This window comes from Meleagris gallopavo, chromosome 34 (assembly GCF_905368555.1).
Source record: "Meleagris gallopavo chromosome 34, MGAL_WU_HG_1.1, whole genome shotgun sequence".
Taxonomy (NCBI): Eukaryota; Metazoa; Chordata; class Aves; order Galliformes; family Phasianidae; genus Meleagris; species Meleagris gallopavo.
Window position 1 is genome coordinate 204962 of NC_139438.1, and position 129606 is coordinate 334567.

Below are 129606 nucleotides of genomic sequence, written 5' to 3' on the forward strand. Positions count from 1 at the left end.
AGGACCATGGGGACCTCTGGAGACCGTGAACACGCTTTGGGGCTGACAGGATGACGGGGACCCTTTGAGGGGTACCAAGCACTTGAGGACCCTTTGGGACAGGACCATTTTGAGAGGTGACATCTCCTTTGGAGATGAGGGAACCATGGAAACCCCTCCATGACGGGGCCTGGGAATCCCTCGGGGCACGTCCATGGGAACCATAGAGAAAGGCAACGGGGGGACGCCTGGGGGCGAGAGGGCCGCGGGGGACCATTTGTGGGGGTGATGGGACCGCGCGCATCCCTCGCGCAGCGCATTTCCCTGCGCCCCCCAAGATGGCGGCGCTGCGCCCCCGTCGCGGTCCGATGACGCAATCATTCCGCGACGCACAGCCCTTCCCCCCGTGGAAGGTCGTCACCCCCAATATGGCGGCGCCAACAGATCCGTGACGCCATCACCTCGCGTCGCTCCCAGCTCCGTCTAAAAGTGACGTCATCACAGCGAGCCGCGCGGCCCGGAAAAAAAATGGCTCGGTACGGCGCTGTGACGTCATCTCCGCGCGCCGCTCGGCACAGGGAGGGCGGAGGGGGCGGCGGCGGCGGCGGCGCGCGGGGATCCCTCCGGCGGGGGGGGGGCGGGGCGGCCTCAAGGCGGCCCCAAGATGGCGGCGGCGGGAGCGGAGGCGGCGCTGGGGCCCCGTTCGCCGCCCCCAAGATGTCGGCGTCGGGCGGGCGGCGCGCGGCGTGACGTCGTCGGGCCCCGCCGGCGGGGGGGGGGCGGGGGAGCGGCCCGAGCAGCGCAGGCGGCGGCGGCGGCGGCGGCGGAGGAGGAGGAGGAGGAGGAAGAGGCGGAGAGGGGGGGCCCGGGCCCGGCCGAGGCCCCGGGGGGGGATTTAAAGGGACCATGTCCCCTCCGAGGGGAGAACGGCGGCGGCGGCGGAGCGGCGAGAGAGGCGGGCGGCCCCGGGGGTGGCGGCTGCGGCGCTGAGGGGGGGGGAGAGGGGTGAGTAACGGGGGGGGAACCGTCCTGAGTGCTGGACGGGGGTCTGGGGGCGGGGGGGGGGCGGGGGAGAGAGGTGACAGCGAGGTGGGGGGGTGCGGGGGGGTGTGACAGTGTGGGGACGGTGGGGGGGGCGGTTGTGTTGTAGGAGTAATGAGTTGGGGGGGGCACAGGTGGCAACGGTGACATGGGGGGGAGTGAGCGGGTGGGCTGCGACAGTGTGGGGACACGGGGGGGGTGCTGAGATGGGGGGGTCAGAGTCTGGGGGGGGCATGGGGGGGGTTGTGACTGTGGGGACACAGGTGGCAATGGGGGCACAGGTATCAGTTGTTACGGGGGGGCTCTGCTGGGGGGCACAGGTAGCAATGGTGTCGTGGTGGGGGGAGTATTTGGGGGGGCTGTGACAGTGTGGGGACACAGGGGGGGATGTGCTGAGATGGGGGGTCAGAGTCTGGGGGGAGACATGGGGGGGGTTTGTGATTGCGGGGGCACAGGTGTCATAGTTGTTATGGGGGGGCTGTGCTGGGGGGGCACAAGTGGCAGTGAGGACATGGGGGGGGAGTGTTTTGGGGGGGCTGTGAGGATGTGGGGTCATGGGGGGCTGTGCTGAAATGAGGGGAGTCAGAGCCTGGGGGAGGGCATGGGGGGTTTGTGACTGTGGGGGGGGCACAGATGGCAATGGGGGCACAGGTATCATAGTTGTTACGGGGGGGCTGTGCTGGGGGGCACAGGTAGCAATGGTGTCACGGTGGGGGGAGTGTTTGGGGGGGCTGTGACAGTGTGGGGACACGGGGGGGATGTGCTGAAATGGGGGGGGTCAGAGTCTGGGGGAGGACATGGGGGGCTTGTGACTGTGGGGGGGCACAGGTGGCAATGGGGGCACAGATATAGAGGTTATGGGGGCTGTGCTGGGGGGCACAGGTGGCAGTGAGGACATGGGGGGGTACTGTGCTGGGGGGAGGGGATTGGGGGGCTGTGAATGTGTGGGGACATGGGGGGGCTGTGCTGGAATGGGGGGGTCAGAAGTTGGGGGGGCTTGGGGGGGTTGTGACTGGGGGCTCAGGTGGCAGTGGGGAGGACACAGATATTGTAGGGGTTATGGGGGGGCTGTGCTGGGGGGAAACACAGGTAGCAATGGTGACATAGTGGGGGGAGCGTTTGGGGGGGGCTGTGACAGTGTGGGGACACGGGGGGAGCTGTGCTGGAATGGGGGGGATCAGAGACGGGGGGAAATGGGGGGGTTTTGTGATTGTGGGGGCACAGGTGCCAATGGGGGCACAGGTATCACAGGGATTATGGGGGCTGTGCTGGGGGGCACAGGTGGCAGTGAGGACATGGAGGGGGAGTGTTTTGGGGTGGCTGTGTGGGGACGTGGGGGGGCTCAGAGTCCGGGGGGCCATGGGGGGTTTGTGGGGGCACGGGTGGCAATGGGATTATGGGAGAGCTGTGCTGGGAGGGCACAGGTGGCAATAGTGACACGGGGGGAGTGTTTTGGGGGGGGCTGTGACTGTGGGGGCATGGGGGGGTTTGTGACTATATGGGGACACAGGTGGCAGTGGGGACATGGGGGTGCTCAGAATTTGGGGGGCTCATGGAGGGGGGTCGTAGCAGTGTGAGAACACAGTGTTGATGGGGGGAATGCTTGGGTGTTATAATAGGGGTGTTGTGGTGGAGGGGGCACAGGTGTCCTGGGGGGGGGGTAGGGGTAGGGGTGGGGGTGTCCTAGAGAGGTTGTGGGGGGGGAGGTGTTTTTGGGGAGGGTTGTGATAGCATGGGGACAAAGGGATCGATGTTGGGGGACACTCAGGTGTTGTAGGGGCAATGGGGACGTTGTGGTGGTGGGGCACAGGTGGCATTGGGGGGGTTACGGGTATGCTGGGGGTAAGGCGGAGAGTTGGGGGGGACACAGGTGGCAGTGGGGGGGCACAGGTGTGCTGGGGGTAATGGGGAGACTTGGGGGGGACACAGGTGGCAGTGGGGGGGGCTTGGTGGGGAGCTTGGGTTGTGAGTTTGAGGATGCGGGTGGCAGTGGGGAGGGGGATGTGGGTGTTGTGATGGGGGGGACACAGGTGGCAGTGGGGATGTTGGGGGGGGCACTGTGCTGGGGAGGGGGAAAATGTTTTGGGGAGCGCTGTGCTGATATGGGGGAGTGGAAGGGTTTGTGAGGGGGACACAGTTGTCCTGGGGGGGGGCTATAGGAGGAGGGGGGGAGCAAATGTTTCAATAGGGGACTGTGACAGCGTGGGGACACAAATGGTGATGGGGGGGGCGGGCGGTACTGTGCTGAGGAGGGGGAGAAAAAGTGTTTTGGGGGGGTTCAGGCACTGGGGGGACAGTGGAGGGGTTTGTGACAGTTCAGGGACACAGGTGGCAGTGGGGTGGGGATGGGTGGCAATGGGGTAAAGGTGGAGGTTGGGGTTGGGGGGACACGTGGCAATGGGACCCCCCCCATTCCCCCCCTTCCTTCCAGGACTGTGCTGGGGGGGTGGAATGGGGACAGAGTGACACGAGACAGGGATGCCAGCACCACGCCAGGTGACAGCTGTCACCAGGTGGGTGAAGTGGGGCTGGAGGGGGGGGGAGGGATTTGGACCTGTTCCCCCCCTCCTCTTTGGGTTGGTTCAGCATCACTTTGCCCACCAAGGACCCTCCGTTAACGAATGGCTGCTAATGAGGACTGGGAGCCTTCGTGGTGGGAACGTTAGTGACTTTGGGGGGGGGGGGGGCTTGGGGCCAGGGTTTCTCCCCACGCAGCTCGTGTCCCCTCCCCTCCCGGCTCTTTGGAGCATCTCTGGTCTCGACGTCGCTCCATTTCACCCAATGCTGCCATGGCAAAGACTCCACATGGAGCCCAACATCCCGGAATGAACGCTGCATCCCAACCCAACGCCGCGTTTCCCATCCCAGCCCTGCAAGCTGTGCAAGCAAAGAGGAGGAAGGAGCTTTTAGGGGACGCTTCCCAGCTCTGGGAAGGAGGAAAATCCTTCTGCTCAATGCTGTCCTTAACGCAGCTTCGGGAAGTTTTCCTTCTTGGGCACGTGGGGAGAATCTGCTGATTTCTCCGAGGAAGGAAATTCTTCAGGATCCCATTTCCAACCCAACGTCTGCTACGAAAATGTTGTCGCTATGGAGGGAAACCATCCGGGATCTCAGCTCCGACCCAAAAATGCCATCGTGATGGCTTGGAGCTTTTGGGAGCTTCCCCAAATTCCTCCTTGGATCGAATTCCATTGCAGTCGTTCACCATTTGCATTTCTGCCCTGGAAGGAGTCGTTCCCCAAAGAAGAAATCCTTGCAGTCGAAGCGTTTTGATGGGAGAACCCAACCGGAGCCTTTGGGTGCGCTCAGCCCTTAACCAAAAAAAGAAAAAAAAAAAAAGGGGGGTAAAAAAGCCCCCAGAAGGCTCCGAATGCCACCATCTGGCCTCGTGCGGATCTCTCTTGGCTTTCTGGTGGGGCATTTCCCCATCCTCGGCTCCCAGGGAAGGAAGCGATTGTCCCCACTTAAGCATTTTAGCATTTAAATTGTGGCGGTGCCGCTCCGCCTTTGGCCGTGGGGCGATGGGTTGGGGTTGGGGGAGGGATGTTGCAGTGCTGCTCGGTCCCTCGCCATGATCGGGTGCTGGGGAGCGTGGTGAGACAACAACTTTTGTCACTTTTTTTCTCTTTTTTTTTTTTTTTTTTTTGGTTTTTTGCTTTTTAGAGCCCAGAAATTGCTGGGATTTGGGGTTTTTAAATGGGTTAACAGTTGGGTGGTGCGACGGAACCGACCCCAAGCTCTCTGAAACCGGGGGTTTTTAGGATGGAGGCATCCGCTGCCTTTCCCCGTGGGTTTCTGAGCTGCTGAGGTTGGTGTGGGGTGGGGGGGATCTCTCTTTTCCTCCCCCATCGGACTCAGAAACCCAACCGAGAGCTGGGAGATGAAGGGCAGCGGTTGGTCCCTATGGAGAGGAGGGACACCAGAGCGTCTTGCAAAGGGAAAAAGCCCTTTCCTGGAGCAGGGGGGCTTCAGCTCTTCCCAAAAAACCCATACTTGTGGAGGAGGGGGAGGAGAGAAGGGCCGTGGGATCAGTTCCAGTGTGCCCAGCGTTGGTTCTTGGGGGGTTTACCCAAAATCCAGGTTTCTTGCGATGTCGGGGTCGGCGCACCGGGGTTTGGGCTCAGTGTGGGATGCTGTAGGGCTGGGAGGGCCAAACTGGGGCGCTGCATTGTGTCCAAAGGGGAACCAAAAAGAGCTCTTCAGGTTGTTTTGCTTTATTTCAGATAATTTTTCACCCCGACGGATCCCTCCGCAGGGAGGACGGCTCTTGTTTTGCCGTCAGCCCGTCCATCATCGTGTCACAATTTTAGGAATGGGGTTGATGCGTTTTGGGGCGATTTCCCTCCTTTTGCTCCAACTTCTCCCAGGCTTCGGGTGAAGTCTCCGCTCTGCTGAGCCCTCGGTGCTGTCTGGGTCCAGTCCTGCTCACTTCGAGTCTCTCTTTGCCACCACTTATCGCTCACGGCACCCAGTGCTTGGCATGGAGGCAACGGGCTCATCTATGGGCCGTTGTTTTCCTTTGGCTCCTGCCATGAAATTGAAGCCTGCTCTTGAGTTAAGGGTGGATTTATCAGCTTTTGGGGGCGTGCTTTGATCTGGGGCTGAGGGGTGAGTGGTCCATCCGGCTGCACCTGGCCGACGTGATGGGAAATCGGGGGTGACACCAAAAGGATGTCCCACATCCCTCCGCGTCCTGCAGCTGGATTCAAGCAAGGAAAACGGGGAATTTTCCATGGGAACTGGCTTTATCCTGGCTGAGCATCTTCTACCCAGCAGCTTTGGGATGGTGGCGTTGGGTGCAAAATGTTTCCAGTTCCAAGACCCGATTTGGAAATGCAGTCATCCAATGCACGTGAGCACTGGGTGCCTTGGGGGTCCCACTGGGTGCCCAAATCCAACTACAGGAGCTGAGCCCCGATGCTCCGGCATAAAGGCGATGATGGCACCAGATTTTGGGGTATTTTTAGGGCTTTTTAAATCTCCCTGGGGACAAAGTAGCCCAAGCGTTGGGGAGCTTTGCCCCACCACAGGGGTGAAGGCAGCAAAGTGGCTTTTTAGGAGGAAAGAAGAGGGTTTTGGGGTCATCGTGCCTCCGCTTGGCTCCGCCGTTCTCCTCCCACGGCCTCGGGCTACGGTGGCTGATAACAGCTCGAATAATTCCCTCTCTTCATTTGCATTGTTACCTTGAAGGTATTTATAGTCTCCCTGCCTTCTCCTTCCCTGGCTGTGTAAATTTAGCTCCTTGGCTCTCCCCGGGTGCCTTTATCCAGCCGATAAGCTGCGCTTTTTAGCATCGCTTTCTTCTTTTTCCCCCGCCCTGCACCCGTGGCAGAGATCTCCCTTCCTCCAGGTGATTCTCATCCCCCCTCAGCCCCCTCTACAACTCCTGCTTGCAGCACAGCACCGAGCAGCACTGTGGGTTTGGGGGCAATGCGTTGGTTTTAGGGGGGCGAAGTCACCTGGCTCGCTGGGACCCTTGCAGGGTCCCCAATTTGCTTCGATCCGTACGGTTTAAGTCAGCGTGGGGATAGAGGATTTCTTGGATTTGGGGTAATTCTGGCGTTGGCAGTGGGGTCAGCGCCCATGGCCGGGATGTTGCTGTTCCTTTAACTCCGCTCAGTGTCTGCAGTATCCCAAAGACCCCCAGATTTTGGGAACCAGGGGTCTTTGGGGGTTCAAACTGCGCTCTTTCCAGCTGCAACATTATGGGACTTGGGCACTTGTGGGGGGAAGTAGTGGGTTTGAGGGTTTTCTCTGGCTCGTTGCGAGGGTAGAGGAGATGGATGGTCCCAAAGCCCAGGGACGCTGTCTGTCTTCCCTCTCTATAGTGGGACGGGGGGGGAAACTTCGTATTGGTTGCATCACCTCCAGGATGGACCCGGCGCTGTGCAGAGGACGAGCGATGGGACCCAAAATCTTACCCAGGGCTTGACTTGGGAAGCAGCAAATAAGGGACGAGCAGAGGGCAGCGTTGGGAACAGCAGCTTGGATGGAGCCTGCTGGGTTTTCAGGAGCTGCTCGCTGCTCTCACAGCCTCCTCCGCCTCGGTGAAGCCATGCTCCTCTCATTTTCCCCTCTCTTATCTCTGTTTCTCATAGATTTTTCCGGCTGTCCCTGGCCATCAACCCTCCCGAGTCCCAGCGCGGTGTTTTTTTCCAAGTGACACAGCACAATCAGCGAGGGATGGAGAAAGCTGTCCCTACTTTATCAGAGCAACAGCGAGAGCGCCAGGGAGATGGAAGCAGAGCTCTGCTAATGCCACTGGAGCCAAACAAAGAGAATTTTGCTGCCCCCGATTGCCCCCAAGGTGAAGAGCGAAGAGCTGCTTTTGTGAAAGATGCAAAAAAGCCTCTGGAGAGCGCGGCTCTATCTGGGACATCGGTGGAAGTGGGGACGGAGCTCGACGAAGCTGCCTTCTACACCGCTGATGACTTGGTGACAATGAGCAGGGACACGAAGGGACCCTCTGGCACTGATCTCTGTCCCCTACAAGAAGACCCCGTCTTCTTCTCTCCGCTGTCTCGCCAAGAGCCCGACATCGCCCTGGAAGCCTGCGACGTGGCCGGTGAGTCCCCTTGGGTTCTGCTGCGGGCTGGTGGCATCTCTTGCATGGCCACGGTTGGGTTTGGGGTTGCGTTGGTTTTGTCTGTTGGCTGTTTGGCAGCCCGGGTCTTGCTGGTGTTGCCCAGCTCTGGTTATTGATGGTTCTTTCCTTGTGTGGTTTGGAGACGGTTTTGCCATGAGATGAGGATTTGGGGGAAGCGGAGCTGCGGTGGGGTGGGAGAGGTGTGGATTTAAGGCTTGGGGTTGTGGTAAAATGAGAAAGCTGGGTACTCGTGTCTGGGTTCAGCACCAGAGGCAGGCGGTGCCAAACCCCACTTGGGCCTTATTGGGGAACCCCAAATGGGACGCGTGCCATCACCCTCAGTGGAAGGATATGAGGTGGCCAGGGACCTGTCTGAGGACCTCTGGTAACCCATTGAGGTCACATCTCCATCGTTGAGACTGCTGGCACCAGGATCTGTTCCATGGGAAGAGCCAACTCTCAACAGCTGGCACTTGAGGGCCATCTTGGCAAAGATCTGATGTTTGGGACCCACCGTGTGCCCCAAAAGCTCTCATAGGCGGAGCGTTGGGTTGCAGCCATGTGTGATGTGTGTCACCTCGGGAGCTCAGGATGCACCTGGGCAGCGCTGAGCCCCCCTTGCTGCAGCAAACCCAACTTTTGGGCGTGCTTGGTGAGTCAAAACTGCCATCTGTGGCTGCTCTCGGGTATCTCTGGGGCTGAAACACCGCCGCCTGCGCCCGGTTGGGTTGAGCATCTCCGTTACCCATCGGTGACCCCAATGGCAAATCCTACTCCGAGGGCTCTGGATGTGTGCCAGCAATGCTGCTGCACTTTGGGGATATTTTCTGTGTTTTCCAAGCTCTGTTCCTGCAGGGCAGCCCCTCGCAGCTGCTGCTTTTCCTTGAATCCCCGATTTTCCAGCATCTTTCCCTCGTCTGCTCTGAGGGTGTCCACGTCTCCGTGCCATCCCTGCATCCTCCAAAACTTTTGCATCGTTTGGATGCTGAGCGCTGGCGGGGTGCTTGCGTCCATCCTGCACGTTCACAGCCCTCCCTTCCTTCCCTCTTTCCTTCTGGATGCTGGTTGGTGATTGGCCTCGTTAATTAACTCCTGGCTGGAAGGTGGCTCTCAGTTCCTCCGCTGTCCGCAGCGGGTGGAAAATTAACTCACGGAGGGGGAAGGAGTGTTTGAAGAATGAGCAACGCGGGGCAGCCAGGCGTGAGGTTTAGGGCAGGGCGTTTTCCTCCTGTGCTGAGCTGGAGGGCAAATCCTGCTTGGTGCTGAGCAGAATTCAGGGCTTTTTCCCCTTAAAAATCCCTGAAGGAAGGCAGATGTGGTGTGGAGCAGTGCGCAGTGTCTCCGTGTTGGCAATATCCTGGGTTCCCTACCTCGCTCAGGGGAGCCTCACGCTCTGGTTTGGGTGATTTCACCCCAGGGCATCACCCACGGCTGCTCAGAACTTCACGAGCACCGAGGCAACGTTGGGAGCGGAAGGAAGAAATCCCGATGGAAACCCTTTGCATTTTGGTGGCTTCGTGTCTCCTCTTTCCTCCGTGAGAAGCTCTTTGGGCTCTGTTTGTGCTCTCCCAGAAGCAATTTGGGCAATAAATAGTTTCAAACTGTGTTTTCCTGGAGGGAAACGGGGAGATGCTCTGCAGTCCCCTCCCTCCTTTGGGGCTGAGTGAGCAGCACGCTCAGATCTCAATCCCAAGCCCTTATCTTCTGGCTGCATTTGCAACTCTCCGTGCACCCCCTGCATCACGGGACCCTTATCAGCCCCGGCCCGGGGGGTTTCCTCCCCATATCAGCAGAGTTGGGGCAGGGCTGTTGGAGCCGAGGTCGCAGCACGCTGAGCTTTGTGCTGAGCTCTCCCTTGTCCTGCTGGTTGGTGTCCATTGTCTCGTCCCCATTGTGTCCCCGCAGGTGAGTGATCAGGAAGGGGCAGGCGGGGATTTGGGGCTTGCTGAGAGTGGAAGCTGTTTGGGAATGGTGCCGTGAGGTTTCCTGTGCAGGGATGTCTTGCTTTGGGATTGCTGTAGCAGTTTCAGGTGTCCCCAGGTTCCCCTCAGCAATGGGACAGCCTGCTTTGGGGTTGCTGTGGCAGCGTGGGGTGTCACGAGGTCCCCACTGTCGGGACATCCAACTTTGGGATTATGTGGCAGTGAGAGGGGTTTCCATGATCCTCCCCCAGCATCAGAGCATCCAACTTCAGGTTGCTGTGGCAGTGTAGGGTGACGTGAGGTCCCCAACGCAGGGACATCCAGCTGTGATGGTAGGAGTTGTCCCCAGTATTGAGGCATCCCTCTGTGGGATTTCTGTAGCAACCTGGGGTGTCGTGAGGTCCCCAACGTGGGGACATCCATTTGGTAATGAGAGGTGCCCCAAGGTCCCCAGTCTTGGGACATTCTGCATTGGGCTGTGGTGTGGGGTGTCCCCAAGGTCCTGCGCATGACACGATTTCATCCCTGGGGACACTTCATACCCCGCTGAAAGCCCAGGTATGGATTTCCAACCAGTGCCGTGTGTCAAACTGGTTCAACTGGTTCAGGTTTGGGTATAGACAACATCTCAGTGCTCACCAGGCTGAAAAGGGGCATTTTCATCCCAAATCACCAACTGGGAGGAACAGCCCAACCCGCTGAGGAAGAGGAGAAAGGGAAGGAGGCTGGGGAGGTGCCATGTTTGATGTATACAGGTCTGACAGGGAGGGCAATGCCCCGCTGGGCTGCGTGTGGCACAGCCAGCGTCCCACCTCCACGTCCCTCCTGGTTCCCCACCTTTTGGGATAATTTCTCCTCTTTTTCCATTTTAATCCCTACTTCTGCATCCCCTTCTCTTGCGAGAACCGCCGTTGCAGGTCGGGAATGACTTTCCATTCATCCCTCTGAGCTCCAATTGAACTGAGATCCATTCCTGGGAAAGGTTGAGCCCTCCTGAAGTTGGTATTTTAATGTTTTATTTATTCTTTTTCTTTTTTTTGTGTTTCTTTTTTTTCTTTCTGCTGGAATGAAACTCAAGAGCCCACTCGAGCCCGGCGTCACGCCTTAGAGCTTCGGGGCCGTGTTTGCCTTTGTGCTCAGCTGGGATGTCAAGGGGCTGCAGGTTGGGGGAGATTTTATGCCAAAATGCACCCACAGGAGTCACTGAATGTCCGGAATAACAGTGACGGGGTGCAGCTGTGTTTGGGAATTGTCTCCACCTGTGGCCACAGGAGGTTGGGGACAACGTTGTCCTTGGTTTGGGTCTTAATTGCTGCTGGGGAACAGTTTGGCCGCATCCTGATTCTGATATCTGGCCCAAGTCCTCTTAAAAGAGGAGGAAAAAAGGGATAACCTCAAGCTGCGCTGCTCTGTGACTCAGTTTCCCCTTGCAGCTCCCTTCCCTGCATTCTTTGCTACCTGCAAGCTGGAGAAAAACCCGATGGGACTGGGGACAGTGCAGCTCCACAGCGATTTGTTGGGCATGGAATCTGTCCTCGTGGGTGTCCTTGGTCCCCCATGGGCCACTGCTATCATTAAAGCAGAACTCGTTAGGGCTTTTCCAGGGACGTGATTGTAAGGTCATGGCGGGGTTGTGCTGCTGCAAGGAAAAAATGCTGGGATGGAATTCCCCAAATTTGGGTCATTTTTCTGGGGATGGTGGCATGGAGTGCCTTTTTTGTGGAGGGGATGGGAGCCGAGAGAAAAAAGGGCAAAGATGAGATTTTTTTTTTTTTTTTTTTTTTTTTGTTTTTCACTTAAAAGATCACAACCTGCAGAGTGCTTGGATAACTGAGGTGGCACAATGGAGACGGGGGGAAAAGACAGAAAAGCATCAGTGCTGTGGATGCATCTGGGGCACGATGACAACTCATTTGTGTGCAGGAAAAATGGATAAATTTTACTTTTCCTGGGAAATTTGAGAGCCTCATCTCTCACCCTCGTGCTGGATTGGGTCCTCGGGCCTCCCGGAGCAGAATGCTAGATTTGAGTTGGTTTTGTGGGTTTCTCCTGCCTTGATGACTTCCAAGAAGGGTCTGGTGATAAACGAGGTGACTTTGGTGATAGATTTTTTTTTTTTTTTTTTTTTTCTTATGCTAACCTGGATGTCCCAGTTCCTCACTGCAAAGTGCTGGAATGTGTTCTGGGGGAAAAACACCTTGGTTTTGCAAGGTGGATCCCAATAGGAAGTGAGAAATGGTGGGTGGGTCTGGGGCTTGGTGGGGAGGTGAGGCATCATGGCACTGTTCTAGTTCTGAACTTCAAGATGTTGGACTGAGTTTTAGGAGTGTTTGGGGTGAAAATGAGTATTGGAGTGAGTTTTTTTTGGGGGGGAAACGTGTTGATTTTGCAAGGTGGATCCCAATAGGAAGCACTTCATGTGGGAAATGGCACTTGGGGTTGGCCATGGGGATCTGCAGAGAGCTCTTGGTTGAGTTTGTGTGTCTGTCCTGGTCCAGGTTGGTGGGAGTTTAGTTGGAAACATTGAATGGACCCTCAGAAAGGCAAAGAAATTGGTGTAAGCTCAGCTCTGGGGCCGTGTGGATACGTAGGGAATGGGGATGGATGCCCACACGGAATGCATTTGGGAGATCCTGGAGCAGATCCTGGCTTGGCCAAAGCTCAGCACAGTTTTATCCCAATCCTTAAGCTCTCTCTTAGCTTGAAGACCTCAGTTCTGCCCCACTGGGAGTCTTGTGGTGCTGCTCCCTGGCCCCGCTGATCCTACCCCAAAATTGCCCCTCTCTGTGTGTAGGATCTTGCACAGAGCTGGAGCTCTGTAGGAGCCTGGAAAATTCAGTGAGGACGTTGAGAAGGCCAAAACTCTGCACGATCTACGTTTGTCTGAGATCTGAGGCTGGTGGGGAGGCGAGACCTTGAGATGCTGTCCTTGTTCCTAACTTCAAGATATCGGGATGAATTCCGGGGAGAAACACGTTGGTTTTGCAGCACCGATCCCAACAGGAAGCGGTGCTTTGAGTTGGCTGTGGGGCTTTGCAGAAAGCTCTGGTGGCCTCCAGCCCTTCTCCCAAGCCCTTCCCAAGGTGTGTTTGCCAACGCTTTGTTTCCACGGCCGCCTTTGAACTCGGTCCAAGAAAGATAGGCGATCACAGGACGGACCGAGCGGGCGCAGCTCACGCTGATCTCCTGCCTTAACGCCTGGGGACAGTCCCTGCTGCCTTCCTCCAGAGACCTGAAGCCTTTATGGAGTTTTCTACGCGGACGAGGAGCAACGTGGCAGTTTCTCAATGCGTTCTCCATGCTGATGGATGTAGGATTCCCTTCGTCGAGGAGCTGAGCGTGCAGTCCCGGTAACCTTGCTCGTGCCATCAGCCTCGTAGCCTGCGAGCCGTGCCAGGAAAGATGTCATGTTGTTGCTTAGCAAATAAATAACCCAACGCTGGAGTCCAAGACAACAGACAGAGCGTAGCTGGAGCTGGGACCTGGAGTGCACTTGGTGACCCTACGGTTACATGGAAAAACTGCACGTGGCGTGTCCTCCAACGCAGCCTCGTGGAGGGCTCTCTCCTCAAAGGCTTGTGGGGTTGGTGGCCATCAGGATGAGGGTTTGGGAGCAAGGCAGAGGTTGGGTTGTGGGGTTGCTTGCAAGCATGGCCACGTCCCCATGGGCTGGGAGCTTTGTTGTGCCCTGATCTCCAAATGTGCCACCAAAAGAATGGGGCAAGAGTCCATGGAGGTGTTTTCTTGGCCCCTTTTGGACCCCAAAGCTGGAGCCCCAAAGGCGAGGGGGGGTGGGCTCTGCCCCCCTTGCTATGGGGCCGTGCAAGGAGCAGCAAGCAGCTGCTGTGCCACTCCGTGGCAGCTATAAATAACGTCCCCAGGCCCGGTCCCCTGTGCTGCTGCTCACGCAAACGGGGCCGTGGTTTAAAAATAAGCCAGGGGCACGGCTGTGGGTTCTCCTGCTGCTGTGCAAAGTAGGACGCGGCCACGTCTGTCCCCTGCTCTGGGTGTAAGGTTGGTTTGTGCTGTGCAAAGCCAGGCTTGGGCATGGGGCAAGCCTTTGGCCTTGCACCTATAAGCTGAGGGTGCGGCGTGTCGTGGTTTGGGGGCTGTTTTTGATTCTACCCCACAGCCCAGGCTTCTTCATCCAAGCTGCCAGATGTCCGGAAAAACTCAGCAAACAGCTCAAACCTCATTTTTTTTTTCTTTTCTTTTTTCTTTGATATCAGTTGGTATAAAACCTATCTGGGAGAGAATAGAGGGTATGTGGATGTGGCAGCGACCCTTTTTGTAAGACAGGGTCAAGCTGGGGACAGAGATACCGTCACCTTTTCCCAGCCCCAGCACAATGAGCTCATGCTTCGGCGTGGGGCCATGCTTATCCTTCTCCAGCATTTGCTGCTGAGGAGGAAATTATTTTTGAGTTTATACAGTGAATATGTGGCACCACGTACGTATGTCATCAGGATGCTGGATTTGATCCATTCGGTGCTTTGCAGCATTTTTTTGGGGGGGAAATGGTTGGTTTTGGGACATGGCGACCTTGTTGTGGGGGAGCTTATCCCATGTGGGTTTGTTGCTAGGGTGGAAATGAGCTGCTGCTTCCCTTCCTCTGCTGCTGCCCCACTGCTCTGCGTCTGGTTTGTCCTCCTCATAACCGTATTGTTGGATGCGTTATTCTAGTTATGCATTATCATAGTTATTGGAGGTGTGATTATTATTTAGGGTTGTTTGTGTGATCAAAATCCTCCATTTTCTCGCTGTCTCCCAAAAATCACAGCGTGTTCTTCCCCAGTTTGCACCTGATGGTCTCCACAAATCTCTGGCAAGCAGAATCATGTGAATATTCTCAGTTCATCTCCATCTCCCAGCTGATGTTCCTCCGAATGGCCAATCCCTTCTTTCTCACCCCGGGATCCCATTTTCCACCCTGTGATGGTTAGAGTCTTTCTCCACCTGAGATACTTAGATGGAGGAGGGATCTTAACAGCATTTGGGTCCAATCTTGGTCCATCTTCCACCTTTTGGATCACCGCGATGGTGATCCTATGGGCTCCATCCACAGTGGTGACCCGGTGGTGATGGCCATGATGGCAACCCAGTAGGTGATGGTGACCCGGTGGTGATGGCTATGATGGCAACCCAGAAGATGATGGTGACCCAGTGGTGGTGGCCATGATGGTGACCCAGTAGTCGATAGCCGTGGTGGTGACCCAGTGGTGGCGACCCAGTGGTGGTGGCCATGATGGCGACCCAGTGGTGGTGGCCATGATGGCGACCCAGTGGTGGTGGCCATGGTGGCGACCCAGTAGTCGATAGCCATGATGGCGACCCAGTAGTCGATAGCCATGGTGGTGGCCATGGTGGCGACCCAGTAGTCGATAGCCGTGGTGGTGGCCATGGTGGCGACCCAGTAGTCGATAGCCGTGGTGGTGGCCATGGTGGCGACCCAGTAGTCGATAGCCGTGGTGGTGGCCATGGTGGCGACCCAGTAGTCGATAGCCGTGGTGGTGGCCATGGTGGCGACCCAGTAGTCGATAGCCGTGGTGGTGGCCATGGTGGCGACCCAGTAGTCGATAGCCGTGGTGGTGGCCATGGTGGCGACCCAGTAGTCGATAGCCGTGGTGGTGGCCATGGTGGCGACCCAGTAGTCGATAGCCGTGGTGGTGGCCATGGTGGCGACCCAGTAGTCGATAGCCGTGGTGGTGGCCATGGTGGCGACCCAGTAGTCGATAGCCGTGGTGGTGGCCATGGTGGCGACCCAGTAGTCGATAGCCGTGGTGGTGGCCATGGTGGCGACCCAGTAGTCGATAGCCGTGGTGGTGGCCATGATGGCGACCCAGTAGTCGATAGCCGTGGTGGTGGCCATGATGGCGACCCAGTAGTCGATAGCCGTGGTGGTGGCCATGATGGCGACCCAGTAGTCGATAGCCATGGTGGTGACCCAGTGGGTGATGGTGACTCAGTGGGTGATGATTGTGATGGCAACCCCATGGGGTCTGTCCATGATGGCAACCCAGCGGGTGCTCGCTGTGATAATGCACCTCAAATAACTATGTTAAGTGTGGGTTCCTCACTTGAAGAAAGGCACTTTTTGGCCTTGGAGTGTGTCCAGAGAAGGGCAGTGAAGCTGTGAGGGTTCTGAAGAACCATTCTGATGGGTAGCGACTGAAGGAACTGGGATTTTTCCATCTGGAGGAGAGAAGGTTCCCACTGAACATTAGGAAAAATCTCTTCTCCAAAAGAGTGTTCAGGTGTTGTCACAGGCTGCCCAGGGCAGTGGTGGTGTCATCATCCTGGACGTGTGGCATGGAGGGACGTGATGGCAATGGGTTGATGATTGGACTTGGTGACCTTAGAGGTCTTTTCCAACCTTAATGATTCTATGATTCTATAACCCAGCGGTGCTCACTGTTATAACCCAACACTTGGCATCCTCGGGAGCTCGTCCCCCAGCCAAGGGCCAGTCCAGCTGGTTGGCATAGCTGTGTGACAGTGGGATTAATGAGCGTTCCCAGCTCCGGCTGCAATCGGAGAGGACAGCTTGTTAAAGGCTGACAGTAGCAAACAGTGAGGAGCTGATCCCGTTGGCGAGGAGCTGATCCCCGCTGATCCCAACTGAGGGTTTTCTATGGCATTATAGCATCCAAAAATCCCTTTATGTCTCCCCACGTTGCCAATACAGCAAATAGACAAGAGCTGAGCTTCTCAGGACTCACTGTTGTTGCTTTTTAGTTGATTGAAGCCTTGCTTAGCAATGGTGAAGCCAACACGTGCCAGCAGACAGAGGACGAAGTGGATCAGGGTGTGGGATTCGGGGTTTGAAGAAAGGAGGTGGCAGTGTGAATTGTTCGTGCTCATTGCTGCTGAAACAGAGCCACTTCGATGGGAGCTATGCGCGTGCCGAGATCTGCTGGAAGCTGGAATAGGGATGGATCCAAACGAGAGGAGCTTGCAACGGAGTCTGGATGGCTTTCAAGCAGCCTGGAGAGAAACAATCCTTTCATTCGGTGCTGGACGTGTCCTCTGCTGATGAGGAAAGTTTCGGCTGCCCGCCCCATAAATCTTGCTTAAAGCTGGATGGAGCAGCGAGGGGTTGAGAGAATGGATTTGCTCAGGGCCCTGATAAGGAGAGGGTGGGGGGGAAAGGTTTTCAGCAGCTGGGAATGGCCTCTGAAAGGGTGAAAGGGCTGAAAGGAGACCGTGTGCCTGCAGGCAGCGCTCATTCGCACTTGGCTTTTGTTTTTCAAACAAAGCTCTGTGATGGGAGAAACGTAGGTGTGGAAACACCTCGGGGAGAAGAGCCCCGGGGGGTCCGTGGGGTAAAGGAATGGGGTTTTGTGGAGTTTTGGGGCTTGGGGCTGCATTGCTAGGTTGAATGGGATTGGTGCTGTCGGGATCTGAGCGCAGCAGAGGAAGGAGCATCCTCCTCCTCCTTCCTTATCCAGCCCTGGGACCGGGCTGCTGAGAGCCCCAAAACCACCCAACTGAAACTCTTGTAAGCTTTGGACGTCTGGACGCAGCCTGCAGCCCTTGTCAGCAGCCGTTTTGGGCTTCAAATCATGGATTTTCACATTTTAAACAACTCTGCGGTCAGGAGAGCAGAGTTGGGTCGTCGTTGGGTCGCTGTTGTGGCAAAGCTCCAGCAAGGTGAAAGATGAACCAAACGGGACCCAAAAGCTGCTCAGGTTCCTCCTCCAACTGAGTGTCCCGTGTGGTGACAAACCCGAAACGCCGTGGGGTGGAAAACGGGAGCGGGGTGAGAAAGAAGGGATTGGCCATTGGGAGGAACACCAGCTGGGAAACGGAGATAAGATGGGAATGTTTGCAGGACGCAGAGCTTGGGATTTGCTTGGAGGGTCGTTATGGGGAGCATCAGCTGCAAACTGGGGAGGAACACAGTTGTGACTTCTGGAAAGCAGCAGGAAAACAGAGGGTTTTGACCGCAGGAACAGCCCCAAACGGTAATCACACCTCCGGTAATTAGAATACATCTGATAACTCAAACAAGGCCCTGGACTCCATCCGGCGGATTTTCCCCATTTCGAACAGGAGAAAACCCAAAGGAAACCCCAAAGCGAACGCGTGTCCTCAGCCTCAGTGCTGGGAGGGGAGGGCAGCGCAGTGTCGGGTTCCACATGGCTGTGCCAAGCCAAACACGCCACGCTGCTCGGCGGCTCGTGGCACCGGCCGCTGCTCCCCGCGCTCACACCTGTTTCGGTTTCGATTAACGCTGTTTGCAAGCAGCAAACCCCTCCAGAGCGTTCCCAGCTCACCCCGAGGCTCCTCGCCGTGCCAAGCGGTGCGTTTTGGGGAGAAACGGGAGCTTTTTCCGCCTGGGTTGGGTTCCAGCAGGGAGCAGACGCCTGCGGAGCGAGCTCGGGTTGCTGACAAGGGGTTGGCTTTGCTCCGCTGCTGCTCGGCGGCGCTTTGCAGAGCCGGCTGTGCTCTGCAGGTTGCAAACTGTGGTTGAGTTGGGTTTTTCTTCTTGTTTTTTTTCTTGGTTTTTTTTTTTTCTTTGGTTTTGTGTTTGTTTTTTTTTTTTGTTTCCTCCCCCCTCCCCTCCCAACACTGTGAGTGACTCGTGACTTCCATGCAGCCACTGAGGTCTTCTACTGTGCAGCTTGTGAGCTTTGAGGAGCCTTTTTCCTTCAGCTCATCATAATTTCTTGGCTCTTTTGGGACTCCTCGTCCTTTCTCACTGCAGCAGCGATGCAGAATCCCGGGGTGATGCAGGATTATCACCCCGGTGCTGGGACGGCATTCAGCTCTTCCTCCTGGCTGGCAGCACCACCACTTTCTCTGGCTCTGTCCCTTGTCAGATCGACCCCCTTCTTGGTAGAGAACCCCCACTGGTTCTGCCCTCTCTCTGCCCTTGGTGGCCCTACAAGGGCTGGAGGGACCTGGGAGCGTCGGTGGGATGCGACTGAGGTTGTGGTGTGTCTGTAGGACCCGCAAACATTGCCCTTCCTCCCTGCAGGGGCTTTTTCCTGGTGGAATGAGCTGCTGTGTTCCCAGCTTTACCTTCTTCCTCTTGCTGGATTTGCCCCCCATTCCATTTGGGGTTGAGTGCAGTTCATCCCCCCAGGGGAGACATCCCAGTGCCACAGTGGGATGGGTGCCCACATCCCCATTGAGCTCAGCCTCACTCAGCAGCATCCCTACTTCTCCCCGATCCAGATGTTCACTGGAGCTCTGTGAGATCGCAGCGGATCCCAAAAACATCCCAGGGAGCTCCGACAGCCCTGTGCCAGCACTTCCTACAGCTCCATCCTTCAGCAGCACTGCTTTAGTTTAGCTTAGCTCAGTTGTTGTTTTTTGTTTGTTTGTTTCCAGCTTGCTGCAACTCGGTTGCTGTTGTGAGAATTAGCATTAGGGCGACTGTTCCTCCCACACTCTCAGAGGGCGATGAGTTTGTGCCATCCTGCAGATCCCCTTTTTTGGAAGGTTGGTGGATCTGAGCTGGAAGAGAAGATATTTTCACGAGCGTAAATGGGTGCCAAAGCTCTGAGCTTGCTCCAGATCCTTTCCAGAAGGGTTTGAGTAGGATTTGTGTCCTGATGCAACGTGTTCTGATCTGTCCAGACCAGTTGCAGCGCTCTCCAGAGCCGCTGGATGTTGCGTGCCTGGGCACAGACAAGCTCAATGCAGACACTGGGCCCACGTTTCCATTTATTTGAGTTAAGCCTGGGCGTGACAGCGATGGCAGAAAATCCCATGAAGCCAAAACGGTCTCGTGGAGAGTTGCAGCCCCTTTGGGAACTGAGAGCTGGAGGGATTCAGATCCGTGCGGTGCCATGCAATGGGAACGGGGTGGGTGGGAGCAGCCCCATGGCTGAGACGAAGCGTTCTGAAGCCAGGATGAGCCGGTGCGTCTCAGCTGCTGAGTCAGCACGTCCAGCGCCCTCCCCTCTCACTGTGCCGTTCCCCACCTCCTGCAGCCCTCCGCAGACCACTTCCTGAGCAGGCATTGCCTTTGTAACTGCTCGGGGGAGAGCCCGCTGTGATGTGGGGACAGAAAAACCCGTGCAAGAGACGCGCACATGGTGGGAGCCAGTGTGAGCTCTTGGGGTGCACGGCGTCCAGGTAAGGGGAAAGCACATCTCTGTGTTTGGGGTCTAGACAGTGCACGGGACACTTGGTGGATGGGAACGTGGTTCCCCGCTGCGTGGCTCAGTGCACACGGGGTGGAAACAAGCAGGCTTGGTTTTAGGGGAAGTGGGAGCTGGGGGGAGGCTGGTGCTCGCCCTGAAGCCCCTTCTGTTGGAGTGGTTTTCAAGGTTTCCTCGTGCCCGTGGATGTGGCCATTGCCAGGCATTGCTGGTGGATGGGGAGTGTGGGATGGCTGTGGTCTTGTCTCCGTGATGTTGTAACTCAGGGTGGCTTTGCTCTGGATGCGATCCGTTCTCCATGGTTTTGTTCCGTGTCGGTGTTCATCCTTGTTCTGTGGCCATTAGTTGTGAGTATTTGCATCTCTGCACAACTTCAAAGCATTTCGGTAGTGCCTGGAGGTCCTCGTCTCTGGGATTCCTCGTGGTGCCGGTTCCTCTTGCCATAAGATCTCACTTTGGTGAAACCAGGATGTTGTGCTTGTTGTGATGTTCCCTCATAGCCATGGGGTTTCCCAAAGCTCGATGGGGCAGTGTAGTGACCCATCAGCCAGGCAGACCTGTTCCTCTTCACTTCTCTTCTGGATGGTGCTCCTACAACTCACGTGTCTTCCCAAGCCCTGAGCGTGGAGAGAATAGAAGGGATAGAAATTTTAAGGGATAGAAATAGGATTTGACACTTTTGCTCCTAAAATCAGGCTCAGGACAAGGGCTGGCTGAGTCTTTGAGAAGGGCGAGAGACTTGGGGCTCTCAGCAGCAGTTGAGTTGGGCAGCTTTTGAGCTCCGATGCCTTTTTGGGTGTGGAGAATTGAGCTGGACAGCTTTGAGCCTCATTGCTTTTTTTGGGGAGAGTTGAGTTGGATGCCAAAGCCAAGATCAGGTTGCTCGTTTGGTTCCGCTGGGACAGTCTCCAGGAATGGATGTTTCATGTGTGCTTTCAGCAGGGTGGGTTGGAGCTGGTCTATTAGGTCGTATAAATTCACATAAATTCTATAATTTCACGCTGCATTTATCTTGTCTGTACAACCCTTCATCTCGCTTTGGGTCATTTCCAGATCCATGAAGCAGCTCAAGGAACCAAAGGGACCAAGTATCTTCGGTACTTGGATGGTTCTGCTCTTACTATAGCTTGGTGTAGCCTGAAAGAGTGGATTGGGCACTGTCTGATGGATGGCAGCAACCAAAAACATGGGATCCTTTGGTTTGTTAGTCCTGAGCCGCATTTGGAATGCTGTGGTTTGGGCTCTTCGCAGTGTTTTTTTCCTGCTTGTGGAGCAGAAATATCGGTGCTTGGATGCTGGTTGCTCAACCCTTGGGTTTTCCAGCTTGATTTCCAGCTCTGCATCTGCAGCACAAACGGAACACGTAAATGTGACTCGCAGCCCCATCCCCAGCTCCGTCAGCAGCCGGCCAAGCTCGAGTCAGATGAGACGCGATGTGCTGCCAGCACGCCAGGCTTTGAAGAGCTCCTATCCTCAAGGTCACCTGCCTGGGGGCTTAGGAGTGTCCTTAAATGCAGCCCTGAGCTGCCATCGTGCAGAAAGAGAGAGAAACGCATCCCGTTTCCGTCTGCAGACAGCCAGGATCTTTCACCAGTGCCGGAGGAGGAAAACTGACCCCAAACACATCCGTTTTCAGGAGGAAATGTGAAATTCACGGCTCTGCCCAAGTCTTCTCGCCAGCTCATCTGTATTCAGGAGCGTGAGCAGAATCTCCTGCTTGCCTCTGGCAAAGCCACAGCAAAGGGACGGGGAGCACGATTGTCTTGTCCTGCCCCGGGGAGCGTTCGGACGCGCACGTGGGACACAGGGGGATGATTCCTGATGGAGAGAAGCGATGCCACGCTCTTGGGATGGAGCAGAATTTGCTCTGAGGCAGGATTTGGAGCAGGAATACCATGAGGGATATTGAGGATTGATGATGTGCTCTTGCGATGGAGAGTAGTCCACCCAACTTGGAGACTTGGGGTAGAAAGACCATCAGAGAGCTTAAGGAGCAATACCATTCTCTTGGGATGGAGGAGTGCTGTGCCCTGCTTCAAGATTTGGAGCAGAAATACCATCAAGGATCTTGAGGAGCAATGCCGTGTCCTTTTGATGGAGAACAGTCTACCCTACTTGGGGATTTGGGGCAGAAACAGCGTTGGAGAGTTTGAGCAGCGATGCCATCCTCTGGGGATGGAAGAGTAATCTGCCCTACTTGGAGAGCTGGAGCAGCAATGTCATCAGAAGGTCTTGGTTTGGGTTTGCAGGACACCAGGCTGCTCCTTCGGGTGCCCTCAGTGGAAGGGGAGCGTTGGGGTGCAAGCAACTTTCTCCTGTTGCAAAAGGGAAAGGCTCTGCATTCATGTAGGAACTGCAGCTCCTATTAATGGTGAGTTGGGAGAAGAGCTGTTGTACCCTCTCCCTTTTTTTTTTGTGTGTGTGTGTGTGTGTGAGGTTGCTTTGTTTTGCTTCTCAGCCCAAGGCCATGCATTCCTTGCACGGGAACCCTCGTTGCTCAGTTTGGAAAGAAAAACACAAACCTGTGCCATCTAAAGCAGCAGCAATCCCTGCTGTTGGGGTGGTGGCATGGGGCTGCAGTGTTTTCCCACCGCTGTACCGCACCGTCTGCTGTTTTTTTGGCACCGTGGGTCACTGCTGCGTGTTTGGACTCCAGAAAGCCACGCGTCAAGCCGAAGATTTGTGGTTTTTCTTCCAGGCTATTTACAACACGCAGAAGCTGCTGGTGCCAATGAGAGAGTCTTCCAGCACCATTTGCTCTCAAATTAAACACCCAAGATGAAAGCTTCACCCTGAGCAGGAGCTACTCTTTAATTCCAGAGCTAACTCATGCCTTGCAACATCCTGCATTACACAGAAGATGATGCAAGACCTCAGCCCTTGCCTAACCCTTGCTTATAGCCTACTCACTTGCCTAATATCCCCCTGCTCAAATGGCAGTAGAGGAACTGAAATACCTCTTTTTGTCCCGTTTAGATGGTGGGAGGGGGAAAAAAAAAAAAAAAACACCGCCACAGGTTGGTTCGTTGCAGGGCTTTTGGAGATGGTCAGCTTGTTTGGGAGGCTCTTGGAAACTTTCAGCTTGGTCCAGAAAGTAGTATTGCAAGTTCTGGCCCAATTTGCTTGATTTCTTCTGTTTTTGGGAGTGTGTGGTTTTGGTCTGCACCAAGTATTCACCCTCAGGAAGAGCCCAGTTGATCAGGAGGGCTGAAGGCAGGGCTGAACCTCCCTCCCCATTCCATATTGCTGAGATGCAGGGTGCAGACGGGCTTTGGAGGTCAGGTAGGCATCCTCCCTCCCGTCCTGGAGGATTGTGTGGTGGAGGGGAATCCTTCCAGTGTATGCAGACGATCGACCCTTACACAGATCGACAGCTTTTGAAGTTTAGGAAATCATGTTTTTTATGGATTTCCTTTGAATCTTTGCTCCCGTAGGCTCTTTGGGAGCTGTGTATGAGACCTCCAGGAAAATATAGTTTCTTGGTTGAACTCTTCCAAAGCATCTCATCATTTCCAGCTGGTGTAGTGCTGAGGGAAACCGCCATCCAAAAGGCGTCTTTGCTTTGAGCCCAATCCTGATCTTAGACTATGGCCAACTTCAGAACTGAGTTGTTTAAGCCCCATCTGGTTGAGTTTTGAGCTTCTTCAAGGATGGAGATATCTACATCCCACAGCTGTCCCGTGGGAAGAGTTTCCTGTGTTGTGACTTTATTTTCTTTTCATTGTGCATGTCCAAGAGGGGTTTGGCTCCATCTTCTTCACACCATCCAGTTACTGGCTGTAGGCAGCACCTTCCTGCCCTCACCTGGGAGCTAAAACACTCCCAGTTTTCCCCTGCTTGTCTTCATTCATTGAGTCCTCTGGTCGCCCATGGCTGGGGGCTTTTGTTGGACTTACTTTGGATGTTAGATCCAACAACAACACTGCAAGGGCAACACTATTTGAAAAAAAAAAATAAAAAAAAAAAAATAGCCATAGCTGGGTTGAAAGGATCCCAGGTTGGGAAGACCCTTTTGGTGAGCCTTTGGGTAGAAGGGATCCCTTAGAAAAGAGTCCTTGGAGACCCCCTGGGTAGGAAGGATCTGACACTTGGAAGAACAATTATGTGGAAAAGCACTTTGCAGTGTGTCCTTGTGCTCCTGGGTGGCGGTGGTGACAGTTTAGGTAAAACCATGCCTTGTGAGCATGCTGTTAAACCTCTGCTTATCAACACTGCCTGCAGTGGCCTTGGTGAAACAGAGCGCTTTTGACCCTAATGGTGATGTCATTATTACTCAATTCGTGACCTTTGAAATGAATTTTGCGAGTAACCTTTGCTAAATGCATCTAGCAGTGGGTTCACCATGTGTAAGAGAGCTCGTGGTCCCGGTGTAACCATTCCATACTGGGAACGGTGCTGGTTTCCCTTATCTCTGCCCTTTGTGTGTTTTGGCTGCTGCAAGCTCACGTTTGCTTGATGCTAGAAAGCGTCTCTATGTCTTGGCTGCTCTAATTCTTGGTGCAGAGGAAAAACCATAGAACTGTAGAATTTTACGAGGTGGGAGGGACCGTGAGGATCATCGAGTCCAACTCCCTGCTCAACATGAGAGCTCCCCAAGCCCAAACCCTGAGCGTGGTGTCAGTCTCCTCTCAGTTAAACAAACCGAGTGGCCTGGGGCTGCTCCTCGTACGTCTTGCCCTCTAGACCCAACACCATCTTCGTGCCCTCCTCTGGATGCCCTCTGATAGTTTGGTGTCCTTTTTATGTAGTGGATCCAACGGATGAGAGTGGTTGACCTTACGGCTGCCGCGTTGCTCTCCTGGGAGAAGCTGCAGTCGCGCTCCCGTGGTCGGAGGAGCAGCTCTCCCTGGATTACCATAGAGGGTAAACGTGAGCTTGCTAAGTCCAAGACATTAAACTCCCTCATCTCTTGCTGTTTCCAAGAAACCAGGATTTGCAGGGAGCGCAGTTACGTGCTCATCAGGAGAAAGATAAATCACGGCGCGTTTTCCTCTAAAGGAGACAGCTGCTAAAAATAGGAGCCACGCTGGAGCTCTGCGGAACAAAGAGCCCCTGGAAGGCTCCTGCCTGTCCCTTCGCCCGATTGTCCCCTCCGTCAGCTTCCCTTCTCCTCATCGTCGCTTTCGGTTTGATTCTTTTTGGAAGTGTTTTACAGTCTGCCCGTTTGGGAGGGTTTTCCCATCCCTTCCCCCACGTGCCTGGCCGGGCTGGTCAGTGACTCAGGCTTTCCTGAATGAACACTATTTGTCCCCCGTGACCTCACAGCTTGGCCGTGCATCCCAACGGGCTTTTCCAAAATGCCTCTGAAGCCAAAAAAAAAACCTGAGCTGCTTGGAGTTCAAGGCCACCTCTCTGTGTCCTCTGGTTGTGCCGATGAAGGATCGCCACGGTGGCCCCATCCAGGTGAAAGACCTCAAAACCTATCATCTCCTTTCAAGAGATCCTCGCTTTAAGCTTCTCACCTCTCGCGTGCTTCGCTTGAGATGTTAGGGTGGAAAACCAGCGATGGCTTTTCACGTTCCTTTGCCTTGCCTCCTTTATCTCCATGATGGTGGTCCCAAATTCCTTGGGCCGTTGTGCTCGACTTCTGGCACATAAGCAGCAATCTGCAAAACAGACGTCATCTACAAGTGGTTGCATCAGTCAGGGAGGGGATGGAGGTCAGCTACAATCATAAGAACCATGGAATATCCCGAGTTGGAAGGGACCCGTTGGGATCATCCAGTCCAGCTCTTGGCTCCATAGCTGCAAAGTGCACGTGGGTCTTGTGCCCGCTCCTCTCTCTGCTCGCGGTCTAGTCCAGGCAGGTGTGATTCACGCATCCTTCTTGGACACCAACAAAAATTTTCCCACTTCTTCAGGGCTGATCCTGGTCCATCTGAGCCCAGTAGAGCTCAGCAGGATTCACCCGTGCGCTGTCAGCCCCAGGTAGGGTTGGAGATGTGTGGTCAGCACCACCATCCCAGGGGTTCCACCACCAAGCCCGCAGTGATGCTCAACCGTGCACCCAGAGAAACCAGAGCCCATGGGATGCCATCTGCTTTGCAGAGTGGACAAAACCAACCCCTCCAGGTGGCTGGAGCCGTGCACATCTCCCCTCTCGCCTGCTTAGTTGCAGGAGCGATTATCCACCAAATACTTTTGCGCGGGATTAAACCCTCTTAAGTGTGGCTCAGCAATCCTCCCGTAATCCGGACCCGGCCGTAGCAGGACAGGGCAGCAGGAGCAGAAGGGGTTGATCTGCTGGGAAAGCTTTTTCTTTCCAACACCCAAATCACGTTGATTGCAAATTGCGCTGCAGGAGCCTCACTTGGGCACTGACCTTGGAGCTTTCCTCTCTGTTGCAGATGAGCCTGATCCTGCCCTCTCCGGTGCTGTCCCAGCCCCAGCTCACAGGACCGAACTCGGGTAAGTGCCCTGGGGATGTTGCAGAGCATCTCCCCTTGCTAACAGCAGAAAACCCCCAAATTTCTGCTTGGCTGTCCCTAAAGAGGGTTGTCCCAGCCACCAAGCCAGCACCATTCCCTCTCTCCAACGCACTGTTGGTTGTTCCAACATAGCTTCATTTCACCACTTCCCACCACAACCCCTTTCTTCTGCCCATCCCACATCGCCCCTTGGCACACCTCAGTCCTGCTTTGCTCTCTTGGGGCCATCCCTGGCGCAAGGGGAAGAGGTGGCTGCTTAGATGGGTGTCCCCAAGCTCCTCAGGGGTGTCCCTAACACCTCTGAGCTGGAGAAAGCAGATTGAGTGGTGGCAGCCCAAGGCTCCTTATGGGAATCGCTCTCACTCAGCTTTCGTTCTGTGATACAGCCCGTGCCTGGCACGCTTTAATGGGTTTATTTTAGCATCTGCTGTTGAATGATCCTTCCTGGGCCAGCGGTTTCCTTAGTGAGTTATTTTTAATAACGTTTGTGGTGCATATGGGAATCGCATTTCCCTGCTATCACACCGCAGACGATGGAGAGCCCGTCCTCTCAATTTCTCTGTGTGTTTACGCTAAAGAAAAGAGAACAGGGAAAGGTTTGGAGCTGGGAGGGCAAGTGCAGGAACTGACTTGCCCCTGAACTCTGCTTTTTAGGAAATAAATAGGTTTAAAAATGATGAGAAACGCGTGGAACTGTAAGCCCTGCTGTCCCCAACAAAGAAAGATGCTTTGTTCTCCTGGCAGCACAGCCTGACCCGTGTGATAGTGTTCTGCTGGCCTGGCACAGTATCTTGAGTCCTTGGGCTCTTTGAGGCTCAGGGTTTCTTCCCTTGGGAGTGGTTTCAGCAGAGCGCCAGGACGTGGTGCTCTTGGCCACTCATCCCTTCCATCAGCACTGTGCAGATGGGAGTTTGTGGCACCCTTAGCTCCTCTGTCTTCCCATCTCTGCCCCAAGCCTCAGGCCGCGGGTTGGGGTCTGCTTTGCACCTTCTAGACCCCACTAAGCTGCCAATGGAGATGTCTTCTTCCTCCTGTGTGGGCCCTGTTGGTGTTGGGCCTTATGTTCTGGTTGAGATTTGGGTCATGAATGCTCTCTGGGGGCATCTGGATTGCTTGGACTCTCTTCAGAAGCCTGAATATGGTCATCAGGTGCTTTTGGATTTCTTGGTTTCCCTAGCGAGCCTCCCATCACCCTTGCAGAAGGGCTTGATGCTCTGTCTCACTGTGCAAATGTCTCCAGTCCCTTGGGGCATCCTGAAGAACATCGGGTACCTTCGTTACACCTTTGTGGTCCCCTTTTTTTCATATGGGGAAGAAGCTTCCAAACCCGAACATTGGACTTCAAAAGCCATTTGGTTTGCCCATGGGCATGCTCTCCAGAACCCAACATGTCTTTGCTGTGGTGGTGGCGTCAACAGCACCACCTGGGTGGCCTTGTGCCACCCAGTCCACCAGTAGAGTTGCCCCATGGAGACTTGTTTTCCAGCTGTTTGATGGGATCTTGCTAACTTTGGGTCCTGCTGAGGGTTTGGGGGAGGAACCAACTCAATCCAGTGTGATTTGTGGTATCTGCAACAGGGAGGAAGGATGGAGGATGGTCAGCATTCCCCCCCTTGTGCTGCGGAGAGAGACTTGCACTTCATGATGGGCACAAGTTGTCCTTTGGTCCCACAGACTTCTGCTGTGGTCCACGTTGGCATGTCAGTCCTGTTTTTATGCAGCTCATTGTCCTGCTCTTTGACTTGTTAGCACCACGCATCACCGTTGGGTAAAAGGGCAATGGCCAACGGAGGAGGGGGTGGGACGAGTGGTCTTTGAGCGCGTTTTCTTTTGTCCTAAATCTTTGATGTTCGGGGTGATACAGGAGAAACATCCCTACTGCGCTCTTACCCAGCTGTTAACTGTCCAAACTTCTTTTGCAGCTCCAAGACCGAGGAGCATTTAGAGTTCCAGAAGGCTTTGTATAGAGCAGACGCCAGGAGCTCCCTGGAGCTGCGTGCCATGACGGTGTCCGGCAGCGTGCCCTGGGACACCTCCGCCCTGGAGACGCGAGCGGGCGATGGCAGAGAAGAAAGCACTTTAGAGAGACTCTCTAGCTTGAAGGACTCAAAGGATGTGTCGACATTCCCTGGGGATCCCCAGGTTGTAAATACGGTGCGGGTGGATCCTGAGGACCTGGAGAGTGACGCCGAGGAGCTGGGTGCTGGCATGGCGGCAGCTGGGATACCCAACCCTTGCTCGGGGCCACCGGTGGGTGGTGGGGAGGAGAAATACCTTAAACCTGAACCAAAGCAACTTGAAGGCGTCGGCAAAGAGCACTTAGAGAAAAGCAGGAGGGGGACACAGAGGGTCGACTGGATTTCTCGACCCAACAGAAGCCCAAGTCCTCACTACAAGGATGTGAGCAAGCCGACGGATGTAGCAACCAACGTACCCTTCCGGGGACAGGCTGTGCGTGAAGTGCCTCCTGCGCTGACTCCGACAGTGTTCAGGAAGTCTCTGAACCCTGTCCTCAGCAAGTCCAAAACTCTCGAGACCCCCTCGTCCCACAGGAAGGGGCTGGGGGTCGACTCGGACGCGGGTGAGATGGGTGCGCTCAGCACAGCTGAGTGGACCATCCCAAAGCCAGCTCTGCAGCTCAGCACCGACCTCGCCATCGGCAAACAGTCGTGGACGGTGAATTCTGAGGATTCGGTGGAGAGGATCCCACTGATGTCCCTGGAGCCCACTCCCTGCAGCTCCTATGATGTGGAGATGAGGCCCTATGTGTGCAGCGTGCTGGTGGAGGAGCAGGGCAAAGAGGAGCTGGGTCCTGAGGAGGATCCCACGGTGTACACGTGCATCGAGTGCAGCATCTACTTCAAGAAGAAGGAGCACCTGATGGATCACATGCTCCAGCACAACCGCGGACCAGGGAGGGACCAAGATGGGGATGCTCTCGGAGGGCAGTGCCAGTTCTGCTGCAATGAGTGTGGGTGGGCGTTCGGGGACCTCGCGTCCCTGGAGCAGCACAAAAGGCTCCACCAGGAATCCAGGGAAAAAATCATCGAGGAGATCCAGAAGCTGAACGAGTTCCCAGATGAAGGTCGGGAAGCCCGGCTGCAGTGCCCCAAGTGCATCTTTGGCACCAACTCCTCCAAGATCTTCGTGCAGCACGCCAAGATGCACGTCAAGGAGAGGAAGGACCAAGGGGCAAAGAGCTTGAATCTCTACGGGGGCGGAGAGCTGCAGGATAGCCCCGTGCACGGTATGTACAAACACTTCAAACCCAATGAGCACATGCCCCTGCAAGTGCAGGCACCTCCGCACGGCAAAGGGCTCAGCACCTGCATGCTCTGCAGCTTCCCGGCACCCAACGAGAACATCCTCAAAGAGCACATGAAATACGCCCATTCCCACCTCTCTTGGGATGCGGAGGTGTACGAAGAAGATCCCAATCAACCGGGAACCAGCAGGGATGCCTACAGCCCCGCCAGGACAGGCTGCTTTGCAGAGACTGATTATTTTGGCAAAGCAGACCAGCTCTTCCCTCCGCCCCACCGAGAAAGCGCGTCGCATTACGACATGCACAGTTTCGCCGTAGATCACCCAAGACTCAACAAAAGCAATGGGGGTAGCAAAAAGGACTACGTGACGTCGGGGTTCCATGCCAGGAAAGCGGCCCCGTACGCTGCCCGGCACAAAAACCTGGGGCTCTCCTCCACAAAGGCTTATTCACAGTTTGCTCTGCAGCACCTGAAAAAAAAAACAGCAGCTCAGCACCTCGAAGCCGAAGGCGATGGTCTGAGGAGTCACTCAGCTGGACTGGAGGAGGTCAGGCACAAATGGATGTTTATCAACGAGGTGGGGGGCGTGGAAGGGGAGTTCTCCATGACCGCGGACACGGACTTGATGGAGCACAGGGTCACCAAACCCGTCACCATCCCTCAAGCTGCTTTGGACCTCAAGAGGACGTACAGAGACACACTGAGAGCCACGGACCCTTTGATTGCCTCCGAAGAGCAGCAGCAGCAGCTGCGGATGATGGTGCCCATCGTTCTGCTGGAGGAGGTCAACCCACACCCCAAAGCAAAGAAGCGGCCCCGGGCAAAGCCCTACAAGAAGAAAACAGCATTCCCATCGCGGGAGTTTATGATGGAAGAGCCTCTTCCCTTGGATGTGCTCCTGTTGGACTCTCCTTTAGAGTTTGATGACTTTTTGGACTCTGACTCGCCCATGTTGAAAAATGAGGAGAGGAAGTGCCCGTACTGCCCGGATCGGTTCCACAATGGCATTGGGCTGGCGAACCACGTGCGGGGCCACCTCAATCGTGTTGGGGTGAGCTACAACGTCCGGCATTTCATCTCGGCGGAAGAAGTGAAAGCTATTGAGCAAAAATTTTCCTTCCAAAAGAAGAAGAAAAAAGGTAGTATGTATTCAATTTGCCGTGCTTTCTCTTTTCTTGCTTTAATCGGTGGGGTTTAGAAAGCCTCCCCGGACTATGGGTACGTATGGTGCCATGGCCAGCCTTGATGGCTGTGGTGCATCTCATGGCTCTTTTGGGTCTGACAACCCCCTCCCAGAGGCTTGATCCAAACTTTTACCCACTGACTCTGTCCTTCTTTCCTCAGTTGCAAACTTTGACCCGAGCACGTTCAGCCTGATGCGATGCGAGTTCTGCGGGGCCGGCTTCGACACGCGTGCCGGGCTCTCCAGCCATGCTAGGGCTCACCTGAGAGACTTTGGTATTACCAACTGGGAGCTCACCATCTCGCCCATCAACATCCTCAAGGAGCTGTTGGCCAACTCGGCGGAGTACCCCATGCTGCAGGCGGCGGTGGGAGCGGAGCCCTCATCCCCGGGCCGAGAGCCGCACGGCTTCGTGCCCCGCAAGAGCATGACCCCCATCTCCGAGTGCAGCATTCCACGCTCTCCTCTGTCCCCATTCCCGCCATCCTGGGGAGAAGAGTCCTTGCAGTCCTACAGAGACGGTGAGTGAAGCCACAAACCCTTTTGCTGGCGACTCCTCGTGACCCTTGGTGCAGGGGATGGATTGCTTGGTGGAACCTGATGTTGATTTGTGCATCTTTGTCGTTGTGCTGGGTGAAGTCTGAGCCCTGTTTGGGGCAGGTGAAGGTGTGGTGATGAAATGTCTCAAGCTGTGGATGGAGGGATCGCCTCCTGCTTGGGTGGCAGCTGTGCTTAGGAAGATGATTTCTGTCAGCAAAACTCATAAACCCAGAATGCACACTGGAGTCTTTGAGGCAGAGGAGCGTGCTTTGGGATATTTGGGACAGAGAAGTGTGTGTTGGGCGTTGGGGCTGAGTGTGGCCACCCTGCTCTTTACCCGTGTAGAAGGTGCTGTGTTCACCCCTTGGCTGCTCGTTTTTTCTAGATGCTGTTTTCCCAAGGGGAATTGGAGGTTTGACCTTTGGGTCTTAGTGAGGCCCTTCCATCAGCAGAGCCCCCAAAGTACTCACGGAGCAGCGCTGGGTTCGGAGCAATGGCCTTCCCAAAAAGCTTTCAAGCTTCCCCCAAAAAGCTGACTTGGCACAAAATCTTTGCCACAGCAGCGTTCTCCCAAAGGCTGAAAACTTGCTCGCGCACTGTGAGAAAGTGACGTTGGGTGCTCCATCACCTTTTTGAAGTCCTCCTTGTAGAGGTTGTGCTCAGCACGATCCTGCGTGAGCTTCTTGCTACAGGGATCCATCCATCTTTAATTGAAATATCATAAAGCCTGTAATCCCTGCTCTCCATAATGAACGCAGATGAGCACAGCCAATGCCAGCTCTTAATTCTTGGCTTGAAAGAGCTGGAAGACGAAGAGCTCCAAGCCCAGGGCAGGGGCTGATGCCAAGGAGAGAGCTCAGCGGGGTTCCTGCTGCCGGTGGCTGGATGCTCCTACTGTCTGGGACAACCATTCAGAAATTTCTAGATGCACAGTGCCCAAAATTCACGGGCATGAGGCATTGTGGATAGTGCTTAAAAGCTCAGAGTCTGGTAGGGATGAGTGTTGGGAGGTATCTGGGTGAAGGAGCGCAGCCACTCATGATGGGGAGGTTAAAGCAGTTCTGAACGTAGTGAACTAGAATCAGATGTCCCCAGTATTAAATTTAAGCAAAAAAAAAAAAAAAGAAAAAAAAAGATTTATCTTGAGAAAAGAGATGTGTGTTGGACTGTTGAACTAGGATTTTGCCTATGGGTTTGGCCAACAGTACTCAGCTTTTTGGTGTGTGATGTTGGGAACTTCTCCCACTCCATCCCATCTCCATCTCAGGTTGCAGAATGGCAGTGGGCTGGAACCCAAAGCCAACTCACCAAAAAGGTGACAAACCTCACAAAAAAAGGGAGAGGGGAAGTGAGGTGCTGCTCCCCGCTCCAGGGTTGTGCGTGGGATGGTTGCACGGCGTCGTTGCACTGCGTGGTACTGATTGGACTCTCACAAAGCAGCTGAGCAAAAAGTTGCTGGGTTGAGGATGGGGACATGGGGAGGCTAATCTGAAGGGAGTGGGGGCATGGGGCACTTGATCTCTTGATCTATAATGGGGGACTTGGGGATTGTTTTAGGAATCCATGGGTTTGCTTGAATCTCTTGGGATATGTCGGAGTGCTGAGAGCTCAGCCAGTGGCATGGGTTTCAGCAACCTCTCCCACTGCTCCCCGATGCTCTCTGCTCATGTTTTATGCCAATTCCATCGTTTGCAGAAGGTTTTAAACGCTGTTAACGAGATTAGTTGTAGTGAGTTTCTGGAAAGTCCCTGCCTGCATCGCAATGGGCACCAGGCACTGCTAGAAGCCTGGACCAGCTCTGCAAAAGCTGACTTGGTGTTTTCTTCTTGGATCCTGGTGTAACACAGAGCTCTTAGCAGGAAGGTTGGTTGAGTGGTACAGCATCAGGGAACTGATCCTATATCCTTGCTTGTGAGGATTCCAAAATGGGGCTGCCCCTTCCTTCCCCTGCTCATCCTCTCCCTCTCTAAATGGAATGGAACCCCGTTTAGATGGCACTAGGGGGTTCCTCATTGCAATGCTTTGTTTCTGTTGGTGCAGCCTTTAGGGAGCAGGTTTGGGGCTTCAGATCTGTTTGCTTGTTTCCCAGCATTTTGGCTGCCAATGGCTTTCTGAGCATCTCTGAGCACAGAGCGTGTAGCGGGTGGGCACAGCTTGTTGCTCTTCCAATTTCCAAAAAGGGCAAAGAGAGAAGCCCCAGTAATTATGGAGCTGTCAGTTTCACTTTGGTGCCCAGCAAAGTTATGGGGAAGATTATTCTGTGTGTTATTGGAGAAAAAAAAAACACCTGCAGGACAACATGGCCATTGGTCACAGCCAGCATGCACGAAGGGACAGCCGTCCCCTTGAAGGTCACCCATCTGGGCGATGAAGGGAAGGTGATGGAAATGGGTTTTAATGGTTTTTGGCAAATATTGAGGCTTTCTTGACAAAACAAGCAGCATAGATCTGGATAAACATGTGATGTGATGGCTGAAACACAATGCAATCGTTGGTCATAGCCAACACGCATGGAGGGACAGCCATGTCCTACGTGTCCTCTTGAAGGTCACCCCACTGGGGGACGAGGAGAAGACAGTGGAGGTGTATTTTTTGTTTTTGTTTTGTTTGGTTTTGTTTGTTTGTTTGTTTGTTTTTTAATGAATTTTGGGTAATATGGAGAATTTCTGGACGAAATATCCATCATAATGCTGGGTATACACATAATGCATTGGGTGCACGACGGGTTGTTGGTGTTCAGGAAGCCTTTGGATGATGCTCTGATGGTTTAACTCTTGGTTGACTCTTGGCTTGCCCAAAAATCTCTCCAAAAAATCCTAAAACATAACTTACAACCAAAGTTGGGAAGTCCAGTAGTGTGAGGCCAACAGCTGGGCATTATGATCCCTTCCAATTGAGAGTATTTCTAGTTTCAAATACCTTACAGATTCTTCCCGGATATTTGGAGAAATTAATTCTTAAAACACCATTTCTGTAACATACAGAGCATACAGAATTATTCCAAATGATGGGTACCACAGTGACCAGGCCAGAAGTCTTTGGGGTTATTTCCCACCAAACCCAAACCACTCCCTTTGTCTCACTTTGCCGATCGCTTTGCTTCACCTTCCTTGTGTTCAGCTTCCAACTGTGGCTTTGTCCTTATCCTCCATTTCTGCATTTGTTATCTGTATTTTTTTAAACTCTATTCTGTATGCATTCCCATATAGAATTCTGCTTGAAGGTTTGTTGCCTTTTTACTGAAATCTCTGAGTCCATCCTCCACGCAGCTCTCCCCGCATCTCTGTCTCCCATCTGGGGCACAGTTGGATTTGGGGTTTTTATTCCTTCCAGCTCTTTTTCCCCCTAATTGAATTTTGTCTGCTGGCGTTTTGGGTTTTTTTCCCCTTGTCTTCATGGAGTGGCATTGTCCTCCCTTGTCTTCCACACACTCGACCCAACCCTGACCTGGATGGCACAGGGCTGGATGCCAAAGGAAGGCTCTCACTGACAGCCCCTTCCCCAGAAGAAGGGACTCCAGTGGTGACTCTTCCCCACACTGTTGAGGCTGGAAATGGACATTCAGTGCCAGTTTTTTTCATCACGGCTCTGATTTCCATTCTGAGCTTTGCTTTCTCTGATTGTGGCTGCCCCCCTCCTGCAAAGGAGAAGAAAAGGAATCAAAATCAAAACGCTGGAGCTTTGTAGATGGGGTCTTGTGTCTTTCCTCCCATCCCTGAGGCTCATCCCGTGTTTGCTGCTGAAGAATGGATGTCAGAAACCCTTTGGAGGCACCTGACCCCATCAAGGCCACCTACTGAGCCGGGTCACAAAGCTCAGGGCTGTGTCCCATTGAACCACGTCCTATTGAATTTGTGTAGGGTGGAGGTGGCACCCCCTCCTTTGTGCCCCGAGGACCCTCCTGCTGCTGCTCTCCTGACCCACTTTCCGCAGTCTTTCATTCTTTTCTTGACTTCCATCTCATTGCAAAGCTCTTGCTGGCCTCTTACTTCTCTTCCTGCCCTATTTTCACATGAGCTGAGCTACGGCCACAGGAGATGGCACCTTCATCCAGGTCTTTCCATGCAGGAATTTTGGGCTGACGCTCCCTGGGGGCAGCGCTCCAAGGTCGCAGTAACCCCTTCCACATTTTGGTTGTGGCAGCAGTGGCAGGGAATCAATTTCTTAATGCTTTGGGGAAAACACGCTTTGGGATAGCTGGAAGGAGGGAAGCTTGATGCTGGGGGAGCTCTCAGTTGGCATGAGCCTGAAATACTGCATGACAGCCCCAACCCCAACCAAGCATTGGAACGTCGCATATTTCTTGCGTTCTAGGACGTAGCAACATCACTTATTTCTTGCACTTCTTCTCATCCCATTAAATTTCAGTGAGCGATACCTCGAGGTCTTCCTTCCCCATCCATTTTTCCAGCTCTGCTTCCCTCCAAGCCAAGGAGAGCAGTTCCACCCTGTGGTTAAACCCATCTGAACCCAACGCGGATCGCCAAAAGGAAAGGCAGTTGGCATGCGTGGGTTGGTAGCGGAGCCAACGAAGGGAAGCACCGTGTTGGAAACCATCGGTGAGATGGAAAGCACAACGCAGAGCTGGCCAAGCCTCTTGGCAGAGCTCTGCGTGCCTGGCTGGCCGGCAAAAACTGATTCTTTCATCCCCGTCCCACATGGAGCCAATTAGTAGAGCGGCGATTGCGCTCTCCATGCCCCCCATCAATTCTTTGCACTGTAGGACGATGCGTGGAAGAGCCCAGTGGGATCCAGCTCAAGGTGCTCTAAGAGTTGGCTGATGTCATCATGAGACCTCTTGTCAATTATTATTATTTCGTTTAATGGCCTTGGGAATCCGGAGCCAAGAAGGGCAAGAGAGAAACCCCTGGTAATTATAGGGCTGTTAGTCTCACTTCAGTGCCTGTAAAAATTATAGAGATTGTTCCAGGAGTTGAAAGCCAACAGCAATGGATCACAGCAACACGGGTTCATAAGGGGCAAGTCTGCTTAACGAACTTAATTTCCTTTATGACAAGGTTACCCACCTCGCCGACCAAAGGAATCCAGGTGATGTCATCTTCTTGGATCTCAGCACCTCTTTGCTCTCTGGTGGCTTGAGGGAGCGGCACAGAGCTTTATCAGGGGGTGTTGCTAGATACTAGGAAAAGGTTTTTCAGCAGAAGGTGGTGGGCATGGATCAGACTCCTGGGGCAGTGGCCACGGCCCCAAGCTCATGGAATGCTTGGGCACCGCTCTCAGACATAGGGTTTGGGTTTTGGGTGGCCCTGAGTGGGGCCAGGAGTTCTCCAAGGGGAACTTTTTGGGCAGGTGTGTGGAGTTATCTGGGATGTTGGCTGTTGTTACAAGATTTCTCTCCGATATTCTGCGTGCGCCATGTTGGGAATTTGGGTTGGGATGTTTCACTTCAGTACGAATTTGAATCTCTAAAAACTTCACTGTGCTTGGGTGAAAACTGAGTGTCCAGTATAGGTCTAGTTTTCTTTTAGCTGTGGGTGCTCTCCTCTCCCACTGCCTCTTTTTGGGTGGGGATTTGAGTTTTGCATTGGCCAAAGGGGGGTCAGCGTTGGCCGTAGGGAGCTGACATCGGGTAGGGTTTTGTGTTGGCCATAGAAGTTGGTATTGGGTAGGGTTTTGTGTTGGCCATACGGTTTTGTGTTGACCGTAGGGGTTGGCATTGTATCGAGTTCTGCGTTGGCCATAGAGGTTGGCAATGAGCATCAGGGTTTGGAGTTGGATTTGGAGGTTTTGCACTGGGTTTGGGGGTTTTGCATTGGGTTTGTGTTTGACATTGGGTGCAGAACCTTGGGGTTGAGTAGAGTTTGGCTGTAGGGGTGCATGTTGGGTGTTGGTAGGGGCTTGGTGTTGGGTTGGGTTGCATGCTGCTGGCTGTTGTTGAGTTGCATGGCCCCATCAGTGGCAAAAAAAGCATCTTTTGGGCTCCATAACCAGCTTTTACCTAATAGATTTTGTTTCATAGCTTAGCATCAGGCAGCGTGTGGCCATGGCTCCCTTCTCCCACCACCCACTGTAGTGGTGTGGTGGTTGTTGCCTAAAACCTGAGGTTCCTGGCGGTGGTTGTGGTAGTGCTGTTGCTCTGGTTTTGGGATCAGTTATTCTTGTGAGAGGAGCTGTATTTTCAGGAAGATTTTATTGCCCTTCTGTGAAGATTTGAGTGTGTGTTGGTGCCTTCTTTGTACTTGGGTGTCATGGAGCATGGACAGTTCCTCAGGGAATGGCATGTGGGGACAGCAAAGTGCTCCTTTTGCTTTTTATTGGTGTCTCCAGCAGAAACAAGCTGGGGCCTTACATGTGGGGTGTGAGGGGACATGGAGCCTGGACCTTGTCCTGGATGGGGGACTATGAGACCCTGTCTAGGCCCAAGGGGTTGGGTGGGGGACTGGGGTGTGGTGGGGGGACCTGGGGGGTCGCTGAGCAGGGCTCCCATCCATGGGTCTGCCTGTTCAATGGGGCTCTCCTGTTCCATCCACTGGGGACTGCCCCATTATTAGGGGTTTCTCTGCCCCATCCCTTCCCATGGAGCTGCCTTCCCCTTCTGTGGGTCTTCTGTGGGGTTCTCTCTTCCATTTGGGTCTGCGCTTCCATAGGGCTATCCCATCCGTGGGGCTCACCTCCCTACGTAGTCTCTCATCTGTGAGGCTGCCCTCCATTATGGGATGCTCATCCATTGAGGGTTACCATCCCTTCCATGTCCCCCCTCCCCCACCATTCTGTGGGACTCCCCTGCATTGGGTCTCTCCGCTTCATTGGGTCTCCAGTCTCTCCAGAGGTCTCCCCATCTATGGGGTCTTCACTGGGGGCTGTCCATCCGCTGAGGACTCTCCGTCAGTGTGGGTTCCCATCCCTTCCATGTCTCCCCTTTCCCCTCCATCCATGGGATTCCCATCCATTGGGCTCTCCCATCCTTTCCATTCGGTCCCCCCCCACTCTGTGGCTTTTCCCATCCACTGAGGTCCTCCCCCCATCCAGTGGGGTCCTCCCTATGGTTCTCCCCATCCACTGGGGTCCCTCCCCCCTCTGTTGCTCTCCCCATCCATTGAGGTCCCTTCTCATCCATTGGGCCCCCGTCCATGGCTCTCCCTCATCCATTGGCATCCCTCTCTTGCCTCTCCCCATCCACAGAGGTCCCCCCCACCCATTGGGGTCCCTCTCCCCTCCGTGGCTCTCCCCATCCACTGGGGTCCATCTCCCCCCTGGCTCTCCCCATCCAGTGGCATTGTTCATCTACGAGTCTACCCCCAACCACCAGGACTCCCCTCTATGGGGAGCTCCCACTCCCTTCCCCACCCCACCACCATCCCTTCCCCTCCCTACCACCCCCTTCTCCTCCCCAAAACCACCCCACCAACCCTCCACCATCCCTTCCCCTCCCCACACCACCAACGTCCCCACCATCCCCTTCCCCACCATCCCCTCCCTACCCTACCAAAGCCTCTTCTTCCTTCCCCATCCCCACCCTTCCCCACCATCCCTTTCCTCACCATCGCCTCCTCCTCCCCACCACCCCCTTTCTTCTCCCCCCCCTTCGCCATCATCCCCTTCCCCACCAAAGCCTCCCTTTCCCCCCCCTCCTCCCTTTCCCCCCCTCCCTTCCCCATGAACCCCCCTCACCCCCGGTTCCCCGCTCGATTTCTCGGCTCTCCCCCCCTTCCCTGCGCTCCTTCAGCGCCGATCCCGGATTGCGGCTCCGCCGTTCGGCGCTCGATTGGCGCTGCCTGGGGCCGCCCCGCGCGCCGCTCCAAGATGGCGGCCTCCACCTCCTCGCCGCCCAAAGTGACAAAAGCGGCGGCGGTCCCGCGGCCTCGAGACCGGGACCGGGGTGGGGACGGCGAGACCGGGCCCGAGGCGACCCCCGAGCCCGGTGAGCGGCCCCTCCCCCCGGCTCCGCCGCCTTCTTCTCCCCGTCGTTCTCGGCCCCACCGCGGGGCCCGGTCCGGGGCTGAGGGAGCGCGCTGCCATTCCCGGCGCCGCGCCGCGCTGTGGGGTGAGGACAAAGGAGGGCCGCGGCTCCTCCCGGGCCGTGACACGGAGCCGCCGCTGCCCCACGGCGGCCCCGGGCACCAACCCAGGGTTGGAGCCCCACAGCCGCCCCACAACGGCCCCCAGGCCCCACCCCTGGGTTAGGCCCCACAGCCGCCCCAGGCTCTGCTCCGAGGTTGAGCCCGAAAGCCGCCCCATAGCAGCCCTGAAGCAGCCCTAAAGCAGCCCCCTGCTGTCCCCAGGCGGCCCCCAGACCCCACCCTCGGGTTGAGCCCTACAGCAGCCCCAGATCTGGCCCCAAAGCCGTCCCACAGTAGGCCCGGGTTAGGCCCCACACCAGCCCCAGGCTCTTCTCTGAGGTTGAGCCCTAAAGCCGCCCCATAGCAGCCCTAAAGCCGCCCCAGGCAGCCCCAAACCCCGCCCTTGGGCTAGACCCCCCAGCAGCCCCAGGTCTGCCTCACGTTGGCCCCAGGCCCCACCCTTGGCTTTGGCCCCACAGTTGTCCCAGGTCTGCCTTGCAGCTGCCCCAGGCCCCACCCCTGGGTTGGGTCCCACACCCCTGCCCCGCAGTGTGCCCAGGCACCACCCCTGGGTTGGGCTCCTGAGCTGCCCCATAGCAGTGCCGTGGCTGCCCCGCAGCGTCCTCAGGCACCACCCTGGGTTGGGCTCCATAGCAGACCCAGAGCCACCCCCTGGAGCTGTCACTGTCCCCCCACTGAGCTCTGTGTTCTCCCACACAACTTACAGAAGGGTTTCAGTAGGGAAAAACCTCCTTTCCCCTCACACAGAGGGACTGGAAATATGGAAAACCCCCTTCTCCCCTCCCACATCTTACTGAGGGGTTGGAAATAGGGGAAAATATCCCTTTTCCCCTCCCACAGAGGGATTAGAAATCGGGAAAATGTCCTTTTTCCCCTCTCGCGCAAGGATTGGAAATGGGGAAAAAGGCCCTTTTTCACCTCCAAAATATCATCAGGGGGGTAGGAGCTGATGAATTGTTCTTCTCTCGGCAGTTCTGGCCCCAGAGGAGGAGGAGGTGGTGGCCATGGAGGTGGGTTCCCCCCCACCTCCCCCACCGCCACCGCTGCCCAAGAAGAGCTCAGCCCCGGGGCAGTCGGAGCCGCCCGCCCGCATAGGGACCAAGCTGTGCGCCGAGCCGCCCGGCAGCAAAGCAGATCCACACGACCCCAAAAGTGAGTACTGGCAGCACTCCGCCCCGAGGGGGAGAGTGAGGAGGTGTTGCTGGGACTAGGATGGAGCTGTGCTCTGCGTGGGCTCGTCAGCTCCGGGAGCTGTGGGGTCTGTGGGTCACTGGGAGCTGAGTGGTGCTTGGTGGGGCCTTGTGAGAGGTGTCATGGCCGTGCTGCGGATGTTGTGCTCCCTGAAAACTTGGGGGTGGCCCTGAAAGCCCAGGGATGCACTGCCCCAAAACTTGGGGGTGTCGTGCCCTGAAAGCCCAGGGATGCAATGCCCCAAAACTTGGGGGCGTTGCACCCCAAAAATCTGAGGATGTTGTGCCCCAGAACTCGGGGAATTTGTGTCACAAAAACCCGAGGTTATTGTGCCCTGAAATCCTGAGGATGTTGTGCCCCAAAAACCTGAAGAGGATGTGCCCCAAAAACCTGAGGATGCTGTGCCTCCAAGACTCAGGAATGCAGTGTCCCAAAAACTCGGAGCCTCTGTGTCCCGATGCCCCGGGGATGCTGTGTCCTAAATTCAGTGATGTGCTGCCCTGATGACTTGGGAACATGGTTCCCCAAAATCTCAGAGATGTTGGACCCTGAGAGCCCAGGGATTCGGTGCTGTAAAAACTCAGGGGTGTCGAGCCCTTAAACGCCAGGGGTCATTGTGCTTCAAAAACTTGGGGATCTGATGCCCCAAAGACTTGGGGCCATGATGCCCCAAACTCAGGAATGAGGTACTTTGAACTTGAGGACGTTGTACCCCAAATGTGAGGTGAGGATATTGTGCTCCAAAAACTGAGGAATGTGGTGTCCCCAAAAGCCTGGGGACGTCACACTCCCCCAGAACTTTGGGACATTGTGTCCTGAATGTCTGGGGACACTGTGTCCCCAAAATGTGGGGGCATGTTGCCTTGAAGGCATGGGGCCGTTATGACCTTAAAACATGGGGCTGTGGTGCCCCAAACTCAGGGATGCAGTACCCCAAAGGCATGGAGACAGTGTCCCCAACGCTCAGGGATGTTGTGCCCCTAAAAACTCAGGAATGTTGTGCCTGAAACTCAGACTGTGATGCCCATGATAGCACAAGCCCGTTGTGCCCCAGATTCAGGGCCGTGGTGCCCCAAAAACCTGGGGAAATGGTGCCTCAAAGAGCCTCAAAGAGATGTGGTGCCCCAAACTCAGGGCCACGATGCCCCAAAAACCTGGGGATGTGCTGCCCCAGAAATATGGGGACGTTATGCCCCAAACTTAGGGCCGTGCTGCCCCAAAAAGCTGGATATATGGTGCCCAAAAACCTGAGGATGTGGTGCCCCAGGCTCAGGGCCATGGTGCTGGATGGTGGGAGATGGACAGCTGTCCAAAATCAAGTGGAGAGTGCACTGCCCAGCACAGTTCCCAGTGTTGGGTGTTGGTGGGGCCAGGCACTCATCCACATTTTCAGGAGTTTTTGCTGAATTTTCAAGAAGAGAATGGTTGAGTTGTGCTCCTGTATTGTAATGTTGAGTTGCCAGAGCTTTCTGGGGTCGACACGTGACTCTTGTCCTCTGCAGAGAACCTCAATCAGTCCTCTTGCCCTTTCAGTTACCATAATTAGCACCATAGAGGGATGAAATCACTGGGTTGGAAAGGTCTTGAAAGATCACAGAATCATAGAATGGATTGGACTTGGCTTGGAAGGATCCTGAAGGATCACGTGGAATGGGTTGGGTTTGGATTGGAAAGATCTTGAAAGATCACAGAATCATAGAATGGGTTGCATTTGGGTTGGAAGGGTCCTTGAAGACCACAGAACCACAGAATGGTAGAATGGTTGGGTTGGAAGGGTCCTTGTGGTTCTGTGGTCTTCTATGGTCAACCGTTCTACCGTTCTGTGGTTTCAGGGACCCTTCCAACCCAACGATTCTGTGGTTCTGTGGTTCTGTGGTCTTCAAGGACCTTTCCAACCCAACCATTCTGTGATTCTGTGGTCTTCAGAATGGTAGAATGGTTGGGTTGGAAGGGTCCTTGTGGTTCTGTGGTCTTCTGTGGTCAACCATTCTACCGTTCTGTGGTCTTCAAGGACCCTTCCAACCCAGTTCTTCTATTGTTCTGTGGTTTTCAAGGACCCTTCCAACCCAATTCTTCTATCATTCTGCGGTTCTGTGGTCTTCAGAATGGTAGAATGGTTGGGTTGGAAGAGTCCTTGAAGACCACAGAACCACAGAATGGTGGAAGGGTTGGGTTGGAAGGGTCCTTGAAGACCACAGAACCACAGAATGGTGGAAGAATTGGGTTGGAAGGGTCCTTGAAGACCACAGAACCACAGAATGGTAGAAGGGTTGGGTTGGAAGGATCCTTGAAGACCACAGAATGGTGGAAGGGTTGGGTTGGAAGGGTCCTTGAAGACCACAGAACCACAGAATGGTGGAAGGGTTGGGTTGGAAGGGTCTTCAGAGCCTGCTGTGGGTGGGCACCTCCAGGGATGGGCCGTGAAACTCACGAGCTTCCCGTTCTGTGTCCTGATTCCCTCTCTGTGTATTTTTTTCCTCCGATTTCAGCCCAGAACCTGACGACGTGTGAGGTGTGCGGCGCCTGCTTTGAAACCCGCAAAGGGCTCTCCAGCCACGCGCGCTCCCACCTGCGGCAGCTCGGCGTGGCCGAGTCGGAGAGCAGCGGGGCCCCCATCGATTTGCTCTACGAACTGATGAAGCAGAAGGGCAAACCCGATGGGCACCCCATGGCTCCTCCCACCCTCGGCAAAAAATCTGCCTCTCCCAAGGACGGCATTGCCGGTTCCCCGCGTCCCGGGCTGCTCGCGCTCGGCAAAGGCGGTGAGCGCTCGCTGGATGGCCCCATCAACAAAGCCATCAAATCCCCGCCGGGATTCTCCAAGAGCCTCTCGCAGCCCGGATCCCCCATCCTCAAGAAGGTGCCCCCCGTGCTCTCTGGGTCCCCCTCTCCAAAAAACCCTGAGGAGAAGAGCTCGAAGCTGTCGCTGAGCCCCCTGCAGAGCTCCCCAAAGGCGCAGTGGCCACAGGCAGATGAGGAAGGACCTCTCAATTTGAGTGAGTCTCTCTTTTTTCCTTTTTTTTTTTTTTTTTTTTTCCCCAATCGTTCGTGTTTCCCATTAGGTTTTGGGGCTGGGGATGAGAGGAATCCCTGGGTACTCCTGGTGAGGCTACAGCTCTGTGCTTTGTGGGGAGAGCTCGGTGGGGAAGAAGCAGTTTTGATGGCCACTATGGCTCCAGGACGCAGCAGCCGGAGGGGAAAGTCCTCCCTGGTGTGATTTCACCTGGTTCTCTACCCTCCGAGCTCCTTGTGTCCCCTCCCAATCCTGCTCTCAGCCGCAGCCAGACGCTTCCATTTGCATCCCTCTTTGTCCCTAAGCTCTGCCAGGGTCTTGTTGTCATATCTTGGCACCAGAGTAGTTTTACTGCAGCAGTCAGCTCTTTGAGCCCCACGTTCCTGGGGCAGCTCAAGGGGATTTGTTTGCCCTGCAGGATTTCTCCCAGCTCTTCTTAGAGCTGCTGGGGCTGTGAACCTGCTCCATCTTGGCTAACAGGGTGCTTGTCCTGAGCAAAATGTTCCGTGCCCGCGATGCCTCCATGGCAGCCTTTTGCAGAATCACTGAACTGTAGGGGTTGGATGGGACTTGTGGAGATCATTGAGACCAACTCCCTGCTAAAGCAGGGTCCCAGGTTGAGCAGGAAAGCATCCAGGTGGGTCTTGAATATCTCCAGAAGTGACTCCACAACCTCCCTGAGCAGCCTGTTCCAGTGCTCCGTATCCCTGGCAGTAAAGAAGTTCTTCAGTCCTCTGCCCCTTGAGTCCCACTGAGGAGTGATTTCATAGGGCACAATGCTTTGGGTTCAGTCCATTTTGCTTCTCGGTCCCAATGAGGACTGGCTTTGGGTGTGCAGATCTGGTTTCAGCCCCGCTTCCTTTGGAATCTCACTGAGGATTGGCTTTGTCACTGTGCATGCATCTTTAGGTTGGGTCCTACTCCCTTCAGAGTTCCAGTGAGGATTGGTTTTGTTGTTGGGTACGTATCTGAGTTCAGCCCTGCTCATTTTGGATTTCTGTTGAGGACTGGCTTTGTTGGGTGCATATCTTTGAGTTCAGTCTTCCTCATTTTTCAGTCCCATCGAGGACTGGCTCTGTTGGGTGCCTGTCATTGGGCTCAGCCCTACTCTTTGCATCCCACTGAGGATGGGCTTTGTTGTTGGGTGTGTAGTGCGCACCTTTGGCTCTGTGCTCTCCTCCTGCTCCTTGGCACCACCAAACTCCACCCACGCATCCCAGTAACCGCAGTTCTCTCTTTTTTTTTCCTCCTCTGCAGCCGCCGGGGGGGAGCCGGTGCGGGACATCCGCTGTGAGTTCTGCGGGGAGTTCTTTGAGAACCGCAAGGGTCTGTCGAGCCACGCGCGCTCCCACCTGCGACAGATGGGGGTGACGGAGTGGTACGTCAACGGCTCCCCCATCGACACGCTGCGCGAGATCCTCAAGCGCCGAACTCACCCACGGAGCGGAGCCTCCAACCCCATGGGCCCCGGGCACAAAGCCATGGCCAAGACCCTCCTGGCAGCCATGGGACCCCTGGAGCCGCGGGGTCCCGGGGAGCTCCACATCCCGACTCTGCCCAAGAAGGTCCAGCAGCCTGGCAGTCCCCTGGGGCAGTCTCCTACCTCGTCCCCACCTCCCACTGCCCGGAAGATGTTTCCAGGCCTCTCTCCTCCCTCCTTGCAGAAGAAGCTCAAACACGACCAGATGAGAGTGGAAATCAAGCGTGAGATGATGACGGGGGGTCTCCACGGAGAGCCCCACCCCTCCGACCAGGCTTGGCCGCCGCTGGAGGAGATGTCACCCTTGAACCTCTGTAAGTGCGTGGCTGTCACCTTCCCCCTTCCATGGGCTGGTGGGGATCAGGCCCACAACATGCTGGGGAAGGGGATGTGGGATCCAAGGTCCCTTCCAACTCAACCCATTCTGTGGTTCTGCGATTTTTCAAGAATCCTTCTAACCCAACCCATTCTTATCATTCAGTGATCTCCAAGCTCCTTTCCAGGCCAATCCATTCCATCATTCCATGGCTCTAAGATCTTTAAGGTCCCTTCCAACCCAGCCCTTTCTATGGTTCTCTGATATTTGAGGATCATTCCAATTCAACCCATTCCAGGATTCTGTATTTCTATGATCTTCAAGGACCCTTCCAACCCAACCCATTCTATGGCTCTATGATCTTTAAGGACCTCTCCAACCCAACCCATTCTATGGTTCTATGATCTTCAAGGACCCTTCCAACCCAACCCATTCTATGGCTCTGTGATCTTCAAGGACCCTTCCAATCCATTCTATGGTTCTATGATCTTTAAGGACCCCTCCAACCCAAGAGTTCTATGATGGGTGGTGTCTCTTCGGGTAGTTTGGGGTCAGCTGGAAGCACCCCGCTGTAGGATCTGCTTGTGGATCGTCTTCTTCTGTGGGTTGTGCTGTGGAATATGGGGGCAGGTGGGCTCAGACCCGCTCCCCCTGACGCCAGCTCTCTCCCTGCAGCCTCCCGAGCCGACCCGGTGCGGGACATCCGCTGTGAGTTCTGCGGGGAGTTCTTTGAGAACCGCAAGGGTCTGTCGAGCCACGCGCGCTCCCACCTGCGACAGATGGGGGTGACGGAGTGGTCAGTGAACGGCTCCCCCATCGACACGCTGCGCGAGATCCTCAAGAAGAAATCGAAGCCCTGCGTCATCAAGAAGGAGCCCCACACCTCCATCATCGAAACCCCCAAAGGGTTTGGGGAGGAAGGGATGGACCCCAAGCCCTCTGGAAAAGTGCTGCAGGCCATGGCCCTCCCTCCACTGGGCGGGCGGACGGGGAAACCCGGCGGCTCCAGCATCAGCCGCGAGCTCTCGCTGTCGCCGCTCACCACCAAACCCCACGGCGCCTTCCTGACACCGCTGGCCACCAAACGGCCGCTGCAGGACGACCGCCTGGGTCCCCACCCCGAGGTGAAGCACAAGGCCTACATCCAGACCGAGCTGCCCTTCAAAACCAAGTCGGTGCACGACAAGCCCACGCACACATGTAAGTGTGGGGAAGCACGTGGTGTGGCTTGTCCAAGTTCCTGGAGGCTACAGGGAGGGTCTGGATGGTTGGCACGCATTGGCCGTGGCCACCTGTCAGCTGTGGTGTTGTGTTGGCCAAGTTGTTGTGTTGGCCATGGCCACCTGTCAGCTGTGGTGTTGCGTTGGCCAAGTTGTTGCGTTGGCCGTGGCCACCTGTCAGCTCTGGTGTTGCATTGGCCAAGTTGTTGTGTTGGCCGTGGCCACGTGTCAGCCATGGTGTTGCGTTGGCCAAGTTGTTGTGTTGGCCGTGGCCACGTGTCAGCCATGGTGTTGCATTGGCCGCAGTCACGCCATCCATGGGGCACCACACTTGGATACTGGGCTCAGGCTTTTTGCTGTGATACCTCTGATAGGGAGCAGAGATTTGGGGACCATCCACCGCCCCCCATCCCATTTAGCTGTATCTCGGAGCCTTGACCTCCTGACAGGACCATCCCAGAGCTCACCACCACCTGCCACACACCGGGAGGGGGCGGATTCCCACCCAGGGTTGCCGGTGGGGGGAACGGGGCACGTCTCACCCCCTCGCTCACCACCTGCCCCCGCTCCCCAGCCACCGAAGCGTGCTGCGAGCTCTGCGGCCTCTACTTTGAGAACCGCAAGGCTCTGGCCAGCCACGCGCGGGCACACCTCCGGCAGTTTGGTGTCACCGAGTGGTGCGTCAACGGCTCGCCCATCGAGACGCTCAGCGAATGGATCCGGCACCGGCCGCAGAAAGCCGGCGCCTATCGCAGCTACATCCAGGGCGGCCGACCCTTCACTAAGAAATTCCGGAATTCTTCGCACGCCCGAGATCACGACGGAGCACGGAGGATGCCGCTGAGCCTGCAGCACGGCGGCATGGCCCTGCTGAGCAAAGGGCTGGCGGCGGAGCTGGCGCACGGAGAGCCCTGCAAGATCCTGGATGGCACCGGGGAGCGGCCCATGGTCACCTCGCCCCTCTCGCTGGTGAAGATGGAGGAGCATCAGCGCACGAATTTCCACAGTGAGTTGGGAGAGGGGAGCAGCTGTTGGGATCCGCTTCCCTCGGGAGGGGGACTGGTTGGGATCTGGTTCCCTTGGGATGTGGTTCTCCTGGTAGTGGGAGCCTTTGGGATCCCGTTCCCTTGGGGAGTTGGAGCCGTTGGGATCCCGTTCCCTTGGGGAGTTGGAGCCGTTGGGATCTCCTTCCCTTGGGGAGTTGGAGCCGTTGGGATCCCATTCCCTTGGGAAGTTGGAGCCGTTGGGATCCCGTTCCCCTGGGGAGTTGGAGCCGTTGGGATCCCGTTCCCCTGGGGAGTTGGAGCCGTTGGGATCCCGTTCCCCTGGGGAGTTGGAGCCGTTGGGATCCCGTTCCCCTGGGGAGTTGGAGCCGTTGGGATCCCGTTCCCTTGGGAAGTTGGAGCCGTTGGGATCCCGTTCCCTTGGGAAGTTGGAGCCGTTGGGATCCCGTTCCCTTGGGAAGTTGGAGCCGTTGGGATCCCGTTCCCTTGGGAAGTTGGAGCCGTTGGGATCCCGTTCCCTTGGGAAGTTGGAGCCGTTGGGATCCCGTTCCCTTGGGAAGTTGGAGCCGTTGGGATCCCGTTCCCTTGGGAAGTTGGAGCCGTTGGGATCCCGTTCCCTTGGGAAGTTGGAGCCGTTGGGATCCCGTTCCCTTGGGAGTTGGAGCCGTTGGGATCCCGTTCCCTTGGGAGTTGGAGCCGTTGGGATCCCGTTCCCTTGGGAAGTTGGAGCCGTTGGGATCCCGTTCCCTTGGGAAGTTGGAGCCGTTGGGATCCCGTTCCCTTGGGAAGTTGGAGCCGTTGGGATCCCGTTCCCTTGGGAGTTGGAGCCGTTGGGATCCCGTTCCCCTGGGAGTTGGAGCCGTTGGGATCCCGTTCCCTTGGGAGTTGGAGCCGTTGGGATCCCGTTCCCTTGGGAAGTTGGAGCCGTTGGGATCCCGTTCCCTTGGGAAGTTGGAGCCGTTGGGATCCCGTTCCCTTGGGAAGTTGGAGCCGTTGGGATCCCGTTCCCTTGGGAAGTTGGAGCCGTTGGGATCCCGTTCCCTTGGGAAGTTGGAGCCGTTGGGATCCCGTTCCCTTGGGAAGTTGGAGCCGTTGGGATCCCGTTCCCTTGGGAAGTTGGAGCCGTTGGGATCCCGTTCCCTTGGGAAGTTGGAGCCGTTGGGATCCCGTTCCCTTGGGGAGTTGGAGCCGTTGGGATCCCGTTCCCTTGGGAGTTGGAGCCGTTGGGACATGGATCTGTTAGGAGTGGGAGCCCCTCCTGTCATCAGGAGCACTGTTGCTCCAAAGCAGAGAGGCTGTGCCATCTCACACAGCCCTCAGCACCACAGAAATGTTCCCCCTTTACCCCCTGATGCCCCGTTTCCCTCCCGTTATTCACCTCTAGAGTTTGAGCGGAGGCAGGCAAGGCCCCTGGACCCCCCCCTGCACCGGGAGGAGGAGGGAGCCGACTTCCAGCAGAAGATGGAGGAGACCCGCCAGCCCCCGCCCAGGATGAGGCCAGTGCCCTCGCTGGTCCCCCGCCCGCCGCAGACGTCCCTGGTGAAGTTTGTGGGTAACATCTACACCCTCAAGTGCAGGTAGGCCCATCCCCTTTTGGGCCCCAGCCCACCTTAGGCTTAACTTTTGGGCTCCCTTTGGGCTCCTTGTGGCTTTCTTTTAGGTTTCCCTTTGGGTGCCCTGTGGGTTTCCTTGGGATTCCTTTTGTGGGCTTCCCTTTTGAGGCAGCCTTTTTGTTTCCTTTGGCTCTTTTTGGCTTTCTTTGAGACTCCCCTTTGGCTTCCTTTGAGTTTCCTTTGTGCTCCCATTGGAGCTCTCTCTCTGGGCACCCTTTGGGTCTCTTTTGGGTTTCCTTTGGGCTCCCCTTTTGGGCTCTTTTTGGGGTTTTCTGTGGGCTTTCTTTAAGGCTCCCTTTTGGTTTCCATTGGGCTCCCCTTCGGCCTCTCTCTGGGTTCCCTTTGGGGGCTCCCTTTGGGTTCCGTGTTGGGTTTCCTTTGAGGCTTCTTTTGGCTTTTCTTGATGCTCCCTTTGGGGTTTTCCCTTTCACTTCCTGGTGGGCTCTCCTTTGGAACTCCCTTTAGGTTCCCTTTGGGTTGTCTTTTTGGGCTTCCCTTGGGTTTCCTTTGGATTCCTGTCAGGTTCCTCATTGGGCTCCCATTGGCTTCCCTTTGCGTTTCCCTTTGCTCCCAAACCTCTGAGCTCTCTGTTCTTGGGCACTCCACCCTTCATCGCTGCACCTGGGGCTGTGGGATCCCTTCCTCCCTCCCTGCTTTTCTTGGTGTGGTGCCCTCCTCCCCCCCCTCCTCCCCACAGCCTCTGGGCTGCTAAAGGAGCCTTGGACTGATCTGCTGCCGCCGTGTCCCCGCAGGTTCTGTGAGGTGGAGTTCCAGGGCCCCCTCTCCATCCAGGAGGAGTGGGTGCGACACCTCCAGCGACACATCCTGGAAATGAATTTCTCCAAAGCAGACCCCCTGCGGGGGGACGCCCCGGCCCCCGAGCCCCCCGCCGTGGCCGAGGCTCAGTAACGGAGCCCCCACCCCGGGGCAACGGAGCCGAACCGAGGCACCCTCCGCCCCCCACCCCGTGCCTGCGCGTCCCCCACGGAGCAACCTCAGCCCACCCCCCTTCTACCCCAACGCCGGGCCGGATGGGGGGCACCCGGCCACAAGCACTACAAGGATCAAAGCCCCCCGGTCCTCCCTCCCCGGGGGTGGTGGCACTCGAGGACGGGGCAGGGGACGGCGGTGGCACCGCGTGTGCCCTCCCTCCCGACACCGCGGGTCCGGTTCAGCCCAAAGACGCGGGAGCTGCGTTGGCTTCCACCGGTTCAGGGACACACGGGGAGCGAGCGCCGTGCGTTTGTATATGGCCCAAGAGTTGATGTATATTCGAGTCCTGCAGGCAGCGCCGCCTGTAGTTCCTGGCGCTGTCGGAGCCCGTTGCTCCGGGGTTGCATGTTGCCCCGCTCCCCCTTCCCAAAGGAAAACACTTGGCTCCCCGTCACCACCCCCGACCCCCAATTTCCGATGGGACCGTGGGCTGCGGTGATGCTGGGGGGGTCCCGGGGTGGGGGGGGGATCTGCGGAGCCACATGTCCCCCTCCTCCCCCCGGTCCTCCTCACTGTTGCTATATTTTTGTTTGTTTTTTGTTTTTTGTTTTTTTTCCCCCTTTGTCTAGCTGCATAGACCTTCGACTTTTTTAACTCTAGTTTTGTGTAGAAAATTTAAGGAGCATTCATTTTTATTTCGAAGTCCCGAGCCCAGCACGGCTCGGAGGGAATTTACCTTTTAACTTTTTTCATTGGGCATATTCTGGTTATTAATGTACCCGGGAATATGTACATTAGATTAAACTTCTGGAAACGACCCCAGGGAAGTGTGTGAGTGCATGGGGGTCCTCGCAGGGGATTTTGGGGGGGGGGAAATGAGGTGGTTTTGGGGCCAGAGGGGGTGGTTGGAGCCCACAGGGCTGGGAGCAGTGGGGTGAGGACATGGCCGTGAGTCAGGAGCATCATAAAGGGGACGTCAGGCCGTGGCTGATCGCACGGATGGGGTCGGGATGGGGGGATGTTAAGATGGGGATGTGGGGCACGCGGGGTCAGGGTGAGGGCATGGCCCAGAGCTTGGGATGCTGGGGTCAGGGCGAGGCCGCGCAGTGCGGACGTTGAGGTCAAAGCGTGGCCGGGACCCCGGGCACGGGGACACCAGGGTCGGGGTGGGGACGTCAGGGTGGCCGCGTCCTGTGGCGGAGGGACGCGGGGCGAGAGGGGGCAGTGTCACACGGCATGGGGGGAGATGTCGGGATGGGGACGTCACGACATGGCCGTGCCCGACGACACAGGGTCACGGTGAGGCTTTTCCGTGGGGATGTGGAGGTCGGGGCGAGGCGGGGACGTGGGGTCCGACACGGCCGCGCCCCGGGATTCGGGCACGGAACTGGCGCGGTTTCGGCGCGCGCATTCCCCGCCGGGGGCGGAGCCCTGCGGGTTTCAGCCAATGGCGGCGGGCGGCGCTGAGGGAGGGGCGTGGCCAAGCTTCGCACCTGCGCGGGGGGGGGGTGCCGGCCGCTCCGGGCCGTTCTGCCACGCTATTGGTGGAGGCAGCGCTCAGCCCTCCCAGCCCCCCGGTTGGCCAATCAGAGTAGAGAACGGCGACGGCAACGCCTCCCTGCAAGCTGACCAATCAACGAGAGTTCCCTCGGGGCCCACAGGGAAAGCCGACGATTGACACCCGAGTTCACCAATCCTCGGCGGGACCGCCCCGCGGGAGGCGGAGACCCGACCAATGACCTGCTCCGGCCGCCCGGAGGCCGGACCAATGAGCGCGGCGGGAGGGCGGGCGGAGAACACCTTCCGACCAATCAGCGCGGCGGGGAGGCGGAGCGGCGCCGCCGGTACCGTTGGGCGCAGAGGCGGCGGCGGGCGGCGGGCGGCGCCGCCATTATGAGTTACTCAGGTGAGGGCGCGGCGCAAAGATGGCGGCGGGGGCGGCCGGGGGCTTCACGGAGGGCCGGGGGGCGGCGGGACGTCCCGAAAACGGGGTTTTGGGGCCGAGCGCGCGGGGTTCCGTCTCGGTCCGGTTGGCGGGCGGCCTCACAGAGCGGAGCGCAGGGATGAGCGGCTCCTGGCGGCCTCACTACTGCTAACGCAGGGCAGGGCGCCGTTGGCCCTATTGGCCACCTGAGCACTGCTGGCTCCTGTTCAGCCCAGCATCAACCACCATCCCCAGGCCCCTTTCCTCTTCACAATCATCCAGCCGCTCAGCCCCAAGCCTGTAGCATTGCCTGGGGTTGTTGTGGCCAAAGTGCAGGACCCGGCACTTGGCCCTGTTGAACCTCATCCCATTCACCTTCAGCCCAGAAATCCAGCTTATCCGGATCCCTTTGAATAAGGGGGCCTCCCTATCCTCAGGCAGATCCACACCACCTCCCCGCTCGGTGTCATCTGCAAACGTACTGAGGGTACACACAGTCCCCTCCTCTAGCTCATCAACAAAGATATTAAACAAGGTCAGCCCAAGTACCGACGCCTGGGGGACACCACTTGTAACGGGTCTCCAGCTGGATTAACTCCATTAACCACTACCCGTTGGGCACGGCCGGATAGCCGGCTCCTTACCCAAAGCAGGGTGTGCCTGACCAGGCCACGGGCAGCCAGTTTCCCCAGGAGATGCTGTGGGAGACAGTGTCAGAGCTTTGCTGAAGTCTAGGTAGCCTCATCAGCAGCCTTTCCCTCATCTACCAGTCTGGTCACCCAGAAGGAGATGAGGTTGGTTGAGCACAACCTGCCTTTCATGAACCTGTGCTGGCTGGGCCTGATCCCTGCATGCCACACGCGAGCTGTGTGATTGATCTCACCCAAGATGATTTGCTCCATAACCTTCCCTGGCACCGAGGTCAGGCTGACAGGCCTGTAGTTCCCCAGAGCCTCCTTACAGCCCTTCTTGTGGATGGGAGTCTCATTGCCAAGCCTCCGAGGGAGGGGCTGTGAGCACTGTGATGGATTCGGGGTCACCTTCTGGGGATCTTCCGGGGCTCTTCTTGGAGCATACTTGGGGTCTTGGGACTCTTCTGAGGCTCTTTTGGTTCTCCTTTTGGGGCTCTTTTGGTGGCTTCTTTGGTTCTCCATTGGAGTTCTTTGGGACCTCCTTTTGGGTCTCATTTGGAGGCTCTTCTTGGAGCTTTGTTGGGATCTTGAGGCTCCTTGGTGGCTCTTCGCGGCTCCTTTGGGGGTTCCTTTGGGCTCTCGTTAGAGCTTTTCTGGGATCTTTTGGGACTCTTTTTGGAGCTCCTTTTGGTGGCTCTATGGTGCTCCTTAGAGTCTCCTTTTGGGCTCATTTGTGTGGTTTTGGTGCTTCGTTGGGATCTTGAGTCTCCCTTTGGAACTCCTTTTGGGATTCTTTGGTTCTCCTTTTGGGGTTCTTTGGGGGGCTCATTTGGTTCTCCACTGCAGTTCTTTGGGGTCTCCTTGGGGGCCCTTCCTGGAGCTTTGCTGGGATCCCAGGGCCGTTCTGGGGCTCCTTTGCAGCTCTTTGCAGTCTCCTTTTGGGACTCTTTTCAGAGCTTCTTTTGGGAGCTCGTTTTGGACTTTCTTGGGGTTCTTTTAAGGCCGGAGAGATGTTGTCTTACAAAGAATGCCAGGTCCTGATTTCATTCTCCAATTCTTTACCTGCAGAATGCTCGATTGTGGGGTTGTGTGCACCTGAGCCCCTTTCTGCTCCCTTGTCTTGGAGGTCTGTGTAGGTGCCTCCTGCTTCCAATTTTCTGTGTTAAACCAAAAGAGATGGCACTTCCTGGTGGGACACCGCTGCTGCGGGAAGAGGTTCTGTGTCACGGCGTGGTGTGGCAGAAATGGAAGCTGAAAGGAAAAACAGGACCTAATTCAGGGGAAGGACCTGCATCATCTGAAGGCCAAAAGGTTGACCATGGGCCAGCAGTGTGAACCTTATGGACAAGAAGGCCAGTGGTGGCCAACATGTTGGCCATGAGCTCTTTCCTCTGGGTTAGGAATTGTTCAGAAGTTGTTTGTAGATTGGATTTGCCATCTTTTTTTTTTTTTTTTTTCAGGCTGTTGCTCCTTTTTGGTGGTAAACAAAACCAACTGTGAGAAGTATGGCTCTGACTACTTCTTCTGTCTTCTTTTCCAGGTTATGGAGACTGGAACTCTGGGACAAACAGAGGCAAGTACACTGCCAGCCCAAGAGGGTTCCTGACAGATGGGTTTGTTAGTTTCAGGTTCTGAAGGATATAATACAGAGTCTGCATTCCCTCTTCTTTTATTTTTAGTTTTTTTGCAATCACTTTCTTTTATTTTAAAATCTTGTCGAGATGTTAACAACTTCCTTCCCTAGTTTTTTAGGAAAGGCCACATGGCCGAGGATTCGGGCTTCTGTTCCAGCCCATCTTGATATTGCTGCCCAGGTGAAGGCTGAAAAATGGCCTAAAATGGATTTCGGCCATCAGTGCTAACCCAGCGAGGTCGATTTTTAGAGGCTGTGCATTGGGTGCATTCGTTCACCCATGCACATTAACTCTTTTAAAAATATTAGCTGCGACAGATCACCAGGAATGAGAGCTCTCTGTTTTTTTTCTTGCAGGGTACGAGAGCTACAATTACGGCTACGGCTACGGGCAGGACAACTCGGGCAACTATGGCTATGGCATGGCTGCCTCCAACTCGTGGGATATGGGCAACTCGGACATGGACATGAACCCGGACGGTGCTGGCAGTGCCGACACCGTCATTGCCAAAATGAACCAGCGCCTGGACATGGTGTCCCACCTGGATGCTGACAGCATGCAGGGCGGGCACTACGGCTCCGGCGGGGACCGGTGAGTGGGAAAATCATGGAATGATTGAATAGGTTGGGTTGGAAGGGACTTTAAAGATCCTAGAACAATGGAATGGTTGGGTTGGGAGAGTTCTTAAAAATAATAGAATCATGAAATCCTAGAATAATTGAGTTGAAAGAGTCCTTAAAGGTCAGAGAACCACGGAATCACAGCAGGGTTGAGTTGGACTCATCCTTAAAGATCGCAGAACCGTGGCATGGTAGAATGGTTGAGTTGGAAGGGTTTTTAAAGATCGTAGAACTATGGAACCACAGCATGGTTGGATTGGAATTGTCCTTAAAGGTCATAGAACCAGGGAACGATTGAATGGTTGGGTTGGAAGGGTCCTTAAATGTCATAGAACTATGGAATCACAGCATGGTGGGATTGGAATTGTCCTTAAAGGTCATAGAACCAGGGAAGGATTGAATGGTTGAGTTGGAAGGGTCCTTAAAGGTCATAGAACTATGGAATCACAGCATGGTGGGGTTGGAATTGTCCTTAAAGATCATCCACTCCAAGTTCTTTTCCTGGAGGAAAAAGTAATCCGTTAAAATGACCCAAAACAAATTCCTGCCAGTGTCAGCTTTCTGCCTGGAAAAGTGGGTGTGCACAGGTGTCTCCAGATGTCCAGGAATGGGGACAGAAGCTCCAGCTGGGCTGTGTCCCCACACAGCTGATAGCGTGGGCTCCTCTTGGCGTTTTGGGGTCTTTTGGGGCATCCTGGGCACTCTCAAAGCAATGAGGGGTTTGGGGGCTCAGTTTCTTTGTTTTTTCCATGTCGGTGGGGCTTCGGTTCTTCCACCGTGCGTGGAGGTGGACAGGGACATTGCAGCTGTGCCTTATCCTAGCCCTTGTCCCACAGAGTGGAAACAATCCCACGCTCAGTGATGCGCTGAAGTGTTTAAAATACCAATAAAAACCTATTTTGAAGCATTTTGTTGGTTTAACCTCTGCTGGGCTCTAACACAGTGCCAACACTATCCCAGAATCCCAGAACAAATGGAGTTGGAAGAGACTTCTGAAGAGCAGAGGACACCATTGGCCTTCTTAGCTGTGAGGGCACTCTATTGGCCACTGTTGGCTTTCATGGCTGTGAGGGAGCCCTGTTGGCCACCGTTGACTTTCTTGGCCACGAGGGCACCCTGTTGGCTCACCGTCAACTTACTGACCACCGTTGGCCTTCTTGGCAATGCTCTCACTCCATGGTCACCCTGTTGGCCACCGTTGGCTTTTTTGGCAATGCTCTCGGTCCATGGTCACCCTGTTGGCCACCGTGGCAATGCTCTCGGTCCATGGTCACCCTGTTGGCCACCGTTGGCTTTTTTGGCAATGCGCTCACTCCATGGTCACCCTGTTGGCCACCGTTGGCTTTTTTGGCAATGCTCTCACTCCATGGTCACCCTGTTGGCCACCGTGGCAATGCTCTTGGTCCATGGTCACCCTGTTGGCCACCGTTGGCTTTTTTGGCAATGCGCTCACTCCATGGTCACCCTGTTGGCCACCGTTGGCTTTTTTGGCAATGCTCTCACTCCATGGTCACCCTGTTGGCCACCGTGGCAATGCTCTCGGTCCATAGTCACCCTGTTGGCCACCGTTGGCAATGCTCTCGGTCCATAGTCACCCTGTTGGCCACCGTGGCAATGCTCTCAGTCCATGGTCACCCTGTTGGCCACCGTTGGCAATGCTCTCGATCCATAGTCACCCTGTTGGCCACCGTTGGCCTTCTTGGCAACGCTCTCACTCCATGGTCACCCTGTTGGCCACCATTGGCTTTTTTGGCAATGCTCTCACTCCATGGTCACCCTGTTGGCTGCTGTTGGCTTTTTTGGCAATGCTCTCGGTCCATGGTCACCCTGTTGGCCACCGTGTCAATGCTCTCGGTCCATGGTCACCCTGTTGGCCACCGTTGGCCTTCTTGGCAATGCTCTCACTCCATGGTCACCCTGTTGGCCACCGTTGGCTTTTTTGGCAATGCTCTCAGTCCATGGTCACCCTGTTGGCCACCGTTGGCTTTTTTGGCAATGCTCTCGGTCCATGGTCACCCTGTTGGCCACCGTGGCAATGCTCTCGGTCCATGGTCACCCTGTTGGCCACCGTTGGCAATGCTCTCGGTCCATAGTCACCCTGTTGGCCACTGTTGGCAATGCTCTCTGTCCATAGTCACCCTGTTGGCTTTTTTGGGAATGCTCTCAGTCCATGGTCACCCTGTTGGCCACCGTTGGCCTTCTTGGCAATGCTCTCACTCCATGGTCACCCTGTTGGCCACCGTTGGCTTTTTTGGCAATGCTCTCGGTCCATGGTCACCCTGTTGGCCACCGTGGCAATGCTCTCGGTCCATGGTCACCCTGTTGGCCACTGTGGCAATGCTCTCGGTCCATGGTCACCCTGTTGGCCACCATGGCAATGCTCTCGGTCCATGGTCACCCTGTTGGCCACCATGGCAATGCTCTCGATCCATGGTCACCCTGTTGGCCACCATGGCAATGCTCTTGGTCCATGGTCACCCTGTTGGCCACCGTTGGCTTTTTTGGCAATGCGCTCACTCCATGGTCACCCTGTTGGCCACCGTTGGCTTTTTTGGCAATGCTCTCGGTCCATGGTCACCCTATTGGCCACCGTGGCAATGCTCTCTGTCCATAGTCACCCTGTTGGCCACCGTGGCAATGCTCTCAGTCCATGGTCACCCTGTTGGCCACCGTTGGCAATGCTCTCAGTCCATGGTCACCCTGTTGGCCACCGTTGGCAATGCTCTCGATCCATAGTCACCCTGTTGGCCACCGTTGGCCTTTTTGGCTATGCTCTCACTCCATGGTCACCCTGTTGGCTGCTGTTGGCTTTTTTGGCAATGCTCTCGGTCCATGGTCACCCTGTTGGCCACCGTGGCAATGCTCTCGGTCCATGGTCACCCTGTTGGCCACTGTTGGCAATGCTCTCGGTCCATGGTCACCCTGTTGGCCACCGTTGGCCTTCTTGGCAACGCTCTCACTCCATGGTCACCCTGTTGGCCACCGTTGGCCTTCTTGGCAACGCTCTCACTCCATGGTCACTCTGTTGGCCACCGTTGGCCTTCTTGGACCTAAAGGCATGCTGCTGACCCTTCTCTCTCCACAGGTACGACTCGTACGAATCCTACGACTCGAGGTCCTCGATGAACGACCGGGACATGTACCGCTCCGGTTACGACTACAACGAGAACGAGAACGACAACGCCTACGACAGTCACTACGACGGTCACTACGACGACCACTATGAAAGTCACTACGACAGCTTCTATGGGAACCGCAGGGACCAGTACCAGCACAGGGCGCGGGATGGCTTTGGCCAACGGGGTCAGAACTGGGCGCGGGACGGACGCAACACCAGACCCATGGCTTCACCGTATTCGGGGCGCATGGGCGGGCAGTGGAACGACGCGCCGCGGGGCATGGGCCCCCACGGCTCCTCCCGTCTGCCTTCCCTCTTCTCCCACAACATCATCCCGGAGCTCGGCATGTTCCAAGGGATGCGAGGATTTTCGGGGAACATGCGCTTCGGAGGAGGCATGATGAAGCAGAGGATGAGGAGAAACTGGAAAATGTGGGATTCGGACTTTAAAGTGAGTACTTGTGCAACATCCTCCCAACTCGTTTAACTCGAGTGGATGCTATGCAGCCCCGTAGGGAAATGGTTGTCCTACAAAAGGCTCCAAAGCACGCTCTGGGAGGTGGTCATGTGTAGTTCCACACGCTGCTGGCTTGGCTTTGTAGTGTGTATCTCCTAAGGACAGACTGAGGAATGTTCATATGTGCAGTGCTTTAATCTGAAAACATTTATTTCCTAAAGGTAGGAGAATATCATTGCCATTTTTTACTTAATCTCCTGTTTTATAGCATAGAGGTGGTGGGCTGTGTCCTCCCTGATGGACTGTGCTGACAAGAAATTGGTGGAACAAAGCGCTGCTGGGTGAGGAGAGCACCGCCCTCACAGTGGTGATGAACCTTTCTCTCCTCTTGCAGCCTCAGAAAAAGAAAATGAAGAAGGACCTCACCGGAAAGAAGCGGAAGCAAACCAGCAGCTCAGATGAACCCGACAGCAAGGCGGCGAAGACAGATGGCTCCGACTCTGACTCTGATAACGGTGAGGGCAGAGGTCCCCAAAGGGGCACGCAGCCACCTCGCTTTGCTAGCTGGGTTCTGACTGTGCTGTTCCTTTCAGAGGAAGGAACTGAAGGAGAATCAGGAGAAAAAGAGGAGAAAGAAGGCTCCAGAGGTGTAAGTAACTCTTGAAAAGTTGTAGTTCCTCATAATTAAGAATGTCAGTTTTAGTTGGAGGCGGAGCAGTGCAGTGAGGGCAGGTGCAGAGTTCTGCACCTGGGAGGAGTGACCACACATCAGTACTGGGTGGGGGCTGGGCTGCTACAGAGGATCTCTGCAGGGGTGAACCTGAATGCTCAACAGTTGAGCCAGCAGGAATCCCTGGTGGCCAGGAAGTCCAGTGGTGATGGCTGATGTGTGATTCTGGCTGGCCTTAACGTCCCGATCTTGCATTTTAGGAAGGGGAAGATGAAGAAGGTCGAGACTCAGAGAAAGGTGAGTTGGTGTGCATGCAGAGCAGCTCACAGGAAAGGGAGCAGAGGGATGGTGTGAGCTCTGAATGTGCGTGGAGTAGTGCCCACCACCAGCAGAGGGCTCTGACATGGCCAGGAGAGAGATTTAAAGCTGAATCTCTGGTTTATTCAGACTCCTCCAGTTGTTGGAGTCCACTTCCAACCCAACCATTTTACAGTTTTGTGGTATTTAAGGACCCATCCAACCCATCCCATGGCTCTGGGATTTTTAAGGACCCGTGCAACCCAAGCTGATTCTCTAAAGTAATGGTGGTGACAATTAGTCTCCCTTACCCAAGCAAATCTGTAACCAAATTTAAAACCTTCTAAAACCGGAAGTGGTAAACACTAATTAAAATAAAGAGACAGGAAACCACCTCGAGTGTGTTTGCGTGCCACATCCCACAAATAGGAATCCTAAATCTGAGGTATGTTTGTCCCTGTCTGGAGGGAGCAGCTCCTCGACTCGAGCGTCTCTCTGACAAGCAATTTTGGGCCAACCACTGATCTTGTCCAGGGCAGTTCTCTTGAATCAGGTGCTGTCCTCAAGTAGAGCCCTGAAATGCAACCTGCTTTAAACACTTAGGTGCTTTAACAATTCAAGAAGAGATCAGTCAAATCAAACGCAAATTACAGGCGGGCAAGAAAACTCAAGAGAGGCAAAAGAAGAGGCACCGAGATCGCATGGTGGAAAGGTAACGACTCTTATTTTATTTCATTAAGTGATGTTGCTTCCTTCTCTGGGAGGAGTGTGATGGTTGCAGGCTGGGTCCTTTCTTTGTTCCTCAATTTTCCCAGTGCCGTGTTTGTTCCTGCCCATTTCCTTGACTGTACTGAGTATTGGATGCATTACAGTTGTGGCAAACTCGAGTTGGCAACATCCAGCCATGTTGGTGGAGAAATGGGCAAATGTCCAGGGGACATCCCACAAATGCTTACTGGAGTTGAGGAGAAGCTCGAGTTGTAGGCAGCTCTGCCTTTCTGTTGAGTGAGTGGCACTCATCGCAGAGATCAGGTTTTAAAGTAACTCTAAACGGGAAATAATGGCTGCAACAGAAATTGGGAATGGGCAGATATTGCCAACGTAAAACTTAACGAGGTGCATGGTGTGTCATTGAACAGAGCCTTTTTTTAACCAAGTATTGCCACTTCTACCTGCAAACAACACCAGCTCTTGCCTAAAAAAGTGGAGATTTGTGCAAAAAATGTCACTTGACAAAGAATTTGTTCTTAAGCTTTAGAGCTCCTTCAATGTAGTTGTCCTCCAAGAGGAACCGATGCCTTCTTCCCACGAGAGAATTCTGTCCCTTTCTCCCAGCCAAGACACATACGCAGGGAGAATTGTCTTAATTCACAGTTAAAGCTTCACCTTAATGATTAAAAAAAAAGAATTTTTAAGGTCTGGAAAGATTTAAAAAAATTTGGCCTCAAGTTTTTTGGTGTGACGTTCATCCTGAGCTGTTCCTTACTGTTAGCTTTTGTTTCCAGTCTCACTTCCTTGAGTATTAGCTGGATTTCTTTCTTGTGAAGCTCTGCAGTGTTTCTTAAAGATGGGGATGCTTTCCTGTGCAACCCCTTGTAGGGAAATCCACTGTAGGGAGGTTGGACTGAGAGCTGAGCTCCAGAGGTCCCCTCTGGTTCTGTGGTTTGTGAAGGAATCCCAACATCTGAGCACAAACCCAGCCCCTTTCCCCTTCGCCCCCCAACTGGGTTCGCCGCTTCGACGTTTGCCTGCGTTCCCTCCCAGCATTTGGGTTCTGGGATGGAAGCTTCCATTGGGCATCCCTCCCACTCACACCTGCTGTCCCAACAGGATCCAGTACGTTTGCTCCCTGTGCAAATACCGCACCTTCTACGACGACGAGATGAACAGTCACCTAGAGAGCAAATTCCACAAGGAACACTTCAAGTTTGTTGGAACCAAGCTGCCCCAGCAGACAGCTGACTTCCTGCAGGTGAGCACTGCTGAAGTTTCAATCCTCTTGAGTGAGGTTTGGGTGATTTTTGTGTTGGTTTATTTTTTTCAGTGCTGCTACTCCTAACAAATACTCTGGCCTTCCAGGAATACGTTGCCAATAAAACGAGGAAAACTGAAGAGCGCCGTAAAGCAATTGAGGACATCAACGCAGTTATCCAACAGATCTACAGGGACCAGGATCTTACACAAGGTGAGTTCTCACCCACGTGAAGTCCCTTTCTGATTGATATTAATTAGCTTTGCTGTGGCTCACTGATTGAGCATTTGTGGTGGATTTGATGTTTATCAACGTGGAATAAAAATGGAGCGTGAATGTGGGTTTCGCATGAGATAATTAAAATGGTATAACAATATTTATCCAGTATTTACTGGCCTTAGAAGAAAATTCTGGATTAAGGTTCCTTCCAACCCAAACATTCCATAGGTCTGTGATCTTTAAGGACCCTTCCAGCTCAACCGATTCTATGATCTTCAGAGACCCTTCCAGCCCAAGCCATTCAGTGATCTGCAAGCACCCTCCCAGACCAATCCATTCAATCATGTCATGGTTCTGTGACCTTCACGGACCCTTCCACCCCAACCCATTCTTTCACTTTGTGGTCTGTGATTTTCAGGGACCCTTCCAACCCAACCTGAAGGTTGGACACCCGCAGGTTATCCTCTGTGTTTGCTTCCCCTTCCCCTCAGCCCATTGAGAAGACTCCCGGTGCACTGTGAAATGAATTTTTGGTAGAAGCGTGATGCACGTGGGGCTCACCTTGTTCTAATCTTCCCTTCCAGACATCGGTATGGAGCACTTCATCAAGAAGGTGGAGGCCGCTCACTGCGCTGCGTGCGACCTCTTCATCCCCATGCAGTATGGCATCATCCAGAAGCATCTGAAGTCACTCGACCACAACCACAACCGCAGGGTGGGTGCTGCCTCCTTCCTGCCCTAGGAATCTCTTTTTATTTAAACACATACATTATTTTTTTTCGGAGGCTCCAGCCACAAGAACAGCTGAAATGTGGATTTGTTGGCTCAGGCCATTCCTGAAAATGGGGAGAAATGTTTTTCTTCACCTTTGGTGCTGTCTGCAAAGAGGCAGCGCTGAGTCCTGAGGGTCCTATGTCACCTCTGTGAAATCGGGCAAGGCGTTGATTAAAGCAGCTTCAGCAAAGCCCCGCTGTTCCTCCTGAGCATGAGACCTCACGCCTCTCTCCGCGGTGACACCGATGCCTCAGGTGGACAAAACGTGTGTTTATTTCTCTACCCCACACAGGCCATGATGGAGCAGTCCAAGAAATCCTCCCTGGTAGTGGCCAGGAGCATTCTGAACAACAAGCTGATCAGTAAGAAGCTGGAGAGGTACCTGAAGGTGGGTGTGCAGAGCGGCTGTGCGTTCTGTCCGTAGTTGAGCTTTGGCACTTCAGTGCATTTTGGTAACACCTTTGGATCCCTCGTTGCTGATTACGGGTTCCTCTGCTCTGTGTGGTGCTCTTTGTGGATGGAAGCGCCCACAGAGCCCGAGAGCTGTGTGGTTTGCACAGATCTACGCTGAGTTTAAAGCTGAAACTTCCGGGGTGGGTTTGCACACAGCTGCTGTGACCCGGTGTGAAGTTATGGGTTTATCAGCAGGGAAATGTTTGCCTTCTCTTGCAGGGTGAGAATCCTTTCACAGATGACCCCGAAGAAAAAGAGGAGCACGAGGAGGGAGAAGGGGGAGCAGCTGGGAACATGGAGGAAGGGACAGCAGAAGGAGGAGACGAAAACAAGGACGAGGAGGAGAATCTGGAAGAAGAGAATGTGGATGATGAGAACAAGGAGGAAAACGTGGGTGATGAGAACAAGGAGGAAGAGAATTTAGACAATGAGAACAAAGAGGAAGAAATTTTAGATGATGAAAACAAAGAGGAAGGAAATCTGGAAGATGAAAGCAACGATCCCAAGGAGAACCCAGAAGGAAATGAAAATGAGGAGGAGGAAGAAAAAGGGACAAAGAGGGAAACTGAGGCCCAGGCAGAAGCACAAGAAGTGGAGCTGGGTGCAGGGAGCAGAGTGGGGGAGGAGGAGGAGGAGGAGGAGGAGGAAGAGGAGGAGAGCTGGCAGCCTGCTGGGGAATCGCTGCCCGAGGATGAAGAGCAGCAGCCAGCAGAAGGTGAAGAGGAGGAGGAGGAGAGTGAAGAAACCACTGCTGCTCCTGAGGATGAGGATGTGGCATAAAACATTGGATGGGAAAGCTGACATGAAAGAACTGGCATCTTTTTTTAAAAACATTGCAAAGAAGCGTAACTGTATCTGTGAATTTCATAGCACATGTTGAGTTACCGTTCCACTAAACTCATGTAGGCAGTGGAAGCCTTTACCTGTAAAGTGATTGAGGAAAATAGATTCTTATTTTTTTTGTTCTGTTTTGTTTTTGTTTTTTACCAAATCTTCATTTGAGTAGCTAGGTTTTGTGTGGTCTGGTTTTTTAGATGCCTTTGTACTAGGAGAACTTCCTCTGAGCATGTGTACCAACCAGCGCATCGTCACCACCTGGCAAATGAGATCTCTTCTCTCTTCCCCCTTAAAAATTTTCTATATTTAATGAAGATGTGGTTTGTCCCCTCAGCCTGTCTGCCTGGAGCCAGCGGAAGTTCCCTTGCAGGGCGTTCATTTCTGCGATGTACGCTGTGAGGTTCTGCATCATCCCCGTGTGACTGTAATATTCCTCCCCCCCCCATGTTTTAATGCAGAGCGAAACTTTTCAGTGGTGTCAACATTTGTGGTGTTTGTAAAATGCTTTCACTTGGAGGTGGATGTTGTGGTGGGTGGAGATAAAGGACTACCTGCGACTACCCCGACTCTGCCTTCATTTCAGAGCTGGGAGGAGGTGGAGGCTCAGCACCACTCTACCACCCCTGGAGTGTCGTCACTCGGAGCACAGATCTGCCTCCTGGAATGAGGGGGAAGCAGATTGATTGCCATTCTGTGCTTCTGTGAGCGTTAAGGACCCTTCCAGCATAACCCAAAGGTTCTTTGACCTTTAAGGACCCTTCCGGCCCAACAACCCGTTCTGATTGCACGGCTCTGTGATTTTCTGACCCTTCCAACCATTCCAGGGTTCCATCATCTGTAAGGTCCCTTCCCAATTCATTCTGTGATTCTTAAGGACTTCCAACCCTCCGTGGGCAGGACATGACACACATGTTCCATCAGCAAGAAAGAAAGAAGGGCTCAATCCACAATTAAATCTCTCCTAATTAGGGCATTGCTGCAGCTGCCATTAAGGTTTTGAGGCTTTTCAAGTGAAACCTCGCTCCTTAATGTACCAACTATTGCTGCGCGTTGCTGTCCAAGCAAACATGGGGGATATTCCGTGGTATTTGTTCTCCCTCAGAGCACCACATTTCCTACTCAGATTTCCTCATTTTTCCCTCATTTTTCCCTTCATAATTCCTTTTTTTGGTCACATTTCCCTCTTTTGTCCTCACTTTCTCCTTTATCTCTCTCCTTACACTCCTCCACTTTCCCCACATATTTCTTCCCATTTCTCTTTTTTCACTTTTTCCCATTTTTCCTTCACATTTCCTCATTTTCCCCCAATTTATTTTCCTTTCTCATTTCTCCCATTTTTTCCTTCACTTTCCTTCACTTTCCCCTCAGATTTCCTCATTTTTCTTTTCCCGTTTCCTCACTTTTCTCCATTTTTCCCACTCATTTCTTCATTTTTCCTTATTTTTCCCTCCTACTTATTTATCTCTTCCCCTTCATATTTCATCCCTTTCCCATTTTCCTCTTCTTTTCTTTCACTTTTCCCCTCTACTGTCTCCATTTTTCCTTCACTATTCCTTATTCTTCTTCCTTTTCCTTCATTTTCCTGTTTTCCCTCTTTTTGTTGCTCTTTTCCTCCCAAAATCGAACTGAATTCCCCTTTCCATGTTAATCACAGCCCCTCATGGAGCAGCAGAGGGACGGGGTCACGCTTAGGGCTGGGGTCAGGGGTCAGAGGTCACGGTGTCACTGTGCTGGCGCGGGGCTGCGCAGCAAGAGCAGGCCTCGGCTCCATGGCAACCACAGCTTCCGCCGCCGCCGCCCAATCAGATGCGGATACGGACATGATTGACGGCACAGGAGAGCGAGTGGGGCCTGCGGCAATTCACCAATGGGATTTGGAGTTGGGCGCGAGGCGGGGCGGCGAAGCCCAATGGGAACTGCGGAAAGACCGCGCCTCTGGGAGCGCTCGATCAAAGACGCTTCCAGTGGGCGGTACTTTGACTTAGAGCCAATCGGTGCCTTCCGTGGGCGGGCCTAACGGCACGGTTGCGGCCAATCGACGGCGGGCACGGTGCGCCTGCGTATTGCGCGCTCGAGCGGCTGAGCGGAGCCTCGGTGCTGCGGCGGAGCACGACATGGAGCCGGGATACGGCGGTACGTGCGGGCCGAGGGCTGCAGGGGGCGGCCGGGCCCTTCCCGGTATCCCCCGAAGCCTTTCCGATCCCGCGGGGCCTCCTCGCCGCATCAACAACGGTTAAACCTAAGGGGAGAGGTTGTGCCCGCCCTCTGTGAGGGAGAGCCGCAGCCCATTGGCTGAGCGGAGTGTCGCTCAGCGCGGGGCGGCCGCTGGTTGGCTGATAGGTTGTGAGGCTCCGGGGGATGGGCGGTGGGAGCGAGAATAGGGGAAAAAAACGGGGAGGGCGGGTGGGGGTGGATTCGGTGCACCCACCCCCCGTGGTAGGTTCCTCTCGTGGGGGTGTTTTGGTGTTGGGGGGGGGGGGGGAGCGGATCGGGGCCCGGTGCTGGAGGAGCCTCAAAATGGCGGCGGTGCGGCCACGCCCCAGCAGAACCCCTCAAAAAACACTGAGGGGCGGTGCGTGAGGTGACCTCATAACATGGAGGAGAGGGAAATGTGTGCAGGCACGGAGTGGAGGATTGGGGGAGAGCAGCGTTAAGCTCAGAAAGTGGGGATTTAGGTTTGATGTGAGCAGAGAAGGTTTTATTGCCTTCAAGGACCTTTCCAGCCCCACTCGTGCTTTGATCTTTCAGGACCCTTCCAACCCGACCATTCTGTTGAGCTTTGAGACCCCTTTATATCCAACCATTCTGTGGCACTGTGGTTTTATCACTTTCAAGGACCTTTCTGGCCCGTTCTGTGGTTCTGTGATCTTTAAGGACCCTTCCAACCTGAGTCGTGCTGTGATGGTGCAGTTCTGTGATCTTTAAGGACCTTTCGAACCCAACCCATTCTGAGGTTCCGCGATCTTTAAAGACCCTCCCACCCCAAGCATTCTGTGATTCCATGGTTCTGTGGTTTTTCTTTAAGGCCCCTTCCAGCCCATTCTATCATTCTTTGGTTCTGTGATTTTTAAGGGTTCTTCAACTCAGCCATCCCATGCAATAGCTGCGGCACATCTGACCTAAAACCAGACGTTTTGGCCTCAAAATCCACCTGCCCTCTGTAATGCATTCTGTAGATCGTTTTCTTAAGGGGTTGATAATGCTTTGGATATAAAAATTGCCTTTTATTTCCCAGATATTTCATGAGTTTTCTTCTTGGGAGATACCTGCTGATAAGACACTGCTGACATTGGGTTGTTAGTAACTGCTCACTAGGGTAGCACAAAGCTCATTCAGCTCTCTGAGTAGGGGTTCCCCAGGGAAAGGATTCAGCTGGGCTTTGCTTTCTGATTGATTTTAAGGTAATTAAGGGCAGAAAGTGAAACCGTGCTGGAAAAACACCGAATCCTGAAACCAGCTTCCTTACTTTGTGTTCTTCTTGCAGGTTATGGCTCCTGGAGTACTGGAGCCACCAACACACAAGGTGAATTGCTTTATATTGATATATACATTAAAAAACAAACAAAGAAACAAAAAAGTGGGAAATTATCTCTTGAAGCTGAATAATCTATCTTTCTTCTCTCCCTCAGGTACCTACGCTACGGGTGCGACAAGCTGGCAAGGTGGGTGCTACACGGAGCTGCCTTCCCAAAAAAGACCCCGAAGCCACTGTCTGGGAGCAGACAAAGGGGGAAGATGATGCAGCAAAGCAGCAGCTCTAACTCCTGTTGGTTCTGTTGTAGGCATGGCGGCAAAGGAGAACTACGAGGGGTCCTCGTGGCAGAGCTGGCAGTCCCACTACGAGAGCCCCAGGGCGGAAATGGGGAAGGCTGCACAAGGTCAGAGGTCCCTTCTAACCCAAACCATTCTGTGACCTTCAAGGACCCTTCCAATCCAAACCATTCTATCATTTTATGGTTCTGTAATCCTTAAGGACCTGTCCAACCGAACCATTCTGTGATTTCATGGTTCTGTGACTTTTAAGGACCTTCCAAGCCAACCTATTCCATCATTCCATGATCTCTAAAGGACCCTTCCAACACAAGCTGTTCTATGGTTCTGGAGCTTTTCAACCCAACCAGTTCTAGGATTCCATGGTTCTGTGACCTTTAAGGACCATTCCAACCCAACCAGTTCTAGGATTCCATGGTTCTGTGACCTTTAAAGAACATTCCAACCCAACCAGTTCTAGGATTCCGTGTTCTGTGACCTTTAAGAACTATTCCAACCCAACCAGTTCTAGGATTCCATGGTTCTGTGACCTTTAAGGACCATTCCAACCCAACCAGTTCTAGGATTCCATGGTTCTTTGATCTTTAAGTACCTTTTCAACCAAATGATTCTGTCTGTTATTCTGTGATCTTCAAGGAACCCAACCCATTCCATGGTTCTATGTTCCTCAAAGATCTTTCCAACCCATCCCAAGACTGTATGTTCTTTAAGGACTCTTCCAGTCCAACCCCTTCCAAGATTGTATGATCTTTAAGGACTCTTCCAGCCCAATCTGTTCCATGGTTCTATGATTTGAAGGATCCTTCCTATCCAATCCAGACTGCGGCTATGTGATCTTTAATGACCCTTCCAACCCAACCATTCAGTGGTTCCATAATCTTGAAGGACCCTTCCAACCCAATCCATTCTGTGATTCCATGATCTTTAAGAACCCTTCCATCCCCAGCATTCCATCGTTCCCTGGTTCCAACACCCAAACCCACCCCCAGACCCCAACACCTTCGCGATGCCGCCCTCACCCCGACTCCCCTCCCCCCAGGCTACGAAGGTTATGACTACTACAGCGCCCCGAGCACGGCCTCCGGCACCGCCGCCACCTACAGCTACGGCCCCACTGCCACCCCCAGCTCCTGGGACACCCCCAAAGCCCCCGAGCTGCCCCTCAGCGACGTCGGCATCGCCTCGTACAGCAGCGAGCCCGCTCCCAGCGACAACTCCGACTCCATCATCGCCAAAATCAACCAGCGCCTCGACATGCTGTCCAAGGAGGGCAGCGGCGGGGCCGGGGAGGGCGTGGAGGAGCAGGAGAGGTGAGTGTGTGCCATTCTGCTTGAGTTACTAACGCTGAAAAGAAGCAAACTTTGGTCTGACGTGGTTTTACTTTCAGATTGGATTGATCTAATTGCGCCGTTTCCAGCGTTCGTTGAGTGATAAATAAGCTTAGCTGATAGCTTTCAGCTGGCCACATGTCTGCACACCTTACAGAGAAATGCAACAATGAAATAATAATTTTGCTTAGTTGTTTGTCATTGTTGTTGGTTGTCTCTTTTTTTTCTGTTTTTTTTTTTGCTTAGGAGTGTTGAGGTATTTCCCAACGGGTATCTGGACCTCTTTTTTGCTGTTTATTTTTGTGCCTTTCTGCTCCTGGCTTTTGGAGCTCTCCTTTTGCTGATGGAGCCCTTTCTATGCTCCCAGGGCTGTGGAGCTCCTTGTGTCCATAGCTAAGTTTCCCAAACCCCCTTTTAATTTGCATCCCTTTTTCTCGTGGCTCTGTTCATTTGTTTTCTTTTCCAAATCACTGTTCCAAGTGCACAGACCCTCTAGGCAGACACAGACACCCACATTTAGAATGCTCTTCCATTTTTCTAGCCGAGCACGCTTGAATTGTGACCCATCCAGGCTCGCACACCCTACAACCAAAAGCAAACACCCGTATTTAGAATGCTCTTCCACTTCTTCTTCCCGGAGCACCCAGGCTGTGGTACAGCTCACCACAAGCACCCGTGCTGTGCTGTTCCCCCTGCTGACTGCTCTCCTCTCCTCACAGCTCCTTCAGGTTCGACTCCTTCGACTCCTATGACTCCCGATCCTCCCTGCCCGACCACGACGCCTTCCGCTCCCCCTACGACTACGAATCCGGCCCCGACCGCTCCGATTCCTTCGGGAGCCACTTCGACAGCCGCCGGGACCAAACCCGAACCCGAGGCAGCGCTTACGGCGCGGTTCGTGGCCGGGGCCAGAACCGACCTCAGAACCGGGGCCGCCCCAACGCTTACGGTCGCCCCGAACACTTCATGCCCTCATCCAGCTCCGAGCGGCTGTCGGCGCGCTGGAACGAGCTGAACTACATGGGGGGCCGCGGCGGGGGGCCCAACCGCCTGCCCTCCCTCTTCTCCCAAGCCCTGGTCCCTGAATACGGCGACTACGGGGACTACGGAGACTACGGGGATTACGGGGATTACGGCGACTACGGGGATTACGGCGACTACGGCGTGATGGGGATGTCGGGCGTGGGAATGGGGCGGTACGGGAGCGCGCCCTACGGGTACGGAGCGGGGCGGCAGCGCAGCCAGGAGCGGATGGGCAGCGCGCCGTGGCACGGGAACATGCTGGGGGTAAGTGGGCACTGCTGGGAGCACGGCTGTGTGGGGCTGGGGGCTTCATCTTCTTAATGAGTTTTGCTGGCCTTCAGTGACCCAAATCCCCCATTCTTTGCATGGGGGATAAAGACTCTGTGTGTGCTCTGCCGGGCTGTGGGGCCAGCAGCAAAGCCTGCATAGAAGTCTGTAGGATCGCTTGGGCTATAGGGCCAGCAGCAAATTGTTTTACGGCTGGATAAAAGCCCATAGGGTCACTTGGGCTATAAGGCTAGCAGAAGCCTTTGATTATGAAGTCTGCAGGGCCAATTAGGTGCCCTTGGCCTGGCTGTAGAGCCAGCAACAAATCCTCATCCAGCTAGATCAGTGCGTATGGGATCACTTGAGCTGTGGGGCCAGAAGCAAAGCTTTTACCAAAATCTGTGGGGTTACTCAGATGCGTTGAGTAGCTGTAGGCCCTACAGCAAAGCTTTTTTAGGGTCACTTAGATGTGCTCAGCCTGGCTGTAGGGCCACGTGCCCTGCATGTTTGAGGGCCTGCAGCAGGAGGCTTCAGTACCACGCTCATTGTGCACAGAGCTTCTGGATTGACTGATTTCTCCCCTTTCTAGCCCAAAAGGAGAGGATTCCGAAACCGCTCCGGGGTCCGGCCTGACGGCGAGGGGGGACGCAAACGGAAACAGTCTCAGAGTGGTGATGAGCCTGACAGCAAACAGGCGAAGAGCGACAGTGACGGCGACGACACCGACAATGGTACGGGCTGGGAGCTGCCTGTTCCCCTGTGTTTTTAAGCATTTAATCCTCATTTAACTTAAATGTTGAGGCCCTTGTGCCCCTTAGCATTGTTGTAATGCATTCTCGGTGCCACCTTGGCAAAACTGAGTGCCTGAGGTGAGCTGCTCTGTCCCTGCACCCGGACTGAGAGCAGAGGGAGCAATTTTGGGGCTTTCTTTGTGGTTTTTGAACCATTTTCATGGTGTCTGGGGACTGAGCCGTGGTGATGAGCCCTTGTCAGCACCTCTAAAATCATTTCTCTTGCACGCAGCAGATGAGGGCGAAGGAGAGGAGAAGTCAGGAGATGAAGCTGACAAAGGTGTAAGTATGACGTTCATAGGTTTATTTTTCCAGTCCTTGTGGCCATTATTTCCCTCTTTTTGCCCTGAGCTGAAAGCCCTGCAGGGGGAAGGCACCTCATTAAGCTCTAATTCAATCAGGGAGGGGTTTCCTTCACTCCCCACTCAGTTCTCAGGCAGGGTGGGGATCAGTGCCATTTATTTTGACGGTGAGAATTGCTGGGGAGACAGGGAACCAAAAAAGTGATTTTCTGACTGTCCTACATCAACCCTTCACTCCCTCCTCATGTTGTCCCCTTTCCCCTCTGCTTCTTGAGGGGGAGGAGGAGAAAAGGAAAATCTCAAATTGCAGCAAATAAAACCCTTCTGTTCTCTCTCTGTTTTGCAGGAGCGGGGCAGCTGTGGCAGTGTGGAGGAGGAAGGTAGGGTGTGCTGCAGATAAAGGCACGGCAGCCCCAGATTGGCACACAGGTGCTGTTGGTGCTTTCAGGCTGTTCTCTGGTGAAGTCGAGGTGGTGGTGTGTTGTTGAAGTCTCCTTCGTGCCCAGCTCTGGGCTCTGTGCTCCTTTTCTTGAAGAATTCAGTGAATTATTACCCACGTTTGTGCTGGCAAATAGCTCACCTCACAGCTTTTTGCTCAGAATTCTGCAGATTTTAGGTCAGCTGCATCTCAGCCTCACAGTTATCAAAAGTATTAGGAAGACAGTACATTGAGTATCTCTCAAACTATCCTTAGCTGCAACACAAGCACTTCTAACATCCATTCTTTTATTGCTCACCCTTCTCCAGCAGCCCTGTGATTGGGAAGCACTGAGGACAGGAGCAGAAATAGCCGTTTTTTTCCCAACAAGCAAGGCTGGGCCTGTATCCCTGTCAGTGTCCTGGCTTTCTGTGATGCTGAGCTGTGACCCATTGCTGTGTGCAGAGATGGGAGCAGCTCTGGGAGCAGCGGGACAGGAGGCTTTGAGTTCTCCAGACCAAAAATGACAGTTTTTGAAGCTGAGCTTAGAGAGAGAACGAAAGAACTTTGCTCCCTAAGTACCTCTGCTGGTGAAGGGTGCGGCAGCGAGCGGCTCCTCAAAGGTCTGTTCTCATTTTCCCTCCCTCCAGCATCTGGAGATGGCTATGAGGAGGATGATGAGGAGATGAAGAAGAAGAGGGAGAAGCAGAGGAGGAGGGACAGGATGCGTGACCGTGCCATGGACAGGTGAGCAGCATCCCCCCCCCTTGGCTGCTTATCCCTTCTTATCCTCTGTTACAGATTGTGTGTTCTGGGGCTCTGACTGCTGGTTTCATCAGTTTTTGTTTCTTTTATGTATTTTGTGACTTTTATCATGTGGAGAACACTGTTGTTTAATGCAGCAAGGCGTTGTAAATCCAGAAGGGTCTATTAATTAGCAAATTATGCAGCCTTACCATTAAAGTAACACATCAGCATTAATCTAAAACCAACCAGGTAAGGTGCTCCTGTAGCTCAGGGCTTTCTGAAAGTAGGGAAGATTGTCTGTATTTTATATGGGACTCTCCTGCAGTTTGATTTGGCTGCTGTTAAGCTTGTGTGGGGTTTTCACATCTACTCCATGGTGTCACCTCCTGTTTTAGGGAGCAGCTGATGCTGCTGAACCCCGTGGGTGACACAGTGATGACTGTGTCACAGTTGGACTGGAAAGTCCAACCGTGGCATTTTGCAAATTAAAAAAAAAAAAAAGCCCAAAACAAAGAGATAGAAACTGCAGGAGGAGGCAGTAGCAATCGCAATCTTGTTGACCTTGTCCCAGAAGTTCAGCTTGTTCCTCACCCAGCTCATTCCTTGCTTTTCTTTCCCCCGTTCAGGATCCAGTTCGCCTGCTCTGTCTGCAAGTTCCGCAGCTTTGAGGAAGAGGAGATCCAGAAACACCTCCAGAGCAAGTTCCACAAAGAGACCCTACGCTACATCGGAACCAAGCCCCCCGACAAGACGGTCGAGTTCCTGCAGGTCCAGATCTTTCCGTGTCATTTCTGAGCTCTGTTTGCATCAGTTTGGGTTTTGTGAGGGATGGAGGGGTTCTTCTTCACCCCTTTACTGCCTGGCTGACATCACCATTTCTGTGCGTCACTCACTGACGTCGCTTTTCTTGATGCAGTTTCTCATAGTTTGGCACGTTGGGAAGATAAAGTAATGGTGAATTTAACCAGGAGAGCCAAGGATGAATGCTCCAGAAGTTCTTTACCATTTCGAATAGATAGAGCTGAGGAAAGATGCTGCAGCAGTTCTTTGCCAGCTGCACAGATAGAACCAAGAAAGGCCTGAGATGAGGGTTTTATTTTCTGGAGCTGATTGCTGTTTGCTTTTTGGGGTCAGATAAGTGAGGCTGTTGCCTTCTGGCGTCTGTTGGATGCCGTTGTTGTTTCCCAGTGGGCAGTGGGGGTATAAAAGCATCAACCTGACAGGGGAAGGCACCCAATGTGCTCCTTAATTCCCCACCTGTAGTCATCCTTGCGGTCTTTCTGCGGAGCTGCTGTTGTCAGCGACAGCTGAGGGGGTGTTGTGTGGTGCTGTTGTCCCCTCCAGGAGTACATCGTCAACAGGAACAGGAAAATCGAGAAGCGACGCCAGGAGCTGACAGAGAAGGAGGGCACGAAGCAGAAGCCGGATCCCTTCAAGGGTAAGAGGTGTCACCTGTCCAGGGACAGCAGCCAGCTGGTGCTGGGTGTGTTCTGTGGGGCAGAGTGAGTTTTTTGCCCATTCTGTAGAATAAATCATTGTGGGGAAGGGGGATTTCTGTCCATCCTGTGGTTTCTCAAGCAGCAGATCAGCGAGGCTCACGGGATCGAAAGGAGGCAAACCTCCAAAAGGTTGGGCAGAATGCCTCGTTTCCCCCAACTTCTGCCTAATATCTCCCCATTCCTGCAGGCATTGGCCAGGAGCACTTCTTCAAGAAGATCGAGGCCGCTCACTGCATGGCCTGTGACATGCTGATCCCTGCCCAGAACCACCTCCTGCAGCGGCACCTGCGCTCCGCAGAACACAACCGGAACCGCAGGGTGAGCAGCAGCCCCTCTCTTCTCCTCCTTGTCCTTCGTCTCTGAGGGATCCTCCTCTTTCTGTTCAGTCTCTGCCTCTGAGGAACGTCCTGCCTGAGCTTTGGGTTTATTTGCAGCCTCTAAGTCACTTCTATATCTATTTTCTATCCTTTTTACTAAAACATAAAAAGGGCAACAGAAGCATAAGGCTGGTGGGATAGCTGACCTTGTTTTTGTGAAACTAACAGTTGAAACACACAGATGAGTTGGTGCTAACCCAAACCATGCTATGATTCTGTGATTTTCATCTTGAAGATGCACATTTAACTAACGAGTTAACCAATGAGCGGCCGTAAACGTGCAGGCTGAGTTTTCCTTCTCTCTAAATCTGCATTTGCTGGAATCCTGACTAAAAAAATTCTGACTTAAAATTACTTTTGAGGGCACTTAAGGAATTCAGATGCAAGGCAGTAATGTCTAAATGAGGTTTTAGAAATGGGATGGGTTTGGGCCAATAACAAATTGAAGAGAATCCTAGAATGGGTTGGGCTGTAGGAGTCCCTGAAGATCATAGAACCATGGAATGGCTGGGTTGGAAGGATCCTTAAACATCACAGAACCAGTGGTTGGACTGGGGAAGGTCCAGTGGTTCCACTTTCAACCTCCTACAATTCTGCGATTTGTAGAAGAATCTGAACACCTCCAGCCCAAATCCCACAACTGATGTTGGTTTCCCTTCTGTGGTGTTGATTAGGTTCCCCACTCTGACATTTGTTGGGTTCCCCTTTCTGATGTGGGTTCCCCTCTCCAACCCTTGTTGGATTCCCTTCTCTCCAGTCTGGTTTCCCCCCTCCAACATTTGTTGGTATCCCTTCTCTGAGGTTGGTTGGGTTTTCCTGCCTGATGTTCATTGGGTTCCCCTCTCTGATGTTGGTTGGATTCCCTTTTCCAGCATGGGTTCCCGCCTCCAACGTTGGTTCGGTTCCCACCTCTGACACTGGTTGGGTTTCCTTCCGTTGTGTGTTGGGGTTCTTGCATTTCTTGGGTTCCCTTTCTGTTGTGTGTTTCCCTTTCCAGAGTGGGTTCCCTTTCTGACATTTTTTGGGTTCTTCTCTCCAACGATCGTCAGGTTCCCTCTCTGATTTTGGTTGGGTTCCTCACTCTGATGTTTGTTGAGTTCTCCTCTGCAGTATTAGTTGCTTTCTCTCCCTGACATTGGTCGGGTTTCCTTCTCCCACATTCATTGGTTTCTCTCTCCAACACGGGCTGGGTTTCGCTCTGTGATTTTGGTTGGGTTCTCTTTCCTATGTGGGCTCCCCTCTCCAGAATTTCTCGCGCCCCTTTGGCCTTTGGGTTCCCTTCTCCAACGTACCTTCCCCTCCCAGATGGCGGCCGAGCAGTTCAAGAAGACCAGCCTGCACGTGGCCAAGAGCGTCCTGAACAACAAACACATCGTCAAGATGCTGGAGAAGTACCTCAAGGTGAGCCAGAGGGGGCGGTGCTGAGCTCCGGGAGCCACACGCGTGTCTGCGTGTGTTCAGTGTGTGCTGGCTGTGCGCTGCAGCCCCGTGATGGGGAGAGGCTCCGCTCCCTCTCTGCTGCTGCCTTTGAAAAGGCCGAATTTTGGGTCTGGTTTCTCTCACTCTGGAGGCGGTTCACAACCTCTCGTGTTTTTAACTTGCAGACTGTACAGTACCTACCGTAACCCCCAGATCAGTTATGAACCATCACTAAAGACACAAAATAGCCAAACCAAAACAAAACAAAAAGCAGGAACTAAGCCCTAAAGCCACTCCGGGCATGAGGCCCGAGCTCAGCTGGGTGCAGCGTGCTCCGGGGACGGCCCCGAGCCACCCCACGCCCCGCACAGAGCCGAGCTCTGCAGAGACCCCACGGCACAGAGCCTCCAGGCGCCGCACCTCGCTCGCTGCCCCGAGATCCCGGTAGGAAGCAGGAGCTGCCCCCGGGCCAGCCCACGGCGCGAGGAGCGGGTCCTTAGGGCCAGCGCGGCGCCGGGAGCGGCAGGAGGAAGCCGGAAACCCGCAGGGGGCCGGAGGAGAGCTCGCAGCCCCGCGACGACGCCACGGAGCCGCTTCCCCCGACCCCGGGGGGCACCGGGATGCGCTGGGAGACCCCCCTTGTCCCATCGGCTTCACGTTGGCCTTCCCAACCCAACTGCGACTCCATCCTCTTGGGTCCGGCGCAAAGAGCCGCCGAGCTTTGCGTTCGCCCGGCGCCGCCCTCCGGGCTCTCCCGCTCGTTCAAGTTACGACTCCATCCATCTACCCCTTGCCAGGGTCCCCAGGCACGTCACCGGCACCGCCGTCACCTCCCGAGCGACGGCGTCCCACGCTGCCGGCAGAGCTAAGCGCGCCCGGCCGCCGGCCGTCGGCGGGAGGAGAGCGTGGAGCCATCCCGGCGCCGTCCTCCGTACCGTTCCCAGGTGCCTAAAGCTGAAAAAAGGGGAAAAAACTGAAGGATTGCAGGTAATGCCCGAAAGCTGCCTCGTCCCCAGCGGAGCCGGGGCGCTGCGTGCCAGGACTGCCCCGCTGGGCACAGCCGGCGGGAGGACTGACGGCTCCGCTGGCAGCCGGCATTCCCGTGGCTTTTCCCGGTGATTCCCGGACAAGGCTCCGGCTCCGGTGAACCCGAGCAGGGAAGAGCGAAACGTTGCATGGATCGCACGGAGGCGGCCGAGCGTGGGGCTGAGCCTCCCATCGGCTCCGTGGGGTGAGCAGCCCGCCCGTGTGGGGCCGTGGGGAGCGGGGCGCAGCCCGTGGGGCTCCCGCTGCTGCTCTCTGGGAGCTTCCAACGAGATAACGAGCTCCGACAATTAAAGCCACGCGCAGGGGGCGGCCGGATCCCCCCGGAGGAAGGCAGCGCTGTCGGATCTCCTCCGTGCGCCCGTGCTGTAGAGCGGGGCCACCGCTATTCGGGATCTCGGCTTCTCCTGCTGAAAGCGTTGGATCCCGCTCCCGGCGTCCGATGGTTCCCAGCTCCGCGCCCCGGCCACGCTCAGCGCAACCTTCCCCGCTGTTCTTTTTCCCAGGGGGAAGATCCGTTCACGGATGAGATCCCGGAGGAAGGAGAAGGGATGGAAGGAGCGAGCGGATGCGGCGCCGCGGATGTTGCTGGTTCGGCTGACAACAGCACAGAGCTGGGGGATCTGTGCGACGTCCCCAAGGATCCGGGTGACAACAGCAAGGACGTGGCTGACAGCGAGGACGGCTGTGACGGCACCAAGGTCACGGCTGATGCTGATGCTGAAGGGACGGGTGGCAACGAGAACGAACCGGGTGACGCCGGCGACCTGGGTGATGCCAAAGATCTGGGTGACGGCACCGAGGCTCTGGGTGACACCGCGGGCACGGATCCGCCAGCAGCAGAAGAGCCCCATGAGGAGTTCCTCCGCCGCCCCCCCCGGCCCCCACTGCTGCCCCCGTTCCTACAGGATGAGGACCTCCCCCAGGACGAAGAACCCCCCCAGGATGAGGAACCCTCCAAAAGTGGACCTGAGGGTGGGGAGAAAGAAGAGGAGGAGAAGGAAGCAGCTCTGGCAGCAGCTGAGCAACTCTGAATATCCCCACACCGTGAGTGTCACCCCCTCCCATCCCCCCCAGATTCATTTTATTTCACAGAATCACAGAATGGTTGGGTTGGAAGGGATCTCAAGGATCACGAAGCTCCAACCCCCCGCCACACGCAGGGCCACAACCTCCACATTTCACAGCAGCCCAGGCTGCCCAGGGCCCCATCCAACCTGGCCTTGAACACCTCCAGGGATGGACGGGGCATCACAGCCTCTCTGGGCAGCTGTTCCAGCACCTGAACTTTTCCCCTTATCCTGCATTTGGGTTTGGGGTGGGGACTCTGGGGGGGCACAGATGCACTGAGCTCTGCTTCTCCCCCCGCCCCTTTATTTTAGGTTGAAAAACGATGGAATCCGTCCACGCTCCCCAAGAACACACGTGAGGACGGCATCGCTTCGGTTTTGGGGGCATTTCGTTGGGATTTTAGGATTGAAAAGTTGTCGTTTGTTGGTTGGTTTGGGGGAATAAATTGGATTGTATCTGCTGGGGGTGGCCTTAATGAGGCAGAGTTGGGGTGGGAAGGGAGCATGGGAACTGGGGGGAGGGAGGGGGCACTGGGAAGGTTCTGGAAAAGTTTAGGTGTGCTGGGGGCAGTTCTGCACTGGGAGGGGAGGGAAAAGCTCTGGCAGACCCCCCTGCGTTGTGCTCCCGCCCCCCCCCCCCCATCGTCCTCCACTGCATCCCCCCATACACCAACCGATCCCAATTGCTCCCTATTTAATGTTAAAGTCACTCTCCATGTACAATACAAAAATATGTCCCGGGGGAGGGGGACCCTGGCCTACCCCCCCCCCCCAGAGCTCCAGGACCCCCTCCCACCTCCCCCTCCCCCCCCCCAAGCTGTAGCAGACACTTAGAAGATAGAGACCCCTGGGAGGAAAATTGCTGCCCCCCCACCCGAGGTAGTCAGTGCGATGGGGGGGTCGGGGGGGAGGGGACACAGCGCAATTGTGTGTGTGGGGGGGGGGTGACAGTGTGTGACAGGCTCAGATTGGCACCAGAATGGATTTGGTGTGGATGAGGTGGGGGTGGGAAAGCACAGGGTGGCTCCGGTCTGCCCCCAACTCCCCTCCCCCTTCAAAATAAAGCCTTTGGGGGGGCTAAGGGGGGACCCTCATTCCTCACCCTGCAGCGTTGGGGGATGGGGACAGTGCTCAAGAATGGCCCCCACACTCAAATTGGGGGGGGGGAGGGGCAAGGATTGCTCAGTGGTGATGGGTTGGCCTGAGTGGGGAGAGGGGCTGCTGGGGGGGTCCCAAGGGATGTCGGGCTTCTTGATGGGAGAGGGAAGGGATCCTGTGAAGGATGGGGCACACAAATCCTGTGGGGGGGGGTCCCAGGTTACTGTGTGTGGGGGGAGGGGGAATCACAATTTATATTGAGAGGGTACCAGCATCTACTGCAATGATCCCAAACTATCTGGAGGGAGGGGACAGAGGGGGGTTCCTACTGAGATTGGGGGGTACCCAAACCTATTTGGGGGGGGTCCTCAAGCCCTTGGGGGAGCATTATTGAGAGTGGGGGTCCCAGCATGGAGTGTTGGTCCCAGGGATGTATGTGTGGGAGGGTCCCAGGAAATGGGGGAGGTTCCAGTGGTCCGATGGGGTCCCTAGTGTTATGGGGGGGGGGGGAAAGGTGGGCTAGTGTTGTAAGAGGGGCACCCAGAATTCGGGGGAGGGTTCTTCCAGCATGCTGGGGGTCTGCTGGTGGTGGGGGGGTGCTCCTGGTGCTCTGAGTGTCCCCCGGCGTTTTGGGGTGCCCCCCTCTTAGCAGCGCCCCGCCTTGGCGTCCCCGATGGCCCCCCAGACGTCAAAGACGAACTCATCCGGGAAGGCGAAGTCCCCGAGCTGTGCGTCCAGGGCCTGCGCCAGAGCGTCGGGGTCGCGGGCATCACGGCCCAGCTCCACCATGGTGGCAGCTGTGGGGACACCGAGACGGTCAGGGGACGTCATAGGGGACGTGGGGGCACCCATGGGAACCCAGCTCCGCTGCGGTGGCTGCGGGGACACCAGGATGTGGGGACAGTGAGGGGACATCGTAGAGGAACACAGCTCCACCGTGGTGGTGGCTGCGGGGACAGCGAGACGTGGGGACAACGAGGAGGCCTCGTATGGGAGGTGAAAATGTGGAGACAGTCAGGGGACACCACAGGGGACACAGGGACATCAGGGGGAACCCAGCTCAGCTGCAGAGGGAGCTGTGAGGGCACTGGGACAGTCAGGGGACACTTGGGGCCCCCTCAGCTCCTCCACGGTGCACATGGGGAACAGAAAGGGATCCATGGTGGTGGGGACATGGGGACACCCAGCGGGCAAAGGGACGGCCAGGGGTCCCTTGTTCCACCATAATGGTGACTGCAGGATGGTGACTAACAGGGATGGTTAGGGACCCTTCGCAGTGGGGACACAGGGTCAGTGGGGACTCATGGGAACCCCAGCAGTGAGGTCACCGGGGGGCCCCAGCACTCAGTAACCCCCCTCCCCTCAGGCACCACCCTCCTGCTTCACCCCACAACCCTCCCAGGCCTCTCTGGGTGGTGACATGGAGTCCCCCCAACACCCCCATGCTGTTACCCCCCACCTCCCCGTGGCTGCCCCCCCTCACCCAGCTCGGTGTCACGGATGCCCATGTAGCTCTCCAGCAGATCATCCACCTTGGCGATGGCGCGCTCCTCGAAGGCGCTGGGCTGATGGGGGTGGGACAGCAGGGTGATGTTAGGGAGGGTCCCCAGGGTCCCTCACCTCCCCTCACCCCCCTCCCACCCCACACACCCACCTGCTCCTCCACGGTGGCCGGGCCGTGGGCACGCAGCCTCAGGGTGCCTCGACCGCTGCCCAGCGCTGTGCCCCCCCCTCGGCCCCCCGCCGTGCGCTGACTGATCATGTCTGCAATGGAGGGAGAGGAGGGCATAAATCCTGGGGTCACCCCACACCCTGCCTGAGCTACAGGACCCTCCCCCAGCCACAGTCCTTACCCCCATCTCAACCTCATCCCAACCCTAACCCCAATCCCAAACTGCCCCAACTCAATCCCAATCTCTATCCCCATCTCAATCCCAATCTCTATCCCCATCCCACTCCAGTCCCAACCCTGCTTCCAATCCCCACCCTAACCCAAGCTCAATCTCAACCTCAGCTCCAATCCACCCTCAATCCAATTCCATTCTCAACCCCAACCCCACATCCCAACCTCAGACATAACCCCAATCTCAACTCCAAGACCAATCTCAATCCCAATCTCAACTGAATCTCAACCCCACCCCAACCCCCAACCCAATCTCAATACAACGCCACGCCTCATCCTCATCCCAGTCCCAATTCCCATCTCAGCTGCATCCTAATCCCAATCCCCATCCCAATCCCACACCCCATCCTCATCCCGATCCCAATTTCAACCCAATCTCAATCCCACCCAACTCCAATCCAATCCCAAACCTCATCTCAACTTCATCCCAATCCCAATCCCCATCTCAGCCCCATCCCAATCCCAACCCCAATCCCATTCCCAACCCCACACCCCATCCTCATCCCAATCTCAATCCAATCTCTACCCCAGCCCCACCCCAGTCCAATCCCAATCCAATCTCAGTTCCCTCACCCCCCCTCCCAGAACTCCCCATCCCCTCCCCTGCCCACCAAAGGCCTTTCTGGGCTCGGTGAGCTGTAGGGCAAAGGTTCTCCCTCGTGGCAGCTCCTTCAGTGCCCGTGCCACATCGTAGTGCCGCGCTCCCACCAGGCTGCGCCCGTTGATGGCCTCAATCATGTCCCCGACGCCGATCAGCGGCACGCGGTCGATGACGCTGCCCTCCTTGATCCGCTGCCACGGGGAGGGGGGAATGGCGCTCGTTAGCAGTGATTAACGACATTCCAGAGGGGATTGGGGATGGAGATGGAGGCAGGTTGGCCCCACGTACTCCCCCTGTGCTCAGGGTGTCCCCCTGTGACCTCAGGGACACATCCAGGGACATTCCCACGCCCCTCCACCCCCCACGCTCTGAGATATCCCCCTGACCCCTGTAATAGTCCTATGTCCCCCCACAATGCTTTGGAACACCCCCATGTCCCCCTACAACACTCCAGGACGTCCCCACAGCGATCAGAGGCACCCCCACGTCCCTCCCCCGCCTCTAAGCTGTCCCTACATCCATCTGGTACCCCCCCACACCTCCGCCCTCCCCCCTCATAACACCTCAGGACATCCCTACGCCCCCTCATAACAACCAGGGACGTCCCCACACCCCCCCCTACAATCTTAACCCCCCCCTCCCCACCTTGATGAAGGCGTATCCGGCGCCGTTGTCGGTGATGGTCAGCCCCAGCGCCTCCTCAGACTTGAGCACCTCCACCTCCTTGCGCTGCCCTTTGGTGTGCGCGAAGATGAAGTCCTCCAGGCCGATCTGCCCCCCCAGCAGCTTCTCCATGTCCACCTTGTGCGTGTTCAGCGTGCAGAACATCACCTGGGGGGGGGGGTTGGAATATTCGGGGGGTGCCCCTGGGTGGGAGGGGGGCTCACCCCACTCATGTGCATCGATCTTGCCCCCCATTCACCTACTAGGATGCCTTCCCCCAAACCCCCAGCACCCAAACACTTCTCCCCTCCCCCCAGCACTCCAAATTTCCCCCCTAGGGCACCAGTTACCACCCCTCCCCCAATCACCCCCCCCCAGGACCCAAACATCCCTTCTTATTCCCCATCCCCCCAGCTCCCGATCCACATTTCCCCCCCATCCCAGCACCACAATAACCCCCTATACTCCTCCTACAATAATGATTCCCTATCTCCACCCCCCCAGCACCCCAATATTTCCCCATATTCTCCCCCCCAGCTGCCTATCCCCTTTCCCAGCCCCCCAAGGGCCCCAATAACCCCCTATTCCCCCCCTATGATGCCTGTTATGACCATCAGACCTCCCAACACCCCAATATCTCCCTGATCCTCATTTCCAGACCCCCCCGGCACCCCATCAACCACCTCAACACCCCAATATCTCCCCATCTCCATTCTCACCCCACCCAGCACCCCAATATCTCCCCCTACCCCCACCTCCAGACTCCCCCAGCACCCCAACAACCCCCAGCACCCCGGTGCTTCCCCTACCCCCATTTCCAGACCATCCCCGGCACCCCAAGATCTCCCCTATCCCCATTCCCAGCCCCCAATAACCGCCCCCTTTTCCCCCCGCCCCATAGCTCAGGCCCCACCTCCCCGGGCGGGATGCGGAACGCCTCGGCGATCTTCCCGTACAGCTCCCTCACGTTGCTGAACCCCTCAATGCGGCCCGTGGGACTGCCGTGAGCCAACTGCGTGTGAAACACCAACCGGGGCCGGAGCGCGGCGGGCGGCGGGGGCAACCCGGGGGGCTGCGGGCCGGCGGGGGGGGCACCGCCCGCACCCCCGTGATCCCCCCCGACTCCTCCGTCCCCCCCCGCCGTTCCCCCCCGGCCCCCCGCCGCCTCCTCGTTCTCCACCAGCGGTGCGGCCTTCTTGCGCCTGCCCAGGCCCAGCGGCATGGGGGAGGCCGGGGAGCCCCGGAAGGCGCCCCTCACCCCCTCAGTCCGCCCCGCGGGCGTCCCCCCGCGCCCGTTCCCCCGCGGTGTCGGTTCGTTCCGGGGGTTTTTGGGACCCCCCCGCTTTGTTTTCTCGGTGCCGGCGCCGCTGAGCACCGAACTCCAGCCGGGCGCTGCCGGGGTATGGCTCGCCGGAAGGGGCGGGGCTCGCCTACGCGTCCGCCCAATCAGCGGCGCCGCCCTGTCCTCGTAACCAATGGGACACGGCGAGAGGGCGGAAGTAAGGGAGGATGTCTTCTTAACCAATAGGATGCGGCGAGAGGGCGGAAGTGAGGGCGGAAGTGAGGACAGCTCGACCCTCCTGGAGCGTTTCCGCCCTCCATGCTGCGGTGGGCGTTCCGGGTGGGGTAGCGGGAGCGGAGGGGCGCAGGGAGAGGCTGGCGTTCCCGGGCTCCCCGTGGCCCAATCCCAATCTCAACTGAATCTCAACCCCACCCCAACCCCCAACCCAATCTCGATACAACGCCACGACTCATCCTCATCCCAGTCCCAATTCCCATCTCAGCTGCATCCTAATCCCAATCCCCATCCCAATCCCACGCCCCATCCTCATCCCGATCCCAATTTCAACCCAAACTCAATCCCACCCAACTCCAATCCAATCCCAGTCCTCATCTCAACTTCATCCCAATCCCAATCCCCATCTCAGCCCCATCCCATTCCCAACCCCAATCCCATTCCCAACCCCACACCCCACCCTCATCCCAATCCCAATTTCAACCCAATCTCAACTTCAGTTCCACCCAACTCCAGTCCCCACCTCAATCCCACCACTATCCCTGCTCCACACCCCATTCTCATCCCAATCTCAATCCAATCCCAACCCAACCCCAACCCAATCCCAATCCCCCTCTCAATCCCATCCTAAACCCAACCTCTGTGAGGACCTCTGAGTGCCAGCGGTGCCATTATTAAATCCCCTTCCAACACGGCAGAATTAATTAGAATTGACTTTCTTAACAGCCAAACCCCGTAAGCAAGAGCAAGAGACCCCAATTGGGACCGTGAGGGTATCCTGAAAACAGGTGTTTAAACGATTTAATCCGGGTTTCAATTTGCAGTTTGTGCCCTCCTCCAGTTGCTTCTGGGTCCTGGAAGAAACGCACAGCAGGTGAGGGCAGCGGGGGGTGGAAGCTGGGGGTTGGGCTATAAAGCCACAGAAGGTTTCCAAGGCCTTGTGGTGAAATTCCTGGGTGTAGTTTGGTTGGGAAAGGTCACAGTACTGCGCAGTGCAATCACAGACAAGTTCAGGCATTCCCAGTCCCTGCTGCAGCTGCAAGAATTTTGGCGTAATCAGGATGTCCAAAAATGGGACTGGGGGAGAACCGAACGAGGCATTCCAGCAGGCACTGGGTGTATTTGAACCCAACCTCCCAGCTGAACTAAACGCTCCTTAACTCAGCACGGGTTGTGCTGGGACTGTGCTAAAATTCCATCTGAACCCCAGTTGGGTTCTGGTGTCAGGTTTGTCAGAGAGCCCATGATGAAGAGTTACTGGCCGCCTGTTCTGCATCACAGGCAGCAGAACCAATAACCCAAACAGCTGAGATTGTAGTTAAAACCATTTCTCCAATTTAAGGATAAAACGGAGCAAACGGGAGGGGAGGTGATAGGTGGAAATGGGGGAAGGAGGGGTAAAAGGGAGGGGGTAAATTGGGGAACAAGAGGGGTGGTGGAGCTGAAGGGGGATAAAGGGCAGGAAGCCACAGGGGAGAAGGGGACACCAGAAGAGCAGAGTGGAGAAGGAAAAGAAAACTGTCCCCCCCAGAAGCATTTTACTGAGATCCCAGGACTTGAAGCTTTATTCTCCCCCCTCCCCAGCCCACCCCAAACAAAAAAACCACACAGCCAGGCCTGCTTCAGCCACTTTTTACTAATTACACAGAACTATACAGCATTTTATACAAAAAAAAAATAATATATCTGTACAGTGTGCACGCTCCTGTTCCAGGAACAGACCTTTTTCTGGTTGTTTTTATCCCAAAGGATAAGAAGGGAACACCCGGAGCACCCCGGGGTGGGGGGAAAGGACACCCCTTTCCCACCCTCATGGTGCCACCCCATGGGAAGGGGACAGGAGCCCCCAGGATGGTGTGGGGACAGCTCAGGGTGGGGAAGATGCATTGGGTCCTCCACAACCACAGAGATGTCAGTGAGAACAGACTGTTTCACCCACGGACGGTGGCAGGGGTCCACGCTGTGGTCCCAACAGATGGAGATGGCATTGAGGAGGTGACACAGCGGTCCCTGCCACCTGAAAATGGTTGTGGAGATCAAACGGTGGTCCCCAACACACAAGAGGTGGTGATCAGGAGGTGACACAGTGGTCTTTGTCACCTGTAGGCAGCTGGAGGTCACACTGTGGTCCCAACAGAGATGGTTATCAGGAGGTGACACGGTGCTCCCTGTCACCTGTAGGCAGTAGTGGAGGTCATACTGTGGTCCCAAAGGATGGAGATGGCACTGAGGTGACGTGGTGGTTTCTGTCGCCCATCAATGGTTGTGGAGATCAGACTGTGGTCCCCAGCACACAGAGATGGTCACCAGGTGACATGGTGGCCCCTGTCATCTGTAGATGCTTACGGAGATCAGACTGTAGTCCCCAAACATGGAGATGGCATTGAGGTGACACAGCGGGCTCTGTCACCCATAAGCAGTTGTGCAGGTCACACTGTGGTCCCAACAGATGGAGATGGCATTGAGGAGGTGACAAGGTGGTTTCTGTAGGTGAGTTGTGGGGCTCTCACTGTGGTCCCAACACACAGAGGTGCTCAGGAGGTGACGCAGCGGTCTCTGTCACCCACAGGCAGCTGTGGCAGTCACACTGCAGTCCCCAGGAGGCAGAGATGGTGGGGACACTGCAGTCCCTGCCCCCCATGGACAGCTGGGAGGTCCCCATGGGTACAGGTGGTGCTGAGGACACACTGCGCTTTTTGTCACCCCCAGACAGCAGTAATGAGGTCACAGCCCCATCCCTGTCACCCTCACACAGGGTCAGGGATGTCACGCTTTGGTCCCAGCACGCAGAGATGGCAGTAAAGCAGGGGGGGGAGGTGGGGTCACGCTTTGGTCCTCAGCAGATGGAGGTGGTGGAGAGAAGGTGACAGTGTGACCTTTGTCACCCACAGATGGTCACAGGAGGGCACAGCGCCGTCCCCTCCCTGGAGAGATGATGGAAGGTGACACTGCACTCCCCAGCACCGCAAGCAGCAGTGAAAAGGTGACAAATCAGTGCCCAATGCGTGGGAGACCCCTGGGAGCATTTTTTGGGGAGCCCCACCCAGTTGGATGAGACCATCCCAAGCCTCTCTCCACCACGTGCCCCAAAGCATCAGCCTGGTCCCCCAGCCCACGAAAAAAGGAAGAGAATCTCAAAACCAAACGTCCCCAAAAGTCCACCCCAAAGCCGCTAGACGGGCAGGATCTGCTCCAGGATGGTTTTGGAGGAGGGAGGGATCCTGTCAGGGAATTTGACCTCGAACTCAATGATGAGGTCTCCTCGTTGCTCGGGGCTTTTGGGGTACGGGAGCCCCTCGCCGGGGATGCGCCGTTTGACACCGGGTTTCAGCACGTCCTTAAAAACCATGGGGATGGTGCGGCCGTCCAGCGTCGGGGTGTTCACTGTGCAGCCACACAGCGCCTGGATATGGAGCACAGAGAGCGGGTCAGCACGCAGAAACCCCCAACCCCCCCCAGAACATCACAAACCCCCCCCCCCTTCCCCTCCCAGCACTCACCTCCCGCAGGCTGATCTTGGCCGGGTAGATGATATCAGAGCCCTCACGGCGAAAAATGCTGTGGGGTTTATCTTTGACAACAAAAACGATGTCGGCGGGGATGTTGTTGGGGGTTTGATCCCCTTCTTTGGGAAAGGTGATTTTGGTGCCCTCCTTCCAGCCCCGCTTCACCTCGATGCTCAGGATTTTGTCCTCGTTGCGCACCGTCTTCCCGTCGGGATTCAGACGTTTGTGAGAGATCTTCATCTTCTTGGTGCAGCCCGTGTAGATCTCCTCCAGAGAAACCCTCAGGTCGTACAGCACTGGGGGGTCCTGCTTACGGCACACGCCGTCCTGCCCCCCCCGGCCGCGGGGGAAACTGATGTTCCCAAACCCCCCCATGTGAAAGGTGGTGAAAGCATCGTCGATGTCCATCTCCTCGTCGCCGTTGCGCTGCACAAAGAACGTATCGAAGGGGTTTCGGCCGTCGAAGAACTCGGCGAACATGGCGTGGGGGTCCCCGCGGAACGTGTAGGTGAAGGTAGGGCCATTGGACCCCCCCGGCCCCGACGTCGGCGCTCCGCCTTTCAGCCCTGTAGGGTTGGGAGAAGCCGGGCTGTCACCCCTCATCCTCACCAACCCCCCATCTTCACAACTCCCCCATCCTCACCCCCCCCCCCCCCCCTTCGTCACCCAGTGACGCCCAGGCCGGTTCTTCCAGCTCAGCACCACTCCCTGTGCCCGGCCCTTCATTAGCAGTGCGTTAACGAGCCTCAAACCGGCCAGCCCTGCTCGCTGCCCCCCCCCAACACACACACACACACCCCACATCACTCCCCCCCCCAGGGCCTGACGCTGCCGCTCCCTCCCACACCCTGATGGCCCAGCAGGCCAAACCTCAGCACTGAGCCCCACAACCCATCGCAGTGGATAACTGGGGTGGGGGGCTCAGAACCCCCCCCCTCAATCCCCTCCTCCTCCATGGCTTTCCTCCAATGTGTCCCCCCCTCACCCCCCCAACCACCACCTTCAATACCCCCCTGCCCCATAACTATGCTGCCCTGCATTCCCTCTGCCCCACGACTAACCCCACTGACTGCTTCCTCGTGGCCATATTTCCCCCCAATGCCCCACAATTGACCCCACACCCCATCAGCACCCCCCTGACCCCCCCATGCCACAAGGCCCCAGAAGCACTGTGCCCCACTCTAAGTTTCATAACCACTACTGTACCCCCTCAGCCCCACGTGCTCCCCCCCATAACCCCACACGTGCCCCCTAACAACTCTCATGTCCTCCCTGACCCCCCCCCAATAAACCCCACTCCGCAGATACCCCCCGCCTGCTGCATCCTAATAAAATCCAACCCCCCAAATACTCCCACGTGCCCTCATAGCTCCTCCATCCTCACAAACCCCACAATAAGCGCTACCACATCCCGTGCCTGACAAGAAACCCCCCCATTGTCCCCCCCCCAATAACGTCCTATAAGAAGCTCTGCATCCCATAATCTACCTGCCACCCACCTCTCTGCATCTCCTTTAACCCCTCTGCTGACCTTCTCCCCCCCCCATGGCTGCCCCCCATTTCCCCATGCTGCCACCCCCAGCCCCTACCCCCCCCTCCCCCATCCCTTCATGAGGTCCACAACCCCCCCACACCTCACAGAGATCTGTGCCCCCCAAACACCCCTGGACTGGCTGCCAGACCCCGTCACAACACCCCAAACCCCCCAACCATGAAAACCTACAGCCCCCCATCCTCAAATACCCCGCAGCCCCCAAATCTCCTCCCATAATAATCTACAGTCCCTAGCCCCCCTCCCACAGCCCCCAAATCCCCTCCTGTGGACGCCACAGCCCCCCAACCACCCTACAACCCCTAAACTCCCCCATATAGGACCCCCAGCCCTCAACCCCCCCACGACACTCCTCCAACTCCCCTCCAAAGCCCCAGATCCCCACCCAAGGACCCCCCCACAGCCCCCCAACCCCATCCCAATAGGCCCTAAACTCCCCCATATGGGACCCACAGCCCCCACCACCGCCCCCTCCACGACACTCCTCCAACCCCTCTCCCCCCCAAATTCCCTTCCAAACCCCCCACAGCCCCTCAACCTGCCCTAATAGCCCCCAAGCCCCCCATATGGGACCCACAGCCCTCAACTCCCCCCCGCCCCCCACAACACCCCACAACCTCCAACCTCCTCCAAAGCCCCCAAATCCCCTCCCAATCCCCCCTCACAGCCCCAAATTGCTCCCCAAGAGGCCCACAGCCCCGACTCTCCCCACTCACGAGGCCCCACATCCCCCCTCCCCCACTCACCCTCCTCGCCGTACTTATCGAAGATCTCCCTCTTTTTGGGGTCGCTCAGCACATCGTAGGCCTCGGCCACTTCCTTGAAGCGCTCCTCAGCTCCGGGCTCTTTGTTTTTATCGGGATGAAAACGAAGCGCTTGCCGTCGGTAAGCCCGTTTTATCTCTTCGTCCGAAGCTCCCCGGGACAGGCCCAGCGTCCGGTAATAATCCTTCCCCATCGCGGCGGTTCGGCCGAGCTCCGGAGCTCCGCCTTTATAGGGCCGCGGCGGCGGAACCTTCCAGAGCCCGCCGCCTCCAGAACCTTCCGGGCCTGCCTGACCGTTCCGCCAATCGGCGCCCGCCGATCTTTGAGCGGCGTGAGTCGTCTACCAATCGGAGCGCGGAAAGAGGTGACTGGCGTTCGGTCTCGGCCAATTGATGGGCGGGAGATGGGTGGGAGGGCGCAGGCGCGGTAGAGAAAGGGAATGGGCGGGGCTAGCGTTGCCGTGGCAACTGCTGGCTCGAGGGGGGGCGGCTCGAGGGGCGTTGCCATGGCGACCGACGGCACAACCGCAGCCTGGGCCTGTCAGCACAGCTCCTGTCAGCTGCAGCGACGGCCTGTGCCTGTCATCATGGCAACCTTAACCGTAAAAGACAGCCGGGCCCATACCGTGGCAATTTCACCCATAAGAGGACGTCAGACCCGTCACCAGCAGCCCCTGTAACCCACATTGGCTGTCTGTGCCTGTTACCATGGCAACCGTCACCCTAAGAGAGACAGCCAGGCCTGTCGCCATTGCAACTATCACCCACAGCAACAGCTGGGCTCTGTCACCCACAGCTGTACAGACAACCATGGCTGTTCACACTGCAGCTGTCACCATGGCAACCATCACCCTTGATATCCAGGACCACAACAGCCTGGTCCTGTCCACCATAACAACAGCTGGACCTGCCATCACATGGGGACAGGCGGGGGGGGGGGGTCAATGCCAAGGAGCGTTCCCACAACCCCGTGACTGACGGTGTCCCCATGGGGTCCCCACGTCCCACGCTATCCCCCTGCCCCTAACTGACCTCACACCCCATGCTGCCTCACATCCCCTGGTGTCCCCATGTCCTCCTGCTGTCTCCGTGCCCTATGATGTCCCCACATCCTCAGATGTCCTTATGTTACTCCTATGCCCTACAGCACCCCCACACCCCCCAATGTCACCATTCCCCACAGTGATCTCATGTCCAATGGTGTCTTGGTGGTGTTCCCACAATTCCCCGCACCCACCCAAGGCGGTGTCATTCCCCCCACCCATGGGTGCTGTGCTCGCCCCTCCCCTACTGCTGACTCAGCACACCGCACCCACCGCACTGACTCACCGACACCCACGGTGGCTGGGGGCGTGGCTTCATCGCCGACCCCGCCCCTCCCGCTCAAGCCACGCCCACTCCGCCCACCTTCTATTTCCATAACCCCGCCCACGCCCCGTCTCGTCCACCCATCGGTGTAGCCCCGCCCCTCCCACAGGCCACGCCCCTTTCTCTCTTTACTCACGTCTCCTCGCTGTTCCCCCCCCGCACGGTGACGTCACGCCGTTCCCACCCACCCATTGGATCTCACCCCACGCAGCGCCTTCCCATTGGTCAGCGCGTTGCTACACCTGCAGGTTACCCCAGAGACGCACGGGACACGCCTCCCTAATCTCTGATTGGCCGCGGGCCGCCACGCGAGGGACGGTGATTGGCTGCGGGGGCGGAGGGCCCCGCCCCGAAGCGATCACGTGAGCGCGGCGGGCCGGCAGCGGCGGCGGAGCGGGCGCCATGAAGCACTACGAGGTGAGGCGGCACCGCCGGGCCCGGGCCTACACCCGGTTCTCCCCGCGCTGCCGCCCTCCGCCCCGTCCTGAGCTGCGCCGCGCCCGGGGCCGCGCCTAGGGGGTCGGGGGGCGCCGCGGCCGTACTGCGCATGCGTTGTCCCTCCGGGGCAGCGGCACTGCGCATGCGTGCGACCTGTGGGGGCGGGAAGAGAGTGCGCATGTGTGTAGCGCCGGGGGGGGAAGGGGGGACCGCGCATGCGTGTAGAGCGCGGAGCTATGAGTGCGCGTGCGTATATGGGGCTGGTGTGAGGGAGTGCGCCTGCGCTGCGCCTTTCCTTTTGGCGTGCGATGTGCGCATGCGCGGCTGGTCTATGGGCGTTCCCGGCACGCCGTGCGCATGCGCAGTGCGCAGGTAGTGAGGCCTGGGCTTATGGAGTGTCCCCATGGGGTGGCGGAATTCCCTGCTGTCTGTCTGTCCCACTTCCTCTGTCCCCACCATCTCAGTGCAGGGGTGACAGCCCAGCACGGGTGGCACGTCCCCTATCAGCAGGGTGATCTCCTGTGTCCCCCCTCCGCCCAGGGGATGGCATTTCTCTCCCCCCCCCACGCCCAGTGCTGTGCCCCCCTTCCTCCCCATCCCCACACAGTCACACACCCGCTGTCACCTCATCACACGGCGACAACCAACCCCACGTCCCCATCCCGCGGTGGCACCGTCCTCACCACTGCACCGTGTCACTGTCACCCATGGGGGTGTCAGGAGGGGTGACAGGACAGCAGCAGGGTGACAACAACGTCCCACCCCCAGCGCAGTGACGCAGGCATGGCACGTCCCCTGTCCCCACCACCTTATCACACCAGAATCCCACATGCAATAAAGGTCCCCAAGGACTGTACCCAGATGTCACAGGGGTCCCCAGGAGCGTCCCCAAATGCCACAGAGGTCCCCCGAACCCCACAGAATGTGGTGACAACCGCACATCCCCACCAGGTGTCCCGTATCCCCACTGGGGTGACACGTCTCCTGTTCCCAGAGGGGTGGCAACCCCCGTGTCCCCAACAGGGTGTCAGAAGGGGTGACATGTCCCCACCAGGGTGACTCAACACCACTCCTCAGTAGGGTGACACGACCCCTGTCCCCAGCGTTGTGACCCCACAACCACAGTCCCCACCAAATTGTCAGGGAGGTGACAACCCCCACGTCCCCAGCAGGGTGTCATGAGGGGTGACATCCCCACCGGGGTGACACAACCCCTTCACGATGTGACACCAGTGACACCCCCCTGTCCCCGCTACCTTATCACGAGGGTGACACATCCCCTGCCCCATTGGGGTGACAGGGACACCCGACCCCAATGGGGTGATGCAACCCCCCTGTCCCCACCACCATGTCCCCAAATCCCCCCTCCTGCCCCCTCCCCCCTCGGGGGCTTCATCCCCTCCTTTCCCCCCCTCCAGATGCCACCTGGATGCCACCTAGATGTCACTCAGATGCCACCAACCCTCCCTCCCCCACCCCTTTTGTGCCCCCCCTGCCCACACTCCGTGTCCCACACAGCCTTACCTCCTGCTCCCCACCCCCATTCGCAGCCACCCTCGCTGCCACCTGTCCCCAAATGCCACCTCCCCGTGGCAGTGGCCACCTCCCGTGGGGGCCACCGAGCCAAGAGCCGCCCTGGGGGGGAGGGGGTTGGGAGGGTGTGTGTGTATGGGGGGGGTTATATTTAGCCAGGGGCCCCCGGGGGCGATCAGATTTCGGGACGGGGAGCCTCTGCCCAGCGGCGTTGTCCCCAAGGAGGTGTTGGTGGCATGGAGGGGACGCCGCTGCCCCTCGAGGCGGGGGGGTTGGAGGGGTTGGCGCTGCGGCGGCCGCCCCACCACGGGAAGAAGGCGAAGAAAGCCGTGCTCTTCTTTGAGGTGGAGATCCTGGATGCCAAAACAAGGGAGAAGCTCTGCTTCCTCGATAAGGTATGTGGGGTGGCACCCGGGGGGGGGGGGGGGGGGGGTCACGTGTGTCTCAGTGGGGGGTGAGGGGTGTAGGGGAGCGTGGGTCCGGATTCTGGGGACGCTGTTGGGGTCTCTGCAGGTGGAGCCGCAGGCGACCATCGCTGAGATCAAGAACCTGTTCACCAAAACACGTATGGACGGGGGGGTGGGGGGCTCTGACGGTTTATGGGATAATCTGAGGGGGGTGGGGACCCCCGTGCTGTTTGGGGACACTGTTTGGAGAACACAGTTGGCAGCTGGGGACACTGTGTATCGCTTGGGGACATTCTTTGGGGCATTAGGGGACACCCACTTTGGGGCTCTGGGGTCCCAACGCCCCTGTGGCATTTTGGGATGTTTTATGGGGCTTGGAGGACCTCTGTGGCATTTGGGGACACTCCTGGGGACCCCTTTGACATCTGGGTACAGTCCTTGGGGACCCCCTCTGGCAGTTGGGGACACTCTTTAGGGTCCTGGGGACCCCTGTGGCACTTGGGGAGTACACATCTTGGGAACTCCTGTGGCATTTGGGGACGCTCTGTGGGGCTGTGGGGATCCTTGTGGCAGTTGGGGACAATCTTTGAGGACCCCTGTGACATTCGGGGACACTCTGTGGGTCTCTGGGGTGGTTGGGGACCTCTTTGGGGACTCCTGTGACATTTGGGGACATCCTTTGGGGACATCCATGTTGGGAGAGGGGGGGAGGACCGTGGTGTCCCCTTGGGGAGGACCTTCCTGTCCCCATGTGTCACCGCTGTCCCCCTGCAGACCCACAGTGGTACCCAGCCCGGCAGTCACTACGCCTGGACCCCAGTGAGTGCCCCACATCCTCTCCATGTCACCATTGTCACCGTGTCCCCTCATTGTCACTACTCCCTCTGCATCCCCATGGTGTCACTGCTGTCCCCCACCCCCTCCCCACGTCCCCATGGTGTCACTGCTGTCCCCATGCCCCCCCTCCCCACATCCCTATGGTGGCACCGCTGTCCCCATATCCCCCTTGCGACCCCACGGTGTCCCTGCTGTCCCCCATCCCCGCTGTCCCCACAGAGGGCCGCTCTCTGAAGGATGAGGACGTTCTGCAGTCTCTGCCCGTGGGCACCACTGCCACCTTCTACTTCCGGGACCTGGGGGCGCAGATCAGCTGGGTGACGGTGAGCAGCTGTCTGTCCCCAGCTGTTCCTCTGTCCTTCTGTCTCTCTCTGTCCATCTTGTGTCCTTTTGCCCCTCTGTCCGTCCCACGTTCTTCTGTCTCTGTGTGGATTTCTGTCTCTCTGTCCGTCCCATGTCCTGTCCTTCGTTCTGTCCATTATCGTGGTCTTCTGTTCCTCTGTCCATCCCTTCATCCATTCCTCTGCCCATCTCTATGTGCCTCTGTGTTCATCCCATGTCCTTTTCTGTCCCTCTGTCCATACCGTGTCTCCCTGTCCTTCTGTCTGTCTCTTCGTTCATCTCTGTATCCATCTCATGTCCCCTTACCATCCCATGTTCTTCTGTCCCTCACTGTGGTGTTCTGTCCCTCTGTCCGTCCCTCTGACCATCCCTTCATCCATCCTACTGTCCATCCCCACACGTCATTCTGTCCGTCCCACGTTCCTCTATCCCTCTGTCCATGCCATGTCCCTCTGTCTTTCTGTCCATCAACGTGGTTTTCTGTCTCTCTGCCCATCCCATGTCCCTCTGTCCGTCTCTCTGTCCTTCCATCCATTGCTCTGTCCATCCCATGTTCTTCAGTCCCTCTGTCCGTCTCTCTGTCCTTCCATCCATTGCTCTGTCCATCCCATGTTCTTCAGTCCCTCTGTCCGTCTCTCTGTCCTTTCATCCATTGCTCTGTCCATCCCATGTTCTTCAGTCCCTCTGTCCGTCCCTCTGTCCATCCCATGTCCCTCTGTCCATCCCATGTCCCTCTGTCTGTCCCTGTGTCCCTCCCTCCCTGTCTCCCCCTGTCCGTCCCCATATCCCTGTGCCCCACCATCCCTCCCCACATCCCTCTGTCCCTCCCTACATCCATCCCCATGTCCCCTGCCCCCCCCCCAATCCCCACCCCGTCTGTCTGTCCATCCTCAGGTGTTCCTGACGGAGTATGCCGGACCTCTGCTCATCTACCTGCTCTTCTACTTCCGTGTCCCCTTCCTCTACGGCCCCCGCTATGACTTCACAGCCAGCCGGCACGCCGTCGTGCAGTGAGTGAGGGGGTCCTGGGGGTCCTTGAGAAGGTCTGGGGGGGCTATAAAGGATCCTGGAGGGAGCACTGGATCTCACTGGATGGGTTTGGGAGGTCTGAAGGGGTTTCTTGGGGAGGAAAGTGGTCCTGGGGGTGTCCTGAGGATCCTGGGGAGGTTGAAGGGGACCACAGGAAGGTCCTGGAAGGGTTTCTGGGGGGGGATAAAGGGGTCCTGTGAGTCACAGAGGGGGGTAAAGAGGGTCCTGTAGGAGGAGGTGGGGCTCCTTGGGTGGGTCCTGGGGACACTGGGGGCGCTGAAGGGTCCCCAGGGGAGGGAAAGGGTTTTGGGATGGCTGAAGGGGACCACAGGAAGGTCCTGGAAGGGATCCTGGGCGAGGGGTTCTGGGACAGTCCCTGAGGTGGTCTGGGGAGGGATAAAGGGGTCCTGTGGGTCACGGAGGGGGGTGAAGAGGGTCCTGGAGGGAGGAGTGGGGGTCCCTGGGTGGGTCCTGGGAGACCCTGGGAGGTGGGGGGGAACTGAAGGGGGCCTGAGGGTGTCATGAAGGTCCTGGAAGGGGTCCTGGAAGGGCTGGGGGGGTCCTGAGGTCCCTGGTTGGGGGAAGGGACTCTGGTGGGAACAAAGGGTTCCCGGTGGGGGGGGGGGTCTAAAGTGTGTTAAGGGGTCCTGGGGAGGTCCCCACGATGGACCTGGGGGTGGCTACAAGAGTTTTGGGGGTGCAGGGAGTCCTCGAGTTGAAAAAGGGGCTGGGAGAGAAGTTGGGGACAAAGGGGTCCTGAGGAATGATGGGCTCAGAAGGGGCTGTGGGGAGTCTGGGGGTCCCAGGCTGCCCCCTCTTTGGGGTCCTTAAATCTTGGGGGGGGGGGGGCAGAATTTGGGGTCCTTTGACCTTTTTTTTTTGGTCACAATTAGGCTCCTCAAATGGGGCTGAGCCTGTGTGTGTGGTGGGGTGGGCTGGGGTCCTCATACCTTTGGGGAGGGGGACAGGGGGCACATTAAGACCCTGATCCTCACCCCCCAGCCTGGCCTGCGCCTGCCACTCCTTCCACTACATCAAGAGGCTCCTGGAGACCCTCTTTGTGCACCGCTTCTCTCACGGCACCATGCCCCTCCGTAACATCTTCAAGGTGCCCCCAATGTCCCCCAGTGACTCGTCCCCCCCCCCCCCAACCCCCCCAGACCAAATAACGCTGAGTTTTTTGCCCCCTCTCCCCTTCAGAACTGCACTTATTATTGGGGTTTTGCTGCTTGGATGGCGTATTACATCAACCACCCCCTGTACACCCCCCCCGGTGAGTGTCACCTCCTGTCCCCTTTGGTGTCACCTCCCATCCCCGTGTGGGGAAACTGAGGCACAAAGTGGGGGTGGGTGAGGGGGTTTGGGGTCAGGGAGGGACAAGGAGGGAGCACTGATGTTGTCCCTGTGTCCCCACACAGCTTATGGAGATGAGCAGGTGAAGCTGGCGCTGGCGGTGTTCCTGGTGGGTGACATCTGGGGACATCGGTGGTACTGGGGACGTTGTGGGATATGGGGATGCTGGGGGATATTGGGAGCAATAGGGGATATGGGGATGTTGGGGACAGTGGGGACATTGGGGGTATAGGCGACACTGGGGACAGTGTGGGATATGGGGACATTGGGGACACTGGGAGACATTGGGGAAGCTGGAACACTTGGAGACATTGGGAGCAATGGGGATGTTGGGGACACTGGGGACATTGAGGGACGCTGGGGACATTGTGGCATATGGGGACACTGGGAGCAATGGGGGACATTGTGGACAATGGGGACATGGGGAATGTTGGGGACATTTGGGGATACTGGGGGATATGGGGACGTTTGGGATATGGGGGCAGTGGGGACATTATGAGTATTGGAGACCTTGGGGATGTTGGAGCTATTGGGGACACAGGGGGATATGGGGACAATGGGGACATTGGGGGTATTGGGAACACTGTGGGATATGGGGACATCGGGGATGTTGGGAGTATGGGTATTGGAGACTTCGGGGACACTGGGGCTACTGGGGACACTGGGGGATATGGGGATATTGGGGGATATGGGGACAGTGGGGACACTGGGGGTATTGGGGACATGAAGGACACTGTGGGATATGGGGCCATTGGGGACTGTAGGGGGATATGGGGACATCGGGAATGTTGGGGACTGTGGCATATGGGGACATAGGAGCAAAGGAGGACATGGGGACACTGGGGTCAATGCGGGGACGTGGGGACATTGGGGATCAACGAGAGGCATTGGGGTCAGTGGGGATATTGAAGTCAGTGGGGGACACTGGGGTCAGAGAGGGACAATGGGGACAATGGGGACACTGTGGACCCCCCCACGCCCCCTCCCCCACAGTTCTGTCAACTGGGGAACTTCTCGATCCACGTGGCGCTGCGCAACCTCCGCCCTGCAGGTAAAGGGGGGGGCACAGATTGGGGGGGGGGCACATGGTGGGGGCACAGACAGTGGGGTGGGGGCCACACTGAGTACAAGAGCAGGGGGCACATAAAATAGAGGAGGGGCACAGCCAACGGGGGCACATCTGGGGGGGACACACAGATATTGTGGGGGCACGAGGGGGCTCAGGCATTGAGGGGCCTGGGGGGGGCACATCTGGGGGGGCACAGGAAATTGGGGAGGCTCAGGGGGGGGCACAGTGAGGACATGGAGGGGGCACAGGGAACGGGAACGGCGCGTATGGGGGGGCACATTGTGGGAGGGGTCACGTATAGGAGCCCACACTAAGGAGTTGGGGGGTCCCACACTTGTGGGGAGGCTTTGCACCGATGGGGGGAGTCCCTGCATCTATTGGGGGGGAGGGGGTCTAATTTGGGGGCGCCCCCCATTTCTTCCCCAGGCTCAAAGACACGGAAGATCCCATACCCCACCCGAAATCCCTTCACATGGCTCTTCCTGCTCGTGTCCTGTCCCAACTACACCTATGAGGTGGGGGGAATCCACAGATCTGGGGGGGGGGGGGCGGGGAGGTACCTTAAATATGGGGGCACCCTTATTTGGGGGGAACTGCGGTTTTGGGGTTGGGGGGATTGTGGTTCTGGGGGAGTCTTCACATTTGCGGGGAGTCCTCAGTGTGGGGGGGTGTGGCTCCACTGTGGGAGGGGGGCACCCACATTTGGGGAGGGAACTGTGGTTTTGTGAGGGGAGACCCTTGTTTTGAGAGGGGGACTCCAATTTTGGGGGTGGAGCATTTGGGGGGGGAAATACAACCCTTTTTTTCGGGGGGAGAACACAAGAACAGTTTGGGGGGGGCAGCCCTGGTTTTTTTTGGGGGGGAACACTCCTAATTCTGGGGGAACAGCCATTTTTGGGGGTGCACCCTATTTTGGAGGGGGGGTGACATCCCAGTGTTGGGGTGTTGCTGCCCCCACTCTAGTTTTTACCCCCTTTGCCCCCCAGGTTGGCTCCTGGATCGGGTTTACCATCATGACGCAGTGTCTGCCTGGTGAGCTGGGCCCCACGTCCCCCCCTGTGACCCCACATCCCTTCCCGTGACCCCACATCCCCCCACCAGAAGGTTGATGGTGTTTCCCCCTCCCTCTCCCCTCCAGTGTCCCTCTCCTCCCTGGTGGGGTTCATATAAATGTCCCATGTCCCCCCCATCCCTTGGCCCCCCCAGCTGGCCCCACATCCTCACCACTGTCTCTGTGTCCCCCCCATCTCCTGTCCCCCCCGTCCTCATATCTTCCCAGTGTCCCTACATCCCCCCAATGTTCCCCCCATCCCTTTGTCTTCCCAGTGTCTCCATGCCCTGTCCTGCCAACTGTCCCCATGTCCCATCACTGTCTCCTGTCCCCCACTCCATCCCCCTATCTGCCCAGTGTTCCCCCCCCCCCCAGTGGCTCTGTTCTCAATGCTGGGGTTCACGCAGATATCCCCATATTCCCCCCATCCCACATCCCCCATTTTCCCACATTCCCCCTATCCCCTGTCCCCCCTCCCCATCCTCCCCCAGTGGCTCTGCTCTCGCTGGTGGGCTTTGTGCAGACATGCCCATCCCCCCCACCCCCGCATCCCCCCCCCGTCCCCATGTCCTCCCCCATCCCCCCGACCCCCCCATGGCACTGACACTGTCCCCCCCCCCGCAGTGGCTCTGTTCTCCCTGGTGGGCTTCGTGCAGATGGCGATATGGGCACAGGGGAAGCACCGCAGCTACCTGCGGGAGTTCCGCGATTACCCACCGCTGCGCTCCCCCATCGTCCCCTTCCTGCTGTGAGGGGACACCGCCACCACCCCCCCCCACTCCAGGGGACAGCCAGGGGGACGGCGGGACGACGGGGGGGCACCCGAGTGATGGGGGATGTCTGGGTGATGGGGGACACCCAAGTGACAAAGGACACCTGAGCGACGGGGACGTTTGGGTGACAGGAGGCACTTGGGTGACAAAGGACACCTGGGTGACAAAGGACACCCTCGTGGCAAAGGACATCTGGGTGACTGAGGACATCATCTGGGTGACAGGGGACATTCGGGTGACAAAGGACATCTGGGTGATGGGGGATGTCTGGGTGACGGGGAGCAGCTGGGTAACAAGCAACAGCTCGGTGACAAAAGACGTCTGGGTGACAAAAAGGGTCTGGGTGACAAAAGGCCTTGGTGACAAAGGACACTTGGGTGACAATGGGCCTTGGGAGACAAAGGACATCTGGATGACACCTTGGGGACAGCAGACCCCCCGCTGTGGTGGTGGATGCAGTCATGGCGTCCCCATGCCACGCTGTCACCAACTGTCACACTGAGCCAGGTGTGACCCCGTGTCACCATTCCACAGGGTCAAGAACGATCGGTGTCACCCATGAGGGACACGTTACTGTCCCGTGGGGTCATACGTGACGCGTGTCACTCACGTGTGGCGTGTCACTGTCCTGTGGTGGCTGGCAATGACCGCGTCCCCCGCGTGCGACCGTCGCTGTCCCCGCAGACAAGAATAAAAGACGTCCCTTCCACACGTGTGTGTGTGTCACTGTCCCCAAGGACACGGGGTCGCGTTTGGAGCTTTATTCCGTGCCCAGCATTACCCAGAGGGTGGGGGTCCCGTGGGTGGGGGTCCCCACGGCTGTCACTCTGCAGCCACCGCCGCCTCCCGCTCCCGGATCCGCTTCTGGCGCTGCAGCAGCCGCCGCTCGCGCTCAAACTCCTTCATGCGCATCACGTAGCTGTGGATGGACGGCCCCTCCTCGTCCCCGTGTCCCCATGTCTGCCTGTCCCCCGTGTCCCCATTTTGTCCCCTCCTGGTCCCCATGCCCCATTTTGTTCCCATGACCCCTCCTTGGCCCCGTGCCCCCATATCCCCTTCTGGTCCTCATGTCCCACCTCGTCCCCGTGTCCCCACTTTGTCCCCATACCCCACCTTGTCCCCGTGTCCCACCTTGACCCCATGCCACCTACTTGACCCCATGTCCCCACTTTGTTCCCTCCTTGTCCCTGTGTCCCCTCCACGTCTCACATCCTCACCTCATCCTGTGATCCCTTCTGGTCGCCGTATCCCTACTCTGTCCCCACGTCCCTGTACCCCTCCTCGTCCCCATGTCTCCCACCTTATCCCCATGCCCCATTTTGTCCCCATGCCCCCACCTTGTCCCCACGTCCTCATTTTGTCCCTATGTCTTCCCCTGCCCCCCTCCCCTCAATGTCCCCACATCCCCTTATCCCCCTGCCCTCCCCACGTCCCCCTGCCTCCCTCCGTCCCCCGCCCCCTACTCGTGGTGCTGGCAGCTGTCCCATTGGTGCCTCAGGTGTTGGCATTGCCATAGGCTGGGGAAGGCGTCGCGGCGGCAGCGCATCAGGCGCAGGAGGTGGTGAGCGCAGAAATCGCGCTGTGCCAACGGGACGCGGCCGTCCGACAACTGCTGAGCTGTGGCCACCATGGCTGGAGGCAAAGGGACACCGTCAGGGGGCAGGGGGCAAAGGGATGGGGGACAGGGGTTGGAGACACGGGCACAGTCAGGACGGGAGGTGAAGGGACAGACGGGGACAGGATATAATGGGATGGGGTTGGGGACACGGTGTGAAGGGATGGAGTTGGGGACAGGGGTTGGGGACATTGGCTGGGGACGGGGGACAGGATATAATTGGTTGGGGACAGGGGTTGGGGACAGAGGGACACAGGGGACAGGTGAGGGGACAGGGTCAGAGGGGAGCGAAGTGACATTGGCTGGGGACAGGGGGACACAGTCACGGGAAAAGAAATGAAGGGATGAGGTCACTGGATGGGGACACAGCGGATAAGGGGTCAGTGGCTGGGGACAGGGTCAGGGGGAGCAGGCAAAGGGACGCTGGTTGGGGACAGGATATAATGGGATGGGGTTGGGGACAGGGGTTGGGGACAGAGGGACACAGGAGACAGGGTCAGAGGGGAGCAAAGTGACATTGGCTGGGGACAGGGGACAGCAGGTGAAGGGGTAGGGTCATTGGCTGGGGACAGGGAATAAAGGGTCAGTGGTTGGGGATGGGGTCATGGGGGAGGGGGCAAAGGGACATTGGTTGGGGACTGTAGACATGATCAGGGGGAGAGTGGCAGTAGCTGCCACCGCTCCACATGGGCCACCCTCAGCCCCAGAGACCCCCCGACCCCACAGAGACCCACATGGATCGCCCAGGCCTCACGGGGACCCCTCAGGGACACCCTCAGGCCCCACACAGACCCTCTCCAGTGCTACAGAGACCCCGCAGACCCCACATGCCCCCTCCCCAGACCCCATACCGACCCCTCAGATCCACACAGTCCGCTCCTAGCCCTACAGAAACCTCCCGGGCCCCACACGGACCCCTCGGACCCACACGCAGACCCCCCCCCCCAACCCCCAGGGACCCCGCTGTCCCCGCAAGGACCCCGCAAGGACCCCGCAAGGACACCTTCAGACCCCCCCAGGCCCCACAGACCCCAAGGGCCAAGAGCCCCCCCTTACTGCGCGGTTCCCGCCCGGGCAGCCCCAGGTCGGGGGGAAACGTGGGCATCGCCAGCGGATCCGGCTCCGTGTCCGCCCCCCCGGCATAGCGCCGCGCCAGGTGAGCGCCCATAGCACCGGCGGTCACCGGGGCACCGCGCCGGAACCGGAACTGAGCTGCGCCGGAACCGGACGTCACCTGGGATGAGGGAACCGGAAGTGAGCGGGTCTCTCATCTGTGGGGACCCCGCTCGCGTATCATAGAGTAGGGGCGCGCAGAGCGGCGCTCTGCTTGTAGTGCCACCCCTCCGTGCGGTCCTCCAGAGGGCTTTATAGGGGTAGGGGTTGGGGACGGTGGGGAGGGGGGACACTGGGGGACAGTGGGGACGCTGACGATCACGGGGACAATGGGGATAATAGAAACAATGGGAACTTTGGGGACGGTGAGGACAACAGGGACTTTGGGGTCAATTGGGACAATGGGGAATTTAGGGACAATGGAGACAATAGGGACAGTGTGGACTTTGGGGACCACGAAGGGCATTGGGGTCAATAGGGACAATGGGGACATCAGAGCTCATTGAGGACCATCGGGGACAGTGGGGACAATGAAGACTGCAGGGATAAATGGGAACATGGGGATTTGGGGACATGGGGACATGATGGGGATGCGAGGACACTGGGGACATGGGGATGTGGGATATGGAGACAAAAGGGACACGGGGACACAAGGGAACATAAGGAAGGACAGTGTCCCCACATCCCCGTTTCCCTAATGTCCCCATGGCCCCAGCGTCCCAGTGTCCCCAGCGTCCCAGTGTCCCCATATCCCAATGTCCCCATATCCCAATGTCCCCAGTGTCCCCCATGTCCCCACATCCCCCTGTCCCCACGTTCCCCCACCGTCTGTCCCTTCCCCAGAAGTTGTCCCCCCCCCCCACTCCACCCAGTGGCGCTTCCCCTTTCAGTTCCCCTTTTTGGGGGCCAGAGTTGGGGGAGGTGGGAGGGAGGACGTGGGGACACCAGGGGCAGAGGGGGACACGTGGCAATGCCAGCTGCCTGGGGACAATGTGACATGAGGGGGGGGACATGGGGACACTGTGGACGTTGGGGACATGAGGATGTTGTGGATATGGGGGGGGACATGGAGACACTGGGGACGTTGGGGACATTGGGGATGTGGGTACATAGGGACATTATGGATATGGGGACATTGGGGACACTGGGGACAATGGGGACAATGGGAATGTGAGGACATTTTGGACATGGGGACACTGGGGACCCCAGTGAGGACATTTTGAACAAGTGACATTTTTGACCAGGGTGGTGCCCATGGGTGCCCATGGTGGGTGTGGCCCCATAGGAGTGTGCTCTATGGGGGGGGAGTGGCCCTATGGGGCGCAGCCAACCCCATAGCACTCACAGCGCCATGAACTGGGGACGGGCAGGTGGGAGCGGGGGGGATCACTGGGGGAGTGGGGAGAGATTTGGGGTCCTGGGGGGGGGGGGGGGGAATTGAGGGTCTTGAGGGGGGATATAGAGGAGCTTAGGAGGGTGGTTGAGGTCTTGGGGGGTTTGGAGTGTTCTGGGTGAGGAGGGATTTGGGTCCTGAAGATTGCTGGGGGGAGCTCCTGGGGGGGGGGGTGAGGTGGGGGGATTTTGGGGTCTTGAGAGGGGGTAACTGGGTGTCCTGGGGGGGATTTGGGGTCATGGGGGGGGGGGTGGATTTGAGGTCCTGAATACTTCTGGGGGATCCGGGGTGGATTTGGGAGTCTGGAGGAGGTCTTGGTGGAGGGATTTGGGGGACTTGATGGAGGATTTGGGGTCCTGGGGGGGGGGTTTGGGAGTCCTGGGGTGATTTGAGGGTCTTGAGGGGAGAAGTACGGGAGCTTGGAGGGATGGTTGGGGGGTTTGGGGTCCTGGGGGAATTTGGAGAATCCTGGGGGGTGGATTTGCGGTCATGAAGGCTACTAGGGGGGCTTTCGGGGGGGGATTTTTAGGTCTTGAGGGGGGGTAATCGAGGGTCCTGGAGTTGATTTAGGGGGTCAAGGGAGAGTGTTTGGGATCCGGGGTGGGGGGGGGGTGGCAGCCGTGGGGGGGGGGAGGATTTGTGGTCTGGAGGGAGGATTTGGGATTTTGGTGGGGGGATTTGGGACGTCCTGGGGGGGATTGGGGTAGCAGGGGGGGTGATTTGGAGTACTGAGGGGGGGGGTGGGGGTGCAACTGGGAGTTCTATAGGGATCCCATAGAGATTTAAGGGGGGAGGGGGGAGATAGGGGAGTATTGGATTTCCTCTGAGTTGGAGAAGGGTGAAATTTGGTGTCCTGCACTGGGGGGGGGGGGGGGTTGGTGCTACATGGTGGGATTTGGGCGTTCTCCTGCCTCCCCCTCCCCCCACTCTCCCCCTTTCAATTGCAGCCCCACTGCTGGGGGGGGCACTGGGCTGCTCCATGCTGCTGTGGGCGGGGCTGCTGCTGGCGCTGCTCAGCCTGGGTGAGTCCCCCCCCGGAGAGACCCCCCCCAAAGAGACAGAGACCCCCCCATAGTGACCCCCCTCCATAAGAACTCTCTCATGGAATCCCTCTTAGTTTCCCATCCCCCCCATAGTGACCCCCCCCCCCCCCAAGGAAACCTCCCCATAGAGATCCCCCCCATAGACACCCCTCCAATGTGACACTCCCAAAAAAGACCCCCCCACAGAGACCCCCCCCCACGGTGCCCCCCAAATTATGCCCCCCCACAATCCCTCCCCCCAGATCGACACCCCCAAGGTGCCCGACTAATAGTGGCTGTCATAGTGACCCCCCCATAGAAATCCCCCCAAAGAAACTCCCATATAGTCTGTCCCCCATAGTGCCCCCCATAGTGACCCCCCCCAACCCCCCCCCCCCGGACCCCTTCACCCATCCAACAGACATGGAAATCTCGCGAGATTTGGTGCAGCTGCGGGACCACCAGGAGGAGCTGTGGGCTGGAGGTGAGATGGGACCCCCCCCAAAAAAAACCCCACACAATGGGACCCCATAATCGGGAGACCTCAAAGTAGGGACCCTCCCCCACCATGGTGACACCCCCACGTGTTTGTTGTTCCCCCCCCCCCACAGTGCCCCAGAAGTGGCAGCGGATGGAGGATCTGCGGGGGAGGGTGGAGCAGGAGGAGAAGGATGGTATGGGGACAGCGGGGGTGGGGGAGCGGGGGGGGTTTGGGGACATTGGGGACAAGGAGGACAATGGGGAGATTGGGGACATTGGAGACACTGGGAACAATGAGACATTGGAGACATTTGGGGTATTGGGGACATCAGGTGTAATGGGGACATTGGGGACACTGGGGGATATGGGGACATTGGGGGCAATGGGGACATTGGGGACACTGGGGGTTTTGGGGACATTGGGGACACTGGGGGATATGGGGACATTGGGGGCAATGGGGACATTGGGGACACTGGGGGATATGGGGACATTGGGGGATATGGGGACATTGGGGACATTGGAGGATATGGGGACATTGGGGAATATGGGGACATTGGGGACACTGGAGGATATGGAGACATTGGGGGCAATGAGGGACATTGGGGACACTGGAGGATATGGGGACATTGGGGACACTGGGGAATATGGGGACACTGGGGGATATGGGGATATGGGGACACGGGGGGCAATGGGGGATATGGGGACAACAAGGACAATGAGGACAATGGGGACATTGGGGACATTGGAAACGTTGGAGACATTGGGAACAGTGAGGACATTGGGGACATCTGGGGGTATCAGGGACATTGGGTGTAATGGGGACATTGGGGGCAATGAGGGACATTGGGAACATTGGAGACTTTGGGGACATTGGGAACAATGAGGACATTGGGGACATTTGGAGTATTGGGGACATCAGGTGTAATGGGGACATTGGGACATTGAGGGCAATGGGGGCATTGGGGACATTATGGGGACATTGGGGACATTGGGGACATCAGAAACTTTGGGACCATTGGGGCATGTGGGGATGCTGGGACAAATGGGGACATTGAGACACTGGGGACTCTGGGGACAGTGGGGATATTATGGGGACACTGAGGACAAGGGGAGATATGGGGACACTGGGGACATTATGGAGATATGGGGACATTGGGGACGTTGGGGGCATTAGAGACACTCGGGACATTGGGGGATTTGGGGACTTTTGGGGACATTGGAGGTTATGGAGACAATGGGAGGAATGTGGGGATATGGGGACAAAGGGACAACGAGGACAGTGGGGACACTGGGAACATGGGGGCATCTATGGGGATATTGGGGACATCTGGGGACACTGGGGCCCCATGGTGGTGCTGTCCCTCTCAGGGCGGCACAGAGCGGTGATGGTGCAGCGCTTTGGGGCCGATGTGGGGCGGCTGCGGCTGGAAGGTACTGGGAGCCAAACTGGGGGGCAATGGGAGGGACTGGGAGGGACTGGGAGTATTGGTTCTTACTGGTATTGGTTTGTACTGGTCCCTACTGATCCATTAAGGTCTATACTGGTCCATTCTGATCCATACTGATCCATTTAGGTCTATCCTGGTCCCTTCTGGTCCATTCAGGTCCATACTGGTCCATACTGGTTCCTACTGGTCCCTACTGGGATTGACCTATACTGATCTCTGCTGTTCCCTACACGTCCTTATTGGTCCATACTGGTGTATATCCATCCATACTGGTCCCTACTGGTCCATACTGGGATTGGTTTCCGCTGACCTAAACTGGTCCATACTGATCGGTACTGGTCCATACTGGTCTGTACTGGTCTACAGTGGTCCTTACTGCTCCTTACTGGTATTGATCTATATTGGTCCATTCTGGTCCATACTGGTATTGACCTATACTGGCCCATACTGGTCCATTCTTGTCCATACTGGTATTGACCTTTACTGGTCCATGCTAGTCCATTCTGGTCCATACTGGTCTGTACTGGTCCATACTGGTATTGACCTATACTGGTCCATACTGGTCCATACTGGCGCATTCTGGTCCATACTGGTCTGCACTGATATTGGTCCATACTGGTCCATACTGGTGCAGGCACGCGGTTCCTGATGGAGGCTGCGGGGCTGGAGGAGGAGCTGAGGGCGGAGCTCTCCCGCGTGAGATCAGCGGAGGGGGCGGGGCTTCTGACGACCACGCCCACCACCTGACCACGCCCTCCGCAAAAGACCACGCCCACACCTCGCCCAGCGCGAGGCCACGCCCCTCTCTATTTTGCATTAAAGGCACCGCGTGCCCAAAAATGTCCCCAATGTCTCCATTGTCTGCTCCCCCCCCACCCCGCAGTGTCACACTTCATTCTCTGATTGTCCCCAGTGCCCCCTCCTCCCCCCCACATCAGTCACACAATGTCAGATTCCATTCCTTTATTGTCCTCAATGAAGTGCATCGCCTCCCTCCTCCCACCCCATGGAAACCCCATAGCCACCCCATAGCCATTCCATAGCCCCATGGAAACCCCACAGCCATCTCATAGACCCCATAGACCCCATAGCCACCCCATAGACCCATAGCCACCCCATAGCTCCGCTGCCATCTCCACCCTGACTCCACTGTCCCCCCCCTCGTCTCCCCACCAATGTCCCCCCATAGATGTCCATCTCTCCCCCCATGGAGCAGCTCAGCAGCCCCAGCCCCTCTCGCACACCCATCCCCCCAGGCTGACAGCACACGGTCTGTCCCCCCCCCCCCCGGGAGTCCATGGCCACGCAGTCCTCGCCCCCCCCCGCCTCATCCGGCTGACCCCAGCGCCAGTTCCTATGGGGGGGAAGGCGGGTGTCAAAGCCCCATAGCCATCCAATAGACCCCATAGCCCCACAGCCAACTCGTAGATCCCATGGAAACCCCATAGCCACCCCATAGCCACCCCATAACCCCCATGGAAGCTTCATAGCCACCCCATAGCCATCCCCTAGACTTCATAGCTCCATAGCCAACTCATAGATCCCATGGAAGCCCTATAGCCACCCCGTAGATCCATAGACACCCCACTGCCACCCCATAGCTCCACTGCCATCTCATAGACCCCATAGTCCCACAGCCAACTCATAGATCCCATGAAAACCCCATAGCCACCCCATAGCCATCCCCTAGACCCCATAGCCCCATAGCCAACTCACAGATTCCGTGGACGCCACGTAGCCACCCCGTAGACCCGTAGACACCGCATAGACACCCCATAGACTCCCCATAGCCACCCCATAGAGCCCATGAAAACCCCATAGCCACCCCATGGCCCCATAGCCACCCCATGGAAACCGCATAGATGTAGCCCTTTAGACCCCATAGATGCTCCATAGCCCATAGACCCCACAGCCCATAGACACACAGACCCCATTAACACCCCATAGCGTCTCACGACCCCACAGACCCTGACTCCAAACCCCTTATGACCCCCGCCACCCCCCCACAGCCAATAACCCTCAACCCCCCATCACCCCTGTGACCCCCGTGACTCCGTGACCCCCATGACCCCCTGTGACCTCGTGACCCGTCCCACCGGAAGCTGAGGGCGCTGCCATCCACCCATTGGAAGGAACCCTCCGTGCTGCGGTCATGGAGTCCGATCCACGTCTCATGGGGGGGGGCCAATGAAGTCAGGAACTCCTGGGTGCGGAAGGGGGGTGTGGGACCCACAGCACCACCCCACAGCGTCCCATAGAAACCAATGGCACACATAGCGCCCCATAGCGCCCCATAGCACCCCATAGCGCACCATAGCGCCCCATAGTGACAATCATAGTGCTCCGTAAGTGCCCCATAGAACCCTATATCACCCCATAGCCCCCATAGACCCCACAGCCACAACCCTTTAAAGTCCTTCAGTACCCCACACCACCCCACGTCACCCCATAGCAGACCATAGCTCCCCACGGTGCCCCATATCACCCCACACCGCCCCACATCACCCCATAGCGGACCTTAACACCCCTCAGTGCCCCCCACACCCCATAGCACCCACCTGCTCCTGTGCATCGCCGATGACCACCAGCTGTGCCCCACTGTCCCGGCAGCGGCCCTGCGCCTGCGCCCACCCCACAGCGCCGCTCCCCACCATATAACAGCTGCCCCCGTGCAGCCGCCACCCGGGGGGGCACACCTGGCACGAGGAGCCTGGGGGGCACCCATGGGGACATTGGCACCCGCCGACCCCCATGTCACCCCCCCACGGACCCCAATGTCACCCCCAGTGGGATTTTACCCACTGACCCCAGTATCATCACCCACGGGGACCCTATGACCCCACAGACCCCAACGTTCCCATCCCCATGGGACATCACCCACCCAGCGACACCAGTGTTACCCCCCATGGGGTCCCTGTGTCCCCACGGACCCAGTGTCACCCCCATTGGGACTTCACCCACCGACCACAACTCACGGGGACCCCATGACCCCACAGACCCCAACGTCCCCATCCACCCACATTACCCCCCATGGGACATCACCCACACACTGACCCCGAAGTTCACCCCCATGGGGTCCCCGTGTCCCCACAGACCCCAATGTCACCCCCTCCCCTCTCCCCGCTGTTGCTCACGGTTCAGTGCCCACATGGCGTGCAGCAGTTGGTGCAGAGCGCTGCGTGTGGTGCTGCGCTCCCTCCACACCGACACCATTATCCCTGAAACTATGGGGACAGAACCGCGTGCCAAACGGCTCCGTGTCCCCATTGTCCCCAAATCCCCACGTCCCCATGTCTACATGTCCCCATGCATTCGCGTCTCCATGCCCCCACATCCCCAGGTCCCCTTGTCCCCACACCTCTGTGTCCCTGTATCCCCACACCCCCACATCCCCACATCCCCACATCCCCATGTCCCCAAATCCCCATGTCTCCATGTCCCTCCATATCCCCCATGTCCCCCCATGTCCCCGTGCCCCCACATCCCCATATCCCCCCTTCCCCACATCCTCACGCCCCCACATCCCCCCATTTCTCTGTCCCCACATCCCCATGTCCCCAGGTCCCTGTGTCCCCATGTCCCCCCACATCCCCCTGTCCCTCTGTCCCCAAATCCCCACGTCCCCCCACACCCTCCCATGTCCCCACATCCCTGTGTCCCCACATCCCCATGTCCCACCCTCGAGCCGCGTTGCACTCTGGTTGGCAGAGAGGAGGTCCAGCAGCGCCGCCGTCTCCATACCTGGAAGGGACATTTGGGGACAGAGGGGACATGGGGACACAGGGACAGGGGGAGATGGGGACACAGCTGTGACGTGGGGGTGACAGTGACACCCACCGTGCTTCTTCAGCTGCGTTTGGTTCCCCTCCAGTGCTGCCAGTGCCGCTGCCAGTGCTGAGCCTGTGGGGTGCGGCGCCGCTGTCACCCGTGTCCCCATGGCACCATAACCCCATATCCCCCCTCCCTCACCCCATATCCCCACCGTTGCTCTCCAGCAGTTGCTGAGTGTCCCTCAGGCGCTGGATCTCCTGTGACAGCGCTGCATCTGTTGGGAAGGGGGGGAAACAGTGCCACCTCCCCCCGTCCCACGGCCCCATAGACACCCCATAGACCCCCACGGAAACCCCATAGCCCTCCACTGCCCCACAGACATCTCATAGACACCCCTTGCCATATAGACACCCAACAGACCCGATAGTCCCCACTGCCCATAGAAACCCCATAACTCCCACAGAATCCTCTACCCGCAGGCCCCCCCCCCATAGACCTTCACTGCCCCGTAGACACCCTATAGATCCCACTGCCTCATAAACACCTCAGAGATTCCCACAGCCCCAGAGAGCCCAGAGCTCTGTCCATAGACCCTATAGAGCCCCAATAGACACCCCATAGACTCAGACACTCTATAGACACTCCATAGACACACCATAGACACCCCATAGCCCCCATAAAACACACTGCCCAGCAGGCACCCCATAGACATCTCATAGACACCCTATAGACACCTCACAGCCCCACACTGCCCCATAGGTCCCCCATGGACCCAATGGAATCATCATTGACATCCCAGGGTCCCATAGACCCCATAGAGAATCTCATAGACCCCCCTGCCCCGTTAGACACCCCACAGACTCCCCATAGCCCCTCTCTGTTCCATAGACACCTCAGAGATCCCCACAGCCCCACAGAGCCCAGAGCTCCCCATAACTCCATGCATCTCAGAGACCCCCATGGCCCCACAGATTCCCACAGCCCCCTATAACTCCCTGTCCCCCATGTCCCCCCATGTCCCCCCCATGTCCCCACATCCCCATGTCCCCCAATTTCCCCACATCTCCATGTTCCCTCACATCCCCACAATGTTCCCATGTCTCCCCGTTCCCCAGTATCCCCACCCCCATGTCCTCATAATGTCTCCACCTCCCTCCTCTTCCCCCATGTCCCCTCCTCCCATGTCCCCTAAGTGTCTTCCCATCTCAATGTCCCCACACTCCCATGTCCTCACAATGTCCCCCACCATCCTTCCCATGCCCCCTGATCCCCATGTCCTCACAATATCCCCGTGTCCCCACAATGTCCCCATGTCTCCCCTGATGTCCCCTCACCTCCCTGTCCCTTTAACATCCCCCCTCCACAATGTCCCCATGTCCCCCCTGTATCCCCCAATGTCTGCACACCCCCATGTCCCCAAAATGTCCCCATGTCCCCCTCTGTTCCACCACGTCCCCACACCCCCATGTTCCCCCCATATCCCTCAATGTCCCCATGCCCCCCCATGTCCCCAGTGTCCCCACACCCCCATGTCCCCACAACATCCCCACATTCCCTCTCCTCAATGACCCCACATCCCCCCCCCCACACCCTCCAACCCCCCAACCCCCTGCCCCACTCACGCCGTCCCAGCAGTGTCCCCAGCAGCAGCCCCCACGCCACCACGGCCGCCCCCAGCAGCAGCCACAGCCCCAGGGGGGCCCCACAGGACCCCCATTGCCACCCCCAACCTGTGGGGACAGCGATAGGGTTGGGGGGGGTCCCATCGTCGTTATCTCCCCTTTCCCTCCGGCCCCACAGCGCTGCACCTGCTCGGCCCTGACCCATGGCTGCAGTGACACAGCTGGGGACACCCTCAGACAATTGTCACCCCTCCCCAGTGCCGCCCCTCCGGATGTGTGTCACCACCCCCAGACACGTGTCAACCCCCCTCGATGCCACCCCTGGACACGTGCCACCACCCCAGTGCCACCCCCCAGAAATGTCCCACTCCCACGTTGACACCCCTAAACATGTGTCACTCCCCCTCTCTGTGCCACCCAGTTCTGTGGAAGGAGGAACTGGGATTGGGGTGGGGACAGGATGTGGCCACCAGTGTGGTGACAACAGGAATGTGGGGGGGGGTGGGAAGAGGGACAGTGCAGTGTCACTGGGAATGGCCCCACTGCCCCTAAGGGGACGAGGGACAGCCCCATGTCTCTAAGGACCCACTCTGGTGTCCCCAAAGATCAGCTGTGGTGCCCCAAAGGGGACAAGGAACACCTCCATGTCCCCAAGGACCAATCCTGGTGTCTCCAAGGGGACAAGGGCTCCCTGATGTCCCCAAGGATCAGTCCTGGTATCCTCAAGGGGACAAAAGACACCTTCACGTCCCTAAGGACCCACCCTGGTGTCCCTAAGGGAACAAGGGACACACCTCCATTTCCCCAAGGACCCACTCTGATGTCCCCAAGGATCAGCTGTGGTGTTCCCAGGGGGACAAGGAGCACACCTCCATGACCCCAAGGACCCAACCTGGTGTCACCAAGGGACAAAGGACACCCCAGTGTCACCAAGGATCAGCTCTGGCGTCCCCAGGAACCCACCTTGGTGTCCCCAGGGAGACAAGGGACAGTGTTGAGGGACACCCAACGTTGAAAGTCATCCAGTGGGACAAGAGATCATTTGTAGGGACACAAAACAATGCGAGAATCCCATCACGAGGACAGGGGATGGTGTTGAGTGACATCAATGGGTTCCAATGTCCCCAACGAGGTCTGAGGGCCAGCAGGGGTGACAGTGGACACCAGTGATGGACACCCAACACTGAAGGTCACACAATGGGCTGAGAGAACATTTAGGGGGACATGAAACAAGGAGATTGTCCCAGCATGAGGTCGTGGGATGGTGCTGAGGAACAACAATGGGTTTTAACATCCTCAAGGAAGTCTGAGAGCCTCCAGGAGGGACAAGGGACATCAGCAAGGGGCACTCAACGTTGAAGGTCATCCAATGGACCAAGAGACCATTTTTAGGGACACGAAACAACAGGAGCATCCCAACAAGAATCCAAAGCCAAAGGATCACAGAACCGTAGGGGCTGGAAGGGACCTCTAGAGATCATTATAGACATTGATCAGATCCCCTCTCAGTCTTCTTTTTTCAAGGCTGAACAGCCCCAGGTCACTCAGCCTTTCCTCCCGGCTTTGTATTATTGCTGCACTTACTGAGAGTGGACACCCATCCCCTCACCAAGGTTGACGATGCTGAACAAGACCGGACCCAGCACCACTCCCTGGGGAACACTGCTGGTCACAGGCCTCCAACCAGACTCTGTGCCACCAGTCACCACCCTCTGAGCTCAGCCAGTCACCGGTTCTCAACCCGTGTCACCATCCACTCATCTATTCCACGCTTTGTTACCTGGATGTTGTGGGAGACAGTACCAAAAGCCTTGCTGAAGTCAAGGTAGATGACATCCACTACTCTCCCCCCATCCACCCAGCCAGAGCTGCCATCCTAGAAGGCTATGAGGTTGGTCAAGCGCAATTCTCCCTTGGTGAATCCATGCTGACTATTCCTGATGACCTCCTTCTCTTCCAATTGCTTGGAGATGGCATCCAGAAGAAGCTCTTCCATCACCTTTCCAGGGACACAGGTGAGGCTGACTGCCCTGTAGTTTCCCAAATCCTTCTTGCCCTTTTTGTAGAAAGGAGTGACACTGGTGTATGGGAACTGTTGAGTCACAGCCTGAAACACTGATTGAGCCCCTGGGAAAGGACTCAGTCAGCCCTGGGAACACAGTGAAGACAATTCAGCTGTGTGACCAGACTGCATTGAACGGCTGACTGCCCCTCTCTGCTAGGAGAGCCCTCCCTTGTGGAGTTGTCCCCATCAGCTGAGATGTTCAGAGGTGGGTGAGTGCTTTCCTCTTTGCTTTGCAGCCCCTTTCCCCTCTGCTAGTCCCTTTGACACCTCCTGTATCACCATTCCGCCACCTTGGTCTTTCTCATTGTTACAGCACTGATGCTTCGCTTCGCACCTGCATCATGGCACTGCTCCAGTTCCAGTCCTTGCAGCAATGCATTACTGCTGTTCAGGGGTGAGAAATAGTCAGCCCTGCTGCTGATTTCACAGCCTCTCTCTACACAGCTTCCCATCCCCCAGGTGCCCATCAGCCCTGCCCAACTTTCCTTAACGTTCCCATTGCCCTCCTGACCCCTGGCCTTTCCCACCCAGTTTCATCCCCAGTGCTTCACACAACCTCACACGTCTCACCATCGTGCTCAGACCCCCCCCCCCCGAGTCTCATCACAGCTCCCCTGAACATGAACCACTGCATTTTGCCAACAGATGGGGTCAGAACAAACCAAGTTAGGTGCCTCGTGAGACCCCATCTGCAGCACTGCGTCCAGGCCTGGGACCCCCAGCACAGGAGGGACGTGGAGCTCTGGGAGCGGGTCCAGAGGAAGGCACTGAGATGGTCAGAGGGCTGGAGCAGCTCTGCTGTGAGGAAAGGCTGAGGGAACTGGGATTGTTCAGCTCGGAGAAGAGAAGGCTGCAGGGAGACCTCATTGTGTCCATCCACTGCTTGAAGGGAGCGTGTAAACAGGAGGGGGAACGGCTGTTTACAAGGATGGATAGTGATAGGACAAGGGAAAAGGTTTTAAATTGAGACAAGTGAGGTTTAGGTTATCTCTGAGGAGAAAGTTTTTTGTTTAGAGGGTGGTGAGGCACTGGAACAGGTTGCCCAAGGAGGTTGTGGATGCCCCATCCCTGGAGGCATTCAAGGCCAGGCTGGATGTGGCTCTGGGCAGCCTGGGCAGCTGGTTGGTGACCTGCACAAGGCAGGGGGCTGGAAATGGATGAGCATTGTGCTCCTTTTCAACCCAGGGCATTCTATGATTCTATGATTCTATGATTCTATGATTCTATGATACTATGATTCTATGATTCTATGCTTTGCCTCTGAAAATGCTAAGTGTAAATTAATTAAAAAAATAAAAAGTGAAAAAAAAAGTAAAAGCACTCGCACTTTCCCCTGAGCAGTGACCATTTCAGCCTGGACTGAAGGAGCAGCACTCGGCCTGGGCCAGCTCTGCTCTCCTGGGGGGAAATCAGACACAGAAAGCAGGATGGGCAGAGTTGGGGAGGGTGTGAAAAGATCAGGTGTGGTGAACCAACTCAGCCATGAGGTGACACTGCTGGCTCATGGTCAACCGTTGGCCAACCACTGGTCAACCACTGGCCAACCATTGGCCCACAGCTGTTCAACTATGTGGCCACGCTCATGGAAGGCACCGCAGGGCCCTATCCTGGCCATGAGATCACACTGCTGTGAACCAACTACTGCTGAACTGGTCAACCATTGGTCAACTATTTGTCCGTCGTCGTGCAACCATTGGTCAGCTGTTGGTCAACCAAGTATCGCAGTAAAACAAGACGTCTTTACACTTTTTTTTCACTCAATGCAGTGAGGGTTGTTTGTGATACGGGGGCATGTCACTCGTGGGAGGGAGCAGTAGAGATTTGGGGGGTGATCTCACGCGTGGGAGGGGTGTTGTGGAGATTTTTTTGGGTGGTGTCATGCATGGAAGGGGATGTGGAGGCTTTTAGGAGTTGTGACTTGTGGGAAAAGTGGGAGGTTTTTGAGATGCCTTTTGTGGGAGGAGGTGGTGGAGCTTTTGTGGGGGTGGTTTCACGCATGGGAAGGGGGGCTTTGTGGGCAGCCCTGGGGGTGAGAGATGTGGGAGCGTGGGGGAGGGCGATCAAGGGGGTGTCACATGTGAGTGGGGTGTGTGGCACTTTTAAGGTGTTCCAGGTGTGGGAGAGTGTTTGGAGAAGGTTAGGAGTGTGACTTGAGGGTGTTTCTGGGGGGACTACGAGGGTGTTGCACATGAGAGGGTGTTTTTGGGGTGGTGGTTTCACACATGGGAGGGGACATGGGGAGTTTTTGGGGTGTCACATGTGGGAGGGTTGAGGGGCAATTAGGGAGGTGTCACGCGTGGGAGTGGGTGATGGAGAATTTTGGGGGTCTATCAGTGTGAGGTTTTTGGTCTCTATGGTGGGGTCACATGTTGGAAGTTTTCAGAAGTTTAAAGGGGTATCATGAGTGGGAAGGGTGGTGGAGGTTTTTTGGAGGGGACTTTTGGAGGGGTGCCATGTGTGGAAGCTTTTGGGGGCATTATTTGGGACTAATGGCTGAGCAATAGTCGGCAAATGGTTGACCGATAGTTGGCCAAGAGTTGACCAATGGCTGACTGGTAGTGGACCAATGTTGACCAGTGGCTGACCACGACCCAGCAGTGTGCCCTCATGCCCTCATGGTGGTACTCCCTCCCCACGACTCCTCCCACTGGAGGGCTGCTGCTCTCTGAGGTGCTCCCAGAGCGCTCCGGGACATTTGCAGACGTCTCAGCCCCTCTGTTGGCCTCAAACAGCCCCTGCCTGGGATGCAGTTCGTGCTCTCCATCACAGCCCGCACGGAGACCACAGGGTCCTCTGCCAGGCTGGTGCCTCAGTCGGGTGCAGGGATGGAGAAGACGATGATGGAAGATGCTGCAGGGACCGGAGAAGGATTTTCTGCAGAGCACAACGGAGAGGAGCGTGGCTGAGGCACCGTCGGTGTTTGGAGAAATGAACTGGAGTGCCTGATATGGTGGCGGGGACCCTCCTCTCTCCTCATGTCACCTGGAGCCCTGGAGTGTCACCAGAGGGTCAGAGTACTGATGAGGTGGAGCAAATGCCACAGAGCAGAGCTGCAAGGGGTGGGAGCCAGCAGGCAGCTGTCGGACAGTGTTATATCCACTCTCATTCGCTTTCACTTTCGCTCTGACTCACTGCCATTTCCTGGAGAGCCATTTCCAGACTGAAGCCTCAGGGTATAAGCAGCCCCACAGGCCAGCGCTGCAGAGCCCTGCGGTGGTGAGTGGCCGGGGCTGGGTGTGGGGAGGGGGCTGCAGAGAGAGGGGACAAGGGAGCCTTGCCCGGGTGGCTGGGGGTGGCACATCCGTGTTCGATGGGATAGGGAAGAAAAACCTCACCCGAGGAAACTCCTGGGGACGTGGAGGGGAATGGGGGGGGTGCAGAGGGGTGATGCCGGGGCTGTGGGGTCCCAAAGGGGGCTCGGGGGAGGGACGCAGCTCTTTACCTCTTTGCACAGCACCAAAGCCGCCCCTTGTGTCCTGCTGTGCTGCCGCAGGCTGAGAAGGCACAGGGGTACGGAGGGCTGAGCCGGGTTCGGTGCATTCGGTGACCGTTGGTGCCCGGTGAGGTGGGTGCACGGAGCTCTGCTACGCATTGCGGATTGTCCAGCAATCATCACTGGGTGATACTCGGCAAAGCGAGCACAGCCCCGAGCAGAAGTGCAGCTCTGTGCATGAGGCTGCCAGACCCCCTCCTCCATCCTCTCCTCGCACTGCAAGTTCCCACCAAGCCGTCCCAACAGATACTGGGGTCGGGCAGGGGTTCCAGGCTGGCCTCCAGGCAAAGTCCTCTGCCCTCTCCGCCGTTCACTTTCACTCTGCCTCACCTACTGCTGCTTGGACGGGAGGTGAAGAGGGTGAGACTGCAGGGTGTGAGGCAGCCACACAGCCCGGTGCTGCAGAGCTGTGGGGCTGCAGGCGGGAAGGGGCCAAGGTCATGACTGTCTTTGGAGTGTGCTGCCCAGGAAGGAGCAAAGTAGAGAAGGAAAGAAGCTCTGGTAGGGAGCAGGAGCAAAGAATGCAGTGCTTGGAGACCCAAAGCGGGGTGAATCGGAGCATGGCTGCCGGCTGCCGGTGCCCCGTCCCAAAGTCTCGCCGTTCCCACTGCAGGCTGTGATGGCAGCCCTGACATCCGCGGCGCCGGTGGTGGAGATGGAGGAGCCCATCTGCCTCGTTGAGAACCACGCAGGGCAGGGGCTGGCGGTGCGGCGGGACGCCCTGCAGGTGTTGGCCAACATCACACAGCCCGTGGTGGTGGTGGCCGTCAGCGGGCTGTACCGCAGCGGCAAATCCTACCTGATGAACCGGCTGGCCGGGAGGAGGACGGGTGAGGGAAGGGGTGGGATGGGCATCGCTGACCCCGTGTGCCCCTGGTACTGGGATTCTCCTCCTCTGCGTTTCGTGCTGTCAAATCCCACGGCCCCCACGCAGGTTTCTCCCTGGGCTCCAGCGTGCAGGCTCACACCAAAGGAATCTGGATGTGGTGCGTGCCTCACCCCCTCCAGCCCGGACACACGCTGGTGCTGCTGGACACCGAAGGGCTGGGAGACGTGGAGAAGGTCGGGAAAAGCAGCCCCTTCCCCCCATGCAAGCCCACTGCATGCAGAACTGTGGGGAGAGCTGCCTGCTCCGCCTCCACCACAGCAGTGCGCTGGGGTCGGGTGGTGGGGTGACCTCACATCTGAGCTCTTGGCCATGGGTGCTCAGAGCGCGGGGCTTCGCTCACCCCCTGCACTGCTCTGCTGGAGGGGGACACACTGGGGGTGTGCATTGCAGGGAGACACCAAGAACGACACGTGGATCTTCGTGCTGGCCGTGCTGCTCTCCAGCACCCTCATCTACAACAGCAAGGGCACCGTCGACCAGCAGGCCCTGGAGAACCTGCAGTATCCTTGGTGGCCGTGGGGGTTCCCGCTTTGTTCCCGTTGGGCGGTGGGCTTTGCACGACAGAGCTCCTCCGAGAGCCGCCTGCTTGGGGGGCATCCACATCCCTGTGGTGCACAGGAGCTGCTGGGGGTCCCGTGTTGCAGGCAGAGCCGAGCTCTTGTTCTCCTTATCCAGCCCCGCAGCTACGTGCTGACGCTGGCAGAGTGCGTGAAGCTGACAAAGAGCCCGGGGAGAGCGGAGCCCAACCACCTGCTGCCACTGGGTTGGCCGCGTTCTTCCCAACCTTTGTGTGGGCTGTGCGGGATTTCACGCTGCAGTTGGAGGCGGACGGGCAGGAGCTCTCCGAGGACGAATACTTGGAGAATGCGCTGAAGCTGAGGGGCGGTGGGGATGCTGAGCTGTCGGGCACGGCCGGCGCTGGGTGCTCAAAGGCAGCAGAGAGCTGAGCTGTGGTTGTTCCGTCCCGCAGGCAGCAGCCCGGAGGCCGAACGCTACGACCGCCTGCGGGAATGCATCCGACAGTTCTTCCCCGAGAGAAGGTGCTTCATTTTCGACCAGCCTGCCAGCAAGAGGGATCTGCCCCGCCTGGAGGAGCTCCCTGACGATAGGATGGACCCCGAGTTCCTGCGACAGCTGGAGAAATTCCGCAGCTACATCTGGGAGAGGTCTCCACCAAAGACCATCCCCAGTGGCTGCAAAGTAACGGGGGAGAGTGAGTGATGCTCTCGGGGCAGTGGGGCACGGGGGAGCTTTCCTGCCTCTGCGTTTGGTGCTCCTGGGTGTCGGGTTGGGTGGGAAATAGCAGGAGAAGTATTCGGGGATGCTGGGAGGGGCAGCAGGGCTACGGCTGCAGCCAGGGCCAAAACAGAGAGAGCTCTCATCCCCTCCCCCCACGGCAGTGCTGGGCACTCTGGTCGAGACCTACGTGGATGCCATCCGGAGCGGGGCCGTGCCGTGCCTGGAGAGCGCGGTGACGGCCCTGGTCGAGCTGCGCAACTCGGCGGCGGTGCGGGAAGCTGCGGTTCTGTACCGGGAGCTGCTGGAGCAGCGGGCAGAGCTGCCCATGGAGACCGAGGAGCTGCTGGAGCTGCACGAGCAGTGCCAGAGGGAGACGCTGCAGCTCTTTGCGGAGCGGACGATCACAGACGACGTCGAGCGCTTCCGTGCGGAGCTTCTGGTGGGCGCTCCCCGGTTTGGCCCGCGTTGCTCCGCGGCACCGTGCTCGGCTCTGCATCCCCCATAGGGCTGCATTGTGCTGCTCCTTCCTGCCCCCCATTTCCCCGCCTGATTGCTGCCCCTCGTGTCCCCCCACACAGCGGCAGGTGGAGGCAGCCAAGCTGGAGCTCTGCAGCCGCAATGAGGAGGCGTCCCGTGAGAAGTGCACGGCTGCACTGCAGGAGCTCTACAGTGAGATGGAGCAGCGCATCAGTGACGGTGTCTACTTCATGCCGGGGGGTCACCAGCTGTTCCTTGGGGACCAACGGGCGCTGGTGGAGCGGTACCGGGCGCTGCCGGGCAAAGGGGTGAAGGTGGGAAGAGGAGCAGCCCCTGCCCAGCGTCACCACCTCACCCCCTGACTGCCACACTCCCGTTGCCCCACAGGCAGATGCTGTCCTGCAGCAGTTCCTTCAGAATGTGGAGCCTCTGGCCAGGAGCATCTGCAGCACAGACCGTGCCCTGACAGAAAAAGATGAGCAGATCAAAGGTAACGCCTGTCTTGGAGAAATGCTACCACCTCTGGAGGAGCTGGGGGCTGGGGCAGGGACAGCACTGCCAGGGTGCTGGGGGTCCGCTCCTCATGTGCAGTAAGCTCTGCTTCTCCCTCCAGATCTGCAAGACCGGAACGAGAAGGCTGAGCAGGAGAGGGAGGCTGAGAGGGGGAGGGAGGCAGAAAGACTGCGGCAGATGGAGGATTGGATTCGTGGATATGAGAAGGCAGAGAAGGAGTGGGAGGCTGAAAGGGAGAGGGCGGCAGAACAACTGCGGAAGATGGAGAACCGGGCTCGCCGCTCTGAAGAGGAAGCGCTTCAGCTGAGAAAGAGAGCGGATGAAGAGAAGGAGAAATCTCATTCCCAGGTATGGAGCAGCACAGCATGTGCGCAGTCATGCAGCATCAGCAGAAGGGTCCCAACAAGTTCTGCTTCTCATCCCCAGGGTGGGCACTGCGGAGGTGGCTCCCAGCAGCAGGACACGAGAAGCAACAGGGCTCCTCATAGAGTAGCAGTGCTGGGTACTTCACTAGTATTGGGGTTCCTGGCACTCAGAGTTGTTCTCTTAGGACAATGATGCTTCACTTCCAACCGGGGCGTTTCCCATAGTCGCCTCACTCGACAGAAGTGCTTTTGTAATTGGGAAGAAATGGTGTCTTCTGGTGGGATTTAACTGCCAGTGAATTGAGCAAACTTCTAATCGTCTTCTTGGGGAAATGCTGTTCATCTGCTTGGGGAATCACACTTCTTCCTTTGCTCAGAATGTGCACTGCTTTCAACAGAGGCTTTTAAAAGAGTGACATTCATGTTTCTGTACTCTAGGCATTTCTGTAGAGTCATGCTTTGCTTCTGAAAATGCTAAGTGTAAATTAATTTAAAAAAAAAAATTAAAAAGAAGCACAGTAAAAGCACTCACACTTTCCCCTGAGCAGTGACCATTTCAGCCTGGACTGAAGGAGCAGCACTCGGCCTGGGCCAGCTCTGCTCTCCTGGGGGGAAATCAGACACAGAAAGCAGGATGGGCAGAGTTGGGGAGGGTGTGAAAAGATCAGGTGTGGTGAACCAACTCAGCCATGAGGTGACACTGCTGGCTCATGGTCAACCATTGGCCAACTACTGGTCAACCATTGGCCAACCACTGGTCAACCACTGGCCAACCATTGGCCCACAGCTGTTCAACTATGTGGCCACGCTCATGGAAGGCACCGCAGGGCCCTATCCTGGCCATGAGATCACACTGCTGTGAACCAACTACTGCTGAACTGGTCAACCATTGCTCAACTATTTGTCTGTCGTCGTGCAACCATTGGTCAGCTGTTGGTCAACCAAGTATCGCAGGGGACATGGGGAGTTTTTGGGGTGCTCGAAAATCAAATGGGATCCTGGGCTCCATCAGCAGAGGGGTGGCCAGCAGGGACAGGGAGGTGATCGTCCCCCTCTGCTCGGCTCTTGTGAGGCCCCACCTGCAGCACTGCGTCCAGGGCTGGGGCCCCCAGCACAGGAAGGACGTGGAGCTCTGGGAGCGGGAAGAGGAGGGCATTGAGATGGTCAGAGGGCTGGAGCAGCTCTGCTGTGAGGAAAGGCTGAGGGAACTGTGATGGTTTAGCTTGGGGAGGGGAAGCTTCTGGGCTCATTGTGGCCTTTCAGTACTTGAAGGAGTGGAAAGTGAAAGTGTTGTTTCTGCATTGAACATTGAAAAGGGCAGTTGATCTGAAGAATTAAGCTGTCACATACCCTTGGAAATTGCCCATGTGGAAAGGAAGAACACCTTATACGTATTAGTAACATCTTTTAGAAACATAGTTCCCAATTTACCTCACAAATTCTTTCTCACAAAGCTGCAATAGATTCTAAATGTTCTAAACAAGGTGGGCATAGTGCTCTGAGCTAGGAAACATGCTGTAAGGTTGTTCGTTCGACCGGCAGAAGCGAAATACATGTAACAAACTGGCAAGGAGTCAGGGCTTTACGCAAAGCAGAGCTGTCCCACTCTGTGGGAATGTGAGGATGCCATGGGCAGGCTCCAAGATACTCCCCTCCAAAAGGATTGAGAGCAGCCCTGGGGATACGGGTGGATGGGAAACTGGACATCAGTCAGCACTGTGCCCTCACGGCCCCGAAAGCCAGCCGTATCCTGGGCTGCATCCAAAGCAGCACGGCCAGCAGGGCAAGAGAGGTGATCCCGCCCCTCTACTCTGCGCTGGTGAGGCCTCCCCTGGAGCACTGTGTCCAGGTGCGGAGTCCTCAGCACAGGAGAGACGTGGAGCTGTTGGAGCGCGTCCAGAGGAGGGCCACAAAAATGACCCCAGGAAGGGAACACCTCTCCTGCAAGGACAGGCTGAGAGAGCTGGGGCTGTGCAGCCTGCAGAGGAGGAGGCTGCGAGGTGACCTGATAGCAGCCTTCAGTATCCAGAGGGCAGAGACGGGAAAGAATAGGGCAGACTCTAGAGCAGAGTCCGTGGCGATAGAACAAAGCGAAACGGCTTCAAGCTCAGGGAGAGTGGATTTCGTTTGGATGTAAGGAAAAAGTCTTCTCCAGGGAAGGTGGTGAGGCACTGGAACGTGTTATCTAGTGTGGAGGCGGATGCCCCGTCCCCGGAGACTTTCAAGGCGAGGCTGGAGCAGGCCCTGGGCAATGGGATGGAGCTGTTGGTGGCCCTGTGCACTGCAGGGGAGTTGGGCTGGGTGGCCCTCAGAGGTCCCTTCTAACTCTAAGCGCTCTGTGGTTCTACGGAATAGGGCACTCCTGCTCGGCAGGGTGCGGGAGCGACGGAGTCACCAGAGTGACACAGAGGAACAGTGCTGGGTAATTTATGCAGCTTTCTAACAAGCAGTCAGCTCCTTCCAGGCAAAAGTGGGCAACTTTCTAACAACCAGTCCTAACCGTTACGCGTAAAGAGCGCTTTGGAACAGCTGTGATTTCTGCACCAACTGCCTGCAGGTCAATGGAGGCAACAGCTCCTAAAGAAAAATGAGTAAGGCAACATTGAGAGGAAAGAAAAGAAGGGAGAGAAAACAGAGAGGGGCAGCACTCCCAGGCGGGGCGGGCAGCAGGCTGCCGGTGCCGGCATCATAATGGGCCACGGCCAGCACCGACCACGCTGTCACCGCGTTGCCGTGGCGACGTTTGTGACACGGCCACCCGGGAGGGGTATGAAGGCGCTCACGGCGGTGGGTCCCGCATCCTGAAGGAGCATCTGGCAGAGAGCAGACGCGTCTGAAGGATGAGCTCCGGCATGGCTGGCGCCAACAAGGAGCGACCCGCCGGCACGAGGCGGAACAGGAGGAGCCAGGACGGCCCCGCAGCGGGGCGTGCCTCTGGACCGACAGACACCCACAGCAAAGGTACACGGGTCCACAGCCAGCACAGGAGCGGTGCTGCAGCCCATCCTGGCGCTGAGCGGGCGAGACCCAGCACGGGTCTGTTTTTACACGAAAATACCCCTTTTTCTAAAACAAATACCTGTTTTTAACACGAAAATAACCCTTTTTCTAAAACAAATACCTGTTTTTACACGAAAATACCCCTTTTTCTACCACAAATACCTGTTTTTACACAAAAATAACCCTTTTTCTCCCACCAATACCTGCTTTTTACACAAAAATACCCCTTTTTCTCCACAAATACCTGTTTTTTCTACAAAAATACCCATTTTTCTAACACAATTACCTGTTTTTACACGAAAATACCCTTTTTCTCCCACAAATACCTGTTTTTTACACGAAAGTAACACTTTATCGACCACAAATACCTGTTTTATTACACCAAAATACCCCTTTTTCCTCCCACATACCTGTTTTTTACACAAAAAATACCCATTTTTCTCACACAAATACCTGTTTTTACACAAAAAACCCCTTTTTCTAATACAAATACCTGTTTTTTACATGAAAATACCTCTTTTTTCTCTCACAAATACCTGTTTTTACACAAAATAACCCTTTTTCACCCACAAATACCTGTTTTTACACAAAAATACCCCTTTTTTCTCCCAAAAATACCTGTTTTTTACACCAAAATACCCTCTTTTTCTCCACACAAATACCTGTTTTTACACAAAAATACCTCTTTTTCTCCACAAATACCCTTTTTTACACAAAAATAACCATTTTTCTCCACAAATACCTGTTTTTACACGAAAATATCCATTTTTCTCCACAAATACCTGTTTTTACACAAAAATACCCCTTTTTTCTCCACACAATACCTTTTTTCACACAAAAATACCCCTTTTTCTCCCACAAATACTTGTTTTTAACAAAAATACCATTTTTCCTCACAAATACCTGTTTTTACACAAAAATACCACTTTTTCTCCACCAATACCTGTTTTTTAACAAAAATACCCCTTTTTCTCCCAAAAATACCTGTTTTATACATGAAAATAACCTTTTTCTCCACAAATACCTGTTTTTTAACAAAATATAACCCCTTTTTTCCTCCCCCAAATACCTGTTTTTACACGAAAATACCCCTTTTTCCTTCAAAAATACCTGTTTTTACACCAAAATACCCCTTTTTCTAACACAAATACCTGTTTTTACACAAAAATACCCCTTTTTCTAACACAAATACCTGTTTTTACATGAAAATGCCCCTTTTTCTCCCACAAATACCTGTTTTTACACAAAAATACCCCTTTATCTCACAAAAATACCCGTTTTTACACGAAAATACCACTTTTTCTCCAAGAAATACCTGTTTTTACACAAAAATACCCTTTTTTTCCCACAAATACCTGTTTTTACACGAAAATACCCCTTTTTCTACCACCAATACCTGTTTTTACACAAAAATACCCCTTTTTCTACTACAAATACCTGTTTTTACACGAAAATACCCCTTTTTCTCCAAGAAATACCTGTTTTTACACGAAAATAGCCCTTTTTCGACCACCAATACCTGTTTTTACACAAAAATACCCCTTTTTCTCCCACAAATACCTGTTTTTACACCAAAATACCCCTTTTTCTCCCACAAATACCTGTTTTTACACCAAAATACCCCTTTTTCTAACACAAATACCTGTTTTTACACGAAAATACCCCTTTTTCTAACACAAATACCTGTTTTTACACGAAAATACCCCTTTTTCTAACACAAATACCTGTTTTTACACGAAAATACCCCTTTTTCTCCCACAAATACCTGTTTTTGCACGAAAATACCCCTTTTTCTCCCTCAAATACCTGTTTTTACACAAAAATACCCCTTTTTCTAACACAAATACCTGTTTTTACACAAAAATACCACTTTTTCTCCCACCAATACCTATTTTTACATGAAAATACCACTTTTTCAACCACAAATACCTGTTTTTACACGAAAATACCCCTTTTTCTAACACAAATACCTGTTTTTACACCAAAATACCAATTTTTCTTTCAAGAAATACCTGTTTTTACACGAAAATACCCCTTTTTCTCCCACAAATACCTGTTTTTACACCAAAATACCCCTTTTTCTCCCACAAATACCTGTTTTTACACAAAAATACCTCTTTTTCTAACACAAATACCTGTTTTTACATGAAAATACCACTTTTTCTCCCACAAATACCTGTTTTTACACAAAAATACCCTTTTTCTCACAAAAATACCGTTTTACACGAAAACACACCTTTTTCTCACACAAATACCTGTTTTTACACGAAAATACCCCTTTTTCTAACACAAATACCTGTTTTTACACGAAAATGCCCCTTTTTCTACCACCAATACCTGTTTTTACACGAAAATACCTCTTTTTCTACCACAAATACCTGTTTTACACAAAAATAACACTTTTTCTCCAGAAATACCTGTTTTTACACGAAAATAGCCCTTTTTCGACCACCAATACCTGTTTTACACAAAATGCCCTTTTTCTCCCACAAATACCTGTTTTTACACCAAAATACCCCTTTTCTCCCACAAATACCTGTTTTTACACAAAAATACCCCTTTTTCTAACACAAATACCTGTTTTTACACGAAAATAACCCTTTTTCTAACACAAATACCTGTTTTTACACAAAAATACCCTTTTTCTAACACAAATACCTGTTTTTACACGAAAATACCCTTTTTCTCCCACAAATACCTGTTTTGGCACGAAATACCCTTTTTCTCCCTCAAATACCTGTTTTACACAAAATACCCTTTTTTAACACAAATACCTGTTTTCACAAAAATACCACTTTTTCTCCCACCAATACCTATTTTTACATGAAAATACCCCTTTTTCACCACAAATACCTGTTTTTACACGAAAATACCCTTTTTCTAACACAAATACCTTTTTTACACCAAAATACCATTTTTCTTTCAAAAATACCTGTTTTTACACGAAAATACCCTTTTTCTCCCACAAATACCTGTTTTTACACAAAATACCCTTTTTTCCCACAAATACCTGTTTTTACACAAAAAACCTTTTTTCTAACACAAATACCTGTTTTTACAGAAAAATACCCTTTTTCTCCACAAATACCTGTTTTTGCACAAAAATACCCTTTTTCTCCCAAAAATACCTGTTTTTTACACCAAAAATACCCCTTTTTCTAACACAAATACCTGTTTTTACACAAAATAACCCTTTTTCTCTCCACAAATACCTGTTTTATTTACACAAAAATACCCCTTTTTCTAAAAATACCTGTTTTTTACACAAAAATACCCTTTTTCTCCACAAATACCTGTTTTTACACAAAATACCCCTTTTTCTTCACCCACAAATACCTGTTTTTACACCAAAATACCCTTTTTCTCCCACAAATACCTGTTTTTACACAAAAATACCCTTTTTCTCCCACAAATACCTGTTTTTACACGAAAATAACCCCTTTTTCTACACAAATACCTGTTTTTACACGAAAATACCCCTTTTTCTCCCACAAATACCTGTTTTTTACACGAAAATACCCCTTTTTCTCCCACAAATACCTGTTTTTACACGAAAATACCCCTTTTTCTCCCACAAATACCTGTTTTTACACGAAAATACCCCTTTTTCTAACACAAATACCTGTTTTTACACAAAAATACCCTTTTTCTCCACAAATACCTGTTTTTACATAAAATACCCTTTTCTCACCACAAATACCTGTTTTTTACAAAAATACCCTTTTCTCTAACACAAATACCTGTTTTTACACAAAAACCATTTCTCCCAAAAATACCTGTTTTACACAAAATACCTTTTTTCTCCAAGAAATACCTGTTTTTACACAAAAATACCCCTTTTTTCCACAAATACCTGTTTTTACACAAAAATACCCTTTTTCTAACACAAATACCTGTTTTTACATGAAAACCCTTTTTCTCCCAAATACCTGTTTTTACACAAAAAATACCCTTTATCTCACAAAAATACCTGCTTTTACACGAAAATACCCCTTTTTCTCCCAGAAATACCTGTTTTTACACAAAAATACCCCTTTTTTCCCACAAATACCTGTTTTTTACACAAAATACCTCTTTTTCTAACACAAATACCTGTTTTTACATGAAAATGCCCCTTTTTCTCCACAAATACCTGTTTTTACACAAAAATACCCCTTTATCTCACAAAAATACCGTTTTTTACACGAAAATACCTCTTTTCTCCACAAATACCTGTTTTTACACAAAAATACCCCTTTTTTCCCACAAATACCTGTTTTTTACACGAAAATACCCCTTTTTCTACCACCAAATACCTGTTTTTAAAACAAAAATACCCCTTTTTCTACTACAAATACCTGTTTTACACAAAATACCCCTTTTTCTCCACAAATACCTGTTTTTTACACGAAAATACCCTTTTTTCACACCAATACCTGTTTTTACACAAAAATCCCTTTTTCTCCCACCAAAATACCTTGTTTTACACCAAAATACCCCTTTTCTCCCACAAATACCTTTTTTACACAAAAATACCCTTTTTCTCAACAAACAAATCCTGTTTTTACACGAAATACCCTTTTTCTAACACAAATACCTGTTTTTACACGAAAATACCCTTTTTCTACACAAATACCTGTTTTTTACACGAAAATAACCCTTTTCTCCACAAATACCTGTTTTGCACAAAATACCCTTTTTCTCCCTCAAATACCTTTTTTTACACAAAATACCCTTTTTCTCTCACAAATACCTGTTTTTACACAAAAATACCCTTTTTCTCCCACAATACCCCTTTTTTAAACCCAAAAACCCCCCCTTTTTCTCCCACAAATACCTGTTTTTAAACCAAATAACCCTTTTTCTCAAGAAATACCTGTTTTTACACGAAAATAGCATTTTTCTAACAAAAAATACCCGTTTTTACACAAAAAAAACCCCTTTTTTCCCCAAATACCCGTTTTTACACGAAAATGCCCCCTTTTTTTACACAAATACCTGTTTTTACACCAAAAATACCCCCTTTTTTTCCCCCAAAAACCTGTTTTTACACAAAATACCCCTTTTTCTCCCCCAAAAAACCCGTTTTACACGAAAATACCAATTTTTTTCCACAAATACCTGTTTTTACACAAAAAAAAACCCTTTTTCTCCACAAAAACCTGTTTTTACCAAAATAAAAATTTTTTTTCCCAAAAAAACCTGTTTTTTAACCAAAATACCCCTTTTTCTCCCAATACCCGTTTTTTCACAAAAAAAACCCTTTTTTCCCCCAAATACCCGTTTTTACACCCAAAACCCCCTTTTTTAAAACAAATACCTGTTTTTACAAAAAAATACCCCCTTTTTTCCCCAAATACCCGTTTTTTTTACAAAAAAAACCCCTTTTTTTTCCCACAAATACCTGTTTTTACACAAAAATAACCCTTTTTCCCACAAATACCTGTTTTTTCAAAATAACCCCTTTTTTTCCCAAAAAAAACCCGTTTTTACACCAAAATACCCCTTTTTCTCCCCCAAATACCTGTTTTTACATGAAAATACCCCTTTTTCTCCCACAAATACCTGTTTTTTCACAAAATACCCTTTTTTTTCCCACAAATACCCGTTTTTACCAAAAACCCTTTTTCCCACAAAAACCCTTTTTTCCGGAAAATACCCTTTTTTTCCCCCAAATACCTGTTTTTACACAAAAAAAACCCCTTTTTTCCACAAAAACCTATTTTTAAAAAAATACCCTTTTTTACCCAAATACCTGTTTTTAACCCAAAATACCCTTTTTTCCCCC

The 129606-nt window shown here is 55.7% G+C and overlaps 10 protein-coding genes across 33 annotated transcripts; 6 read left to right on the forward strand and 4 right to left on the reverse strand.

The window, feature by feature from the left end:
- Positions 1-616: 616 nt before the first annotated feature.
- Positions 617-50686, forward strand: WIZ (WIZ zinc finger). Of its 10 annotated transcripts, XM_085214884.1 has the most exons (13): positions 617-984; positions 7119-7585; positions 25988-26048; positions 27991-30476; positions 30679-31038; positions 40072-40251; positions 42780-43286; positions 44561-44868; positions 44968-45097; positions 45775-46299; positions 46894-47325; positions 48708-48900; positions 49689-50686. In XM_085214884.1, exons 1-13 carry the CDS (start codon positions 644-646, stop codon positions 49843-49845), a joined length of 6147 nt encoding a protein of 2048 aa, XP_085071010.1. In that variant the 5' UTR covers positions 617-643; the 3' UTR covers positions 49846-50686. The 10 variants fall into 10 exon arrangements, with proteins under 10 accessions (XP_085071010.1, XP_085071008.1, XP_085071009.1 ...); XM_085214882.1 differs by having other exon boundaries at positions 44561-45097; XM_085214883.1 differs by having other exon boundaries at positions 27991-30473; positions 44561-45097.
- Positions 50687-51649: 963 nt separating this feature from the next.
- Positions 51650-64036, forward strand: AKAP8L (A-kinase anchoring protein 8 like). Of its 2 annotated transcripts, none has more exons than XM_085214848.1 (13): positions 51650-51775; positions 53966-53998; positions 54416-54650; positions 57765-58248; positions 58649-58769; positions 58848-58903; positions 59185-59221; positions 59825-59933; positions 61052-61193; positions 61301-61406; positions 61997-62127; positions 62479-62574; positions 62859-64036. In XM_085214848.1, the coding sequence occupies exons 1-13, from the start codon at positions 51763-51765 to the stop codon at positions 63417-63419; spliced, it is 2124 nt and encodes a 707-aa protein (XP_085070974.1). In that variant the 5' UTR covers positions 51650-51762; the 3' UTR covers positions 63420-64036. The 2 variants fall into 2 exon arrangements, with proteins under 2 accessions (XP_085070974.1, XP_085070973.1); XM_085214847.1 differs by lacking the exon at positions 51650-51775 and adding an exon at positions 51866-53777.
- A 1447-nt stretch (positions 64037-65483) lies between these two features.
- AKAP8 (A-kinase anchoring protein 8) lies at positions 65484-77993 on the forward strand. Of its 8 annotated transcripts, none has more exons than XR_014880741.1 (16): positions 65484-65609; positions 66961-66999; positions 67106-67138; positions 67259-67354; positions 68287-68557; positions 69295-69862; positions 70455-70596; positions 70889-70938; positions 71305-71338; positions 72027-72123; positions 72750-72891; positions 73468-73561; positions 73810-73940; positions 75305-75400; positions 76216-76649; positions 76969-77112. XR_014880741.1 is itself a non-coding variant. In XM_085214841.1 (16 exons), exons 1-15 carry the CDS (start codon positions 65591-65593, stop codon positions 77494-77496), a joined length of 2340 nt encoding a protein of 779 aa, XP_085070967.1. In that variant the 5' UTR covers positions 65484-65590; the 3' UTR covers positions 77497-77509; positions 77845-77993. The 8 variants fall into 8 exon arrangements, 5 of the variants coding, with proteins under 5 accessions (XP_085070967.1, XP_085070968.1, XP_085070969.1 ...); XR_014880742.1 differs by having other exon boundaries at positions 76216-76362; positions 76969-77111; XR_014880743.1 differs by having other exon boundaries at positions 76216-76405; positions 76969-77106.
- A 216-nt stretch (positions 77994-78209) lies between these two features.
- Positions 78210-83199, reverse strand: GIPC1 (GIPC PDZ domain containing family member 1). Its single transcript, XM_085214852.1, has 6 exons — positions 82711-83199; positions 81780-81965; positions 81145-81325; positions 80285-80394; positions 80114-80195; positions 78210-79427 (listed from the first exon to the last, which is right to left on the reverse strand). Exons 1-6 carry the CDS (start codon positions 83017-83019, stop codon positions 79276-79278), a joined length of 1020 nt encoding a protein of 339 aa, XP_085070978.1. The 5' UTR covers positions 83020-83199; the 3' UTR covers positions 78210-79275.
- Positions 83200-84929: 1730 nt separating this feature from the next.
- Positions 84930-89450, reverse strand: DNAJB1 (DnaJ heat shock protein family (Hsp40) member B1). Its single transcript, XM_085214853.1, has 3 exons — positions 89118-89450; positions 86814-87385; positions 84930-86716 (listed from the first exon to the last, which is right to left on the reverse strand). The coding sequence occupies exons 1-3, from the start codon at positions 89326-89328 to the stop codon at positions 86486-86488; spliced, it is 1014 nt and encodes a 337-aa protein (XP_085070979.1). The 5' UTR covers positions 89329-89450; the 3' UTR covers positions 84930-86485.
- Positions 89451-90788: 1338 nt separating this feature from the next.
- Positions 90789-100043, forward strand: TECR (trans-2,3-enoyl-CoA reductase). Of its 3 annotated transcripts, XM_085214850.1 has the most exons (13): positions 90793-90919; positions 92818-92868; positions 92987-93038; positions 93655-93699; positions 93937-94040; positions 94954-95069; positions 96091-96196; positions 96289-96361; positions 96507-96550; positions 97435-97492; positions 97937-98025; positions 98497-98542; positions 99186-100043. In XM_085214850.1, exons 1-13 carry the CDS (start codon positions 90905-90907, stop codon positions 99311-99313), a joined length of 927 nt encoding a protein of 308 aa, XP_085070976.1. In that variant the 5' UTR covers positions 90793-90904; the 3' UTR covers positions 99314-100043. The 3 variants fall into 3 exon arrangements, with proteins under 3 accessions (XP_085070977.1, XP_085070976.1, XP_085070975.1); XM_085214851.1 differs by lacking the exon at positions 93655-93699 and having other exon boundaries at positions 90789-90919; XM_085214849.1 differs by lacking the exon at positions 90793-90919 and having other exon boundaries at positions 92695-92868.
- Positions 100044-100051: 8 nt separating this feature from the next.
- NDUFB7 (NADH:ubiquinone oxidoreductase subunit B7) lies at positions 100052-102141 on the reverse strand. The gene is made up of 3 exons (XM_003208245.5): positions 102006-102141; positions 100798-100966; positions 100052-100253 (listed from the first exon to the last, which is right to left on the reverse strand). The coding sequence occupies exons 1-3, from the start codon at positions 102115-102117 to the stop codon at positions 100157-100159; spliced, it is 378 nt and encodes a 125-aa protein (XP_003208293.1). The 5' UTR covers positions 102118-102141; the 3' UTR covers positions 100052-100156.
- On the forward strand, positions 102069-107249 carry LOC104917188 (uncharacterized). 5 transcript variants are annotated; one of them, XM_085214858.1, is made up of 6 exons: positions 102069-102203; positions 104403-104477; positions 104899-104961; positions 105089-105151; positions 106326-106388; positions 107040-107249. In XM_085214858.1, exons 2-6 carry the CDS (start codon positions 104435-104437, stop codon positions 107150-107152), a joined length of 345 nt encoding a protein of 114 aa, XP_085070984.1. In that variant the 5' UTR covers positions 102069-102203; positions 104403-104434; the 3' UTR covers positions 107153-107249. The 5 variants fall into 5 exon arrangements, with proteins under 5 accessions (XP_085070984.1, XP_085070983.1, XP_085070982.1 ...); XM_085214857.1 differs by having other exon boundaries at positions 102126-102249; XM_085214856.1 differs by having other exon boundaries at positions 102184-102322.
- A 48-nt stretch (positions 107250-107297) lies between these two features.
- Positions 107298-112740, reverse strand: LOC104915895 (C-type lectin domain family 4 member G-like). Its single transcript, XM_085214816.1, has 10 exons — positions 111985-112740; positions 111799-111906; positions 110388-110450; positions 110243-110305; positions 110084-110146; positions 109540-109629; positions 108964-109115; positions 108502-108608; positions 107579-107759; positions 107298-107324 (listed from the first exon to the last, which is right to left on the reverse strand). The coding sequence occupies exons 1-10, from the start codon at positions 112001-112003 to the stop codon at positions 107298-107300; spliced, it is 873 nt and encodes a 290-aa protein (XP_085070942.1). The 5' UTR covers positions 112004-112740.
- Positions 112741-116922: 4182 nt separating this feature from the next.
- Positions 116923-121032, forward strand: LOC100541596 (guanylate-binding protein 1-like). Its single transcript, XM_010728304.4, is given in 12 exon segments — positions 116923-117079; positions 117970-118186; positions 118291-118418; positions 118636-118745; positions 118929-118996; positions 118999-119130; positions 119216-119458; positions 119646-119923; positions 120063-120275; positions 120349-120451; positions 120575-120822; positions 120901-121032. Coding segments are annotated over 11 exon segments (1866 nt in total). The 5' UTR covers positions 116923-117079; positions 117970-117975.
- The last annotated feature ends 8574 nt before the right edge of the window (positions 121033-129606 follow it).

Excerpts from the sequence above, each read along its gene's own strand:
- WIZ (XM_085214882.1), top strand. The coding sequence starts at position 644 with ATGGCGGCGGCGGGAGCGGAGGCGGCGCTGGGGCCCCGTTCGCCGCCC. Across the intron at positions 7,586-25,987 it reads GGAAGCCTGCGACGTGGCCG|ATGAGCCTGATCCTGCCCTC; the intron begins GTGAGTCCCCTT and ends TCTCTGTTGCAG. Across the intron at positions 26,049-27,990 it reads GCTCACAGGACCGAACTCGG|CTCCAAGACCGAGGAGCATT; the intron begins GTAAGTGCCCTG and ends CTTCTTTTGCAG.
- AKAP8L (XM_085214847.1), top strand. The coding sequence starts at position 53,744 with ATGGGCCAGCAGTGTGAACCTTATGGACAAGAAG. Across the intron at positions 53,778-53,965 it reads TGAACCTTATGGACAAGAAG|GTTATGGAGACTGGAACTCT; the intron begins GCCAGTGGTGGC and ends CTTCTTTTCCAG. Across the intron at positions 61,407-61,996 it reads GGACCAGGATCTTACACAAG|ACATCGGTATGGAGCACTTC; the intron begins GTGAGTTCTCAC and ends CTTCCCTTCCAG.
- AKAP8 (XM_085214841.1), top strand. Across the intron at positions 67,000-67,105 it reads TGGAGCCACCAACACACAAG|GTACCTACGCTACGGGTGCG; the intron begins GTGAATTGCTTT and ends TCTCTCCCTCAG. Across the intron at positions 70,597-70,888 it reads CGGCGACGACACCGACAATG|CAGATGAGGGCGAAGGAGAG; the intron begins GTACGGGCTGGG and ends TCTTGCACGCAG.
- GIPC1 (XM_085214852.1), bottom strand. The coding sequence starts at position 83,019 with ATGCCGCTGGGCCTGGGCAGGCGCAAGAAGGCCGCACCGCTGGTGGAG. Across the intron at positions 80,395-81,144 it reads CGAGCCCAGAAAGGCCTTTG|ACATGATCAGTCAGCGCACG; the intron begins GTGGGCAGGGGA and ends CCTCCATTGCAG. Across the intron at positions 79,428-80,113 it reads CATCCGTGACACCGAGCTGG|CTGCCACCATGGTGGAGCTG; the intron begins GTGAGGGGGGGC and ends GTGTCCCCACAG.
- DNAJB1 (XM_085214853.1), bottom strand. The coding sequence starts at position 89,328 with ATGGGGAAGGATTATTACCGGACGCTGGGCCTGTCCCGGGGAGCTTCG. Across the intron at positions 87,386-89,117 it reads CGATAAGTACGGCGAGGAGG|GGCTGAAAGGCGGAGCGCCG; the intron begins GTGAGTGGGGGA and ends CCAACCCTACAG. Across the intron at positions 86,717-86,813 it reads CCAAGATCAGCCTGCGGGAG|GCGCTGTGTGGCTGCACAGT; the intron begins GTGAGTGCTGGG and ends CTCCATATCCAG.
- TECR (XM_085214849.1), top strand. The coding sequence starts at position 92,710 with ATGGAGGGGACGCCGCTGCCCCTCGAGGCGGGGGGGTTGGAGGGGTTG. Across the intron at positions 92,869-92,986 it reads AGCTCTGCTTCCTCGATAAG|GTGGAGCCGCAGGCGACCAT; the intron begins GTATGTGGGGTG and ends GGGTCTCTGCAG. Across the intron at positions 95,070-96,090 it reads AGCCGGCACGCCGTCGTGCA|CCTGGCCTGCGCCTGCCACT; the intron begins GTGAGTGAGGGG and ends CTCACCCCCCAG.
- NDUFB7 (XM_003208245.5), bottom strand. The coding sequence starts at position 102,117 with ATGGGCGCTCACCTGGCGCGGCGCTATGCCGGGGGGGCGGACACGGAG. Across the intron at positions 100,967-102,005 it reads GCCCGGGCGGGAACCGCGCA|CCATGGTGGCCACAGCTCAG; the intron begins GTAAGGGGGGGC and ends CTTTGCCTCCAG. Across the intron at positions 100,254-100,797 it reads GACAGCTGCCAGCACCACGA|CTACGTGATGCGCATGAAGG; the intron begins GTAGGGGGCGGG and ends GTCCATCCACAG.
- LOC104917188 (XM_085214854.1), top strand. The coding sequence starts at position 103,378 with ATGGGGCGCAGCCAACCCCATAGCACTCACAGCGCCATGAACTGGGGA. Across the intron at positions 103,433-104,402 it reads CATGAACTGGGGACGGGCAG|CCCCACTGCTGGGGGGGGCA; the intron begins GTGGGAGCGGGG and ends TTTCAATTGCAG. Across the intron at positions 104,962-105,088 it reads GGAGGAGCTGTGGGCTGGAG|TGCCCCAGAAGTGGCAGCGG; the intron begins GTGAGATGGGAC and ends CCCCCCCCACAG.
- LOC104915895 (XM_085214816.1), bottom strand. Across the intron at positions 110,451-111,798 it reads GGGGACACTGCTGGGACGGC|ATGCAGCGCTGTCACAGGAG; the intron begins GTGAGTGGGGCA and ends CCTTCCCAACAG. Across the intron at positions 108,609-108,963 it reads TCGGCGATGCACAGGAGCAG|GAGTTCCTGACTTCATTGGC; the intron begins GTGGGTGCTATG and ends TTCCGCACCCAG.